This window comes from Oxyura jamaicensis, chromosome 1, assembly GCF_011077185.1.
Source record: "Oxyura jamaicensis isolate SHBP4307 breed ruddy duck chromosome 1, BPBGC_Ojam_1.0, whole genome shotgun sequence".
Classification (NCBI taxonomy): domain Eukaryota; kingdom Metazoa; phylum Chordata; class Aves; order Anseriformes; family Anatidae; genus Oxyura; species Oxyura jamaicensis.
Genome location: NC_048893.1, coordinates 83,091,684 through 83,213,579, shown reverse-complemented (window position 1 = coordinate 83,213,579; position 121,896 = coordinate 83,091,684). Strand labels below are relative to the sequence as shown.

Below are 121,896 nucleotides of genomic sequence, written 5' to 3'. Positions count from 1 at the left end.
CTTCCGTGAATTGCTTTAGGGTGATTTTTTAACTCACTCCTGCCATGGCAAAACATTAGGCCAGTGTGTGCTGCCCCATCCAGGGCAGGGGAAGGACACAGCACTGCATCTTCTGAGGTTGGAAATAATCTCCCAGAAAGATGATCCCACAGCCTGCGTTTGGTTGACGTGGATCCCACCATTGCTAGGCGAACATGCCAAGACCTTAGGAGTGCTCCAGGTGAGGACAGGACTAAGCAAAAGTCGTGAGAAACAGAGGAATCCAAGGGAAAACTTCTAAGGACAGGGTAGAAGAAAAGTGCCAACTACTGACACGAGACCTACATCCTCTTGTAAGCAGAAGCCATGGCACTTAAAGAAGCCCAAGGCAGGAATATCAGCTGCAGCGTGGTTTCCACCATGCCCAGAACTCAAGCTCACTCCCACCTCTGGAAACTGGTTTGCTAGCAACACCCCGCTCACCCTGCCCGTTTCCTATGCAAAGGGATCCAAGATTCACCCGACGGGAGGTCAGAAAGTTACAGGAGGCTTGGGCCCGAGACATCACCGCCTTGCAGCCACGGTTCGGCTATTTCCCCACAAGCAATGAGCTGGTGCTTGCAGCGGAACAGCCGGTGTGCTTTAGCTGCCCCCGTCCCTTCTGCTCCTCCTGTTAAAAGCAGGACGATGAGGGAGTTAAAAACTCTCTGTAGACTTTCTGCACCCTGCCGGTGGCAGGGCTGGCTGGGGATCAGCCCGTCTGCAGATGGGGCAGAGGGGCTGGGTCTGCCGCAAAGGGAGGGCGGCTGGCTGGAGCCCTATCGGATGTGGGACAGAGGCCTGTTGGTTTCCCACACCCTTTCCTAATTATTATTTTTTGGGGAAGGCACCAGGAGGAGCAGGGTTTCTAAGAAAACAGCCGGCCAACGCCACGCAGCTGCGTAGTGGTGTGGTGGAGGAGGCACCAAACACTTGTCTGGCTCTGGCAAGTGAGGATCTCCACACGGATATGGTCCCAGGAACGTGAGGCAAACGACTGCCTCATTTTGACATGAAAGTCAATTTTTTTGAATGTCAATTTTTTGACTAATGTCCTCTGAAGTTTGGTGGTGCTTCAGCAAAAGACCACGCGGGATCTGGGCCCCGCACTGACACTTTGGAGGACAGAGCTCCTGAGGGCTCCGGCCGGGGTTTGCACAAGCCCAGTGCGTGCTGACACAGGACACCGGGAGTTTGGCTAATTTTAGGTAGGCGACCGGTCATGCCAGATGTATCCAATAAACCTGCCTGCTCTTTCCTTTAATGCAGTCTCGGCGCATAATTTTTATTAAAGGTTTAGCACGGCCTGGAACCCAGGGGAAGCGTTCAGCTTCTTTGATGCTAATCTGAACCACCAAAGCTTTCAAGGTTCGCTCCGTGCTGCCAGCAACACCCAACCCCAGCGGCGATTAGTGGTCTCCTGGGAGGTATCTCAGCCTCCTAGGATGTGACGGGGAAACAATGAAGTCTCCAGTGGCGCTGCGCTTCGGCTGTGCCCGCCTGCTAAATAACAGGTGGTAAACGATAGTTTCCTTCAATTGTAGCAGCTGATGACTGCTGGTGGAGTCGCACAATGATCTCACCTCGGTTATTCACCGTGTTCTTTCTTCTACCTGGCACTGTGAAGGTGTTTTTCTTTCTAACAATAGAGAATAAAAACAAAAACAAAAACAAACCCCTTTCTATTAACTCAGATCTAAACAAACAGCCAGTGCACAACAGAAGCATCCCGTGTTTCTGGCTCTGGCTGCCACATCTGAAGCACTTTGCTTATTACGTTGTGCTTATACAGGCCTTTTCAGGTGGTCCTTGGCCACAGCAGGGGGCTGGGACTCGCCCTGTCTGCTAAGAAGGGACAAGAGCACGAGAAAAGGAGCACAGTTGGGTCACAGAAATTATCCCTTTTGTGTAAGGGAGAACAATGAGAGAAGAAAGGGAGCGCTGCGTGCAGGCAGGTGGGAGCAATGGTTGGCTAGTAGGCCTGAATCAGTCTGCTGAATCCATGCAAAGCCCCAGCTTTCACAAGGACACTGCTGTTGGCTTCAGGGACAAAGGCAGAATGGGTATGAGAAACAGGACCAGGAAATTTTGTCCACATTTTGAGTGGATACAAGTGTCAAAATTTAATAAACTTGGCTTCGGGGAAGGATCCGGCACAGGTGGGAAGGTGAAAAAAGTGGACTGGTATCTCTGAAGGGACTGACACCTGGAGCCACGCGCCTGGCGGCCAGTGTTTTTAAGAAATCTGTCAAGTCAGGAGCAGATCAGGATGTCAGAAGAGCAGCAAGTGCAGAGAGGGTGAGCAGCACGGAGAGGGAAAGGCAGCTGAAGGGAGGGCTGCGGTGCAGTTCCTCCACGCCCAGCCTCAGGCCCACGCTTGGCAGTTTATTCCTTTATGGCATCAACATGAGATCTTGGGTGATGACATTATCTGGGGGGGTGGGGAAGACAAACATATCCCGGAGGAAGAAGAGGTTGAACTTCAGGACCTGAGCACCAGCTACTGAATGACATTAAATGCTGCTGGTTGTATGCAGCGTGCTTTAAGGCAGGCCACAGCTCTGCTGCAAGCCGGGAGTTTGTAGCTGAAGGTAGAAGAGAAAGTGGAGCAGGAACTGGAGGAGAGACGACCGTGACACAAAAAGGCAAATGCAACCCTGGCACGCAAGTTGCCAATTATCCCTTGCTCTTTGCAAGAGCCGGCACACACACAAAAAATTACATGCAGTAAAACTATTGTTTAAAATGTGGCTTTGCTGCAGCTTTCTGTGGGTGCACAACACCCAACTGAACAACTGTGTCAGTACACCTTGACAGCGATGGGCGTTGATCTAAATACATCCGCATTTTACACCTAAAATATAAGTCACATGGCAGATTTTCCACGTCCTTTAAAGTTATTTTGAGTCAGGGCTGCGTGCCTCAAAATCAAGGATCGCCAGTGCAGGGTTCATATGAGATAAATACACTGGCCACTTTGTTGCTACTGAGAAACTTGAAGCAGCTACAGCAGATTGCTTTACCCAAACTTTAGAAACCGAGATGGGAAAATGTTTTACAACCCACAGCAGCTTTGGCTGCGAGAGGTTGCTGTTATTTAGGAGCATTATAATCACTGACTTCATAGAGCTGCACGCACCAGCCCTGATGTTGTAAACTCCTCAGTCTCTCTGAAGCTTTTGAAAGCCATTCATCGTGGCTTTAAAACTAAAAGAAACACACCCTTTTTTATTTTTTTTCTTCCTTAAGAAAAGGAGCCTTTGAAAAAGGTTCATGAATAGATGTTTACCAATGAAATTTGCATAGAGAAGAAAATTATGACTGGATAAAAGATCATGAAGACATTTGTCAGCTTTTTTCACCCTGGAGAATTCAAAAAAAAAAAAAAAAGTTAATGGTAAAAGCAACGTGACTTTCAGGCTTGAAGATGCTGTTTCTGTAAAAGGAAGGGGGAGAAGAGAAAGTTCTTGCTGACACGGTCGGGCTGCCACGTAAAATGCAAGTCAGGTGGAAACCTCTGTGATCTTCAGGCATATTACTGCAAGGAGAATACCTGGGCAATAGAGGATATATTTTTTTTTTCTTTATCATCCTGCACAATAGTGCCAGTGTCAACAGTTTCTCATAAAACTCACCAACTCAGCTTCTGCAATGGTTGGTTAGTCCCAAGGGTGCCCCAGGTTTCTGGCAAGTAGGCTTGGGAAAATACACTGTCCTGGCACCTGGAGTGGTAGCAAAAGATGACCAGAACAGCCTTATTTTCAAATGTCATGTGAGCCTTCTTGTTGCCAGGCTATTATTCTGGACTTCAGGAATTAATGTACTGCGTGAACAAAGCCACCACAGACCCACGTCCACCTCCTGTGGTTGCCTTGACCAGGACTACAACTATTACAGTTGTCTGAAGAGCCTCTGGAAGAAGGGAAAGGTTCACCACGGGTGATGAGCCAGCCGTTAGCTTCAAGATTTGCTGGGTCATGATGCCCTTGAATCTCCTCACCTCTATCCATAGGCAACACTGTGGTATTTAAATAGTGTCAGACCAGAGCAGCTATGCCTCATTTTTGGTCACAGCAAAGTGTCATCAGGCTTCACCTTTGTCCTCAGCAGCTGGGCAACCTCTTTCTTCAAGAAATGAGCTTTTGGATGCAAAGGTCAACTGCATAATGGCAAAGCCACCTGGCACTTTGTGAGCCTAGGAGGCACCTCGCATAGGCTACGTGCATCTTGTCTGCGGGCACGCTGCTCACAGCCAGGGCACTGCTTCCACATCCTCGCTAGCAGCAGGCCAGCTCCCAGGAGAGCTTGTTCTTGGGACAGCCACACACACCGCCAGCAGTAGTTACAGCAACTGCCCCTGCCCTCAGACATTGCACATTCCTTTTTCCATACTGAGGGAGGGCAAGCCCAGCTAATCCTCTGCTGTGCAAACGGCATTGCACGGGGCATTTGCATGCAGCTGGTGCAGGTAAACAAGGACGAGCCCGGCTTGTCCTTCCCTCTGCCCTCTTTCCTGGGAGAGCTCACCAGCCGCAGCTGGCTGCGTGGAACGGGGAGCCCAGGAGCGGGAATGCACCTCACCCGGGCTTTGCCAGCCCGCTATTTACGCAGCCCAAGTTTATAGCAATAAATCAGAGCAGCAGCAGACTTTTATGCTCTACACAAACAGGGTGAAATGCCCCTGGCCCTTTATCAGGAGATGAAGGCACTCCTGGATCTGTTCCACAGTAGATTTTCCCCTTGTGGCCGGCCATAGAGCCCTCAGAGCTCAGGGATGAAAACACCCGCTGCTGTAACAAGCCCAGCAGCCGATCGTGGAAGATTTTCACCTCCTAAGGCCATACCTCTCCCCTCCACATGCACACCAAACAAAGCTTGCATTCCTAGAAGCACGACGAAACGTCTGCGGGCAGGATGCTCGAAGTGCTGCCCTTGGGACCGGGCAGCGGCACCAGCTCCAGCCAGGCTTTTTGGGCTGCCCTTTCCCTGCAAACCACCACGGAGGGTTATCTTCGGACAGGTTTCTGAAACTGCAAAGCTGCCAGATGGGGTTGCAAGCTGTGAAAACCAAAAATAGTTTCAAACTTTCCTGGACTGTTTCAAAGCATGTTTCAACCAGCCCAGTCACATGGCTCTCTTGCAAGGCCTTTCATGATTGTATCTCTGGGTAGGAGACTCGCTGCTGCTTTAAAGGAAGAAAAAAAAAAGAAACAAACAAAAAAGAACACAGTTTAACCCCAGATATCTGAAGAGAATAACTAGGGAACGTAACTTTGGAAAGCACGCCGCCGTGTTTGTTTGAAGATAAAAACGCTGCGGCGAGCCGCTCGGCTCTTCCAGGCCGCCCTTCGCTGCCTCTCCCGGCTGTGGTTACGGAGGCTTTTGATTGCATACATGCGATGCACGCTTCAAAATCCTCCAGCCAGTCCCTTTCAGCGGCGTTGCACGTAACAGAAAGCAAAGTGCTTTCATCAGCTCGCCGAAGCCTTTGGGTAGGTTTTACGAGCAGAGGGCTGAGCTCGCAGAGCCCCCCAGGCCCTTCTCTAAGAGCAGGGGAACATGAGGAGAAACAAAGTGCTGCCCTGAGCCGCTCAAAGGATCCACAACAGCAAGACTTGAAGCTGGCAGTGACCTACTTACTTGGCAGGAAGGGTATTTCCAAAGCCAGACCTCTCCCACCTCCAAAAAGTAGCTGGTGTCCTCGAAGCAAAGGGCCTTTGGCAAGGGAAGCACAAGGCCTCTTACTTCTCGTGGCCACCTTTGCTCCCGTTCCTGTGGTCTGCCACAAAACAAAATACAATCCTGCAGCTGGCATACAGGTCCCTCTACCAGCAGCAGCTGCTTGTGCCCCTGCTCGTGCAAAGGGTGATGTGCCAACCTGCTGGGCTCCACCTTGTGGGTTGGAAGCAGGACTCAGGGGCTCTGCCATGGATTCCCTTCCCTTCTTCTTAAAAGGCCCTTGGCTGCTGTTTGACCTCTTCATCAAAACTCTCCACTTCACTGACCAGTGGGAGAGGAAACCACCAGGCAATGTAGAGCTCTACTTCTTGAAGTGCATGTCGCAGCATCAACATAATGTTCCTCTTTAGGTCTGAGCAATTCTATGTGAGACTAAAATGCCAATCTGAATTTCTGAGCACCTGCTTGAGGTATCTACATACCTCCTGTCTTACTTCTCATTGCATTCCTGCTAAAAGCAAAGGAAGTTTGAGAGCCACGATTCATTCCTTGAGATTAGAAGAGGGACAACCAGTCTCAAGAAGACGCTGGACATTTGGAGAGACTCCTGCACTAGAAGGAGATAACAGCATCAAAACCCAGAGAGGTTATGGGCTCTCCATCCTTGGAGGTTTATAAGACAACTATAGACAAACCCACCATGACCTGAACTAGTGCTGGCAACAGGGACCACCAGAGTCTTGGTTGAACCAATACTTCTGTGGTTCTGCTATTACAGAAAAGGTATTAAGGTACTGAGAAGGATACCTTCATATTAGTTACAAAAAGATGCAAGAATAGTCCCAGCTTGGTTGTTGCAGGCAAGGTCACTGGATTTCTCAAGGGTTTAAGCTATTTTATATGGAGCTGCTGCACCATTTGAGAGGTTTTCATTACATATGAAGTTGACCCATGTCTGAGGTAGTTCCTGATGAAGGTAATATTAAATATTTCATGTTTTTATGGTCTGATTTTCCAATATGCCACGTTTCTGCACTAACCTCTGGTAATTGCACTGCAGGATCTGAGACTTAAGGCAATACATCACAAAAAAAAATCTATTAAGGATGTGGAGGGAAACATGGGATTACACAAGCAATGGGAAGACAGTTAACACGATCAGAAAACTAACATTCAAAAAAATCATTTACAGGTTTCTGAGTCCACATATTAAGAAGAGTGAAACAGTTCAAGAACTTCAAAGCTGATGTTTCAAATTGCTGGAAAACTCTACCATGCACTGCCTGCTCATGTTCTTCCATTTATCTTGCCCATGAATTACTGCTACCTTTAAACTCTGGAGCAAATTTTGGCAACGCTATACCAGAAGTGAAACAGGGTCCTGACTGTAACATTCTCTGTTCTGTAAAAAATGGGCCCCACAAGCCAAGTGTTTTGGCAGTCCCTCTGGAAGTCTCACCAACTCTTGGTTTTACACAGCACAGGACAAATCTAACCTGTTCCCAGACCGTGTTTAGCCCCGTTTTTAACATTTACGATTCTGGAAGTGTTCTGCTCACAGCAATACCAGGCGTTGAGATGTTGGCAAATAATGGACACACACAACTGTAGAAATAACGTTTTTGGTTTAGTGTTTACAGTTTGTTTTACAGCTCATAATGAAACACTGTTAGAGATATTCTACATTCAGACATTCCTAGCAAAGTACACTTCTAAAAACATAAGGCACTTTAAGACTTCCTAAAACATGCTCGTGATAGAAATTCAATGAGAGGGCTAGATGAGAACCTTTCTAGCCTTAATATTCAGGTCAGTAAAAGATCAATCCTCTAGTAAGGCAGGCAAATGAAATAATCAATAGAGAGGCTTCCAAGATAGAGTAACTGCTGTATTAGTGTGCATTCTGAAGTAGTCTGCTTGGAGTATCTTCAGTTGGAGGTGGTGGTGGCGGCAGAAATTCATCTGCCTGGTGTGAATAAGATGCATTAAAAATAGTTCTTTGAACTGGTTAACAAAGACACAGCGCAGGGATTAAGTTTCATTACTTTCATTGGATTAAATTCCTTCCATTCATTATCGCCAACAAGAGTAAGGAACAAAAAGGAGCTGGTTCTCCCCTCCCTCCCCCCTACTCCCATTATAATTCAACACAAGATTTCAAAGACTCAAAATGACCAGGACAGAAGCCCATGAAAAACTGCATCTGGCCACTTCAGAGTATGTTTAAATATTCATTACTGACTTCCTTAAGTCTCACCTCTTATTAAAGAATAACAAACATAAAAGAATTGGCAACTGTATAAATTGCTTCCAGTCAAATTGATATTTTGCTTCTTTTTAGTGTGATCCCACTGTTCACATTAAGTACCTGCATTCAGAAACACACCATCAGCTCCTCTTGGCAAGGAGATGGCGGGACAAGGGAACAATGCCAGCAGGGCCCTGGACCCTGCGGGGAAGAGGGAATGAGCAACTTTGCTTCACACACTTGTGTCTCAGTTTAGGAACATTTTCAAAAGCCAGACATGCTGGGCTGCTGTAGCAACAAGGGGACTGATACCAAAACACTGACTGAAGATTTCAGCTGGAGGCGCATCTGAAGGAACTGAAGTCCGCTGTTTAAAGCTGACAAAAGGAGCTACGAGCCAGGCTGCTGGCAAAACCACTGCCTACTTCTCGGGCTCTCCAGGAAGGGGACGATAGGAACCTACCATCCATCAGCATAGTTTCAAGTTTTGTCTTGTCCAGTACATTTTCCAGTCCTTGGGGGCTAAAATTGCTGAAAATCTTGACTCCTGGGGGGGCTGGGTATGTTAGCCCCGATAGCACCAACCTGTATCTCTAGTCCTCTCATATCCACTTCCAAGGGGAAAAGAAACCAACCAACCATTTGTATTTTTTACGGGTCCCTGATTGTTGTAAATTCTGACTTACTTGAATTGCACTTTAAAGCCCAGCAGCACAAGGAAAAAATCATTAGCTATATTCACGAATATACATAATTTTTAAAGAGACATTCTATCAAGTCTAAAATGCATAGATATCCACTGCATAAGCAGTCAAGTTTTGACCTGGCTACAGTAAAGCAGCTACTAAAAACGATTAGCCTATTAGTGTTATTAGAACTGGGGCAGAGATGGGTTGCTTGTTTGTTAGGCAAGAAAACGCAGCTAAGGAAGGAGCTAAATCAGAGCCATACACACGCACACAGGTATTACTGCATGAACAGGAACTGTGGCAGCAAAGCAGTTGTGAATTCGATCTTTGTGAAATGAAAAATACATCACTTCGAGACAGCTCCTGCTCAAGGGAGGCAGGCAGTACGTCATGGCCCTGAGCTCAGAAGATGTTGAGATCTCAACTCGTGTGGTTCACTTTCACTGGCAAAAGAGACAAGCTCCAGATCACGCAGTAGTTGCTCACTACTGTTAAACTAGCAGTGAATTTAAAGGTGTGGCTCTGCAATCAGTTTACTGTCCTTTAGCTTTTGTACGCCAAGTTCACTCAAGTCAGGAAGAAGCATCTGGAAGAAGAGATGAAGAAAAAAATCATACAGCACTCACTGATCCCCATTTAACTAACAGCATGCAGTCAGTTTCTCTCAAAAACTGTAGGTTCTTCTTTCCAAGCAAACCTCACAGAATCTGCTAAAGTGATATCCAGTTGCTTTGTGCTTATACCTTTCTGTGTCTTAAAATACACTGTGAAGAGTGATTTGGAAAGGCACAGAGCATGTGTCATTTAATTTCTTCTGCATGTGTGTGTTGCGGGAATCATTAGAGTAAGCTGCAATAATTACTGACTGAAGAGGTGCTATTTTACAAGCAGATAATTTCCTTCAAATTCTAGTTCTCTGCAAAGGAACCCCGGGAAATGAACAGCACTGCCAAGGAAATGCAGGGCGAGAAGTTAAACCTGCACACCGAGTCAGACCGGAATGTACAAAGTTTCACAGACGTTGCTCTTCAGGTCACACTAAAAGAAAAATTCTAGCTTAATAATAATTAATTAAAAAAAAATATATATCACTAAAGCTAGTTACGAGGATTAGAATTATCAAAGTGCTTTAATAAAGTGTCAAGCATAATTAAACAGGACCATTAACACAGAGCTGCCATAAGATATCTGAAGAGGCACGTGTCTTCCAAATGCAAGAGAGGAGCACAGGTTTTCAGTTTCCCCCTTAGGACCAAAGCGGGTTACGTAAAGTTGTGCTTGTTCATTTAGTTTCTTAACACAAAATATTTGCTCTGCTCATGCATTCAAAGGCATAGTTGGATTTGCTGTACTGAAACTGCAACAAAAGGACTGCCTGCTGTGAAATAGTAATAAAGGGGCAGCTCTCAATGAGCAGAAGACACAACAGCCCCATAGGTAATCTACAAGTACCTGTCAATTGCAGTTATATTTTTAATAGGTGTTTCTTTGTACTTAATTCTGAACAATTTCCTGCAGCTTTCCTATAGACATGGTCTACGATAACGTGTTACGTGAACAATCCAACAGACTGCCAGATTTATTATAACAAGAGCAAATGCAAACAAATAAATAAGGAAGAGGCTTCAAAACCACCTCCAGCAAGATGCTCAGACAACATGCCTTGTATTCTTCCTACTGGCTTTTCCTCTCATGTTATAAGTATGAAAAAAGAAACAAAAAGCATTCTCCACAGCACGTCTGTCGGTACTTCCAGTTCACTAAGCTTCTGTCTGCCTTAAACAGACGACTTTAAGGACAGAAAGTAACCCAGTACCAAGCAGAGCACAGCTACCTTCAGCAGGGGGATGTAGCTGTTTAAGAACAGAAAATGCCAATCAAGACCTTTCCTGCAATTCAGATATAAAAGCAGATTTGCTCAAGCAAGCTGAGACTCAAGAACATGCTACGGAGCATCACATGTGGTCCCACGCAGAGGCACATACGGCCACAGGTCCGAACTAACACCAGGTCTCAAGAGAAGAACTCATCTGTCTTCTGAAGGCACCAAAAAGACAGCAACACTCCAGGTGTAATGGGAAGAGGCAGAGGGAAGGAAACAAGGAATGCAGTTAGAAGGAAACATGAAGGGCAGCTTAGTGTAACAAGGGAGGAAAAAGGGTGGCTCAGTTCTATGTCTGTAACGTCTGCAAAAGCACAGAGACCCTATGCCTCTAGGCAAAGGAACAGTGACCAGAGTTGAGCTAATCTTCTCCTCAACAACAGAGAAGCAAGTCCCATTTTTGGTGGATGGGTGCAAAGTCTGTAACTGAAATCAAAGGAGACAACAAAGAATCAAAATGTGATACAGAACGTTGGGGTCCACGCATACTCACATGGCATGATTAGCCTGTTTCTGATCTACCACAGTGTTAAGAGATCTGGACAGCCTTCTCTGCACTGCAGGATGACTGAAGTCCAGTGAAGTGTCGTGTACTAAACGCTTCTCAATCTGCCAGTCAGAACAAATCCCCCTCCCCAGCCTGCACGAGGGGAGTTCCCCAGACAGCAGACGTTTCTAGCAACCCCAGGCACCCTACAGGCAGCACGCCACCGAGTTAGTTCTAAGTAGCACTGCACCAAGCAAGCGGAGGCTTGCTAAGGTGTTCTGTCCCCTACAAGGACTTGAGGACAGTTTCTCGTGAGCCCCTTCAGGCCAGAGACTCACGCTTCGCCATTCCATTATTGCTTTTCAAACACGTTTTCCTTCCAGTCTTCCCGCTTCGTTCCCTGTTATCCCAGAAGGACTTTCTGCATCCTGCGCGCAGCCACACTGGCTTCATCCTCAGAGTCAGACTCGCTCTGGGAAGTGGAGCTCTGGGAGGCCGAGCTGCAGGGCGAGGAGCACTCGGGGGAGCACAGGTAGTGCATCAGCGGGATGCGGTACTTCCCACAGAAGTCAACAAACTTGATCTGTCTGACGCAGCTGTCAAAGTAGACACCTGTAAGGGCAGAGGGCACAGCAACGACACATCAGACCACGCGAGGAGAAATATGTAAGCGCTGCAAGGTGGCTGTGTCTTGTGCAAACGCCTCAAATGAGGATTTGGCACAGCACTGGATGGGGAAGCAGAAGGGATACTGGAGACAGAAGGGAACAGAGCATTTATGGAATTGCAAAACGTGAAATTTCTTTTCTTGGTAAAATAAGTAACAGTAATCCTGTACAAATGTATTTAGTAGGTGCTTAAGAAAGACAAGTTCTACATGAAAAGACGTAGGACAGCTACTTTCAAAGAATGAGACAGTTTCTTCTAACCATTAAGGAACAATCTCAGGCTGGGAATTTGCAAGCTTCTCCTTAAACGTTGATTTAATTCACTCGGTCTATTTTCAAAATTTGTAAAACCTCCTCTCCGAGCTAGCAACGTTGTGTCCACAAATAGACCCTCTCTCTTTCATGGCTCCACTTCTCTTCTGCTTGAGTGAAGTCACCATGCTGAGTTTGGATGCTGTTTTCCATGGCAACGGTGTTGCTGTAACGCACAATTACGTTCTCCTCCTGTCACAGGGAGTGATTTTAGACACTGACATTTTCAGAAGTTTCCAGCAGTGTTTTAAGTCCGGGCTGGTTTGGAGCAATCTTTTCTCCTGCAGTGTCAGAGCAACACTGCAGTACTGTGCTAGTTTATAAGGATGAGTGAGAAAAGAGCAAAAAACAATCCACTATTATTCCAAGCTGTGCAAAGCTCTAAGAAAAAGGGAGCCTTTATTGCTTTTCCAACACAAATTCCAGCCCTTCCACCTTTGCTTATGAAGCTTGCTTTGATATTGTCCTACAAGGAGATAAGATAACGGACTGCATTATGGCTGCAAAGTAGATATTAATTAATGATTTTCCTTAATCTCCTCAAGGCCAAACACACAGATCATTTACTCTGGATAAAGATTAAGCATTAAGCCAAATTAAGCTCAAGGATTCCAGGCTTATCTACAAAGTCCTCTCCATACAGGTACTACACGCTAGTTATCCCAAGCAAGAGCTAAATAAGTTGCTCCTGGTAACAGCCAAGCCCTACAGCCTCCCTACTCCTCTTCCATCTGGAAACGAAGCTTGCTGTCCAGCAGTCCAATTACAAATGCTTGCAGAAGTTCTCCTCTCCCTTACTCAGTCTGCGTTATGTCAGGGCAGGCGGGTAAGACACTTCCGAACATAAAAGTGGAGGGCTGGGATGTGCTGTCAGAAATCTTTACAGAAACGATGCCAGAATGTCAGATTCCCATGTAAAGGAAGTAAGTCAGCACTACAACTTTAAACGCTGCTCCCAAGTTAAGAAGAGAGTGTAACAGCTTCCTTAAAGACAAGCTTCGGGAGAGCTGGAGCCAATGAATTACAGCCAGAATTTGGGTGCCACGACACGTCTGACCTGGCTGAACCGCTAAAGGCACGGCAAGTCAGAGGGAAAAGAGAACCTACCAGGCAAAAAGCAGAGGAAGCAGAGCAGTGAAGGTGAACCTACCGCCACATTTGGGGTTGGGGCAGTTGCTGGCCAAGCTCAGATACCGGACAAGATTCTCCGGGAGATCGCTGGGAGCGTAGGGAACGTTGCGGGTTTTAATCGTGCGTCCAGCCAGCTCCTGAAGGCTCGGGGGATTGTAGGTCAGGTCACGCACAAACCGAACGACCAGCGGGTTCCCACGCAAGCTCAGCTCCTCCAGGTGCACCAGGTTAAGGATCTCTCGAGGGAGGTAAGTCAGGAGGTTATTGTGCAGGCTAAGAGAACGCAGGGAATGCAGCCTGAGGATGGAGATGGAAACCCAGTCAGGATGTGCAAGCGGAATCATTCCACAATTGCATTACACACAGACCTGATTACTCCTCCTTCCTCCTGCCAAACTCTTTCTTTTGTTTTTTCTTCTTTTTACAGCATAAATCCACGCTAAGAGAGACTGTTACTCGAGCACACACAATGCCATACAAAACTTGGCTTGGCTCCTGAATGCCTGTTGAAGAAACAGTCTTAAACGTGCTGCTGTGCCTCTTGACACACACCCCACAACCCCCACACACCCTCAAAACAGGAGAACAGAACAAAAGCAGACAAACTGGGTGCTTTCAGTGGGAGATAATGCTTCCTTGTACCCCGTGTAAGCAACAAAAATAGTTTAAAGCAATACTTTGAATAAATCACCTGCTCTCACTCATGCATTAAAGACCAGTGCTGGTAGGCAGCCAGCTCTGCAAAGCCCCGTGCTTTCATTGCTCGCCGCTGCGTCCCCTTGTGCTGTGATACCACCAGATCCCAAAAGCTTGGCAAGGTCAGGCCAGGCTAGCATCTGCATGGGTGACAAGCAGTAACTTGGCTTTCAGAGGCGGCGTTCTCCTCTCTGAGAGCACACAGCAATGTTCCAGCACAGTGCTCAAGGATGCTCTGAAGCCAGTACAAGACACCTGGAGTCATTAAACACTGCACCACAAGAACAACCCGGCTACGCAATCAAATTCCAACTCAGAAAACTCCCTGCTGCCATCCAACTGCTTTGGAGTTACAGCTACAGAGAACACAGCAGCACGGCAGCTATTTTTTCCTGAGTTGCCCAGGTACTTCTCAGGGCTTCCTGTACAAAGCTATGAATTCACTTTACAGTGTGCACTTGGTGACATTTTTTTCCATAGTACTTTGATTGAGATTTCCATATTACGCATTTGTGGCCATGCAAGGGTGGAGCTAAGGATCACCACTAAGGATCTCCCCGTTGAAGCCCAGCCGGATTAAAACACTGAAAGAGTAATAGGTCCTCCCACTTGCTTTTCTCCACACAAAGCAGGAGTTCAAAGAGTTAATTACAGCTGTGGCTGATGACAGTAAATACTCACTGTGCCAGCTGAGGTGGAATGCTCTGGATCTTGTTGTCACACAGAACAAGATAACTTAGAGAAGGCAGGTTTGCTAATTCAGGTGGAATTGAAGTAATGAAATTCCCTCCAAGGTACAGAAACTCTAAACTGAAAAAGAGAAGAGAAGACACTGTTATTTCATTAAGGTCATTGCCAGTTTCATTTAACGGTAGATCTTCTCATCTCTGCATTTCTTAAAGCGAACTCTCAGCTGACTATGTATGAGATAATTTGCTGTGGGAAAAGAAAAAGCTGTTACACCTTGTAACTACAATAAAGCTGCTGTTTTGTAACATATAAGGTTGAGATTTACCTCTGGTCTCCTGCAGCCACCATTACACCTGCAGAAAGGCACTGGACACCTCAGTATTACTCCTCCAACCCCACAGGCAAAGCTCCTGCTTGTGCGTCCAAGGAAGAGCAGTCTGCACACGCACGGTCTGCAGCAGTAATGCCGCTCCTGCTGCAGCCCGTGGGAGCTCTCAGTTTCAACGTGAGCAAGGCAAGGCAGCAGTGGCTCTTCCTGAGGATCCCACTGGTGTTGCCCCTACGGAAGGGCTACTCACTTGTTATGGTGCCATTTGACTCCTCAGTGACTAACTGTAACCTTCAGACCGAAGTCAGAGGCATCCCGTCCCGCTTTGATACGACTCACTGGCCCTGCAGCTGCAACAGCACAGGGCACACTACGCCTCACACACACGTGCAGTTTTTCAGGCAGACTGGTGGTGTACCAATATCCAGGAGTCCAAAGCTACCAAAGACATTAGCTGGGCTTAACTGCAGCTTGGATCTAAGAATTAAAAAACAACAACAACGAAACACCTCATGTACATCCTACCAAAACTCAATGATGAGAGACAGACCCGAGGAGAGGCACTAGAGCCCTTCTAGCAGGTGGAGTATCCAGCATTCACCGTGCACCTCTGTCCTTCTTCGAAATAAAAAACAAAAAGTTGACAAGCAATTGGCCTTCGACATCTCTTCTACATCTTTGCTATGAGGTGCCACGTAACAGAGTCACACTCTTTTCCTCTCCTATTCTCAGGTGTGGTCTGGAAGAGGAGCAAAGGAAGATTCAGAACAGGGACCCAGTCCGGCCTGGAGGGGACCCCTATCATGGTCCAGACAAATTTTTTTCCCATACCTTTAAAATACGTATCCCACAGTTCTGCCCGCAGAAGGCTGCAATGCTCAGCTGCCTCAAGCTCTCTGGTACGTACGTACTTGGGTATGAAAAGTGGGTACGAAATCAAGCTTGAAACCTAAGTCTCAGAAATGGCTTAATTTGACCAGAAGAAACTTGCTTCGACTGATACGGGAGAGCACATTTGGAGGTAATTCTAACCATGCAAGAAAGTACATGGGGAGGAACTAAAAAAGAAATAATAAAATAAAACCACCACTCAAAAGTAGCCTTTTTTCTACAGGGAAAAACTGTAGGTGAGGAGTGGGGGTTGGAGTAAGGCTGCTGTGCTGGGAGCACGTCAAGAGGAGATTATTTTTAATTAAATTTTGATCCCATAACAAAGCCCAGAATTTTAACCAAAATTCCTCCTTCAACCTCCATTGTTTTCCGAAGTTGGAATTAGGCTGCTTGGCTCTCATTAGGAATTTACTGCTGACGATACAATTCCTTTGCATATTTTAACTCCGTGCCATTGCTGGCGCTCGGACTGAAAAGTGTTGGGCAAGGGAATTTCAATAACGTGGATTTCAATGTTTAAATAAGCTTTAGATGTGTACAAGTCTCCATTTCCTAGGAAAAGTGAATAATTAACTCTTTGTCCTCCGTGTTTGAAGACAATACAATTAAAAACACATACTAGCAGGGAAGGGGAAAAGGGCAGCAAAATATGCGGTGAATGTTTTCAAAATCCCCTTCAAGCCACCAGATACATAAATTTCCAGATCAGCTTACAGCACAAACTCAGCGTGCAAAACCACGGCCAACTGCTTACAGCTTTCAAATCCATTCTGTTTAAAGTCTGTGCAATGAGAGCGCTCATTACCAGCCAAGATGTAAAGCCCCAGCATCAGGCTACAAACTGTCCCGAACTGAAAATCCACTAAATAAACTCCTTTATGGCAGCTGGGGGTTCTCAAAAACTGTTTTCTTTTTACCTGTCTTCCGTATCACCGTTCAGAGGTGCATAGATCAGTAACTCACTGGGCTCAGCCTGGCACGTAGGATTTAGCATTTCCAACAGCAATCCGAGATATGAATTAGGTGGTTGATGTATATTAAAAAAACAAAAGGCACAGGGAGGGAGTTTGGAGACAATAAACAAACATTTTAAATGCAGCAAAGATATCCTCACAGCTTCCACTGGAACACAGCTGAGCAGGAAGAAGAAACCCATGACCCCTCCGTCCCCGTGCCCTGAAATACATTTGCTAGAAAGAAGGACCCAGCCTCGCCTTGGCTGAACGAAGTGGAGGAATTCCTAGCAGCCTTTTCTGAACCAAACTGAAGCACCAAGACTTGTTTGAGCACAGCTAATCGAGACAAGGACTTCAAGGAGACACAGCCACGTTGTAATCGGTGCTGACCGCACAGCGGGGGTCACAGCACAGGAGCCATCCCTTCTGAACAAGACCGGGTTGAGGAGCTCGCCTGGCCCAGAGCACCCAGGCAGCAAAACCCCCAGGGAGCCACAACCAGCTCTGCTCTCCTCGCAGAAGAGATGAGGCAGTGCCCGGCGTTTGCTGCAGCTTTTCATGGCAGGACCGTAACAGGGAGAGAGCAGCGAGCTCAGTGGCTGCTTTAAGCAACCCTTCACATCCAGCTCGGGCCCCGTTTTCCTGACAATCATTAATCCGCGTGGTCATTGAACCAGCCAGCTCAGGTCTCGTGCATCGCTGTGTACACAGAGGGAGGAGAGCTGGAATTTTTCTGTACCCTCAAAAGTCAGTCCGGGAGCTTAGAAAAGCCAGAGAGCAACCAGCCCCAGAGGAATATAAGTTAATTCCCATTTCTGAAGCTAGAATGAGCGCAGTACTTCCAGCCTACCATGCAGGATCTGGCTGAACAAGTTGCAAGAGGGGCACAAACGCCCACGATCATTGCACCACGGCTGCAGCACGAGATCTTCCTCTATGAGACTTCAGAGAATCAACGCGGGATGGGTACACGATGCCATGGAACAGCAGATGCCAGGGTTGTCCCACCTCCGTTCCCTTCTCCTCTAATTACAAGGACCGCAGTCTCTTCCCTCTACACGGCTGGTACTTGGTTTTAAGTCCATGAGGTTTTCTGATCTTCACTCCTCCTGTGTCTTTGGAGAAAGCTGGCCACTGAGCTCGAGAAGCGATTTCAGGAGCAGGAAGGTATGAAGATAAACAATGCTCGTGTGTGTGGGCACACGTGTCACATCTCATCTCCTTGGGAAGAGATAGGCTAAGGACCAGCAGCCTCGGAGGGGAGCAGCATCTAACCCTGCGTAACGGGCACACAAAATGACTGCAGACTTCTACACACACCTGGCATACAGCCATCTCAGGGAAAAACAACAAAAAGAGTTGACAGAGTAACTAATGGAGGGAGACACTTTCTCTCCCAGCTTTAAGCAACGTTCACCAAGGCACTAACAGAAAGCTACAGGCCCTTTCAGCCTCACCCAGGCGGCCCGACGCGGGCAGTGCTAGTTACGAGCTGCTGCCGAGCAGCAGCTGGCACTCCGAGCCCATCACGTGCTGCTCCTCTCTAGCAGGGGATTTCGCTCCTCCAGGCTACGAGGTGGCAGCGTAAATCCTTTTACATAAGGGAGGGGAGCAGGGAAATGCTCCCACAGCTAGGAAATGATGCAGGTGGTGGCAGCAAAGCGTACTTACGACATGCCAAGAGACTGTATGTTCTTGCTGGAGTATGTCCGTGGTGTTTCCAGGTCACCCTGTACCACAAACAAACCAAAAAGCCCCCAGACACTCAGTAAATAAGAGCCTGCTCTGAGCAGAAGAGCTATTTTTAACGCCTATCAATCACCATAACTCTTCCATAGTCATGCTTCAGGAGGAGAATATCTTCTGGCATAGAAGATACTCAGAATTTCAACCCATCCGGTTTCCCGATAGATGCTCCTTCGGATAAAACTTAACAGCTGACATCAAACAGATGCATCTTAATAGGTAATCTAAAAGAGAAACAATGACCCTGAAATAGCTCCGGGTGTTTTTAGGATAAACTCTTTCGGCGAGAAATTTCCAGGGCAGTTTTGAGGCTCATGCAAGGGAGGACTTTAAAAGCAGCCCACACCGCGCTCCTGCTAACCCTGTTCCGCGATTTGCTAATTCCTGAGAGGACGGCACAGCCTTTGCTGACATGCAAATTCAAGATCAAACAGCTGTCTGAGAAATATTTGCAAAACGTTTGAAGAGGGGAAGAGAAAGGGAGGCAGCGAGCAGATTTCCTAATGCTGTATCTTTATCAAAGCTTCATTTGCTGTTTTTCCCACACTGTAACAGCCGCCCTTAAGTGCGTGCTTGTCTAACATGCTGAATAAAAGCAAATACTCTGGTTTTCATTGCATCTAAGCCTTTACACAAAACTTGGATGAATCCGGTTAGGAGCTTGAGGCCTTTGATCCCAGCCCTTGAATAGCAGGGTATCCAGGCACGAAGGAAAGCAACACGTGGCAGATGCCTGGAAAGAGCCTGCTCCTTTTCTGTGCTCCTTCTGCTTGCTTCTGGTGCTCTCCTGTACATGCGCAGTAACTGGAAGAGTAAAACTGAACTGAAAGCTCACACCAGAATATTCAAGGCATTTCACTGAGCTGTAAAGAATTCTTCCTGTTACGTGGCAGGATGCCTCCCAAAGCACGCAGCGATGGCGGCAAACTGCGCACCCATAAACCCAAAGCCACAGTTCCGACGGCAAAGATCGGAGCTGTGCTTTGCCAGCCTGCCTTGCCCAACATTGTCCAAGCCCATCAGAAGCAGATGACTGCACTTCTAGCTCTGTAATACACGAGGCTCCTTCACACATCCCCAGCTGGGCCTGCAGAGGAAGAAGACACAACCAAGGCACAACACTTCACACTGAAAACACAGCAAGCTCTGCACTGGAGGGAGAACTGCAGAAGAGATTATACTTATGACCACCCATGATAAGCTCACCTTTTATTTGGCAACAGACACAGAGCAATGTAAAGAGAGCTGCTCTCACCCATCTGGTGCATTTTCTAGCCCTCAGCAGGGCCCACATTTACCTTATTTCTCAGAAGCTTATGTGGCCGTTTCATATCACCATAAACTAGTTTATGGTGGAACTGGGAGGAAAGAGGAGCACTGCATTTTCCACAGTGCCTCTGTGATAGAGAACACGGAGGAAATGCTATCCTTCTTTGGTGCCAACTTGCTATGAGCAGCACCACCCTGCTGCCACCACGAGAGCAACCACGGTCATCCACTTACGAAGCCTCAAGAATTAGGACATCTACAGGCGGTCCTTCCAAATCTGCCTAGGGGGTAACTGGCAATCAGGGGAAAAGCCCTCCTCACTTTCAGTGCACAAAGGTTTCTGGGGACAAGGACTGGGCAGATGGCTGGAGCTGGAAGGAGTAAGGGCAGACAGCAGGACTGGCTGGGGTTATTATTAACTTGCCAAGTCACTAGGATCATGCTAAGGAAAAGACCTGGCCCCAGCTTTCTGCAAAGCTCTGCATTTATTACCTTCATGTGCGTAAGAACACTTGACACAACTCTCATTCCAGTGCCTGTGTGTTTGTAGTTGCCAGCAGGTTCCTTCTTCAGCAGATCAGACCCACCAGCTTTCTGTTCTTTCAGCCTCACCAAGCAGACTCCTTACCTGATGTACTCGTGGCCTTTAAAACTGATGCGTTATCCTTTCAAAAACTAAAGCAGAAAACTGTATGGGGAGCAGAGGAAAGACATGAGGTTTAACTATCAACAACATTTAAGAAAACTCTCATCAGAGCCCAGATGTTCTCTTGAAACAGGAAATATTTCTAGATCTCTGCAACTCTGCTCAGCTCCACAGTCAGCAGCTGGAGCAAATGCGAAGCTGCCAGGGTCACAAGAAGAGAACTGCTAGCCTCAGGAACTGCAGTAGCAGCAGGAGGAACGTGTCAAAGTGCTGCCTGCATTCCTCTGTGGTCTCGGAGACCAGGAGAAATGAGAAAAATTTATTTTATGGAAAAAAGCTCAAAGTCTTGGCTTGCCAGCAGCGGCGAGATGAACACCTTGCAGCTCAAGCTGTGAGGTTAACAGAAGACAACAATTACACCAGGTCCCAGCTCACTCCTGCTGGAGTTCAGAATCCAACAGATGCCTCTGTGCTGCCCTGCCTCAACAGCTGGCCCTGCTCTGCTCCTGCTCAGGCTCATTTTACCCACTTCAACACCAGGCACGCTCACTTTGCCGACACCTCTGTTGGCAGGTGGGAATACAGTCTGGCAGCAGTTCCCCTCCACGTTTCTCTATTTCCTATCCTATTGGCAAGGGCGTGAGGTCGCTGGCTATCCGGCTCCAACAAGCAGATTCAAGATTTCCTGTGGAAGAATATTACATTATGAAGTGCTGTTTTCTCCCAGCTCTGGCAACGCAGTGTGCTCCTCCCCTTTGTTTTTTAAGCAGTCCCTGATACAGAAGGGTCACTGATGGCACAGTGGTGAAGAAATTGACAATCCTGGTGGAGCATGAATCCACTATCTTGAGCTAAAGTTCAATTTTATTGTGGTGACATACTAGCAGAAGTTCAATGAGTTAACAGTGATTAAACAGGACGCAGACACAAGCTAGGTCTAGTTTAGTTTTTCTACCTGACACATCATTTTGTAACAATAAACCCACAGTTCAATAGCTTTGTCTGCATCTGCCCTCTCAGAATGGTCATTCTGGGGCTCAAGCATGACCAGGCTGAGAAAAGCCACAGGACAGACAGGATCTGTGCTTTGGGGCAGGCCAGAGGAGCCAAGCAGAGTAACCACACGGTGGCAGTTTGACAATGGTGTGGCATGGAGCACCGCAACAGCCTGCTGGGGCACCGCATGCCAACTGGCACAGCTTGGTGCCTTCCTGGGGTCAGCAGCGTGAAAAAACTGGGCTCGAGGTTTGTTTTCTTGGAAGAAAAATAAAATTAAAGGGAAAAAAAGAGAGACTGAGAGAACTAAAGCCATAGGTGAGAGCATGCAGCAGCAGCAGGGATCCTCTGCCTCATAGGCAGGCACAGCTGGATCCCAACTACAACCTGGGCAGCCACCACACGTGCTGTGGAGGCAACACAGATCACCTCCCTTGCACAACTGACATTGGCCTCCTCTCCTATGAAGCTGGTGCTGCTGTCCTCGTTTTCCTTGTTGTCCTTGAAGTGACTGCTTCTGAAGAGAGAAAAAGCTGAGACTCCCCCTCCACGTGGCAGCTCTGCTGAGAGGGGCACAGGCCTTCCCTAGGACTCACAACACCTCAAAGCACCTCCTGATCTTAGCTTAACCCAGAATTGCTCCAGATCCTCAACAAGAGCGTGCTGTGCAGCTGGGCAGAAGCTGCCACACACCTCCCCTGGAATTGTTGGAGACAGCACCCGGTGTGCTTGCGTTTCCACGGGGTGCAACTCTGCTGAGCCACCGGGGTGAATCCAGCTTTTGGGGGTCACGGTTGCTGGGATTTGTGCAAGAGAGGCTGCCTCCAACGAGTTGCTTGGCAAAGGGCTGGAGTGAAGAGAGGAAGTTCAGATCCGCAGAGCCTCGCAGGGGCTCACCTGGGGCTTGAAGACCAGCAGGACACACGGAGGTGTCCATGCGTGAGGAGTGGGCCAGAGCACAGCCCCTGGGCTGCCCCGCAGGATGGCAGACCTTGCAAGTGCCAACCCCAGGTCAACGTGGGCAGCCAATACCCGATCCTACAAAAGATCCTTTCCCACCCCAAAAACATTAACCACGCTGATTCAGCCCTGGGCCTGCATGCCACCACCCTGAGGTGCTCTGATGCAGACCACGAGCTCGGGGCACCCGGGCACGGCCTCGTGCTCCACACCTCACCCCGACCAGGCCCACGCAAGACGGCTGGGTGGGGAGACACCACCACAGCCCAGCCACCCCGGCGGGCCAGGGGCCGTGTCAGCCGGCCCGTATGGACCACCAGACACCTCTCCTCGGCTGGGAGCCCGCTCTGGGGCCAGCCGGGGAGGTCCCGACCTGAGACCCCCATGCCCAGCCTGGGACCCCCCGCCCGTGTCCTGGGACCCCCGTACTCTCCCCCTGGAACCCCTTCGCGGCTCCTGGGACCCCCTCACCTGCGCAGCTCCTGTATGTCGGGCGGGATGCCGTGCAGGCGGTTGCCGCCCAGGCTGAGGCTCTGCAGCCCGCGCAGCCCCAGCAGGGCGGGCGGCAGCTCGGCGAAGCGGTTGCCGCTGAGGTTGAGGACGCGCAGGGAGCGCCCCAGCGGCGCCTGCCCCAGCCCCTTGGGCAGCGAGCCGGGCCCGCCCAGCCGGTTGTTCTTGGCCAGCAGCGTGTGGAGCCGCGGCAGCGCCAGCAGCCCCGCGCCCAGCTCCGCCAGCCCCGTGCCGCTCACGTCCAGCAGCTCCAGCGCCGGGAACCACTGCGACAGCCCGGCGGGCAGCGGGCCCGACAGCCGCCGCGGGGACAGCACCAGCCGCCGAGCCTCGGCGCTGCGCCGCGATCGCAGCTCGGCAGACAGCTCCAGCTCCTCCTCAGCCGCCGCCGCCGTCGCCTCCTCCTCGCCGCCCGCCGCCGGCTCCTCCGGCTCGGCCGCCGCCGCCATCCCGCTCGGCCCCGCCGCCCCGCCCCGCCCCGGAACCCGCAGGGCGCCGCCGGCCCCCTCCGGCCATGGCCGGTCCCGGGAGCGCCGCCCGCGGAGGGAGGGCAGAGCGGCGCCATGCAGGTTGCGGGGTTCCCGCGGGGAAGCCGAGGAGGATGCGGGTCCCGCCGCGGCCCCGGAACGAGCATGGAGAGAGGCGCGGTGTGGTGAGGGGGCGCCGGCATGGCCGCGACCCCCGGGTTTGTCCCTGTCAGGGGGCTTCGCCGCAGCTCTGCTGGCCGGTCGGGTACCGCTAGGCCCTGCCGTCAGCCCGCCGCTCGCCCCCGGGGCAACGCTACCTCCCGCCCCCGGCCGGGCAGCCAAAAAGCCGCCAGCACCTGCCCGCTGCACAGGCTCCTCCACCGCACCTGGTGGAGTAACGTGGTGTAGAAACATGAATCCTAACCGCAAAACTAAGCGTAGCTTTCCACACCCAGTGCCCCCGCCGCAGCTCGGTGCTGGGGGTGGGTCCCAGAGGCACCACCAGAGAGCCCCCAGCGTCTCACAGGAGCTCTGTGGCTGTTTGGAGCGGGTGCTATTTTCTCAAAAAACTTGTCAAAAAGACAAGTCTCAGAAGTCCCTCGGTGTACATCACATGGCCGAGGTTGGCGGGGACCTCTGGAGGCCATCTGGTCCAACCACCAGCTCCAGCACGGCCACCTAGAGCACCTTGCCCAGGATGTATACATCCAGACGGTGGCTGAGTATCTCCAGGGCCATCCTTGCCTGGACATTAAAACACAGCTTTAGTCCGATTTAATCCACAAATCTTCCCTCCGAAGGTCTGTCAGGCGAAGAGGCCTGATGCCGTTCACAGGCTGATAGCGACCTGACCTTGGTGGTACCATTCATCACGCGCAGAGGCAACTGGGGATCCATGATTTCAATTTGTCGCCCTTTGGACGCAGGTTAAAAGCTGCGCAATCACTAATCGCGTATGGGAAGACGCAGCAGCAGCGTGTGACAACAAGGAGAAGATTCACAGCCCGGGGAACTTTTGCCCTGACGATGCCTGGGCTTGGGAAGCAGCCTGCGTTTGCTTCTGCGTGATGCATAGCAGAGCATAAGAGGGAATGGCAGTCCCCTTTGTGGATTCACCGATGCAATCCCTGACACAAACCCAGAGACAGCTGCTTAAGAGCAGAAACTCTGTCAGTATAGTTATTTCTTTTCAACATTAATTCCGTCCACTGTGTGTCGGTTGTGCTGTTTCAGCTAGATCAGGGCAGTTGGAGGGAGGCTTTATGTAAGGACGAGGGTAAGGTCACCCGGATTTTACTCTGGTCTCCTGCAGTGCCTTGAGCACTAGCTCAACTTCTCAACCAGCTCAGCTTCTACCAAACTTGTGTTCCGTGAACCTGTTCAGTATTTTTCGGGCATCAAGTCTTACAACAGCCCAGCTTGATCCCATCTTCAGAATTAAAGGTAAGCAATAACTCAAAAATGCCATTCAGAGTCTGGACCAGCCACTTAAATAACATATTTCCCAGACTGAAGCTCAACAGTGCTGCAGAACTGCAGCTTAAGTGCACGCAGCCTCGCAGTGCAGCAGCTCCCCAGCGCTCACATGTGCTTTGCTCCCTAAAACAGCAGGTCAGGCTTTATGCCAGGCCTCTGCTGCAGGTGGGCAGCAGACTTCTTGCTCTTCCTCTCGCCCACCCCCAAAATCACTTAGCCTTGGCACGTATGCGTGGTGCACAAGGCACAGTATTTATAGTGCCATCTAGCTAAATTTGTACCCGGCGCTTCCTTTCACTCCATTTTAAAATCCTGGGAAATTGTAGCAGTAGAGATAAAAGGATTAAAACAGACCTATTTTACAGAGGAGCACTGGATGCCCAGGGAATGACAAGCGTTAAGACTGGACAGAGGCTGGTAAGTGCTACAGAGGCCGCGTAGCATTACTTGCTACAGCGCAAAAAGTAACACTGAGGGGCAAGGTTAATTTAGACTGCTTTGAAAAGAGCATGCGAGTAAAACAAGGGAACCCAGCTTTTCTCCCAGACCAACATTCAGGGCTTTCCTTCTTTACTACCCGAGGCTGCTGATCAGTCCCCGTAAGTCAAATTTACAAGACCCCTGGTTATAGGTTTTAGTTGCCTCTGGGTTCTTCCCACTTGGTCCACCCGTTCTGTGGAAGGCACTGCCCAAACCAAAAGGTTCTCCGGCTGAGGCCTCCCTGGTGCCACATGGGACGGAGCGATGGCACCAAGCTGTGCTGCTGGTGTCCTTCTGCGTTCCTCTGGCGCATGGAGACCTCTGTATAAACGTATCCATCACGGGATGTGCAGAAGGACAGCTGCTTTCTTTGTTTTGCTTGCTTGCTTGGTTGTGAAGAGGAAAATGAGGGTTCAGAAATATAGCATGGGTGTTATTTTTTAAATTTTGTTTTATTTGGCAGTAATATCCAAACCCCCCGCTTCAAAAAATTACAAAATCAAGTAAAATAAGTGCACTAAGGAAACCTACAGAATACTGATAAATTTCACACACGTACAGGAGGGAGTATAGAGGGAGGAGGGGGACTTCTTTGTTTGTTGTTTCAATTTGGCTTTTTGAAAAAAAACAAACAAAACAAAACACCTTCCCTGCCCTTTGCAATCTCTTGTCCTAGAAGGCAACACCTGGAATTCAGCACTTCCTTCCTCAGCAGCCGAGTCACCCTGCAAACGTGAGCAACCCACCAGCCTGATGTGGGGCATCGCTCACTGAGTGGTTGCCCTTCCCCTCGGTGTGGGGAGGCAAGAGGTTTTGCTCTCTTTTGGTTACCGTAGCCCTTCAAACTGGCACCGTTTGCCACAGATAACGTTTGCTTTTTGAGGGCACAATGAGGAAGAAGCTCCACTGGTGGCAGCTCTTTCTGTAGGGGCACATTCCCTGTGCCCCTACCCTCCCCTAGGATGTTATATGGCTTGTCAGAGAGCTTATCTTGCCTGAAAGAGCAGCACATCCCTCGGCCTTCAGTCCAAGTGCAAGCTCTGTAACCTCAATTGCCAGCACGCAACTCTCCAGCCGGCCCCAGGAGCCATCCTCGCAGACTGCATGCCCATGGGAGACAGGAAGGAGACGAAAATGCTGTGTGTACTGCAGCCTACAGACCTTCTGCCATCATCAACCTCCCCTTCCTGCACATGCTTTGCTTCTCCCAGCTGGAGATTTTCTTGACTGGACAATGAGATCTTCTTCCCATCCAGGGAGAGCCTTTAAGGCAAGCTGTTGTGTTTTCTCTAAGGCACTTAACGATCCAAACTGGAAGGAAGCGAGCTGGGAGGCACGAACTACCTTTCAGAGCAGGGTCAGAATAAAGCAAAACTTTTACTAACCACGTTCCTGTGGCTCCAGATCCAGCATGTGAAGCTGCTTCGCTCATCCTTGGGGGGAAGAGCTGGGGGGTGTCTAACGGGTGCTCCTGTCCCACCAACCGCTTCCTCCCCGTGCCACCAGAACACAAACAGTGACTCCCAGCGTAGTGCTGCCCCGCATCCCCTGCGGCTCCTGTGGGCTCATTCCCCTCACCATCACAGCTGCTAGCTTCTCACATCTGGACCTTCATGGGAGAAGAACCCCCTAAGAGCAAGCCCTTCTGTATTTATTACGCCAAAGCCTCCCAGCATGGCAGGGTAGGTTATGACTCCCACTGCAGATGTGGCACTGTGTCAGCCAATGGAAGTCCTCTGGATTCACACCAGGGAAACAGCTCAAAGACCAGACAACTTTGAACAAGTATGGCTCTCAGGTGAGACCACAGGAGGGACCGAGCTTTCTTCTTTTCCTGCGCTTGCTAGGCACCAGCTCATTCTTCCTCTCCAAGGAAAACGTTGTGCCAGAAGGGGAAGGCTGGGACACAAGCCCTGCTGATCTTCGCTCAAGCAGAACATGCTTCTGCTGATGCCAGTGGAGTTTCGCTTGAGTAAGCACTAGGGACAGCGAGACACTTGGCAACAATTGCCGGAGTTGTCCACAAACAGGAAGATAGAAATCTCAGGCAGTCATACGGATACGTGCAACTGCTTGGGATGCACAGCAGGGGCACGAAGGGAATGTGGACACAGGATGTTCCCGTGTGTAACTTTATGGAACAGATTTGACAACTGCAGGGGAAAATCAGCTGGGCTTGAGGCTAGAGAGGTGACTGTCAACAAAACAGCATGTCATTTATAACTAGCCAACGCTCTGAGAAACAAGTCAGGTGACAACGACCCATGAAGGGATGTGAGGGCGGCCACAGATGGTCTGATCTGTGAAATGTGCCAGTAATGACGATTCCAGCCCTCACTCCAAACCCACACCTGGAGTCCACAAACAATGCTGCTGCCTTACCCCGGAGGGAGATGGAAAACCCAAGATGATGGCTAACAGCTCAGGACCCCAACTGAACTGTTTTCTCTGTAGTTAAGCCTTTTTAAATACCCTGCTAACGTGACAGCCTGGTCCCTCTCTCTCTAGACTACCTAGCAGTTCCCCCTGGGCAATGTAGGGAAGCCTGAGCATGGACTTTGAGCACAGTCAGTGCTAGTCAAGGGAGCAAGAGACGGAGAGAGCTGCAGTGTCACGTCTGTGTCTGGTGGAACTTGTTACATCCAGCCCTGTCTCTTTGTCCCATCAGGGACACTGCAGTCCCCGACTGAGAAACACCCTGTAGCACAGGGCTCACAAGTCGCTTGTGGTGCTTGCAGTGGCTGAGTGCAGTGTGATACAAACTGTGCACGGGCATTACAGCACTGGCAATAACAAAAACCCACAGGCTGGGTTTTCCTGAAAGATCTAGAGCTACAAGACATACAAACGCTGCATTACTACCATAGGAAATAAAGTAATAAAAACGAAACAAAACAAAAGGGGGAGTCAGCATGTGAACGTGATAAGAAAAAAAAAATATGATAGCACCTTTAAAAGAGAGGGCAGGGAGAGTAAGAGTGAGATGAGGTCACAAGGAACCGTGTGTTGGAGCCCACAATGTACTGGAGGAGCTGCTGGGGACAGTCCGGTGGAAAGCAAGGAGGAACGTGCTGGACTCATACCCGCTGCATGGCACCATGAATTCCAGGTGTCACACGAGGCTGACCAGCTTTGAGGAGCTCGAACCAAAGGGGAGGGTAAGCAGGGCAAGGTCCTTGGCTAATGATGCCCTGCAGCACACATACCCAGCCACAGAACTGTCGGGCCTGTATTTCTGCAGCCAGGGCCGGTGCTGACAACATTATCGATTGAAGATCCCCTTTTCTATCCAGCACTGACCTCCGTCCTTTCCCCAGATCCAGGGGAACGAGAAATCCCTGTTAGCTCCCGGGAGGAACTGCTGCCTGCTCTGGGAAAGGGTCCCAGGGGCTGCTGCAATTGCCTCCCAGCCTTCCAAAGCCCCAGCAAGGAAGCTCCCTGAACAGGTGGGCTCTGCTCCCCTTTCCTGGCCCCATTCTCTGTATTACAAAACAAATAACCCATCGCTATACAATGTAAATATCTGTGACTGGGCAACTGTAGCAGACACTTGTGCATACTGGGATCAGCACTGGAGGACGGGGCAGCAGGTTGGGCCCATCCTCCTGGGCTCCTCCGGTGTGGAGGCCCCTCACATCTCCTTGGTGCTCATTCTCTTGGTCTTCTCAGCCGTCTCCTAGGGAAAGAGAGCACAAAACTGAAGCTCTGCACTGACACAGGAGCTGGCAGTGCCCTGAAGCCTTTGGTCCACCCACGAGCAGTGCCAACACTGGTTTATATCTCAAAGCCCAACACTTGTATTTGTCACTCCAGGCAACAGAGAAGATCTCTTTGCTGCGCTCCCCTGTCTACCAGAAGCCTCCAAGTGACAGAAGCAGAGGGAACTCCTCCAACAAGAGGACTTTACGCAAACGCATCTTCCCAGCCTCATACCAACCTGATGCTTCTGCAGCTCCTGAACGTATCTAGCTAGCTCCTCCTCAGTCAAGTCTTGATCAGGTTGCTGTCTCCCAGCAGGCATCTTCTCATTCTTCCCTGTAAACAGAAAAGGAGTTCAGTGTGGTCACAAGCGGGGAACACAGATTTCAGGGGCAGAACAAAAAGAGGCAGATCAGCCTGAGCCTACCTCAGACCATAGCACACCTTGAGCTTAAGGAGGCTTCGCATTGTCTGGCCACACCTTCTTTGAAAGAAAATAGCCCTTGTGGCTGCCTGGGACTTCAGGACCTAGGTTTCCAGCCAGTCCCTGTCTCTACTTACACCATGATAACTAATAAAAATGTAAGGAAAAGGCTGCATTCTGCTTCCCTCTCCTATTATTTAGGAAAAAAAAGCACCAATAATAAGTTCAAACATCTTGGCCTCTTGTAGGGAACAAGTGGAAGCTCAGTGCTATGCAAGCCCAATAACTGACGTGTAACGAAGAGGTGATTTTGCTTACTGGAGATGCATCTTGCTGATGTATCTGATCTGTCTGATTCTTTGGTTTCATCATCCCCCTAACAATAGCATCTAATCCCTCTGCTGCTCTGACACCGGCAGAAACTGAAAGAAAGTGTTGTCCCACTGCGTGCTTCTGCCACGGATGTAGGGAGCCAAGTAGGCAGCAACACACACCTACACACAGGGTTGCAGGCAGCTGCCTATTTGGTCCGTGCATGTCCTGAACCAGCAGGATGCAAAGCAGTTCTGGTCTGGAAGATTTGGTGCTGCGTTTTCATCACACCAAACGCAACCTACAAACCCCAGCAGCACTGCCCCCAGCTCAGTTATGCACTTTCTGAACTCTAGAACAGAACCAGCTTGGGTCTGGCCCACTTGGAACACAGGAGGGTGAGGGAGAAGCCACCCACAGAGAAACGATGAAGAACTGGAGAGAGAATCTGGGTAATTGGTGGCCTTGAAAAGCTAGAAAGGAAAAATCCCTTTTGTACAGAACCGAATACAACCATCCTCTGGAGGGCACACAGACCTTCACATGTCATTGCAGTGCACACCCAGTTCCCACAGGCACAGACGCAGCGGTTGCACTCCACCTGGGTCTCTGCTCCATCCTCGTAAGTTTCGTCTTCCAGAGCACACTCTAGAGAGGCACAAAACAAGGGCAGTGGTTGTGAGACACACAGTGGGTCAAAGACAAGAGACTCAGGAGAGATGCCTTTGGAGGAGGCCTTCCTCCCTCTAGCCACCAATCCACCAAGAGTAGACCTCAATGACTGAAATATTCACGTTGAATTTGGTGTGTGAAATTAGCCAAAAAATAATTATTTGGGAAAGTCAAGCACTTCATTTTGCTTCCCCAAATGCACACATTTCAATTTCTTAATTCCAAATGAAATCCTGATATGGAACTTGTCCGAATGTCCTGATCTGATATTCTGAAGACATAGATCTGACATGCCTCATACACAGAAGAGAGCCCCCAAAGTGAAAGTTTTGATTACTCTGAAACAACGCCCTGTGTCAGGAGGGAGAAGCTGGGGAAATGGTGAGTGCATTGCCTTAAGAAAGGAATGAAAAAAAACTTTCTCATTTTAGCTCACATTTCTTCTCACGGCTCTAGTATGCGGTTAAGTCAAGGCCCTCAAAGCACTGAAGCATGGTGGTTCAGCACAGCTGATCATCCTAGCTTCCCACTGAAGCAGGCAACAATAGAGGTCAACTTAATATTCCCTGAGAAGCACAGCCTCTGTCTACTTCTCAGTGCCACCGCAGCGGGATGCAAACCCAGCACCTTCGGACCGGCAGGCGAAAGTACCCCCTGAGGAGACAATTAGATGAACGGCTCCGCATGCCTGGTCAGCAGAACACTAAGCTGCTTCCACGTGAGCTGTAGCACTAAGCAGGATTTGGAAGGATAGCGAACTTTGAGACATTCGTCAGGGAGGGTCTCTGTGTGAAAGGCAGAGCGTAGCAGGACTTTGGTCTGCTCTGACTTTTCTAAGTTATCCAGACATGAACTCCTCACATGATTTATCTCCGCACTGTTAAACATATGCGTTGACGTTCCAAGCATGCCTTATCCATTTGACCTACGTCCTTGCTTTGAAAATACAAACCTTTTCCATCACATGAGCTGCGGGAGCTCTGGGATAGAAAAAGCAGTACCGTTGACAATGCAGGGACAGAAGAACAAGGGGTGCTGTAAGACGGGAGGTAGGAGTATGTCAACATACCCCTCATCATACTCAACATACAGCGTTAGCTGGGAGTTACGGCACCCGATGTCTGGCGCCAAGCTGATTCCTTTCCTTTCTGCCCTCATCAGAACCCTCCTAATTCCCCAATACAAGCGAAGAATTCCTACTTTTCTCTGGTGGGTTGAAGGATGGGCTGAGGCACTTGAGAAATTCATTGAAGCTGAGCTTCCAGTCGGCGTTTTCATCTGACAGCTCGATGAGGGCATCTACGCAGAGTCCCCTGAAAGGAAACACAGAGGTGTGTTCTGCACAGGGCTGTACCAAGCTGGTCCCTCCTCTGTTGGCTTCAGAGGACAGAGGCGTTAAACCAGCAACAGACAGGAAGGCTCTGAGATGCCTGGCAGAAAGGGCTTCTGTAAGAAAACCTCACTGATGCAGACAAAAGACAAACAGCCACAAAATGCTCCTTGGCTGGAGAAGGGCTGGGACGTGGAGGGGGGTGTATTCAGAACAAATCAGGCAGCAGGAATAGCACCCTGCTGACACCTACATGCTGTCACACGAGTGCAGATGCAAGCACAACCTAACCACACGCAGTCTGTTCCCCTCATTGTCTCGCACACAGGCGCACACACACAGAAAAGGGGAAACCTCTCAAACTACATTTTTCATGTGCCGGTTGCGCCAGCTCTAAGTGCAGGCTGTCCGTGAGCTCACTTTCTACCTTCCCACCACATCTGTTCCCTGCCTTCCTTCTGGCATCCTGTCCAGTGCCCACCTGAGCAGCTTGTTGGTCTCCTGGTCCATGTAGGTGGTGATGTTGACGGCAGTCTCATTCTGCTCCACAAACTTCAGGAATTCGCTGGAGTCCAGGCGGGAATCGCCGTCGTCAAAGCTCTGCAGGGAAAGACGGCGAGATGTGAGATCTGATTTATCGGTCCAAGGTACCCCTTCCTTACCGTTTCTCCATCGGTACTTTGCATTTTTGAAGTGCTAGTGAAACAGGTTGCGTCACCCCTGTTCTGCACAAAGAACGGAGGCTCAGAGCAAAGCAGCCAAATATCCATGCTAGCATCAAAAACGGGAACCATGGCTGTGGCCTCCTGCTCACTGATAAGCTACACTGCCTCTCATTCACCTCCTGCTGCTTGATTTATGGCTCTAACCCCACTTCTCCTCTTTGTTCCAGCCAGCTCCTAGCCTTCTTATATACCGCCTGCCTTAAAGCAGACCAGTTGTGCTCAAGAAGGTGTCAGCTTTCCAATATGTGAAAATCCAAAGCTGTGCCTGAACTGTGACAGTGACAAAAGGGAAAATCACAGGAAGTAATTTTCTGCTGATCCCAGAGAAGGAACAATTTAATGCAACAGCTAAATGCCTTGCCACCAACTTCATAGGGTCCTGACAGGGCGCCTGGCACTGAAGAGCAGACTTTTTAGCCCCAAAGTCCTGGCTGTACTCCCACAGCACTAATTGCATTCTGCCTCCCTGTTTGGAGATGTCGTATCACAGCGCGGGGCACGCAGCAGGAACTGCCGGGCCCCCTCAGAGACAGCTGCATTGCAGTGAGGGGAAAATGAGCTCTGCAAGCAGTCTGCTGCACGAGACGCTGGTCAATCTTCGTCCTGTGGCTCGGGGCAGGTCACTGTGCCCCCTGGGCAGGGCTGCCAGGAATGTTCAGAGCAGCTGCATGCTGTTACCTCTGTGGTTCAGCAGAAACCTACAGGGCTAGGAAAATTACTCTGTGTGCTGTAGCCTGTGTATAAGCACGCCACCAACATGTTTCAGCTTCGGCAAGATGTTGAAGCCTCTTCCCCCGCTGTTTCTTTTAAAAGGGGCCACAGCTCCCTTAATGACCCAGACTCAGTTAAGCCGGCTTTCTTGCCTTTCAAGACAATTGTCTGCACTTACCTGCTCCCCCAGAGACCCTCCAAAACAGAGCAGCTTCCCAGTACTGGCCTAATGCCTCCTGAAACAACGTCCTTCAAGGTCAAGGCCTGCCTGGCGTATGACCCACATCCCAGTGACTTACGCAAGGCAGGCTTCCAGCTTTTTTTTTTTTAATGCCACATCTGCAAACTCCTCTGGTCAAGGAGAAAAGGGAAAACCTTCACCTCATCCGTGCTTCCAGCGTTTATTGCCTGCAGGGCAGGAGTCAGGCCATTCCAGGGCAGCACATGGAGCCCCGGGCTGGGTGAGGCAAACATTTCAGGCTCGTTGGTGAAACAAATTGTGCACACGTGGACCCATTTAGCTTGCCTTGCTCGGATTTGTCTGAGTTGCTCCATGCCCTGCATTCTGCTTTGAAAGTATTTCAAAGCTCTTTGGGCTGTTGACACGGTGGATTACCACCTGACAGAGAAGGAAACTTGGTCCAAGAAAGGGTATGGCTTTGTCATGGAAACTTTTGCCTACTCGTGCTGGGGATCAGTGCTCCACAAAAAGGGCGGGAAATAAAGGAACACGAGGCTGTCTGCCCCTGAGCTGCAGCCATGGGATTTCACTGGTGGGGGCTGGCAGGGGGTGACCAGGCTGTGCATGGCAGCAGAGCGAGCCCACGGCTGGCTCAAGCATTTTGGCAAACCCCATGGCCCTGGCAGGTCTCCTGAGAAAGTGGCTGGGGTCGGGACATGTGCAAGAGGACACTGAAGCTTTTGGGTGCTGGCAGGGGTGCCTGAGGCAGCGGGCCACAAGTGGGTTTCCACAGAAGAGGCAGAATTAATGGCTACAAAAGGGAAGATGCTCTCTGGAGCACGGGGACCGGCTCCTCTGTCTCACCAGGGGGTGCCATTGCCATGGCAAATTTGCTTGCAGCACTAACTCCTGTCAGGCACCATTAATCTCTCGCTGTCAACAGCTTATGATTTAAGCGCTCCCCCCACTTCCCCACCTGCTCCTCCAGCTCCGTCCCGAATGCTTTGAAGTCTTTATCAGGAGCCGGGCGTGAGGGGGAGGGAGGCAGCAGCGCATGTGGCAGGAGCATGGGAGAAGCGTGTGATCCGCGGGTTATAAAAGGGGGTAGGGATGGGGTGGGAGACAGGCTGGCGGGGAGGAGGGATGAGGCACGGCGTTAATGCTGGGGGCTCATGGAGGTTCCCCTCTCTCCACAGAGCACCAGGGAACTGCCAGCTCTCTGCCACAGCTGGGCCACGCTCCCAGCAGACACATATTCCCCTCTAAGCCCCCGCATGTCCCCTGTCTCCGTCTCAGCGTGGCCTTGGGACTGCAAGTAACAAAGGATCAGCAGCCTCCGCTCCAGCTTGCTGCTCCCTGTAGCTGCGTTCCCAGCACTTTCACCCACCTTTTGTCCTCTGGCTAGCTTTTGACCTCTCAGACCAGATTTTTTTCCCCCATATTACATGCATGGTTGTCCTGCCTATCTTCTTTTCCCCACGGCAGGCCAGATACCAGGAGGCAGGAATGCCCCAGGTCACTTATCCGCGCAGCTGCTGCAGGCAGCCCACAACACACCACGCTGCAAGGCACACCAGACCCTTCTGGCCCCCATCGCAGCATCTCCACACTGTGCAGCCTCTTCGATGGGGGCATTGCTGGTCAAGAAATGCTCTCCGGCCCCTGAGGCAGGCCCTACTTGCCTTGAAGTACTTGTCCAGGACTTCGCTGTAGTTGCTGCCCTTGGAAAACCATCCGTCCGGGATAATCTCAGCTTCCAGCCACTGGATGACGCGGCGACGAAGCTCATCCCTGTCCGACTGGTAGCAGACAACTGTCACAGGAGACGGGGTAGGGGGAGAGAAACAATGTTGGCAGGGAGACCACAGAGAGGGGACTGGGAATAAAAGCCAGGCAGACAGTGCTGATGGCAGTCTGCAGGCCCCTTGGAGGTGATCCACCGACAGATCAAAGCAGAGGTGCCATGTGCTGAGCGGCGGACGGGCTGTGGGTGACACCATGTGGCAAGGCCAGAAAACGACAGCCCTGCCAACACTCAGCTGCCTTGCAGTCCCCTAAAGCTTGTGGAATAGCAGCCCCCGAGCTCCGCTGACCCATCTCAGCATGAACAGTCCCCAGGCTGAGGGAGGAAGGCGACTGAGTGACCCTGGACTTTGTGTGTCCCCAGGCTTTCCAACCCCATGCAGAACAGGCATGTGGCCACGAGCGCTCGAGTACAAAAACTCCCATCTGCTGCAAGGGCAAAGACAAGACCGAGCAAGCCTTCCACAACACTCTCCTCAAAACTTGAATTTTAGGGCCTAATAGCTCAGGAGATTTTGTTTCTTCAAAATCCCAGTTTGCCCGCTCAGACTGGAAATTAGCAGGGTCAAGTTGCGCTTGTTGTCAGCGCTCTCCAGATGCACAGGTTTCTCTAGGAAGGCATCATTCTGTCTACTAGTATTAAACTCTGCATTTAGGCTTTGTATTTCTCAGAGTTGTCACACCTGTCCAGAAGGGGAATCTGCGTGCGTTTGTGTCAGTTACACACACTCAGGATCTCCTTCCGAACCCAACGACTACAATCATAACTGCACAGACCGATGTAAATAAAACACCCATAGGGATTCTGCATGTTTAAATTTGAGCTTCAATGAAAGTGCTTTGAGGTGGTGGCCAGGCTCTGACATGGTCCTTTGCTTGTATGAGGGTTTGCTCTCATCTCTCCCAGGAAGCTGAAGCTGATGTTTACACAGCTCCAGCACCTAGAGGCCATGGGTGGGAGCATGGTCCCCTGATGAAGCACAAGCCATGGCCCCAAAATCCATAGCCTAAGTATACAAGGCAACAGATAAGGAGAGAAATAAGGCACAGGGAACCAGAGAGACTTGTTGGCTGATGGGAGAGACGGTTCCGCTACACGGCCTGACTCCCCCCAAAATGTCCCACTCATTACACAGTGTTGTCCCTCTGCCCCTGGGCTCCCATCACTGAATCACTCCTGAAGAAAAGTCTCCGTTTAAAAGAGGGCTCCGGGAGGTGGGGGGGACAGCTCCAGAGTTACTGTGTTGTTGATCCCCAAGGAACTCTGAGACTCTTCCCTCAGTCTGGGTGATGAACATGGCCTGCGTCCCTAGGGGCAAACTGTGCTTCACTTCACCTTGTACATGCCCAGAATCCCCAAGATTTCCCAGCACAGTTAAGAGCCCAGGAGATGTATGAGATCTGAAAGGTTACCCAGGAGTAAGGAGCCGAGCAATTCAGCTGATTTATCAACCTAGGCTCTGCTACAGCCAGTGCAGACGTATCACTTGCACGCAGGGCTGTGCAACTCCCCCAGCAGACCTTCCTCCCCGCCTCTCTTCCCAAACACACACAGAGGCCCCTGGCAGGTAAGGAGATGGCTTCTCACCTGGACTTGCAGCTGGATTCTCAGACTTTTTCTCTGTTAAAGGAAAGACAGAAGATGACATTTCTGATGCAACATGAAGCAATATGAACCTCTTCCCACCCTGGGTGTTATTGGGCAAGAGATGGGAGCTTTTGGAATCATGAGGGCCATCGAAATGACAAAGGGACCGGAGCATCTGTCGTATGAGGGGACACTGAGATGGCTGCAACTGTGCAGTCTGGAGAAGGCTCAGGGAGGATCTCATCGATGTTCTTGAGGTCTCTCATGAACAAGGATGGCAGTGTGGGCTTCGGAGGTTTATCCTGAGAGTCTGACCTTTCCTCAGCTGAGAGAGCTGCCTTGCTGAAGCCACAAGCTCACCACAAGGCAGTCAGGAGCCTGCGGTAGGAGCAAGACGTTGCCCTGCTCCTGAGTGCCCCACTCCCAGGAACACAGGGAGAAGATATGTCCAAGAGCCCACCACACCCACAGTGTCACTGAGCGCACTAGTGAGGGACAGCCCAGCTGGACCTAAGGCCTCCAGCCACATTCTACCCATTTGCCTAGGGGCTCCATTTCAGCTCATGCCTCAGTCCCTAGTCCTTGCCTGAAATTATGCCTGTCTCCAGCTCTGTTGAAAGCATTCCTGTCCCTGGACATAGACCTTATTGATCCTGGCCTTGACCTGGGCCTTCTCACCTGGATTTCAGTCTTGCTGCATCACTATGGACCTGCCTGGTTATTCCTGGCCTGTGCCTGATTCAGGTTACCATCACCAGACCTGATCCTGACCTGATTTCACGGCTCAGCTTCAGACCTGGTTCATCACCACAAACGTGCCTGGTGATCTGGACTCTTGGTTGGGCCTGGCTACCGTTCCCAGGCTTGCTCCATTTACCTCGCTTGGTAGCTGTGGGATAGGGCCCTGGCTCTTGGGGCCTCTGCCTCGCCTTGGTACCAGGCTGGGCTCCCAGCTCCCACTCCCTCACAGAGCAGCCATCCCTCACAGCCCCCTCAAGTGTTACCTTTACAGTGTCCATCATAATCCACCTGGATCTTGGAGCCAGTGAGGCAGGCGTCACGGTGCAGCTCACAGTGGTTCAGGTATGTCTTGCCATTGCTACCACACACGGGCCTCTTGTGAGGTTTACATTGCTGCAAGAGAGACAGAGAAGAGGGTGTTTTACCTGCCTCTTTGGGACAGCTAGAGGGAGCAGGCACATCCCAGGTTCAGCCCAGCCCAAAAGGCCTGTGAACCCTCCCATCGCTGCCCCAGAAAAACCCACATGGAGAAGTGTGTGATTCAAAGGCTTCCCTCCACCCCCGCCCCAGTCACCAGCACCACAGCAGGAGCCTCCCTGAAAGCAGAGCACAGCAGAGAAATCGGCACCCAGCAAAAATACTGAGTACGGTCCTGCAGCTGCAGACGTGGCTCCCCTGCTTGCTCAGCTCTGCTCCCTGTAGACTCTGCTCCACCTTTCAGCTTCTGAATTCAGCACAAACCGCCAGCCAACAGCAGACAGCACAACCTTGAGCAGAGAGAGACTTCACCCGTGCCACCGTGCAGGGCGTAGACTTCTGTCTCGTGCCTCTTCCAGGCTGGCCAAGCCTGTCCAGGCGCCTGCTAATGGAGCATTTCCCTCCGCAGCGCCCAGGCTGGCCCCGTCTGAGCTGCAGGCTCTGAGGGAGGCCGGAGCAGCGAGCCCATGCCCAGGAGCCAGGCAGGAATGGTTTGAAAGCACGGAGCAGAGCGGAGCAGGGAGACACTCTGTCTCTACAGCTGGGAAAGGCTCTTCTAATCATCTCCGGCTCCCTGCTGGAGGAAGCTATTCACGCTCACAGCACTCCACCGCAATTATTTCCATTTCACAAAGGCTGATTTTTTAGTAGGGTGCTCGCAACCTCCTCAAACAAGACCCGAGGGAGGGAGGGCCGTCTTGCAGCTCGCAGACCACTCCTTCAGTGCCCTCTGCAGCCAGCTGCATATCAATACCCAACTGGGCTTTCCCAACAAAAGACCCCCAGCCAAGCCTCCCATGTGTGTAAAGGCTCGAGGCGGCTGTGTGAGCAGCACAGCTGCGAGCCCCAGACAATGTGCACACTGCAGGGACAGGCCCTGCTGTTTGAAGAGCCGCTGTGCATTCGCAGCTGCTTCAGAACAGCCCTCGGGATCCCACCAGCGACCAAAGCCCAGCCCCAGGGGGCAGGTGGTGGTGCAGGAGCTGCTCTGCCCCCCTACCTCAATGCAGAGGCAGGTCGGGTCTCCCTTCTCCGTCACCGCACATTCCCGCCCGGCTCCGCAGAAGACATTGGCACAGATTTTAGATTTGCTTCTCGGCTCCTCCTGAAAGACACAAAGAAAGAGACACAAAATACATCAAGTCACCCGGACCAGCAGCAGCAGCCCTCAACACAACTTTCAAAAATAATACATTTAGCTTCTAGGCTGGAGCACAGAGCACCCAGCCGGCAAGGCGCAGATGACAGAGCAAGACAGACATGACAGCAGTAGATGGACAGCTCAGACAATAACCAGAAGCAGACAAAGGAGCCAGGGTTACAGCCCCAGCAATAGAAGGTTTCCTCAAGGTCATTCCCTGAAAATCACCTAGGAGAACCAGAGCAAACACAAGCAAAAGAAAATCTAGTGTGAGTGGCGAGAGTAACTCCCCCAAGTCAAGGACTGCTGCCTTCATATTATTTCATGGAGGGTAGGCAGCAGAAATGTCTTTGCTTGAGACATTTAAGAAGAAGGTGAATATAACCCTGGAAAAAGGTATGGCACCAAACAGAAGGAAGAAATCACCATCAGGCATCAGATAATGCCCCTGTCATGCACAAAAAAAAAAAAAGCTTCACAAAACTACACGACCCATTATCTTGCCTCCACTGGTCAAGACTAAATGCTTCAGAGGAAGAAGCACTGTCAGGGATAATTACACCGTAACCTTCTCACCGAGAAAATTTCTTCCTGGTCCCTGACAGCTAGCTGTTGACCTATGCCCTGCAGCACAATTTCTACGCTTTACAATTTTCTCTTAGCCAAAGTCATCATAAATATTCCTGTTGCACATGTCATTGTGAAATCCTTTTTCTTTTTCATTTTATTTTAATTTTTTTTTGTTGAATCCCACTGCATTGGACAGTTGACAGCTATCAGGGCCGATTTCCACAGGTTAATCATGTTTTCAAAAAAATCACCATTTACTTTCATCAGTTGAAGGTCTCTTTTTTTTCTTAGACTCTCGGGAGAGAAGACCAGGGCTTCTGACTTTGAGACCCTGGTTTAATTCCTTGGTTTGCCGTTAATTTTTTTGTGACCCTCGTTTCATCTGACAATTCCCACCTAGAAGTCAAAGACTTCTTACCTCCCCATCCGAGTATTATTCATTGTCTCTGCTCACTTGTGCTGTCTCTGTAGCTCCACCATATACTTTTGCACGTAGGTGATCAAAAAGGAGCAGAATCTGCCTGAGGAGCATTATTGATACATATAATGACAAATGCTGAGCACGTTTTTTTTTGTTTTGTTTTTTTTTCTCCTTTTGCTTCTTTGCCACAATTTCACAGCCAGTTGCTGTCTTTATTGAACAGCCCCCAATGAGAGCAGAGCATTTTCTCAATGACCTTGCCCTAGTCTTCAGCATGCTTTGCCTGCTGGCGTGCTCTGGATTGTTTCTGTTGTATGAAATCTCTTCTCTGAGGTCTCAGGAGTCTTCTCAGCAGCCCAGGCCGCACTGGAGAAACACTACCTGCTGTCCTTCTGATGGGAACAAAAAGCTTTCCTGCTATCAACAATGTCTGCAGCGCTTTTTCCTCTTTTGGTATCACCGCGTGGAAATCTGTAAAATGACTCCAACTCTTGTAAAATGCTCCGTGTGGTTTGCTGTAAAACCAAGGCTTCGCATTTTCGTAACGCCTGATGTGCCAGGAAATCAAAGCGCTCTCGAGCAGTAACAACAAAAGCTCCTTGGGGAGGCAATCTGATGCATTATACAGGCCTGAGCACCGCACAGATAAGGCAAAACCAAAGGCAACACGGTGATGCCTCGGGTTGCAAGCCTTGCCATGTCTCCCAACGCCTAAACCTCTCTCCTTCCTGTGGTGGGACGGGGAAGGAGAAACGCTATGTTGTGTTGCAACATCCAAAGAGAGGACTGGGCACTGAGAAAGCATTCGGCTCGTGCATTTCATCCCGCTACCCAAGCGTGCCTCTGTGCTAAATGGCTTTTGCAGAGGCGCCAGGGGAGCCGGTCCCGTGCACGCCGGAGGGAGCACAGGGCCAGGCAGTCTGTCACCTCCAGCCGTCTGTGCCGCCGGCTCTGGCAGCACGTTTCTCCCACTGCTCTCGTTTGGGACTAATGAGCAAACCTGACCTAATTCCTGCAGCAGCTCCCTGGACTCTCCAACACACTGGTGTGACAGGGCGGAAATTCGGCAGCAGTGTAAAGGGAACAGATCAGCACGAAACAAGCAAGCAGCCCCAACGTAAACAGACAGTAAGGTGAACTCCAAAACTTCTCTTTCTTAGGGCTATTGCTCCAGGGAATCTGCAGGCTCTGCAAGAAACCTGGGACAAATTACTCTTAAGACCCATTTTATTTTCAGTTGTCAGAGAGGAGCTCAGTGCACAGGGCTTGAACCACGCCAGATCCTAAGTTCAGCTCTGGGATCAAGCCTACCTCCCAGAACACCGTTACTGTTAGGATGACACAGGGGGATGCGGAGTGCTCCATATCATCTGCTCTGGAAGGAAACCCCCATCAGGGGTTCCATCACCTCAGGACCCAGCTGCACCCTTCCTCGGGTCTGGTGCTATCCGAAGAGGCACCCTCTGGAGCCACCACCACGTCCAAGAGCTTCCCTACCCTTGCTCTGGGAGGCACATGGTATGTATCCTGTGGCTCAGACCAGCAGAGATGTCCACGGGCAGCTCAGAAGGCCTGGAAAGGGGCTGTCCCCAAGCTAGCTAGTTAAAAAAAGAAATGAAAAGAGGCTGGGTTTGTGAGGCAAAGCCTCGACCAGTGCTGGATTCCTCAGGGGACTGAGACCAGACACAGGTGACAACATCCTACATGAAAGGTGTCAGCATGAGGCCTGCACTGGCTGTAAAGGGGCCCGGAGCCATTAAAACTTCAGGATTAAAACTCTTCCTCCTCCCCCCGATCCTGAAGCCCTTCTGTGAACAGGAGAACTAATGAGGCCCAGCTCCAGGCAGCTCTCTGCAGGGCTTGTCTGCTGGCTACAGGGCAGCTCGTGACCTCCCTCCTCCGGGGGGCTATCCGCAGGCCCCTCTCATTAAGCCAATCACCCGGGGTCACGAAGCCAGCTGGATCCCATCATCTTGGAGGCCTCGACCAGCTGAGGCAGAAACCGGCTGATGGATTCGCGAGTCACTGTGCCCATCACGTCAGGGCACGGAGAGGGCGAGCGGCCGAGGCTCCAGCAGAGCCCTGAGGTAAGAGGGGCCGGGGCAGCGTGGGGCCGGGGAAAAAGCAGCACTGCTGGTGGCAATGTTGCCTGCGGCTCTGTCAGGGAGACAAAGGCATCTGATACAAACCAGGCTGCCTTGCAGAGGCCGGGGAGGTGGCGCAGAGCTGGGTACGACCCCGGCCCTGTGCCTGCACAGGAGGACTGCTCCTCCTCCTCGGCTCCCCTGGGTGACCGGCCACATGTCACAGGAGGTCCTCAAGCACACCCAAGTGCTGCGCAAGCTGCGTGGCAGGGACCCCAGCCCTAACACAGCACCCAGGGCTCTCCTGTGTCCCACAGCGAGCAGGCAGGCACTGGTGCCCACGAGGAAAGGGATGCAGCGACTGGAGGAAGGAGGCTTTTCTCCTCGTAACCTGACAAAGAGGGGAAAGCCATCTGCCAGACAGCCGATTTCTCTTACAGCGAGATGCTGCCAGCAGCGAGGGAGCCAGGCACACCTCTCGCAGGGGCTCCTCCGTGCTAGGGCTCTGTTTTCCTTTTAAGCTTGAAGGAATGCCTCTGCTCTGGCCGCTGCAATCTCACATTTTCCATCACAAGGCAATGACCGGTGAGGCCCCGTAAGGGGAACAACGACACGAGAGTCTGTGGGAGAGGAAATCTCGATCGCAAACAAGTCTGGAAAATGGCTGCTACGAGGCAGGGAGGCTGTGCCTGGCAGCTCCCTCGCTGCTGCAGCCTCACTCTGCCGCTCACCCTAAAAAACCTTCCACAGGCACGGCCTCGAAAACGTCACGGCCAAATAAATCCGCGCGGCCTCCTAGCTCTCCTGCCTCCGCCTGCATGAGACCAGGGGATGCTCCGCGCATGCCAGGCCAGCTGGAGGGATGTCAGCTCTCAGGGGGAGAAATCCTGTTAATTGTTTCCTTTTAGGACAGGAAAAAAGAACAATAAAAGACGCCTGCGCACCGGGAAGGATCTTGGTGCACAACAAAGGTCTCCGGTGAAGTTAAACTCACAGGGGCTGAGGGGTGAGATTGGCACCATCGTCCCACTGGCCCACGGGTGGGGATTTGCTCAAGAACTAGCACAAGGCTCCCCCTCTCCCTGGTCCAGGGCCAGGACCCCTCTGCAAACTGAACTACAAGCCACGGTCCCTGGTGGAGCATGAGTCTCCTTCCCAGACCCCGGTGCCTTGGGCCAGGCTCTGTTTCGCGAGGGCTGGACTTGTGGGAACTGCAGTCCTGCCTCCCGTTTTGTTGTGGCCAGCATTAACTGCTGAATTTCAGCAGGAGGACAGGGGGACACTTTGTGCCTGGGCAGTGCTTCCAAGCCCACAGAGCCCAGCACCACAGCCCTGACACCATCTGCCCCATTTTGGGGTGCCGATTTCCCACTCTCAGAGGCTCTGCAGATTTGCCTGGTCCTGCCATTAAGCTTTGTCACCCATTCCTCTGGCCAGATGGGATGATCTCTCCAGAGCGATTTATTTCTGAACAGGGCCCAAACCTGCCACATTTCTTGGCCACCACCTGGCTCCAAACGGAGGGCGGGGAAGGAGCTGAGCAGTTGGAGGCAAGCTAGGATTTACAGCCCTATGGCATCTCCTCACCTCTTCCAGTAACTGGAAGCACAAGAGGAGCACGGAGAGCAGGAAGCACTGAGATTTACTAGCAGCCTCCGGCTTCTTGCACAAGAAACCTCATTTTTTTTTGTTCCCATCACTAATGCAATGGGCCTGATGATCCCCCCCTTCCCAGCTCTGCGCCTGGGTCCTTCTTCCCCCCCCCCCCCCCCCCTTCCACCGCAGCATGTTGCAAAAAGGCAGTGGAAACTGCTATGCAACTGGAAGGAAGCACTGAGTAAGCCTCGGTGTGGGAAGGAGTGGGAACAGGACTGGGCACGGGCCAGTTGTGCACTTCCTAGCCTAGCTCCAGGACTTGCTCAGCTCCTCGCTGAGGCAGAGCAGCCTCGGGGCTGCTCCACCCAGCGGCTCTGCTGGAGGCTGCCCAGAGGACAGGGCTCCCTGCCACAGCCATTCCTCTGCTTTGAAGCTTCTTTACCATGAAAAAGGAGCTGAGATCCTCTTTACACAGCGGGAATAGCGAGGAAAGGTCAGAAGAAGCCCTTATATTAGGCATTGCACAGTCTAAACAACTTGCCTTGGCCTGCGGTCTTGAGAGAGCATCCCCTTCGTGAAACCATACGCTCACAATCTGACAACAGAAGTGGGGTAAAACAAACCCACAAAGCAGAGAAGTTCGGGAAGGCTTGGGAGCTAGCCTGGATAAGCCTAGCTTATCTGCAGTACATCTGCCAAAAAGGCACAGCTCCATCAAAGGTTAAACTGTGCCCCTGTAGCCAGAGGGAGCTGAAGGCAAGTCTGCCAAAGCTTTGCTGCCTTACAACCTCCAAAATGCAAACTGCGGTTTCAGGGGGCGGGCAGATGCAAGGAAAAGCTCTCTAGGTTCTTGTAACCTCAGCTTTTACTACTGAAGACCTGACAACTGGCAGAGGACGGCGTGTGACTGCTCGTTGGTCTTGGAAGGAGGAGAGGAAAAACACTGCGGTGAAAGCTAAGTGAAAATCCTTGCTACAAGAGGAACACGGGGAGGGCTGTGCAAGCACGCAAGCCACAGGGCGAGATGTGCACGCGCTTTTTTGGGCTCCCGGAAACATCACATCGGTAACAAGCAAATCCCATCAAACCGGAGGGCGGTCACCCTGCAGCCCCACAGTGGGACCACAGCACAGGGACATTTCCAGCTGCTGCTGCCCCTGCAATCCCCCAGAAAGCACCCAGACCTGGCTACACACCCTAAAACCTCCCCGTGCAGAGCCAACGCTGCTTCTCGCTGCCCTAAGAGCTCTCCCTCTGCCACTGGCAAAATGTTGTGGGTCTGGGAGACTTCCAACATCTTCCCGCTCGCTCTAACCATGGCAGCTGCTGTGGCTGAAAGGAGAGAAGGAAACTTCCACAGCATGAGGTCTGCCCCGAGGATGGGTGAGCCACAGCACCCTTCTTTTCCCAAAGCAGAGCTTCCCTCATCGCCCCAAGGCCACCGTGCCTCACCAGCAGATCCTCACCAGCATTTACAGCCCAAAGGCATCTCTGATTAAGAAGCAAGAGAAGCAATTATTGATTTCCTTTAATTCCTAATTAACGCAATTTGAGGCTGACCAAAACTATTTGCAAATTTGTACCTAGTTCGGGCAACATTTTTGATCCCCAAATTATTTCCAAAGTGAACTATTTTCCCTTTTTTATCTTGAAATGTATTTCATGAAGTATTTTATGCAAGCTTAAAGGTTAAAGAAAGCAAAATAGAAATATATTTTGGCGAGGTTAACAACTTTCTGTTTGGTCAGTTCTGGTTTTTGTTGAGAATAAAAGAGGAATTTCAGCTGATCTGAAATGAAATTTTTGTTTTGACTCTTCGATTCAGCTAAGGAATTAAAAAGAAGAAACAATTATTCCTATGGCTTTTTTCCTAAAACATCACTGCTTGGTGTCTAAATCAACCTATTCTTCTCGCTCTCTCATCTCCTTCCATCTGGCCCTTCGTGACAGTGTCTGGAAATAAGGAAGAACTGTTGCAGACATCCCTCTCCCCGCTCCCTGCCATCATGGAATTTGTTCCTGTCTAGCTGGGAAGATTGTTGGTGCTGACTCCCATGGCTCGGCTCTGAAAAAAAACAAACAAACAGAAAGACAAAGCCCCAGCTCCCTTTGGTGGTTACGATAACCCAAATAGATGTTGCTTCGGGGAAAGCATCCTTTCCTCTGAGTCACTCCAGCAAAGCAAGCAGCGCTGATTTTATGAGGCAGCTCTCAGCCAGAATTTTACTGGGGAAACACCCTTCTTCACCCCGCTCTGCTCAGCTCCTCTCCAATGCTCAGCGCCATCCCATCGCTCCCCATCCCCCGGACCCCAGAGGAGCCTTTTCCCACCTCAGTCTTGGTAATGACCCAAGCGCTCGCTCTCCACACCTCCCGAAGCCCCTGCTCCTGGAAGAGACATCGCCGCTTGAACCGCCTCCAAAAGCACAAGTTCTCTAGTGCTTCTTGAACTCGTTGCAGGATGTTTTGCTTTCTGCCCCGTGGCCTGGCCAGGCTGCGTTTTGGAGATGAAAAGCCGTGAGCATGCAGAGGCTCCAGCATCCTCATGCATTCCTGGCTCGCTGGCTTTCCTCAAAACTGCTGCGGGCGCGCATCTGGGTGCGGAGCTGCCTCTGTGCACAGCCAACACACCAGCCCACCTTCACACCACTGCTGCAGCGAGATGTTCCCAGCAAAGGTGCTCCCAGCAATAAACTCAGCTCTCTGATGTGTCTCTGCTACACCACCTGTCCTGCTGCCTGCTGGCTGTTTAATTTCTCTTCGTGAGTGTCAGACCTTGGTCATTAGCGCTGAACTTCCTCCAGCTGCTGGCAGCTCTTGTTGCTCCGAGGTGTCAAGCTGAAAACTGTTTTTCCCCCTTGGTTAGTTTTTGGTTTTCTTAATGGTGTTTGGCAGTCGTGGTCTTAGAATCCTTTTAGTTTTAGGTAAGAATTTGGGTTTTGGCTCCTTGGGTCAAAAGGAAACTTAATGGGATTTCCACTGCTTTTTAGTGATGATCACTTGGACAACATGCACGTGTTCTCTCAAAGGGGTCGGGAATAAAAGTGTTCTCCTTACCCTCTTTCCCAAGAGGCTGGTCTTACTGCCCTCCAGCAAAGCTTTCCTCCACAAACACTTGCCTTTGGATAACGTAGTCATTGCAGGGATCACACACGTGTAGGAAGCACACAAGGCAGGGAGGCACCTCTTGAGTCATCCTCCACCTCCATGCTGTCAGTGGCCCCTCTAAACACAACTTCATTTACACGACGTCAGACAAAGGATGTTAATTTTGCCTTTCTTGCACTCACTGAAAGCCTGCTCTCAAAACCCTCTAACAGCTATGAGCTTTCCCCAGACGTCAAGACTTGTTGCAATCACAGCCAGCTTTTACTTATTTATCCGTACACTAATTCTATGCTTAACCATAAACAACGCATTTACCTCCGGAAACAGGTTGTGGAATGGATTTGCTTTTTGGTTACACCTGTCTGGGAACGAACAGAAGGACGGCTCCTTGCACAGCCAGCTCCCATTAGGCTCACTCACTTCATTCCCCTCTCTGAAAGGGAAAAGCTAAAGCTCCCAGAAACGAAGCACTGAACACGCGTGGGGACCTGGCCCTGAGCAGCCAGCAGCCTTCAGCAAGCCCTTTGCCTCCCTCGACATCCTCATCTGAAGGCAGAAGACCACACGCAGCTGTCCTCGCCCCACTGGAAATGATCCCTTCAGGACAAAGTTGAATCCCATCCAGGAATGCAGGAGGGATGCAGAGGAGGGACTGGAGATGGAGGGAGGGAGCCTGCATAGCTCCTCTCCACTGCTATCTGCTCGCCGGATAAATAATGGACTTATGTCTCCAGGGTTGCTAATCATCTCTAAACACCCTCAAAGAAAGCAAACAGCACAATAAGAAAGCCCAGAAATAAATCCATTTCATAATAAATTCATTTTGTTTTCACTCCGTTTTTCTTGCTAGTAAAAAATTGAGGTTAAGCTAAGCACTTTCTTTTCCCAGCAATCTCTGCTTGCTGTTGGCTAATGCAACAGAAAGTTCTGCTTTCGACAGTATAATGGCTCTGTTATGAAGAAAATACAATTATATTATTTCCCAAGACGAATTCCACAGTATTAAATGTCTGAGCAATGCAGCATTGCCTTTGAAGCTGTTGGTGCAGGAATTTTACGTGGGGAGATAGGAAGACGAGAGGAGCTTTCACAGGAGATAGATTTTACTGCACGGATCTCCACTGCCCAGAAAGAGATTTTGAACCAGGGACACAACCTGTGCCCTGGAAAACGGGGTTATGCAGGCTTTTGTTTCTGCACTACTTGCAGTTGTGCCCCAGTGTGACTGATAACTAGAAGTTGTACCCATCCGAAAGCTCCTCGATGGCACGCATGAAATGACCTCGGTGCCAGTTCCTTTCAGTGCTGGTGTTTGTAAGAAATTCATCTGCAATAACTTGGACTACTAATCAGGGAGTGAGGAGCAAGAGTTGAGTTCAGAGTACTAAAGGGAATGAATTTAAAGCAGATCGCCAAGATTCGACAGGTATTTCAATAATCCCCCGTGTCTAGGCTAATCCCAGCAAAGCTGACTGGAGTTCAGCCGGTGACAGCAACACCCCCAGGCGGATGGTACAGCCACAGAACGTCTGACTGAAAGCATCCTGAACATCACGCAGAAAGGGAAAACTGGGGGAACTTGGCCATTCTGGGAATCGACTGCCTGTGCTGTCAAGGCGTCCCCCTGCCCCGTTACGGGTGGAAGGGGTAGCACCCAACGCTGAAAAGCAGCCTGACACTTCCCCTTCTGAAACCGCCTTTTCCACTGCTGATAATTCTGCCGGCACTGAACTGCTCAGGTTGAAGTTTTCCATCCCAGGTGTTTGCCTCAGGCTGACTTTTCCTTTTTTTTCAAGTGTCAACAGAAAAAGGTCAGTGGTTTCCGAGAACATGATTAAGTTATTCTGTCCGCGCTCGAGGAATTGTTCAAGTTGTTTTGCTAAAAATGCAGAGCCACTGCGAGAGTCTGCATCTGGCAGGGGAGTCACCCCGGTACCTCTTGCTTGCAAAACAAGGTAAGCCTGCAGCATGTGAGTATGGAAATTACCAGTCTGTATGTGCTCAGTCGCCGTTGTAGAGTATGACGACTCCACTTCGGAATCTTCAGTTGCTGTTAAGAATAATCCTTCCCCTTACAGCTTGCAGGTCCTGATCACACCGCCTGAACCACCCTAGTTCTCTTGTGTGACTGCAGGGACTGAAGCAGGATTTTACAGGCTTGGGGTAGGGCGAGGAGCAATGAAGTGAAAAGCAGGGGGACCACTTCACCTTCTACATGCCCTCTTGCAGGCCATCGCCCATGACATCCAGCTCAGGGCCTGGATGCACACCAGTGTGGACGAGGTGTGCAGGCATCACAGACCCTTTGCCTGTGAAGGCGGCGGTATCTCTTCCCTTATTACTGCTGCTCCACTGAAGAAACTGGTGCAAGTGCCTGGATCTATGGGCCAAGCGTGTGGGGGGCTCCTGCCTCGCTGCTGACCTTCCTCTGTTGTCTTTTGTTTTGCTTTGGAAGAGAAGCACAGGCCTGTGTGCTTGTTAGGGGTATGGACCCAGCGGTTGCAGCCACATCTCTACAAGGAGCATGAAGACAACTGGGGGCGATGGCTTCATTTGCTTGTTTTTGTCCACAGTAAGAGAGATGTAATAACTCTTAATGTAAGGCTTGATGGCAGCTTAAGTAATTAACCAGCAAGTGGTCTAATGGGCTGAGACAGATGATGCAGCAGAAGGCAAAATGTAATTACAAATACCCTGCACCACAAAGGCCAGCAGGGCTGAGAAACGTCGAACCAGCTTCAGCCAGAGCTCAGCACCGGTGGCCCCAGGTCTCTTCTCCCCCCGTGGCTGCCTTGACAGCACAGCACCCCCTGCAGCACTCACTCCTGGAGGGTCTGAGGCCATCCTGGGCAGCTGGCTCCTGCGCAAAGCACTGCCTCCAAGTGCCATTTGCCCTGGTCACCCAAGCAGCGGCCGCCCAAGCAGCGTGTATCTCCCAGCAGAAATAAATTTTTCACGGCAGCTGGAGCTGCAGCTCAGGGGATTTACGCCCTGGAGCTCTGCAACGTGGGATGGGGGGCAGCCAAGGTGAAAGAAAGGCAATGGAGCAAGACAGAATGACAGGGCAGTGGCTCACACAGAAGTAAATGGTACCTGCATAGCAGCCATGAGCAGCAAAGGTGATTGTGCTAGACCTTGGGAAACGTCCCAGAAACTTGAAAGTTTATAGCAGCAGCAGAAGCCAAAATCTCTGCACAGACAACAGATCTCCAGTTGCCAAAGCCAACTCAGTTGGCTTGGGGACAGGTTATTTCCATGGGATTTTTTGCTTGTTCATTTAATTTTTTTGGTATGTTTTCCCAAAATATCAAGAAGCCAGATGTCAGGGAGCTTTGTTAGGCCCCTCTCATCAGAGGGAGTATCTGAGATGTGGCTTGCAAGCACTTGTAGCCCTACTGATGCTTTCAGCCATTGGGGTTCCCCACGTGCTGCCTTAAATCTGAAGTGACCTTGAGCACCTCAGGTTGGCTTCCTGGCCTCCCTGTCACCACGTTGTAGAAGACTTACATTCTCCTATCTGCCTCTCGAATCCATGCCCGCACGCCTCCCTCCAACCTCCTTCCTCGAAGAGAAAATTGTCAGAGCTGCTCTGGTTCTTCTGCCAGGGCTGAATTTCCCCCCAGACAGCCTGGCATTTAGAGGTGCTGAAAAGGCTTAGAAACATGGAAGGGAAACAAAAGCCTTCAGCCTCGCTGGAAACCCACAGCCTCAGCCTAACGCCGCCTGACAAATCCTCCCCGCGCTGGGGCACTCGGCTCCACGAGAAGATGGCGGCGGCGCGGTCCTCCTCCACACCAGCACCGCAGAAATGGCTGAGCTGATGTTTCCCCACAAATCCCCTCGCTTGGGGAACGGCACAGACACCACCAGGCAGGCTGGAAACCCGGCGTTGTAAACGCTTAACGCCAGAACTAAATCAAAGGCAGGGGGAGCGCACTGACTGTGGACGTATTTTAAGTTAAACAAGCATAAAATATTTGGCGCGCTTCCCTTGCTTAAATGCAGTATAAACAACGGCGGCATTCGGCGGAGAAGGTTTCCCGGTTAATGAACGTGACGAGGGAGCGGGCAAGAAGGCCAGGCAACTTTTGCCTTTCCCGTTAAGAGCAGGACAGCCCCGGCTGGTGCAGGCGGGCAGCCCGGTCTGTGCACCTCAGCAGGCGGCTCCGCGGCCGGGGCTGGGAGGAGAAGCCCCCGTGAGACCATACGTCGTCCCTGGGCGCCACAGGAGAGCAAGTGGATTCTTGCCATTACTTCCAGAGGGAAAAAATGAACTCCCGTAGCCATAAAAGTGAAGCAGACGAAGGGCTTCAGAAGGCAGCCTCTGGCACATCCAAGTGCAGCAGCTGAAGACATTAGCTTTCACAGCTGTCTGCCAGCCCTGGCTGTCCACCTGGCCGGCCGGCCAGAATTTATTGCTCCCCTAATAAAGTCAGCAGAAAGAAATACACGCTTGTGCCTCAGCCACTACAGTTCACAGCCCAAGGTATCAGACTGAGCTGCTGACGACCGCCGGTTTTCAGCAAGATTGCAGACTCGCAGCCACACATCCAAGGAGGGGAAGAACAGAACAAAATGTCTCCCTAGCAGCTTAGGAGAGACTTGGACGAAAATATGGACGAAAATAGGTACACAAAAGGGCTAAAGAACTTAGGAAAGATGCTTCTTCTCCAGAAGGTGCCTCTGTTCTGACTCCTCTGCTGTTTGAGAGGCTGCTTTGGCTGCCTACTGCTCGCTCCAGGGGGAGGCAGCCATGGGTGCAGAAGACAAAGCAGATCTGCAGGAGTTACCAGGACCGGTCACGTCCCCGCTAGCCCAAAGCCCCCTGTAAGAACTGGAGCATCTTCCATCGGCTCCAGCCAGAGCCAGGTATAACAAAGCCAAGAGTTTTCCTGACCCTAAGGCAGCCCTCTGCAGGGCTGGGCTCCAGGAGTGATACGCCTGAATGCAGGAACGGGCTATTTTTATAATTCCTAATGTAACCAGACCCTCTTCTCCTATGCAGAGGAGAGATTTCAGTGGTAAAATGGCGTGAGTCGGAAAAAAAAATTATGATAGCAAACTCAGAAGGGACAATGGCTTTTCTTTTTCAACAAAGATTTAAGAAAACCCAGGAAATTCACACACCCAAAGCATTTATTAAGATGTGTTCCTAGAGCTGGCTTTGACTCAAGCACACCAGGAAATCAATGGTAGCCTTTGAATACTGAGAACAAATTGCTTAAGTATGTGCAGACATTATTCTTATGCACTTGATGTTATGCTTGCCATGCTGAACAGCTACGCTAGATGCTACTTGCACAAACGTATAGGCTGCAGGAAATAAATATAATGCAATCTGTTTCCCCCCACAATGATTTTAGAAGTAGCATGTGATATTATAATCATGTACCAAGCCATGATAAACAGACGTAGGGTTCTGCAAGCCACCTTGAGGCTTTGCATTATTCGTAGTCTCATGTTGTGCAACGAAAGGTTTGGTAACACAACGCTGCGTTTCAGTTTTTTATCATCTTGGTTTGTTTTTCCAAGAAAATAAAGCTTTCTTTTCAGATCTCCAATAATTTGAGCTAGCTTACTTTGAAATAAAAATGAAAATACAAACAAACAAACAAAAACCTACCCAAAGAAGCACAAAAACCTTCTTGTTGCAGGTCTTACAGCTCTCCCAGGATAAAAGTTGCCAAGCTTGCCACAGTCTTTCCCTGCCCAGTGCCCAGACCCTGTGAAGCTGTAGAGGTCTCAAGGTACACCTAGCATGCTAACCGACAGGCAAGATGTACCTGTAAGATACCAGCTCCAAAAAGTTATTCCAATGAACTAAAAGAATGGCACGCATGCGCTCCTTTATCCTATGGGAAAAGCAAGGAACTGTAAATAATTTTAGCCTGCAACTAACAACTCACTGGAATTCACAACATGTTAACATTTTTATGACAGCCCACACCAATCTAGCTGTTGGCTGCACGTCCTTCCTTTCCCTCTAAAGTGCTTTAGCACTTAGAAGACTTGAGTCATTTCAGTGTGGTAACCCAGAAGAAAACAGCCCTGACCAGAGAGGGACCAAGTGTGATACAGTGAACATGAGTGGGAACCACGTGTGTGCTGATCTGCAACAGCTTTTCCTTATGGGGACTTGACACTGATTCTCACTTTCTGTATGAACCATCAAGTGCGAGAGCAAGTAACACTTGGCACCCTTGACTCCATGGAACATGTGCATAAAGACAGATTATTTCCAGCCTCTGAGAAGGGACTTGCTCGTGAGAAGCCTTTAGCGTCACAGCCAGCAGCATCAAGTCCAGGGTGCAGAAACAGATTTAAATCAAGTATCCATAAGAGACACTGCTTTTGCCTTTTCTCTAAAAGCAAACGCTCGCTGAACAGCAAAGAGAGCCGAAAGGTGGTAAAGCAGCTACTGGCATGTCACTGCTTACTGATTCCTCCACCACAGTAAACCTAACCCAAATTCACGCCATCATTCCACATATTCAGGATACGCTTGGTGGCCTGTCCAGTCACCCCTGCTGCGTGGTGGCGATTTCAGCCGAAGGGTGGAGCAGGCATCCACCGTCACTCAGTACCTCAGCTGCCTGACTTCAATCCTCTAAAAAAAAAACCAACTCTTTTGTTACAGCACACACAAGGCTTTCAGGAGCCTCGTATCCTCTGAAACACCAAGATGTCAGCAACGTTCTGCCATATCGACCCTGCTCCTTCGGTCACATCAACGTCCCGTTAAACCTTGTTGTTTCTTCCCCTCCTCACATGCCATCAAACACACAAAGCAACGCTCCGTGAGACACGTGCTTTACTTCTACACACTCCGTGCATGGAATTTACTGCATTTCTTCATCTTGCCTGGGTCCTGTACCTTCATCTCAGCCAAGACACTGTAATTTGTAATTTTCCCCCCTCCCCCTTCCCTGTTAGAAACCGTGCAACTGCAGCAGGCTCAGGCTACACTAACGCTGGGACAGCAGCCAGCAGTACGCGGTGTGCCTGACTTCTAACAGCTAAATCCCATCAAAAATAATGATGCAAATACAGGCACTTCTCCCCGAGACGACCTAATGCTTTCAACAAACTCTGAGAAACACATAATGCTGCTGGATGGGACTGAGGCAGAAAGGAACAAACTTGGGACTTCTGGTACTTACTGCATGAACACCTGCTGGCTAAACTTAGAGTCCGAGGTGCTAAAGCCAAGATAGCTGTAAATACGTTCTTCAGACAGTGAAAGATGAACACTTCCTGAGGACAGGCATGAGCTGCACCAAATTATCAACTAAACAGTCACAAGGTGGAAAACTCTTCTTTAGGAATCTCATGTGCTGATGTGGGAGCAGGGAAAGCACCGTGCTCTGGACATCCACCTTGAAGTACTTGGGCCCAGACCTGTACCACCATTTAACAGACTTCAGAACAACTCCCTCCTTCTTCACGAACCTCAGACAGACAGATCCATCTTCATGGCCCTGGGTCTCAGCTGCCTATCCAGCACCACACAGGAAGCCTGCACTAAGCAAAACAGAGAGCAAACAAAATCCTGCAGTGAGACCCCCTCCCAGCAGAGCTCTGACCCTAACAGGATAACCAGCACCACCACTTCGAGGCATCTCCCTGAGACACAGCTTTTGTGGGAGAGGACTTAAATCAGGACAGACAACAGCTCGCTGAGAAAGAGTTAATGCTCTTGTGTTTCAGTGGGAAGGAGCAGCCAGCAAAGGGGCCTCTCTCCTGGGGGCTGTGGTCAGTAGCAGGGGACGGGCCAGGGTAGAGGAGGCACCTCCTCTTCCTCCTCTCACGCCGCTGCCACCACATCCCAGCAGAGATGTTTCTGCTGGTGGCCTCCAAGCCCCTTGTCGTGACCCTTGTGAGCTCAGCCCCACTATGGGACAGTAGTGGCTGGGTACAGGGGGTTGGCAGAAAGCTCAGAGCAGGGCTATGAGCCTGGGAAGGAGCAGCCAGCAAAGGGGCAAAGGACCCTGCCTTACTGCTGGGCTTCGTGACCTGAGACGGTCTCCAGCCATGGCTGCGGATGCGGTCCTGCCCTTTCCTCTCCTTGCGCTGGGTTTTCCCACATCAGCTCTCATGCCTGTGCAGGGACAAAGAATGAAAAGCTAAAAGATCTGCATAAACTGAAGATCTGTTGTTTTTTTTTGGGGGGGGGGGGGTAGGGTTCAGTTTTCAGCTGCCTAGCAGCACAGGAGCCAGAGCCAGCAGAGGAGGAGGAGGGAGACAGAGCCGCATGGGAGGCACTCACCTTTTCGCATAGCGCCCATTGCAAAACTGCTCCTTCAGACAGACACAGGTCACAAGAACATTTGGCTCCGAGTTTCAAAATCTCAGCCCTGAGGCACACAGGAGTTGGTTGCCTTTTGCCAGACTGATTAAAGAACGGGCTTTGAGCTGGAGGCCGAACATAGGATGAAAGGACTGCTTCGGACAAGCGAACCATCTCCTCTCACCTCTCATGAATGACCATACAAAAAAAAATACTTCCAACGAGCTTGCTCACAGGAAAAGTGCCCAAGCCTTTTTTTTTTTTATCTGAATGCCTGCGCTACCCAGTTAAGGCTGCCTTGCAGAAAGATGCCTTCAAGCTATGAAAGCACAAACCTTCACCCTAACCCACTCAGCCTTCCTGAAGCGAGAACTGGGAGGACCCGAGAACAATGAACGCACTGAGCTTCCTACTTGCTTTCAGAGCAGACAAAAGCCCCAAACATCCATATTTAAAGACAAAGCTGGAAACGAAGCAACAGAAAAGGGTATTTTAATAGCATCTGAATCTTTATTGCGCACTTTAAGTGCAGAAGTCTCCCAAGGTCCAAGTCAAGATGCGGCCAGATCGTGCCAAGCCCTGCACAAGCACATCTCAGAGCTGAGCCCATGCCCTTGGGACAGCATGCAAGCAAGATTTGCTCTTGGAACAAATTCCTGTATTGTTATTTGGTTAGAAATTCATCTTTTGAGAAGGGTGGAGCAAACAGCAAGAAAGCTGGCCGTCTCCACCTCTAACTGCATCCAGTTTGGGTCAGGCTTGCTGGTAATGATTTGAGTTTGCTGGAGCGGAGGCAGCCGGCTTGCTCTTTGTGCCCCCTCACTTTACGTGCAGGCCTCAGTGCCTGACGCCTGCACGTAAACCAAACCAAGTCTCACCTATAAACAGACCCAGCCTCCAACACTGTGTATGATCTCCCCGGCACTAAATCAGGCTGCACTGCTGGCTTTGCCTTTCTTCTTCACACAGTTTGCACTGCTCGAGGCCATGCGGATTCCCACCAGCAGCGAGCGGAGATGCCATGTCACCACAAGGCAAGGAGCAAGGCAGAGCCACCAGGCTGGGACAGGGGACCACAATGCGTGGAGGCCAAGCTAGGAAATATCCCATACACGGGGACGGCCTGAGGGGCTCATGCTGTTCAGCCTGTCAAGTACAAGACTGGCCGCGATCCTTGTCACAGACCACAACTGTACTGGTGGGGAGTAGATGCAAGGTACCCAAGGCCTCTTCTGTTCCGCCATCAGGCACAAGATTCAACATCCGCAGATCAAAAGCGGACAAACGCAAGCCAGAAATGAGGTGTAACAGCGCGAGGATAATTAACCGCCGCAGCAACATACCAAACGCAGTGGTATTTTCCATTTGTGGTAATTACTTAATCAAGACTAGATGTTTTTCAGGACACGCTTTAGTGTCCGGAGCAAATGGAATTCATCACAAAGCTGGATATATGGTCTGTAGCAGGCAAGGGGGCATAAGACATAAAGCACAATCACTCCTTATGGCCTCATCATCTACTAATCTATAGGGAAAATTGCTCCTTTTAGCGTCAGTAGAGTTGGTAGACAGCCATATTTTTAGAGACAAGATATGCTGTTGTTTACATGAAATAGTGATAATAAGACGTTGTGTTTCACCCACACCTTTAATCTGAAATCCTCAAAGCTCTTTACCGTCCCTGTGTCAGTAAGCCTGACAACTCACTGGCTGATAAATTGGCATTATTATTTCCCGTTCATCCAGCCTCGTTTTTTTTTCTGAGTAGCTAATCAGCTGCTTACATGGGAAACAGTACTCGGCCGACCTGTGCTTTCGGGCACCTACTTTTCGGTCTCTTGGTGAGAAAATGTTCACAGGAGAGCCTTGCAGGAGGTTTTGGGGTGCGAAGAGGCGCAGCAGCAGCCTGCTCCGAGGGCTCATCCCCAGCGCACACCTCACAGCACTCAAAACCTGTGTACAACCTCCTTAGAAATACACTGATAACAATGTACTTTTTAAGTCCAGAAGGCAGCAGGTAAAATGTTAAGAAAAGGAGAGAGAAATGTTTCCTAGTTGTTTTAACAAACATCTTCATATATGTCAGACAAAAAAAAAAGGTAGCTTCCATTAGTTACCATGACAACCAATGGAAATCGCTAACCCATCTTCCCTCCCTCGTCAGCCCTCAATAGACCTGTCAGGGGAAGCAAGCGAGTATGCCCCGTGCCCCAATCTCTGCTTACCCTCGGCCTGCAGCTCACGGGGAGCTCTGTGTCACCCTCGTGTCAAGTGCCCCCTCCCAGCACACCTCCGGGCTGCTCCCTCCGAGCGACAAATGGCAGGAGATGCATGCTGAGAGCAAACGTGCTCTAGAGACACGATCACCGATGCCATGCACCCCAGCTCTCCCCCCTTATGCCCTTCCTCTGCCTCCATCGAGACATCCAAGCACCTCCTCCTTCTCACCGGAGGGCTCCACCTCAGACGTGGCCTACACAAGCACATCTTTACTGCCTGGCAATCAATTACTCCATCACACCGCAACTCCGGTCCAAACGTTACCCCCACCCTCCTCACTCTTTCTGTCGCTGTTAAGGACAATAACTCTTTGCAATGCCTGCTGCACCTTCCAAGCCAGAGCTTTTACTTTTAAACTTCTCTTAACAAGAATGCACTCAGCTTCATAAACCTTCCTGTGAGGAAGGCACAGCGCAGTTGTTGTTCCTGGTTCACAGACGTGAACACCACAGCTCAGAGGAATTAAGTGCCTTGCCCAAAGCCTACACACAAATCATGGTGGGATGCTAAGCGCAGGAACAAACGGATCTGGAGAGAAGACTCCGCTTGCATTCTCTTCGTGCCCACAGGCAGGCTCTGAAGATGTTTGAACCTCATCTGCTCAAGAGACCCCTTTAATCTGCCCCCCCCACAGCTAATAAACATAAAACTGAACACAAGAAGAACCACCATTGTCTCTGTTTAATGCTGGTTTACTGCTGACCTTGAACCTGCAGCCAGGACAGCCTAACTCACCCCATCAATGCACGCTGCTGCACTGCAGAGCAGCTTGGCAGTGATTTGTGGGGACATATTCACACCCAGCTGTTCTCCTGCCTCCTTAGCCTTTCACGTGCATAAAGTTAGGAGTGGTTTGGGCACTGCACTGACACTATGTGGACGAGGGTTATCCACATACCACTGCAAGACTCGACGTTTACCCAGGAAGATCAGAAACCCCAAATAATCTGCAACAATTGCAAATTTTGCTCTGCTCCCCACTGCCAGATCTGGTTTGCTGGAGTTACCGGCAAGGTGCTCTGTGAAAGGGCTGGCTCTGTGCAAGGGGTAACAAACCAAGCCTTGTACCCCTTGATTAATAGTGCTTTGGCCCTTCTTCCTCCACGGCACACTCCTGGGGGGCTGCACGCAGCTCTGAGCACCAAGGTATCAGAGAGGGAAGGATAAACCATAAAGTGCAAAGAGGAGCAACAACAAGCTGTTCTACAAGCTGTCTCCTACAGATTCCTGTCTTGAGGCTGATTGCATTTGGTGACTAAGAAAGTACAAACTGTGATCAAAGGGGAATGCTCACAAAATGCCTCTCCGGTCTGTAGTAAAAGCTGATCTCACACTGGAGCTTTTCCCTCAGGAAGGGCTGTAAAAGAGCCTTTCTACTGCACCACAGTCTTTATTTTTACAGACCTTAGAGGCGCGCAGTATCTTGTAGGAACCTAATACCCTTTGCTAAACATGGCTGAAAACTGGCTGATGGGTTTAAAAGTTATTTGAGGAAGTTCAAAGGTACCAACAAGCAGAGATGATCACATAAAGCTCTGTTTCTTCAGGCAGCCAGGGAAAAAATGTTCTGATTTGACAGAAGGAAGGGAGCTAGAAGGAGATGAAAAGAGGTGGGCTATGCGTGGAGCTGAGGGGCCCCATAAACCTGTGATGTGTGTGCAACTGCACGGGGGAGACACCAATTATCACCGAGCACAGGCGCATAATTAGGACTGTTGGGACAGAATAACAAGATTGATGGTCCCCTTGTTCATAGGAGAGGGCCATCAAGATAAACTTACTGACTTTGAGATACTCCAGAGCGTGGTATCATTTTTCACAGAACAGGAAGGGGACATCGCTTAGCGGGGATGTGTAAAACTGGATTTGACAAGACACTAATGGCTACAGTTTGTACGAGCAGCTTCTAATCCCTGGGCATGCAGCGAAACCTCGTAGAAGAGCTGGTCTTTCTTTAATGAGGGATGCTTTGAAGGATCCCGAAAAGAGCACCCCTGAAAGCACTATTGTGTTTGTCACTAGCCCCTCTAGCTTGGGCTGCAGGGAACAATATCTGCATGTGTGTGTGCCAGACTCGCTCTGTAACTCTGGACTGGGCATAAATCAAGCAATTTTAAAGAAACGGGGGGAAAAAAAGGAAAGAAAAATGTCCTCCTTCCTCACCCTGCTCACTGCCACATCACTCTCTACCAATGGGTCCGGTCCCCGTTCCCGGGGACAGCTGACTGGATCTCCATCAGAAGCGGTGCCTCTGCCACACGTGGCTCTGCCACCGCAGGGACACTGCAGAAGGCGGCACCGACCGAAGAAGATGAGGCCGATATCACTCACGAGGAATTCCTCGCCCAGGGGCTGGAACACCCCAGAGCTTGCATCACGCGGAACAAACATGCTGTCCTCAGACGGGAACGCCAGGGCTTTTCTGCCAAGTTCAAGCCAGTGCCTTCGACGTGAGTGCTTGGTCTCCTGCCACCTTAATCTTCCAGCCTCCTGGGCTTGAATGAGTGTGCTGCAGGCCGGAGCTGGGTCACAACCTTTCTGGTTATCCCTGAGGAATTTTACTCACCCAGACAACTAAACGATCCAGACATAGTAAAAATCCCCTGAGGAAATCTCTTCCTCCTACATATAGGAAACGAGACAGTAATTCCAATCCCTCATAACTTCAGCTTCCTCAAACATAAACATGAAAAAGTGGCCAAAACACAGGAGGAGAAGAAAGTCCCAGAGCAGCAAAGAGTACATATGCAAGGAGTTACGTCATGCAGAAGGAAAGCTCTTGGCTCCGGGCTACAATTACCAGCACTGCAATGGCAGGGGCTGCTATAGCACGCAGGGGCCCCACAGGCACCGCGCTCCAGATCGATTTGTTGTCGGGAAAACAGCAACAGGCTCCACAACCAAAGCCATCCCTGGAGAGTGCACGTTGCTGCTGGGGGCTAACCCTACAACTTGCCAGCGCCTGCTGAACTCTTCCGTCTGTCCCAGCAGATGGGCAGAAACCCCTTGTTCTGCCCCCAGCCCACACCCCAAAATCCCTCGCCCTGGCAGAGGGGTGATGAGGGAGGAGCAGCCCAGGGTGGTGTTTCTGATGGCCGCAGGCTCCTGTGCTAGGACATGACTCCATCAGGGGCTGGTTTCTTTGCTGGCCCATCCCGGCACCCCACTCTTGCTTCCTTCTCTTCCAAGGTTTTAACTCCTTCTCCCCTTCCCGAACTTGGAAGCCTTGAGAAAAACAGTGTCAGGCTCCAATCTTGGACCTGTCAAGGGTACCGCTGCAGTAGGTCCTTCTACTACCTCCCCAGGTCTTCTCCCAGATAAAGAAGCAAAGAAGTGGTCTCTGGCTGCAGGTAACCTTTGCAGCTTCTATCATTTCCTGGCAACTTTCATTGTGGGGAAAAGCTGGTAAGAAATAAGCATGGGAAGCTCCACACTCCCGAGGTCTCTTGATCCTGTCTCAGACCCTGAAGTAGGAATAGGGACGGGATCAGGAGGAACATGTACTATGACAACCAGCAGCGGGTGACAAACAGCTCTCCAACCTGGTCCTTCTGCTCTTCCAAGCCCATCACTATCCTGGTCTGGAGCATAAGACGTGCAGGAACTACGCACCTACCACTGACACCCAGCTGCTCTGCCCATGCTGTTTTATTCTGTTTGTCTCCATTGTTCCCTCAGTCTGGTTTGCTGCTCCTGGCAGTGCAAGGCCCTCTACAGACATATAATCAAGAGGAAAAAAAAAACCAAACAAGTTTACATGCTTATGGCTACACTGCTCCATAAAAGGGTAGCAGAATGAAACTAGGGGAGGAGAAAGGAGAAGAAACAACAAAATAAGCTGTTTACTGTGGGTTCCACTACGTGGTACGACAGTATTTAGATAAAGTGCTTAGAGGTCCATCTCTGGGACACCAGTTGATGCAGCACAGCCAAAAGAAACTACACAGGGAACCACCCTGCGATGGCCATGCAGAGAAGGGCTCCATCAAGTCTTTCCTCTCAATCTGCCGGTTTTCCTGGCGCATTCAGTATTTTCCTCAGCAGCACAGGAAAATGAGTACCCTCACCCCAGTGAGACAAAACACATTCCAATCTCCAAGCAGTGTTTAGTTTCTTCTGCCAAAATATTTGCGTAGCTGTCAAACAGTGGAAACGTGGGATCCACCTGCAGCTGAGCTAATAAGATACCAAATCCCTCCCCAATCATCCATCCCAAATCTCTTTTGCTCTTTCCCAGCCTGTTTATCCAAAAGGAGCCTCCAATTTTTTCCCAGGCTATGGACCCCTTGACATGCTCCACATCAGGTGCAGTGTCTCAAGAAATTCCACAGGCAGTATTTATCTGTGCTTTCTGAAGCCTCCAGGGCTGTTTATCTGCCGTTTGTTTATTCAGTACTAGGATGCCTAGGAATTGCAATCAGAGCCCCATCATGCAAGAGCAAATAAGCCCCTGCTCCAACCAGTTGACATCTAACAAGCTTTAAGGTCCGTTCCAACCCAAACCATGCAGTGATAACCCACTAGCTGTGGCAAAGTTGGCAGCCTCAGGGAAAGCTGACGTGTACATCCCAGTGCCTGCCACCCAGAGCCAGCTCTGGAAGGAGCTTCACAGCATTACAGCAGCCTCGTCTTCTCTTCTGCTACGCTTGGAGACAATGCCATGAAGGATAAATCTCTCCAAATTGATGCTGGTTATTCACAGTGTAGCTCAGACACCCCAGCGCAGCAGAAGCTGATGCCTCTGTGAAGGTGGATGCAAGGCAGCTAAAAATGGCATTTCTGGGAACCAACCTCGGGATATGTGGTAAAACCAGCACGGTAATAGGAGTCTCGTGAGCCTGGAAAGACACACCTGGCTGAGATTTGTGACAAACTCTCTTCTGTCCAAAGAAAAACATTCCCCAGCTCGTGTAACTCCACACAAGAAAGATCAAAGGAGCCCCAGTGCCTCCTGATGGGTAAGCAGCTGTACCAGTAACAGCAGCTGGAAAACAAAACAGGCACCAGAAGTCTTTCAGCCAGTCCCTTCCTCCTCAGCAGCCCCCAGCAGCAGCCCCCTGTTAATTACCCGCAAGGAATTTGCACCCTGGCAGATTCACTTATTGCCTCGAGGTGCAGCACCAGCAGGGCTCGGCCTGGAGTTAGAGGGCGGGATTCCAAGGAAGAAGATGTCTATCGCTCCAAAATCAGCTCACGGAAAAAAAAAATATGCAATTCTTTCCTCCCACTGAAGATGAGTCTGCGAAACAAGACATGGGAAGCTGTATTTTTATTACATTAGCAGGTTACGTGTAACTGCTGGGTTTTAATGCACAGTGCAGATTAGAAACAGCCTGCGTTACCCATCTGACAGGCACCACAGCGTCTTTCCCTTCCACTGCCATGGACCAAATATCAATGCCAGGAGGACACAAACAAGCACCAAGACCACCAATAAATCTCAAAGGCAAATAGATACTTGTTAAAACAATGGCTTGAGGTCCAAATTATGGCCTTGTCCTAGAGCTTCAGGAGCTCAACTGTAATTTATTAAGTTTAATTTATCAAGACGGCAGGTTTTAGTCTTCATCATTGCAAAAACGTGGGAAAAGTTTAACCAAAGGAGGCTTACTCTTGCGAACAGCCCAACAGAAGTACATGAGGCTTTACAAAGACCAGCTGAACCCTCAGATTCCTCTCCCCTGGGGGCACAAGAGCACTCCGCTGGCAAAGGAACACAGGGCTCTGAAGGGGTAGAGTGTTGTCACCTTTATGTGCAGAAGCAGTTGAGTTGGATGGAGAGAGAAAGCACTCAGATGAGCTAAGCAAACAGAACTTGGCCGAAACCTTTGTTTTTTTCTCCCACCGACACCCCCTCGCGGCTTTTCACGTGGAAAAATTATACAGAGGGAAAAGGAGGTGGGTGAAAAAACGAATCCCAGGGCTACAGCAGATGTACGCACTGCAAACTCTGTGCTATTAGAAAAGGTTATAAATCTGCTCCCAGATGCTTGTCATCACTGCGCTGCTTGGGGGTTATAACCCCCTCAGATCTGTCAGTAGATCTCCTCACAGGAGGAGATCCTCTAGACCGCCTCCTCTATTTCTTTCTAGCCAAAATGAGTTAAGTCAGCTCAAACTGTTTACACAACACTTTCCAAGGGCAGGCTTGTTTGGCCAGAAATGGGTTAAGGATAGTTCAAGGAAACAGCTACAGGTCTCAGGGATCAATCCGAATGGACAGCAAAGTGGAAAGGACATCCGTCCACAGCCCGCACCAATATGCTCATGCTGGCGTAGATCTTTGCTAACATTCGAAATCCACAATGAAAAGTAACTTCCCTGCAGATTCGGAATCCGGCTTAAGGTACAGTGAAAAAAGTAAAACTCTCATTGTTATTTTGAGGCAAGTATCCACACGGGACATGTCGAAACACTGGTGTAAGCACAGCGGTACCGCCGGTAGAGGTGCTCCTGGACCTCGTGGACGCAGTCAAACAGCGACTGGACTCCTTTCCAGTGCTAACTAGGTAACTGCTCCAGCAGGAAATGAACGACTGATCGAGTTACGGGCCTGCCGTTTAACTTCTAATACGTTCATCAGACTTTTTGAGCCTCGCCCTTTTCCTCTATCGTGATGGATGCTTCCCAAAATCCCCCCGCATCTGCTCAGGAAAGCCCGAGCTGAGAACACAAGCAGATTCACCTCCTCAGCATCCCTGCTAATACCAGCAACCGGCCTCCTCCTTGCAAGTCTGACCCAGGAAAAGAGAGACCAAAAGCGCTGTCTGAAGCTGGTGGCTGGCCTCCATCCGAGGAGTACAGTTCATCGTCTATTGCTCTTGTGACTATTACTGAACCGGGCCAAGAAAAGCTCCCAAGTTTTGGCACGGCTCAGATTTTCCAGTCTGCACAAAATCACGCCAGGAACATTTACTGAAGCAATTTCTTTCTTTCAAGACTCTAATTATGCACCTAACAATATTGTAGAAATGAGTGTTCTGCAAAAACCCAGTACCGCTCAGATACAGTTTTGCCTACAAATGGATTAGAAGCTTAAGGCTCAGCCTTAATATTCCGAACATACTGAAAGGCACTAACTGCAGACTGCAGCGGAAACAGAAGAAACTGAGAGTCATCACTTCCCAAATCTAGAGAGGGAAAACCACGTGGGAAAATGCCACACTAATCTTACTAAATGCCAGAGATGCCAGGGAGTGGTAGTGAAGAACGTCTAGAAGGGAGCGACCATCTGAATTGCAAGCAGCTCCCCTTCACGTGCAGCCTGCTCCCCGGTAAATGAGGAGCTCCTGATATCCCTGATGGTGATTCCTGCGAGTGGACTGATGCTCACCACTCAGCAACCACCAGCAGCAAGGAATCAAACTCATCCCCAACAGAAAAGTTGTCTGAGGTGTTGGTTTTCCCTGAAACTGGAACCAACCCCAGCCGTCACTCCCAAGTTTTGCTGAACTTGGGCTGGAATTGAACAATTTGCTGGTTTGACACCCGGACCATTACCTCTGAAAGCAGTCACATCATTCGTTTATCCACTCAAGCACGAACTGGCCTTTAAGAGCAAGTTTTGAGGATAATGGCTGCACATTTTTCTTACTTCCGGTTTGTAGATGAGGACACTGAGGCACAGAAATGTTAGAGTGCTTGTACTTGGGCAGCCATCCAGGTTCTCCTAATTAGGGTACACTAGGTGAAAAGCAGAAGTCAACACAATGTTAGCAGCGCCAGTGAAATCAGAAATCAAAGGCCAAACACATCTTTGATGTGTTTCTGCTGGTTCCTGGCTCCACGACGCTTTACTCAGACCACTGCCCCTATTACTTAGCTGCTATTACCATTCATCTTACGGATGCGCTGCCGGACACTTCCTTCTGTCAGAGGTTTTGCCGCACGTTGACCAGAAATGGTTAAAGTATATTTATGATTCCTAAGAAAAACGGATAAAACCGTTCTGGCTTTTTCAGGACAGCGTCGGAGGGGGCTGCACGGAAATGCTGACTACATAAGTATGTCACGCCTCGAGAAGAAAGTCTATTACAATATTATCATGCATATGCAGCTGCGAAACGCCGGCCCACGCCGCTGCTCGGTCCCGCTCCCCTCGGTTTTCTCGATAGCTGCCACCAGAGCTACTTGGACAGGGTCCGCTCGCGGCCGCCCTGCCTCACCTCGTGTGCTACAGCTTTGGCGAGATGAACAATGCCAGAGAGAGGCCGGCGTTTGTGGGGACTTCGCCGAAGAGATGGGGACGGAGGAAGAGCGGCTTTCCCCTACGAACCCCGTCTTTGCCACAACCCAGAGAGCCGCGGCGGGAAGGCGGAGGAAGGGGAAAAGTCTCTGTAGGGAATCAGAAGTGTTTATACATTTTTGCGCAGAGCCAAACTGTGATGCTCTAGGGTGGGGCTGGCCATCTGGGAGAAATATGTAGGGAGAAAAAATGTGCGCGGGAAGACGACCCACCCCGTCCCCCAGCCGGGACCGCTTCCCTGCGGAAAGCGCGCTCGGCCGCCCTCCCCAGCCCAGCTTGAGTTCATTTGCCTCAAATCACTTCCACATTTCCCTGCCACAATTATCAAATATTTTGTCCCTGACCTCACTTTTACCGAGGCTGCAGCGCCGGGGGGTTCGGGCACCGCTCACACCAGCCCCCAGGGGTCTGCGAGTTTGTGGGGGAAATGGTGCGGGAAAGGAGGTCAGGGCAGGAAACGGGGGGGGGCAAAAAAAAATAATAATTAAAAAAAAAATAATGAAAGAAGAGATGAAGGAGGGAGGAGAAGGGGCAGGGGGTGCCTCGCAAAGCCCAGCCCGGCCGCAGGGAGCCCGGGCCACCCCCCCGTGCTGTAAGCGCCCCCCGCAGCCCCCCGCCTACCTCCGCTCGCAGCCGGGCGGCGGCCAGCAGGGCACAGAGCAGCGGCAGAGTTTTCCAGACCTGCAAGAGAAGGCAGCGGGGAAAGGGGGGAGCCGGTGAGAGCCGGTCGGGGGCCGCGGGGCCGGGGAGGGGGCGGCCGCCGCCAAACTTCCACCGGCCGCGCTCACCATGCTGCGGGCGGCACAGGACGGGTCGCGGCGGCGCCTTCCCCGGCTCGGCTCGGCTCGGAAGGGAAGGGGAAGGGAAGGGGAGGGCTCCCCTCACCCCGACCCGCCAGCCCGCGGCTCCACCCCCGGCCCGACCCCCGCCGCCTTCCCCCCGCCCCGGGCCCGGCTCCTCCCCGGCCCGCCCGGCCTCGCAGCCGGGCCCCCGCCGCCCCCTTCCCCGCCCCGGGCCCCTGAGGGGGTTTTGGGGCGCCCCGGGGGGGTCCTGCTGCTCGACGACCCCCTCCTCGGGCAGGGCACGGGGCACGGGCATGGCCTCTCTTCGGGGACCCGAGAGGGTCGGTGTGTGGGGACCCCTCCTCCGGCACCACGGGGAACCGGGGCGCAGCGGGGTTTTTCCACAAAAAACTCTGGAAATGGGGCTTCGTCCTGAGGCAGGGCGCGTGCTGCTGCCTGGTGGATGGACCAAGTGCTGACCACAGCCAGAGGGGCGATACGTGGGGTGAAGGGAGGTGGAAATGCCTGAGCACGAAGCCCTGGCCTTGTGGTGTTAGCTGGGCAAAGTTAGCTGGGTTAACTGGGTAAGCTGGGTTAACCAGTTAGCTGGGTGTTTGCCGGGCCCATGGGGTGGGTGATCATTTTTGTGTAACTAACCGTGATCCTCTTGTTTCATCTCACCAGGTCTGAATTTCCGAGGCCTCTGGTAGTGCCGGGGCTGGAAGGCTGGACCTCACAAGGCAGAGACTGTCTGTCCCGGGTGTGCTCTGTGACCATGCCTGAAATACAGAAATCTCCTCTCTTACAGCAAGTGACACCAGCTGTCAAGGGCTTTTCCTTGAGTTTTGAGGTTGTTTGTAACCAAAAGTGACGCTGCTGGCCTTAGAAATCCCATCTTGCTCTGTAACCAAGCGCTTGCCCACAAGCTGTCCACTTGCCCTGCCTTCTGCCGTGCCCTGAACACAGGCGGGCGCCGTGGGAGGTGCTGGTGTGTGTTCCTTCGTCCTTCACTGGGACCAGGCATCCTGCTGGAAGGGGTAAACTGAAAAAGAGTTATCCTGGATCAGGTCAGAGCTGTGCACTTTTGCTGTGCTCACTCTGGCTCTGCTGCCTTGCTCTGTTTTCTTTTTAGGACTACTGCTACTAATTCTGCTTTTATAAAGCACCCTCCACAGCAAGTCAGAGCTCGGTTCTGGCCTATAAATCTACCCTGAAGAGATGTCTAATTATTTCACCGCTGATGCTGAGCAGTGTGGTTCTCATTGTCCTGTATTTTTCCTTTTTTAAACTCACCTTCACAACATGCATCTTTGTTTTGGAGTGAATTGATTGCCTTGACCCAGCTCTGGCAGAGTTATGGCTAACTCAGCCAGCCTCTAGTTTGCAGAAGCATCTTAAGATCAGGCTCATCCTGAGTCACCCTGATACAAGCACTGCAATAAGCAAAAGCGAGTGGCAAATGATAAATACATTTTAAAAGATTAATCGATTTCTGGCCTCTTGATGCCCGATCTGCTCAAGCAGTGCTATGCAAGGAGGCTCTCTATTTCCAGAGGTACAAGTGACTCCACCACGCTTGGGAACACACTGCCAGAAGGCATCTCCTAGCTCCTGTGCTCTCTCCCTGCTAACTTGGGCAGTCACCTCATGTAAACGCGATTAGCCATTGTGCTGGATTATATAGGTTACCATGAGCATTTTTTTTCCCTGTGTAATCTAAGAACTGAATATGAAGCACAAGTTAAAGGATTAATCCTCCTTTACATGTTGGCATTTGATCTATAAAAGCTTATTCTTCAAGTTAGTCCTTATATGTGGAGATGGGTCAGGGTGAAAACCAAAAAGCATCTCCTAGACTAGAATGAGAGAATGTTACCACAGAAGCATGAGGGAAGAGAGACATTTTTACAGCTATCTGCTTAAAACAGATAAAAGTTGTGTGTGAAGACGAGGTCAGAGTAATCCTGGCAGACTGTGAGCGACCAGTCCTTAGCTCTTCATGGAAAGGTGATGACAGTGGAAGAGTCACAGGGATTTGTGGGAGCATGGATGTGAAAACTGCGACCAGCTGTGGCTTTCCAGCTACAAAAGTACCCATCCGCAGGTAGAGCAGCAGGTCTGTCGCATCAGGAAGCTTATCAAGTTAGCAGAACGGTGTTTTCTCTTCCATCACAGGCAGCACAAAATGATTTCAGCACGGACACTGGAGCCTCAGCGCTCCATACAAAGGCACACCTTTTACAACCGAATACACAGTATCTGATGAAATGTTAACTTTTATTCCAAACTTGCTTTCACTCTTTGAAAATGTAAACTGCAAAGGAGCAGTGTGCATCAGCTAAGCAAATAAGAAATAAATCTATCAGGAATCTTTGCTCTTTCCTGATGGACCCGCAACAAGGAGTTTGAATCAGAAGCACTAGAATAAAGGGACGGCAAAAGCACCTGCAGTTCTGTTTTCAAGCTGTTTTCACATATTGGAGATGGTGTTTCATCATTGCTGGCTACACAATCAAAGTTGTATCATGAAACACTTTCAGTTAAAAGCTTCATTATAAGGGTGAAGGATGCTTGCCTGAAATTTTGAAGGTTGCAATGCTCTGATAGGCCAAAAAATTGGGAATCGTTACTCTGTGGGAAAGATATTATTCTATTACATACATTAATATTTCATTGCTGATGACACTTAACTTTCCAGGCACCACCACTTCTATACCAAGCATTTTGTTATACATACAGGATTGAAAACTCTGAGATACACAGGCGTATGCCCAAGTGGCCGTGCAACTAAAATTCTGTAACAAGCTGTTGCCTGAGAAGCAGAGCAAATGAATCCTGGACTCATACAAGTGTATGTCTCATGGGTGGATGTATTCTCCTGTTTTTAATAAAGTGCACGCTCCAACTGAATCTTTCTCTGTTCTTGGGCACTGTAAATATCACTCCTCTGGACTCTCTGGTGTCTCATAAGGGTTACTCAAAAGCCGCAGCCTCTCCCTTATTTCAGCATGTGCACATACATCCACCCAACGTGACTGTATAAGCCTCATTTCCTAGGGAAACCAGGCTAAACGCGTGCCAGTAAATTACTTCGTAAGCCCTCACCCAGCCCTTGTGTCTGTACCATGATATCACCCTCTCCACATTACCTCACTGCTGTCCACCACCCACATCATTCCCGTCTCCTCCTTTCTGCCCTGCCACACGAAGCACACGGCCATTAACAGTGACACCGAGGGACTGGTGCCACTGTGCTCGGGTCAGTGACTGCCCTGCCTGGGTTGTGTTGCAGATGGCAACTGGAGAAACCAGCGTTGTTTGCTAACTGGGCTTAGTGACACAGCAATAGTCTGTCCTGCTGAGGAGCAAGAAATTTGCAGCAGCATTATTTGATGGAATCAGGGAGCAGGATGCTATTTTTGAAGAGCTGATGCTTAAGGTTGTAGTAGAGAAGGCTCAGCTGGTGTGGGACTGGAGGCACCTGGGTTATCTTGACCTGTGTGAGAGACTCAGACGTGTAGCTCTGCAACAGAGCCCGAGGAAGGGCCAAAAGACACTGGGGTTTTCCCAGGCAAAAAAAAATAGAAATAGGCCAGGACCATGAGAGGTGAGGAGGGAAAAGCCTAGAGGGGAGCCGTGCCTGTCCTGACTCCCCCGAGGAGGCTTACCAGACTGCAGCATTTCTACTTGTCGTGATTGCTGAAAGCTCTATTTCAGTGCAGACCTGACGTAGCTAAGTGCTGGAGTTTTCTCCTCTCCCCCTCAGCAGATGGTCTTCATTTTGCAGGTTTTACTGGGGACATTGCTAACCAAAGGGTGCACAAGTCTGGCACTAGCAGTCCAGTGCTAGCTCTCTAATGGTTAATGCATTTCTTGGGATATTGCCTTAGCTAGAGCAGTAAAACGCCTAAATACCTTTGACAACCTGGCCCTTTAGCTTTACCCTTTGTATCCCTTATTCAAGGGAAGATTTTTAGGTTTTCTTACCTAAAAGAGGCTCACAAGGAGTCATTTTCTCACATCCTTCATCCAGGCCTCAGCACCTGGACAAGTCATGGTGCAAGACAGGAGAATCTGTCCCAAAACCTCTGCATGGAAATTGTCCCTCTATCCTGAATAGCCTAACAGACCTCTGTCTCGGTGCGCTCCTCATTCCAGGTCTGTCCAGCTGCTGCCAGGACATGAGGCAGCACAAGTAAGTGAAATGCTCCCTCTTTTGACTCTGGTATTGCTGAAGTAAATCGCAGAAACCTCTGGACCTACTGGAACTGGGGGAATGGACTTACTGGCAGGCATTTCAGCCGTGATCTGTGGCCCTCAAAGGACAACACGGGTTCCTCAGGGGGTATCAGGTAGGTCACCCTGTTTGGTTAGGAAACCTAACAAGGACCAATGCCTTGCACCTTGCCTCCTGCCGTCCCTTTCAGCCTGAATCATCCAAGGAACTTGTACAGTCCTGTAAGCTTGCAACAGCCTTCAAACTGAAACTACTCTCATAAGAGCAGTTCAACCTTTCCAGAAGCAGACTGCTACCATCCCCTGAAAGTGCCTCCTAGGGTACTTGCTAGGTCATGGCCAAACAGCTCAGAGCAGACATATCCATTAGCTGTGCTCTGGGGTTATGGGGTTATCAGAAATTATTGTGATCCCTTACCCACAATGAGCATAGCTCATACACTTGAAGTAATAGCTGGCTTCAAACAGGGCTCTCAAGCAATGCCATGGCCCCTGGCATGGAATAAGGGCTAACCCAGCTGCCAGCTTTGTGCCTGCACCATCGTGTGGATGCTAGCTGCTCACAGAGATTGATTCATAGACACTGGCCCTGTACATCTGTGCTGGTGCAGAGGAAATGCGGCTTATCTGCTTAGACAAGCAAAGGCCTTATTCCGTCCAAACAGGGCAGAATTTGCCAGGCACCTAGCTATATTGTGGGCTAGCCTATGTGCTACTGCAACAGCTCACTGGATTGCAGTCTGACCCCAGCAAGCCTCTCAGAAGGAGGCTTTCTAATGCAATGGGCAGTGGCTGGCAAAACAGGACTTGGGACTGGCCTCAGAGTTGAGTTGTCCATTGTACAGGCAGCTGGATGGGCCACACAATTCATAAGATGGATTTTCTAGTGTGTAATGCTGCATCACAAACCAGCATGCAGGTACATAGTGCCATGGAAGTACACTTGAAGGTGGAGCCCCGACTCGCCTCCACACCTGCTAACGTTGCATGCACTCCACAGCACATGCTGTTAAATCTGGCATTATTCTCCTCTGCAACCGAGGAAACAGTCTTCACATCATTCAACTTCTTCCCCATTATCTACCTCATTTTGCAGACATGTTCACCGAGAAGTTGCTAAGGTCACTTCTGGCAGAGCATTCAGTCGAACCCAGGACATCTCTGTGGCAGCATGAAATTTCAGCTCCTTTGTTTTTCTGCTTCATTTAACCACGATGATGTACTTGGCTCTGCCATTTTCTATGCAATAAGCCCAGGCACCCCATCTCAACCAAGCTATTGCCGAGGAGCAAGCAGTTGTCTACCACCGGCAAATCCTGATTCGCACAATTAAGAGCACTTACACCATTAGCCGAAACAGTAGGGTGTTTGAGCTCATGAATGTAGCAGGAAATCAACCCAGAATATCTTGAGCTCAGGCGCAGACCATTACAATCTGTCAATGCAACGTGCAACAAAACCCAAGTGTTCTACATGCCACTCACTTGTCTCACCTCTCAATCGCTGCTGCCACACAGGGGCAAGCTTAATATTTGCCTGAAATGTCCTGTAAAATTCCTCAGAGGGGTGCTAACATCTGCCATAAAGAAGCAGGCTATCTTCCTTCACCAACCAAAGGTCATCACTTGGGGCTTGGCTGTGGACTCACAGCTCTTGCCTACTGAGTCAGAGCCAAGTGCCAGAGGGCGTTGCAGGGGGACGTGTCGATTAGCCCCCTTCCCACGCTCTCCCAGTCGTGCTTTTCTCCCTTCCCTGCAGCATTTAAATCCCACCCCAGCACTGCTTGCAGCCAAAGCTAAAGAGTTGTTTCAGCACTGGGCAGAGGAGGTGCTGTAGAAGAACCACTGGAGGATGCTGCTTCATGCATCTGCTGGTGAGGACAGATTGCTCAGGGGAAATCAACACCTCCAAAACAAAGATGCTGGTGATGAAGGTCTGCCAGCTGTCCCACAGCTGAGGCAACAGGGCTGGGTTGCATCTGGATTAATACGAGCAGCACAGTACATGCTTGGGTATGTGGAGTCAGGCCTTTTTTGGGAAAGGGGCATATGGAAATGAAGTTAATGAGCCCAGCGAGATCTGGGATGATTTTGCGTGGAGGCAATTGTGTGCCTCAGCACCATGCCATTCAGCTATGATGGATGGGAGCTCAGAGACCTCTGGGGTGACCCTGTGCAGAACAGCTCTGGCTGGGAATGTCTCCTGACGTGCAAACAGCTATGTGATGATGAAAACTGAGTGTACCTTCAGATACCCCCCAACCCATTCAAATGATTGCCTTAGCAGATCCTGGCTTTCAACACTATTACAGGACTGCCACAGTGCATCTCAAACTCGCTTCCTGTACCTGGCTACTCCTTACCTTGACATTCTGACTATACAAAAGCCTCTCACAGACTGCTTGTGGGTCAGACCTGTGGCTCAGAGGACAGATGTTCCTGGGTTCTCCCACCCACACTCTTCTATTTCTCATCCTCCAAGGATGGGCAACCTGCTAGCAAAGAACCTGCTCAAATACACTTAGCTCTTTGTCCCAGTCCTCAGCAGACCTGGGATGCTCTCTAGAAGGCACTTAGGAGTTTTTCTGCCTGAAATGTATTGGAGTTGTGTGAGTCGTGCCTGGGTTAGTTGGGCCTGGGTGTGGAACAGCAGCTCCGTGAGTCACCAGGCATCTCTGAGGCCAGGAGGAGAGGTCCACACAACCTTACTTAACTACAGCCTGCTGCAGTATTCAGTACACAGATTTGGGGTGGCTCTTCTGTGGTTCATGAGAAAGCTTGAGAGCTGGCAAGGTAAGCCTGGCAACTGATCTAGGACACAAACTTTAGCTCAGGGACACTATAAAATGAGAAACTGCTCTGTTAAGCAAGAAAATGTACAATGTGTTAGTAAACACAGCTCACCCTAGAGACTACCTCCTTGTCATTGCTTAGCAATGCTATGAAATCATATATTCCCCTCCCAGCACTGGGCTCAGCAGTGGAAACCAAGGGGTTTTGGTTTTCCCCCAGACAGAGAGAGGTATGATGCCTGTCTCCAGCACAAGCTCTCAGTCCCTAGGAGATGTTAAGCACCAAGTGCTGAGCACCTGCAAATCAGGCTGTTGAATTATGTTCTAAGTATGGAGAAAGTGTCTGACTTCAGGCATCCACGTTTGAACACCTTGGCCTTTAATTGCTGCAGCCAAGCTGCCCCCATGGGTCAGGATTTATGCCAGGCCCTTTACATGCAAGAACAGGATAAATAGCTGTACACAAAGCTGTAAACAAAGCCCATCCAAAAGAAAAGGTCATTGCTCTCAAGCGGTGTGAGAAAAAGCTCTGGGACTGGAAACATGACTGACAGGAGACAAAATGGATAAGACGTTGTTATTCCAAGCTGGACAAGTTGTCTGAGGGGAGTAGAAACTGAAAGAGTGGGGTGTGTGGGGGGGAGCTCTCTGTTCTCTGGGCCACTGCAGGGCTGCAGAGAGACCAGTGAGCAAAATGATGGAGCAAAGGAGATGACAGATCCCTTTCTGGCTGCACAGCAGACTGGAAGAGATGAGCAAGCAAGCCATGAGCAAAAGGAGAGGATGGAAGCACCATCAGAGGGCTTGGGAAGGAGGACAAGCAGGTTCTAGCTGAATGGCACACATTGGGAGGGTTCTGCCTGGCACTGGAAGGGAGAACAGATTCACAGTGGAAGTATGGCATCTCCTTCTCAAATCCCAGCTGGACAACCAATGTTCACAAGTTCTTGACTTTGTTCATTGACCTAGAGCACTTCTGTGTTTAATAGGGGAGTCTGTTCACTGGATCTGAACCTTTGACTCTGTTTAAATATCTATGTCCATGAGTTCCCATAGCGAGACGTGCAGCTTTTTAGCAATAGCTCTAGTAGGGCCCAGAAATGCTGAATAAAACAGCTCCACTGGACCCAGACATGCAGTACTTTTCATGAACTAGCACATATCTCCATCCAGCATCTGCTCAGGACAAAACACCTTATCTGACAGGTGTTGGTACCTGTCGGTACCTCTCCTGGTCCCCAGTTACCTCAACGGGTAAGTGCCAGGGGCAGAGCTGGACGGAGCCATGCTTTGTAACTGTCCCCAAGCAAAGATGTACATGGTGTACACAAGATCTGTCCATAAGCTCTGGGGCCGGGGTGTTAGAGGCCTCTTACACTAACCCACTCCTCAGGAAATCCAAACCTGGCAACAGCATGGCTGAGTTAGTGTTGAGCCTGGAAATGACAAATTAACATAAGCTGTGAATTTACATACTTTTCAGCCATTTATGGCCTTGTCTGAGCCTAAATAAAAGCCCTGGTCCCTGGAAAATTTGGGCCTGTTTGTCAGCGAGACATTCCAGAGAAAACATCACGTGCTCATTCCATGAAGTGAAATAAGATCTTTGTTCTGCATGCTTTTTTTTCCCCCTTTTTCTGAATGAGGCAGTTCTGTCCAGGGATTACAAGCCAATGTTCCAATCCTTCACAGACGTTTCCCATTATCAGAGCTGCCTCTTGTCCTCCAAATCATTTTCCACAGGACTCCTGTAACTGGCTGGGAAACGAAGCCAAGAGCTCTGAAGAAAGGACCCTATTCCAGACTGCTGAAAACACTGGAAAGTGCTGCAGGGTGTTGCTGGGACCACCCAGACTGAAGCATCCTCAGCAGGGTAGCAGCTGAAAAAGATGCTAGTGGTGGGAGGAGGCTCACTGTACATTGTACAGCCTGTTAAACAGCTGGGTAAATTAACTCTGATGAGGTATAATCATGCTGTGTGGAACTAGTTAGAGACTGGTTGTAGACAACTGTGGCTGATGATTAACTCTGCACAAAGGGGTCTTGTGTTGCACCCCTGAGGCCTACTCATACTTTGTGAGACCCCGGTATCTGGGGTCCACATTGCCCCTACTGTGGAAAGCTACTGAGGGGGGTTGGAGGAAAGGAAGGAAGATTCGTGTGAGGAAGATTCACATGGGGCTTTCTGTTTGGCTTCTTCTTTCCCCCCTCAAAGCATAGTCCTCTGCTGAGGGGAGCTACACGTACGGACCTTGGAGCTGGGTCACCCACTTACTGTACAGACCCAGGCAGATCCCTTCCAGCAAACAGAAACCAGCTACTGCAATAGCATCAGGCTCTGTGCTACGGATCCCCCCCCTGTCAAAATCAGCTGCAGAGGGGGCCGCTAAGCTGGCTGGGCCCCAACAGCCTCCTTGGTGCTGCTGTGCTTGTACGATCCCTCTCTCTGTGTACCCCAGGCCCATCTGCTTCCTGAAAAGTTACAGCGGTAATTAATCAGAGGTTAATTAATAAATCAGACGTGTGGCACCTTAAACTGATTTTCCAACCTCAGTGCAGACCCTGGTGCATATCCTCTTCTTTCAAACTAGGTGTTGTTTCTACCTAGTCTATAATGACGGGGACTTGCTCGTACCCCATTGGGATTCTCAGGGACATTTGTTCTCAGTTATCTGAACAGGGTAACTGACTTATTTCATGTCTGCAAGGAAGTTAAGGAGACACTGGATGAGAAGAAATAATAATAATTAAAAAAAAAAAAAAAAAGGCTAAAACCACCCAGAAATGAAGCTTAGGTTCCTGACTGCATATTCTTGGGGCTTCTTTCAGCCAGCTCAGCTCTAGGAATCAAAATAAAGCTACAGCAGAGAGATAAAAAAATACTGACAAGTGTATCTTATATTGCTGCAAGAAGATTTGTCAGAGCTCCCCTGTCAGCACTAACAAGGATGGATTAGGGCTCTGTTGCTCCATGAGCAATGGCTGCCCTGGGACAAGGGAGGTCTAGGTAGAGATGTGCTATTCCCAGTGCTATATTGCATTTTATCAGGGTGTTCTGGGAAGCAAAAGGTGTAGAAATGCCTGGTTTACAGGATCAGAGCTCATGACCCTTGTCTTCTGGAGCTGACCTCATTTCAACTGGTTTGCTCAGTCTGGCTTATTCTCACTCACAAGCCCCATGATTTCAGCAAAAGTGTTTGGAAATTCCTGGTGTTGCCCTTTTCAACCATAAAGCCTGAGGAATATCCAGCAACATGTCTCACCAACTCCAAAATAATTCTCTAAATAACTGGTGAGATGGTGAAAGATAGACAGCAAGTACTTCTTTGACAGCTGTTTACAGAACTGAACTATCAAAGTAAAGGGGGTGAGATCTGAGCACATCTGATCTATGTCCGCAGACATGAGGGTCCCTCAACATCTCTAGGGATCTCTCTATGCAGTTGACCGCTGATGTGAAATAGAGCTGTTGATCAATATGAGAAATTTCCTGGGATTGGACGGATCTTGGATGTAGATAGCCTGAATCACTGTCTGAGACTCTGGCACTGCAGTCTATTCAACGTTGTGAATTAGCTAGAATTTAGGCTAGGGCTCCAAATAAGGAGTTACGGTCATCATTCAATTTTGTGTTCTGGCCTTAGTAGTGTAAACTCTCTGCAGCTCTAAAAACAACCTAAAATGCTGACTGAAAGTATATAAATAACTACATTAATTCTTTCCTACAAGTTCCTCCGCTTGCATTTCTCCCATCATCGGGAATAAACATGCTTTCAACTGCACAGAGCCACCTCCTGCTCTTGCTCTCCTGCTCTGATCAGGCATAAGGTTATTTAAAGACCTCTTTTCTTTATTTCTGAGTGCAGATATAGCAACAGAGGAAAAGCTGGCAAATTTAGCTAAGAATGATGGTGTCCTGCTTTACCTAGTTGATTCACTCTCCCCTTTGGGGGTTATATTGTGTTCTGCCTTTTCTTGCAAACATCATACTGCAATGGTAAACAAAATTAAAAACAACTTAGTTACGTTGTTCAGTCAGAGCAAAGATCAGGCATTTTCCCCAAAGCAATGGTGATTTTTCTGTGGCTTCCAAGATATGCTGCCAGAGTGAAATCTGTTCTGAACAGATGAGACATTCTGGTAAGAAGGCAATAGATCAGCTGTCAGCTCGCACATGTATAAGGAGAGATATGGGATGCTCAAGGAGAGATATCAGCTTTTACAACCAAGAAGCAAGAACAGGGGACAGGAAAAAAAAAAAAAGAAAAAGAAAAAGAAAGAAATAAAAGAAACATTGATGTTTGAAGAAACATGACAGAACTGAGGCAGATAAACTTAGAACTCAGATCTGGAGGGAGGCTTCAAAGAGTGCAAAGACAGGACAGGTGATAAAAGCCACAGAAAGGAAAGAATTTTAAAAATGTTATCTGTCCTTCAGTGGGAGGGCGATACCTAGTGTAAGAGGATAGTTAATAGAAGGAGGTTTCTGTTGTGTAGGTTACACATGATCCCCTGCATGGGATGTTTTTCTTTTCAAATATCCGCATTTATTTACATTTCAATGCCTTTTAACCACGGCTCCAGGTACAAAAGTTTAGGGTTGGGGTCTCACTATCATTTCAGGTTGCACAGTGCACATCCAAGAGAGCTAGGCAGGTACCCGCTGAGCTCTGCAAGCCTGCAGGTATGGTCCTTGCAAAGCCATTTGCAGAGGACCTTCCACAGCAGCTCCAAGCAAGGAACTGCCACCCTCATTTTGGGAGGACACCTCTGACAACCCATTGTTGAGCCGGTACAAGGACAGGGGGGGGTCAGAATTGTTTTTGCTTCTGGACAGAGGCTCAGCTCCTGTAGATCTCAGAAATGCTGGATTGCGCAGATAGCAAGACAGCAGAGGGCACACTGCAGTCGCTGCAGGTACAGGTTGTCTCAGCTGCAGCCTGTGATCAGACCACACGGAAAGTACACACACAAATCGCCTGAGGGACTATTCAGTGAAGGAGGTAAATGTGTCACCCAGAAGGAGACAGACATCAGCCCACAAGAAAAGGGAGGGAGGAGTAAGGAAAGCAGAGAGCAGGTTTGTCCTAGCTGAGATGACAGCACGCTGGCTGTCAGGGCAATGCAAAGAGCTCCTGAAGAACAACAGATTAGGGGGAGTCACCAGGGGTTTTGTTGCAGAGCATGGGACAATCTGAAATACCCTTTCATGTCCTGATGGTTTGAAGCATTTCAACTTGGCAAGGCTCTCATCTGTCCTTTCCGAGTCTTTCAAAACAAGAAAGTTAAAAAATAAAAAATAAAACAACAGCAGCAATAACAAAACCCCATGCTGTGGTATCCGATGGACACCCACCAAGAACAACAATGGAGCTGGAGCCTTTACCATGACAGCCTCCGTGAAAGGGACTGACATGAGGAAAGCATGCTGCCTATGTGCTGCCTGTGTCCCACAGATGCCTGTGGGCAGAGGAGGAGCAGTGCCGTGTGGGCACAGAGCACAGTGGGTCCAAGTGACGGTGTGACCCAGTCCTATTTTCTCACTCAGAATCCCAAAAGTCCCAAAGTCACTGCCTTCTCCCTGTTTCAGTCCCAGGATGCTTGTCCCAGTATAACCCCTTTAATTCCCATCTTGTCCTTGCCATTCCGTTCTTCCCTGCAGGTAAATGCCATCCCTTCTCCGAGCTGCCTGGGCAACTGGCAAAAGCAGCACAGGAGCATGGAAAGGAGATAGGCTTCCTGTCTCCATCTGTGAATCAAGTGGGCAGACTTGTCCACCCTCTGAAGAAACTCATGCCGTTGCTTTCAACCAGCCTTTGAAGAATAGAGGTGATGTCCATGTGCCCACCCAGGATGCAGAAAGTGCACAGGACATCTCAGTGGCCTCCAACTGATGTGACAGCTTGGAGATATGCCATCAGCTCCCTTTTAGGTTCATGTTGTTGATTACCTTTCAAATAAAAACACTGCTCTGTAGTAGAAAGGCCTCATTTCAGCATTTGTGTACATAATATAAGCTTCATAGCATAATAAAGCAAAGCCCTTTTAAGAAAATCAGCTACACATCCTTGGGAAAGGAATGGATTATCTGCAGAGAAGTTGACACCCTCGGGTCATATCCTGATGGGAGATGGAAAAGGCTGTGAAACATGGTGACTGCGGTCTTGTGTTTCTAATGACAGTGCTCAGCCTCAGCAGACCGTCCTCGTGAACAGGTAACTAAAGTTTCCCATCATTTCCAAGCCCCCTAGAGCACAGAGAACCCAAGCTAGGGATATTTGTTTCCCTTTCCACACGGCTGGCAAGAGTGATCTTGGTAAAATAAAGGCAGAAGGAAGTGGGCTGGAGCTGGGAAGGCTGAGTGCAGCAAGAGGAAGAAAAAGTTGTGGTGAGAGAGTTCAGCCAGGGCTGGAACAAGGGAAACAAAGAGGAGGTAGGGACAGATATTTAGGGGAACATACTGCACTCTGCCTGAAAAATAACTGCTGCTTCTCCACTATAACAGTCTTTTGGAGTATTTTCTGCAAAAGAAAAAGCCATTACAACAGGCACAGTTTTATTCCTTAGAAACGTGACTGTTGGTAGAGCCAACGAGACAACCCCTCTCTTACAGCGTATTACAAAACCCCGCCGGCTCCCAACTGCCAAACATTCACCGTTTGCACTGAAATTTTCCATTCTTGCACTCTGTCTCAGACATGTATTTCCTTTTAAGTTCTTACAGAAATAGCATCCTAGCTTTCTGAAAGAAGGCTTGGGAAAAGAATAGTTTTAACAGCACAGACTTGTTTTTCCAGCCATTCCAGAACGGGGTAGAAATTCAGATAGCTGAGGCAAGAACTTTAGATTAGAGAAAGGAGGCATCTCCATTTTATTTTATTTTTCCTTTGGATCCATTTTTTTCCTTTTGATTCCTGCTCCCTCTTTGGATTTATCGGCACACACGCCAGAACTTCTTTGAGCTACAGCTACCTGGTTGCTTTGGCTAACTCTTAGAAATAGCCAGTGGAGCCTGGATGAAATTTCTGGATTCTAATTCCTTTGATTTTACAGAGCAGTTCACACTCCTAAGTCTTGGCAGCCTGACACATTCCTTAGGATGAAGTAAAAAAGCTCCTCCCCCATCGTTTTGTGACTTTCCTTTTTTCTTTCCGTGCTTGCAGTGTTGCAGCAAGACTATGAAATTTGGCAGGATACTTAAGCCAGGGTGAGAGAGACAACCTTTTTTATTTTTTTTTTTCTTTAATGTGGTCTCTTGAAAATCTGTTCAGATTTTGGGCTGAAGTACAAAATGTCACAAATTTCCACTTCCCATCTGTGACTGGCATAGCACAGCTTGTGGTTCTGGCCACTCGCCATAACTCCCTGACAGTTTTACTGCCATGTGCAACTCCTGGCCCCGTGTCTCCACTCTACCACTTTCCAGAGAGCTTTAATCCAGCTCATCTCCTGCCAGCAGAGAAGATGTGGCCAAACATGTGCCCTGGCTTAGGACAGGATAGAGTTAATTTTCCTCCTAGGAGCTGGTCTGGTGCTGTGTTTGGGATTGAGGATGAGAATAATGTTGATAACACACTGATGGTTTAATTGTTGCAGAGCAGTGCTTACACTTAGCCAAGGAATTTTCAGCTTCTCGCACTGCCCTGCTGGTGCAGCAGGAGCTGGGAGGGGACAGAACCAGGACAGCTGACCCCAAAAGGCCAAAGGGATATCCTATACCATATGGCTTCATGGTGAGCAATTCATATGGGGTGGCTGGCCAGGATGGGGGAACTCCTGCTCAACGCTGGGCTGGGCACTGGTCAGTGGGTGCTGATGGAGCTGTCCATCACTTCTTCTGTACACATTATTATTAAAACTATTATCATTATTATTATCATTATTATTATATTTTCTATTCTGCCTTGATCTCAACCCACAAGCTTTTACTTTTTTTTCCGCCCCATCACAAAGGGTGGGAGAGATGAGCAAACGTCTGTGTGTTCCTCAGCTGCCGGCTGGGTTAAACCACACAACGTGATACAGGAAAACTCTTTGGTGGCTGATGTCTAGGTGCATATGTATTTCTCACCTAGAAAAATACTTAAAGGATTCGTGCTTTAACTCCATAAGGGACTGTTATCAACGTGTACTTGGAGGGTTTCTGCGCTCAGTGGTGCAGGGACTTTGATAGCACCTCATGCCTTCTTCCAGGAGCAATATCACCTGAGGAAATACAGGCAGGACATATATTTGGTATCCTTTACTAGTAAATACTTTGAGCATCTCCTTTTCTTCTCTCTGCTTTCACTTTGTCTTCCTCCTTTATCGATGTAGTGAGAGCTTTGAGGCAGAGGTTGGGTGATCATGATGTATTAGGACCACCGGGTATAATGAAGGTAAACAAGGGTCACCTCCTTTGACCTGCTGACAACGCTTTGCCTAATGCACCCCAGGCTACTGTTAGCCTTCTTCCTTGGAAAGTGTTGTGGTTTAACCCTGGTAGGCAGCTAAGCACCACACAGACGCTCGTTTCCTCCCTGCCAGCAGGGTCAGGGAGAGAACTGGAAGGGCAAAGGTGAGAAAAAGAGTGAGCTGAGATTAAGACAATTTAATAAACATAGGAGGGGGGTTGTCAAAGTCAACCTAAGAAAAGCAAGCGATACAAAAAGCACAAGCCAGTCTCCAAACAAGAGCAGCCCTGGTAAATTCCACCCGCACCCCTCCCTTCCAGCTGTTACTGCTCAGCAGCGTGTTCCCTGGCATGGAAGGGCCCTTTGGTCAGTGTGGGCCAGCTGTTCTAGCCCTGTTCCCTCCCAGGCTTTTGTCCATCCTCAACAGACCCTGAGATCTGCAGTGCTGTGGGTGCACGGCTGCAGCAGGCTTGGTGGTGGGAGGAGGTGCCCCCGAGGTGGCCCAGGGGCTCCTGGGGCCCTTGGCTGTGCCCCCCATCAGGTTGTCCCACTGAGCCTGGGGCACGGCGGGGCAGGGGACTGGCAAGGCACTTCAGGGCATGAGGAAATGACCTCTAGTTGTGCCAGGGAAGGTTTAGATCTGATCTTAGGAAGAATGTTTTCATAGAGATGTTGGTCAGGCATTGGAAGGGGCTGCTCAGGGTAGTGGTGGAGTCACCTCTTCTGGAGGTATTTAAGAGATGTGTGGATGTGACGCGTAGGGACATGGCTTATTGGTAGACTTGGTGTTGTTAGGTGGATGGTGGGACCTGATGATCTTGAAGGTCTTTTCCACCCTAAATGATTCTACAGTTCAATGGTTCTAAGTAGGCTGGCAGAAACCTCATGAGGTTCATTAGTGACAAAATGAAGGTCTTGCAAAACCCCCATTCTCATTGCTGGCTTGATCCTGTCTAGAAGGCAGCTTTGCAGAAAAGGTCTTCTGGTTCCTGGTGGACAACGAGTTGAACAAGACTCAGAAGCATGCCCTCGCAGCAGTATAGCCTACATACACATTGGACTACAGAGGCAAGGGAGCAAACCTAGGGCAGTGACCTTTTCTCTATTCAGTTCTCATGAGGCTGCATCTGGAACACTGTTTCCAGTTCTGGTCTTCCCTGGGCATGAAAGATACTCATATACTGAGTTGGGTTCTCCAAGAAGATCAGGTATCTGAAGTACCAAATGTAGAAGGAGAAGTTAAGGGACCTAGGTTTATTCAGCCTGGAGAAGAGAAGGTCGTGGGGGACCTAATGGCTGCCTTTGACTTCACTTTGACTCTGTAATGGTCCAAGTGGAAAGGATAAGAGACAATGAACGTAGGTTGCAGCAAAGGAAATTCCTACATTTAACAACAACACCAAAAAATCCCAGTGGCGGGTGCAGAGGGAATGGTTCAGCACTGAGATTTTAGGACTCATTTAGCCCTGAACAACCTTATTTAACTTTGGAATTAGCCCTGCTGGAAATGGGGGGTTTGGATTTGAGATCTCCAGAGGTATCTTTCCACCTGAATTGACCTCTTATTCTATGAATATGTGCAGCAGTAGGACCTCACAAACCGCAGGACTGGTATTTGGTTGAACTGACAGAATTTTATAGCTGAGATATGTTCAGGGTGAGAGACTGGCACATGGTTGAGGTTGGATAACCTGTAGCTCCAAGCCACAAAACTTCACTTGGCTCCCAATGTCCTGAGCATTCAACTTGTACTTGATTAAAGCACTTCAACTTGCAGGTAGTAAATATGGAGTATTCCCAGCAAACATAATCCTGCATTATCTGCAGTGCCTCTGACTTTAAGTCTCCCCCTCTTAGTCTCTGCTTCCTTCTCCACATCTTGAGAATTATATCAGGGAAGAAGGTGGCTCCTGGCTCCTCTGGAGCTGCCTGGTGGCTGCCTGGGACCCTCCTGAGCACTGGGAACACACGCAGGACTTCACTGGTCACTAGCTGGCACCCTTGTCACCTCTCCCTCGAATCCTGTGGCTAATGCTTTCTTAATTTGCTCATCTGTAAAGTACTTAACATCCATCCACTGAATTATGGTTTAATTGTGCAAGCCGCCCCGATAATGCTGTTCACTGACATGAGGCTTAGTATAAAATGTTGATTTCTTGCTTGCTGGTAATCGTGGTAATGATGCTCCGTAGCTGTAGGACAGCAGCTGTGCGTTCCTGCTGTCATTGGAAGTGGGGAGACTGGGGCAGGGGATAGCTAAAGCTAATGCTGTGTACTGTGGATACTGATTGTTTGGGAAGAGGTCTTGAGTCCCTAGACCTCTAGAGCCTCTGAGCAACCCCAAGTTCAGACGAAAGACAGCTGGAGATGGGCTCTAGCAGGGGGTGTAGTGATGGAGCAAGGAATAATGGCTGTGAACAAATGGAGGGGAAATTAGGTTGGATGTGATGTGAGGAAGAAATCCTTCACCCAGAGCACAAAGCGCACATGGGAATTAGGGCTGAAGATGCACCTTGCTTCTGTTCTTTTCTGTAAATAATAGAATGAAATTACATAAAAACCAGTGTTAAAAATAAACCCAGGGCACAGGGTGGGAGGTAGAGGGCAGCCCTTGGGGCCTAGGGCCAGCCTTTCTCTCTGGCAAGCCAAATGGCCTGGGTGAGCCAGCCCCAGAAAAGGGGCCCTCAGCCCCTCAACCCTCCTCCTTGTCCACATGAGGGCATCTTCCAGGCTGCTCCCAACACAGCTGCCTTTGGCCACACATGGGCCACTCCATCACAGAGGCTTGCTGAGGTCACAGTGGCCACCACTGCCCCGCCTTTGCTGCGGGCCCTATAAAACAGGACCCCTGCAGCTGGCCCACCGCTCGCTCAGCGACTAGCTCCTCTGACAGCCAGCGTATGGGGCAGGAAGACGACTAGAAGCTGCAAGGCGAGAAGCGGCCCTCCTTGGTGTGCGAGGACAGCGATGCCGTCCAAAGACGCACCAAGAAGGAATGCACCTGACAAGAAGGAGAGGTGTTGTGGGCGGAGAGATTGCGCCGGCAGCACAAGAGACACTAGTGCTCGAGGGATCCCAGATACAGCCCACAGACATGTATAAGTGGTACCACTGGTACCGCAATGTCACGGGGAACAGGCTGCCCCCTCAGACACCCAGTGATAGGGACCCTGGGCCTTCCCATAGGCGTTACGGTGGTGTGGGGCAATGGCAGGAGCATCGGGCAGACAGCCACAGGGAGCAGAGATGTGCCAATAGTCCAGAACGGAGCGTGGGACCCAGGCATGGTTGTAAAACATTTAGCAGCCTCGAACCCATGCGTGAAAATCAAGCTGAGGGTGTCATGGGACCTGGAGGTGGAACTGGACGACCCCCTGGTTTGGCACCCTGGCCTGAGAACATTCCGGATGGAAGGCATCCCATTTGGGCAGTCCCAGACAAAGACTGGCTTATCCTTCTGCCAAACACTGTGGAGCCCATGGAGATATATCCACCAGAAGATGTGGAGGAACAAATGGAAGTGGATCCACCCCCACCAGAACAGACCTGGGACTACCACAGCATGTCATTGCTCTCTTCCATCCAAGAGCACCAACAGAGTTGCAGGAGTGCCCGCCCAGCTCCCTACTCATTGCTCAGGCTCCATCCCAAGCATTAGCTTGGAGCCACCAAACACCACGGACATCCCACAGGCTTACCTGCAAGATGTCCTGGCAATAAAGAACTCTTGCCAATTCTCAGGGGTTGCATGAGTGCTTCTTTCCCATCCCCCAGCCCTTGTGCGAGAGGTGTCATCCCTTCTGCACAGAGCCTCGAGGAAGAGCACAGGAGAGGACCCATCTCCCTTTGGGCTGCTGTGCTGGGGTGACAGGAGGAGTCCCCGAGGGCCACCATGCGCCTTTAACATTTGTTAAAATAGACTGAGGGGTGAAAATAGCAGTGTGTAAGCGATTACAGGTGGCTGATTTCTTGTATTAGGAGTGAGTTTCTATATGTGAGTAATTGCTAACAACAGACATGGAGAAGGCTGAGGTACTCAGCAACTTCTTTGCTGAGTCTGCACTGGTAGACGGGCTTCCCAAGCCTTCCATTTCCCTGAACCCATAGATGGAGGCTGGGGGATCAGAGTCCCACCCACTGTAAGTGAAGAGCAGGTTTGACACCACCTGATGAATCTAAACAGGTATAGGTCTATGGGACCTGATGACGTGAATCCTGGCGTCCTGAGGGAACTGGCAAGCCTCTCTCCATCAGAGTCAAAAAGTCCTGGCATTTGGGCAATGTCCCTGGTGAGTGGAAAAATGGAAACGTCATGCCCCTACTCTTCAACAATTAAAACAAAGAATTGAACAAAGAGCACTACTCAACAATTAAAACAATTAGGAGACCTTTCTTCTCAGAAAGAGTGGTCAGGTGTTGGGACAGGTTGCCCAGGGAAGTGGTTGAGTCACCGTCCCTAGGGGTGTTCAAGGAAAGGTTGGACCTGGCTCTTAGGGACATGGTTTAGTGGGTGATATTTGTAGGAGGGGGATGGTTGGACAAGATGATCCTGAAGGTCTTTTCCAACCTTAATTTGTCTATGATTCTATGATTCTTCCCTCTTGTGTGACACTTCTTCTGGGTATATGGACCCTCTTGCCCACAAACTCTGTCTCCTCAAACCACTAGCTGAGCTCTCCTGGTTAAGTAATGCATTCTCTGGGAGCTCAGCCTTGTAGATAACCTTTGGCCAAACCCTTCAAGGACAATGCAGTAGGCCTGAAAGTAATGGAAGTCCAGACAAAAAAAAAAATCATCAATCTCAATAAGCAGCTTGCATTCTTCAATGTCTTAAATGCTCGAATTATAGACCTTTGAAAACAACAGAAACATTTATTAATGGATGTTAAAGTCCTATCAAAATTACCAGAATTGGAGACTGGCAGTTTTGGTAGCATGTCAAAGACCCAAAGTCTTGCATTGTCTTAGCTGGAATTGCCCACAGCAGTGATCAGCATTTAATCGAGACAATATTTTAAGCCTCCCTCACACTGCTCAGTTCATCCCCACATACACAGATGTGCACATACAAGAGGAAACTGGATCCCAGTATCGCTTCCAGTCTCTCTTAAAACCTACCTGCCCATCTTTACATCCCCTCTGCAAATAAAGAAGCTCAGATGATAACGTATGCTCTTATTTGATTCAAATAAGGGGCAGCTGGAGGAGGTAGTGGACAGAAGAGGAAGAGCTTGCTATTGCATTTAAACTCTATCGTGTCATTTGATGAGCATGTCCCTTCTGGCTTAAATGGCCTTCCTGCTGCTGACAATGTTTCTAAGGCCAGCTCAGAAATTGTAAATCATAACAAGTATTAACTGTACAACAGTTCAATGCATGTCTTCATCAATAGCTGGTTCCCGGCTCTTCATGACCCCAGCACTTGACACATTGATCACACAGGCAGCACTTGATGTTCCAGGGACTTCTCCTAAGCCATCTCACCCCGCTATCTTTGAAGAAGTGCAGACATTGTTCTATAAGAAGTGAGTATGGTCTTTGTGGGATTTGCCACACTGATGGAAAACTTGTTAGCTAATGGCATAGCTAAACAAAACCTACCTTCTGACAATAATTCACAATAAGCAGGCTGTGGTAACTCTTGTATTGAATACATCAATTGTCAGTTGCTGCCAATAACACAACACATGATTCATTCCTTGCAGTACTGTTTCCATTTGAGCCACAATGCCTGACAGTTCCTTCTACTTATGCTTTCAAGCCATGTCAAAAAATTATGTTTACCATTTGCTTTCTTTTTGCAAAGTACTATAGCAAAATGCCTCTTACCATTCTTTTTTTTTTTCAGGTTCATTGTATCCATTTTCCTAGGAATCACTGTCTGTCCTTACCCTTCAGCCTTAGTCTTTTCTCTGCAGATATTTTTTTTTCTTTCCAATAGTCTGCAAGAGCCAAGGGAGCTTGTTATTCTTGAGCAGGTCAGCCTGCTTTCCTTGTTTCTTTCAAAAATCCAGCACATCCCACACTCTGCTTCTCTCTCTATTTCTAATAACTTATTTGTAGACACTGTTTAGTGCTGGACTATCACATGTATTCCCTCCTCAAATTCTTCCTCCTCTTTTCTTCCTATTCTGTAAGAAATTTCTTTCTTGGAATTTCTTCTTTCCTGAAGTCATACTAGAAGAATTTGTCTTCCCTTGATTATTTTTTTCACTTTCAAGTTGATTTTTTTTTTTTTTTTTTTCTGATTTCAGAATGATGTGCTAGTGACTTGGTGGTACAGAAGCATGAGGCTTATGAAGAACATTTTACCTAGGGGACTGTGATTCACTTACCATCTTAGCCTGTGGTCCAGTGACAGATAAAATTCTGACATCCAGGCAATGGTAAGCTAGTGCTTTTCTAGGAAAATAGTTCTGCAGCATTGCCTTCAGTTCATCCATATGCTACCAGAGCTCCTCCCTATTACTTTACCTATCTGAAGTGGTATTTTCCTTGCTTTCACCATAATTTAGCCTGCTTTCAAAGCAACTGTTTCTTTGTACTACCCCTTCCTCATTTACACCTTTCCCCCAATTCTAAGCAGTGCTTTACGCTATTTGTGGTATAAATCTTGATGGTTATGTCAATATTCCTTGTGCAGTTGCTGACTTTCAGAGGGAGACTGCTGTTTGTTTGCTGCTTTTTTTCATTTTGAATCAAATCTGATGCCTTCTCCTTCTGCAGCGTGGCCAAAACATTTCAGTTCCTCTGGGTGGATTTGCATTTTGCTGTGGCTTAATTTTAGACTACATTCTCTGCTGCTTGTAGGTAATGCTATTAGGGTTTTTTTTTGTCATGTTTCTCTCTGGGTCTGTCGTGCATAAGAATATCATCAAGAGTGGCTCCAGCTCTTCACAGTCTTTGTGTTATTTTGTGAATAATTTGGGGCATATCTCGAAGACAGAAGATATTTTAAGAAGCGGACACTTGAAGTTCTGTCTTCTTAAAGTCATCAGCATCCTGCTTCCTTGGTCCAGCCCAAACTGCCAGTGCCCAGATTGAATGTTTAGCACACCGAGTGTATTTGCTGTAGAGAACAGATAGGTGATCTCATCTTGGGCTGTAAATAGCTCCGTTTTTTTTCCTTATTGCTTTCTTTGTGTCTCAGGAGTCTATGCAGCTACAGATAACAATGAAGTTTCTCCCTTTTCCTGTGATTATTGTGCAAAATCATCCCAGTGCTTCCTCCTCTCGCTCATTCATCTTTAGCTACAGCACAGGCTCTCTTCGGCAGTCCTTTCTCAGCCTAGCCAGTGGTGGGTGCCACCGTGTGTGCCAGCGGGTTCGTAATTCTAGGTAGCTGCTGCTCTATTGCAGGGAGCGGCTGTGCTGGCAAGGGGGTCCCAAGGGACCCCAGGGATGTCATCCTCAACAGTTCCTGCTGATTCAATTCCCCTGCAGCAGAGGAGAAATTATTCGTCATCCCCTGCCAGGGCACAGCTCCCCTGTTAAGCAAGCGCAGCCGCCCCAGCCTGGCAGCCACGGTAAAACCACAGAGGCGAGCAGCAAAGTCCAAAGTGATGAAGCAAGTCCGAGGTTCAGCCAGAGACCAGGACTGTGAGGCAAGGGCAGGGTTTGCACCGGCAGGGCACCTGGCCTGGCCCGAACACGGCCGCAGCGCAGCTCGGGTCAGGGCCAAGCATGAGAGCCTTGAAGTAAAAGCGGTTTCCAGGCTCAGGAGGAGGGAGCCCCCATGAAAGCTTCTTAGCAGAGCTGAGCCACGGATCGTCCACGGCAGCTTCTTCCAGCTCCTTCTCCCTCCAGCTCTCATCAGCAAATGGGTATCAAGTTGCCAGATAAAATCCTAGGAGGGGGAATGTACTCCAGGCCCTGATGTACTGCTCATGAGATGTGTGTTTTCCACCCTAACCCATGACTTGAAAATCCAGGAGAGTATTTCATTTTCTCAGGCAGACTGGGACTGTTTATCAGATTTCAGGAACTGAAGGCTTTTGGTCCCAGGACTGGTTTTGCTGGCATTTCTACAGCACAGAACCTGAGATATTTGACACGTTGATACATATCTGCATGAAACGCTGTATTTCCCTGCTGTGCCAAACAGACGATCTCTGCGTCGCTCCACTCTCATGGTGGAGTTCACCGGGTGATTCAGGCTGTTTTTTTCTTTTTCCTTTAGTCTGTCTCAAGCAGACACTTGGTCTGTGCCCTGATGAGAACACCCAATGTCACCAGCGTGCCTCATAGGCCCTGTTACGAGAATTACATACGGCTCATTGCCTTTCTCCCACTCGGTGCTGTGTCAGGAGGAATGCAGTGCCACTGCTGCTGAATTGCTGCTGAATTACTGCCCTCGGAGGTGCTCTTCAGCCACACACGTGGGGAGGGACAGGTAACTTTCTGTCTGCTTGCACAACAAGCTCACGGAGTACTGAGAGCTAAGCCCGCTTGCTGCTCCCTGCATGCTGGTGTGCCTTTGCTATGTGCTTGTCTTTAAGAGCTGGATGTAGCTCAGACTTTCTGCTCTCTCCCTCTTCTCTCAGCAATGTGCATGCCTGTCTGCTGTCCGTGGCTCTCTATTTTATGAGGTACCGCCCCATGTTCAGCACTAGCAAGGGCTTCTAGATGCCTGTGCTGTCTGAGCAATCTCTGTTCAAATGCTGAATTGCTCTTCATTCCTGATTTTCTTTGTGTCTCTTTCTGGCACGGCCCTGTTAAGATCTTTTCCTTCAGCACATCTTCAAGGCATTTTTTGTTATTGCCTCAGCTATGCACTCACTATCTGTCTCGGCCTGCCCAGGGCTTTTTTCCTAGAAAATTTGGGCTTGTGCACAAACTTTTTCCTTTGGAGAGCTTCCATGCATGCTCTGTTCCTCTCCACAGGATTATGTCACCCTGTTTGCCCTTGCATCCTCTCCAGTCCCCACGGCTCACAAGAGGCTTTGCTCCACCTGGTTCTTTTGCTGTCTTTCCAGAAACTCCCCATGCCCCTGCTCTGCTCCCCTCTACTCCTCCCCATCACCTCGGGCTCCCCTCCACTCTCCTCTGCTGGCACTGCTTTCCCCCTACTTCCCACTACTGGGATTTGCCCCTCTGTACTGGAAATTGGACCCTCCTCACCCCAAAGCAGAAGCAGGGGAGGCCGTGAAGGTCAGGGTCTGACTCCTTGCACAGAGCCCCGTCTTCTCAGGAAGACGAGTGTGTGTGCACACACCAGCAAGGCAGTAGCCATTATAAATCACTCCTCCCTTTGCTCCCATCCAGCTACAACACCACAGCCACACAAAACAGCCCAGTATGTCCTCTAACTGGACTTCTGGAAACGTGGGACTTACTGAAAGGGTCTCCGCTTTCCATCTAAGAGGTAAGAGGTGGCCAGAAGCCTCTGAGGGAGCAGCAGAGGAGGAGGAGAAGTGGTGCAGCCCCTTCTGTCAGCACTGTAGCAGCAAATCAGCTAAACAGGACCATGCACCACCGCACCCTGAGAAAAGTCAGTGAGAAAGAGGCTGCTGTTTGGCTCCTTTTAGCAGCTCGATGGCTGTTGCAGACCTTCTGCCTTGCAGGGAGAGGCTCAGACATCTTTCTTCCTGAGTAACGCTATCAGGGGACTAGCAAATGATGAAGTTTAGAGGTAATTACGCTCAAAAGTCCAATCAGATGAAAAATGTGCCCACTGGCTCTGCAGGCATAAAGCCCAGTGCCAGCAACAGTAAATATGGGCCCTGAGCTGTAATACAAGTAATAAATAACAGCACCAATGAGGGCTGGATTTCTCTTGTTAATCTGGGGAAACTCTACTCAGACGCCGCCTTTGTGCTGGTGTAAAATGTATGTAAACTGAGAGTAGAACCGAGCCCTGGGAGTCTAGATCTTACTTCATGCAAGAGAGGCTGTTCAAGAAGTACTCCTCCCTGAAATCAGAGGAAAGTTATTGTGTTGTTTGGCACCTGCCCAAAGTGATTTCATTTTCTGTTGGGGATTAAGATGCATTAATAGCCTGGAGGCAGCACTTTCCTTGCCAAAAATGTCTTTCTTCCCCCCCAGCTTGTTTTAAATATGAGGGCTTGCGGGTCAGGAGTGAACACCCAGCAAGTATAACTCCAACTATCAAATTAAAGTGCAGAGGTATCATTTTCTTTTGAGCAAACACTGAGTTAATTAAAATGCGCACTCTGAACTTGGCAGATTTCACATTACTCATGAGAAAGGTACAGGTCTGTATATTGCAAAGGCAGACTAAAAATAGCCAGCAATATAGCACCTGAATGACAGCCTTTAAGGCTAAGCCACACTAAAAGTTTTTCTGGCAAAGCCCTATCTCTAAGACTGTCATTTACCTTCAGCCCTCTCTCTGCCCCTGACCAATATAGCAAAGCTGGCAAAAGCCTTCATGTAAATGGGATTGTGCTGGCCAGAAAATCCTTTCAGCAGCAGAGCTGTTCTCTTTTTGGGGAAATGGCATAACCTGCACGGGCCAAAGCCCTCCTGCCAACTGAATAGCATCCTGCAAGGGAGCAAGGCTGGTACATCCAGATTCAGGTGGCATTCAAGGGCTGCAGGGAAAAAAGTTTCCAGCATTTGGAGGCCCAGAGCAGCAGGCAGGCACTACCGTGCTTCTGCCACCAGCTCGTGGCTGCCTGTCTTTCCACTGAGTAGCTTTTTCCAAAGCAGGGCCATGATAAAACGAGGCTCATCTACTACCAGCTGCATCTCCGTATCACCATGGAAGAACCTGTGAAAGTCTCCCTTTGAGCCCGGAGAGGGAGCTGAATCCCCAGAGAGCCAAGTGGGACTGGACAGATGTGGGGCAAGAAACCTGGAGAGCCCAATGTCACCAGAGACGGTGCTAAACAAAAGCAGCAATCTCTGCATTGACAGAGCCAAAGCAATTTTGCTTTAGGGTTTTGTGCAACAGATACTGCAAAGGGAGAGGGAGAGTAGCATTTCTCTTGAATACCATATTAATAAATGTCTGTGCACAGACCAAAGAACGACTTACCCTCTTTCCCCCTTCCCAAACTGTTTTCAATTACTTTCCTCTTATAATCTGGGTTCAGTTTATTTCTGTAGTGACATCCAAGTATGAAATTTTCTTTCTCTCCACTGCACCTGTCACTCTCCGGCAGATTGATCTGAAAACACAAAGTCACTTTAGTCATCTGAAAATCCCAGGCAAAATGTTTTCGTTCCTACCTGTGTAAATCTGGGACAATCTCATCTGCTTCAGTACACTCATTTGATAGCTGAAGGAAGCCAAATAGCTAGCTGAAAAGCATGGGCTGTGAAGGTTGGCTGGCTTGCTGTACATCCAAAACAGTTCAAGAACAGAATGTTTTTTTGTTGCACAGTGTGGAGACGTGCCTGCTTAAATTCAGCCCTCAGCTGGGAACTAGAGGGGTCCATATAAGATGCTCAGAGGGGTAATAGTAATAGAATAGTAAGCAGTAGGTTGTGGCATAGCAAATCTCTGATGAACAACTTTGTTTGGGTTTCTGTTAAAGAATAACACATCTGGCCAGCAGTAATTCTGGGTTCAGTAGTTCCTCGCTAGAAGAGGCTGGCTTACGGACTCCTTTCCTAATCCTCCCTGTACGTAGAGCAGAAGGGTAGATCTCTCAGCAGCACACCACCTCCATCCCAAGGGCACTGCCAAAAGACACTGGGGCTACAGCAGCCACGGAGGGCAGGGGGAACTGCTGCCACACAGCCCCTGCACTGCAGAGACCGGCTGCTGGGACTGCAGAAGTTATCTCTGATGGAGGTCTGAGCACAACGGAGTGGAGAGGGGTTGGCAGCTGGCCTGCACCATGGGTCAGGCAGGGATCCCATCCTCGTCTTCCTCAGCATCAGCTCCATGAGATGGCTTCTGTGACATGGGGTGGGCACCAAAGTAATCACCACACAGCCTCGCCACTGGGCAGGTAGGTGCCAGACACTGTCGTGATCTGCTGGGAAGCATCTGTTCACCCCCAACAAGATGTCTCCTTCTGTCTGCCCTTGCCTCCACAAAGTAAACAGGAGCGTGTGTGGAATTTGCTGCATCTATTATGCATTGAGTGAACAACAAGAAAGTGTTTGATTCTCCTCTAAAGGCATCATCTGCAACAGATCTCACTCTCACAGGAACCGTAAGGCTTTGGGAGGTGTGTTAGCAGAGTGGGCATTAAGCAGAACAAAGCATTTTCATTGTAAGAAGGATTTCAGGCAAAAGGAAAGTGAGCCAACATCCAGCCACAAAATAAAAAACAAGTGTCACAGGCAAAATATGGCTAAGAAGGGAGACATTTTGTATCTCTAAAGGCATTCACCAGGAGAGGAATCCAAGTTATGCACTGAAGTCCCAAAAGGCTCGTATCAGGAGCAGGTCGCTCTGCTAGGTACCCTTGTAAAATGAAAACAAAACGTCTCTTCAAGAACTTGCTGAAATAACAGGCAGGTAATGACTGCCTTGGGGCAGCCAGGTTTCAGCAGGATGCTTAGCTTGATTGAGGAGACATCTGGAGGTACGGGCGGGCGCAGTGCCACGCTCTTGTGGAGGACACCACAGCTGGAGGCCGGGGAGATAACCGCGTGGTTTTAACTCTCAAACTCATGGCAAGGCTGTGCACATCTCAGATGGGTGTTTCCACTGTGCAGGTGGAGGTCAGACCACTGGATCACGCCCGGGGCAGGATATGAGAGCAGAAGGCAGCAATGACTATTGTAGGTGGCAAGGAGCCCTTGAAACACCTCATTTCATGGAAGATAAAGGAAGCTCTGCTTAGAGGCCAGCAATATCTCAGAAACCCAATCTAGAACCGGGATCCTATGGGCTGGATGCTACCCAGAACACAACCCCTGCTGTGGGTTCCTGCAGGGAGCAGAGAGCTGTGTCCAAACTGTGTTAAGGAAGTCCATGGCCAATGAGCCTCTGTGTCGTGGAGGTGTAACAGCCCCATCCCATGGCAGCTTTCTGCCACTCTTTGAGGTGAGACTGGCCCTTCAGCAGCTGTAGAGACAGAAATAGAGACAGACGATTAAATAAACGCAGCTAAGTGGGATGAAACCCTGAGGGAAGCTCCAGGAGTGGCTCAAGATGCACCAGCTTTTAGCTGATCTCTAGGTCTGATGTAGCTGCCAGTGGTGAAACGGGAGCTGATGTTAACACAAAACTGATTCGAGAAGGTCCCGAAACGCCGGGCAAGAAACCTGGCTTGAACTGCACGAACAGCGTTAATGCCTGCTGCACTCAACAGCTCTTCCCCAGCTCTCCTCCTGCCTGCCTTCCTACCACTGCCAGAGGGATCTGACTTGTGTGCTGGGGCTGGCAGGTCATTAACTACGGCACCGTCCTCTGCTCCTCGTCACCAGCCTCTTCTCCAGGCTGCACAATGTGTAAAGGCCGTAAGTGAGCTGAGGACACTCAACAGCGAGAACATTTATTATACTCAAAACCTCTGCCATCCTCACAGGCTTGCCCAGCCCATTTTTTTTCCTACTTGGGCAAAGCAAACTTTGGTCTCCGGATCAGTCTGCTGTAGCAGAACAACCATGGTCTGCGTCGCAAGGTCTGGAGCAGGCTGGTGCCAGAGCTGCTTTCCCCTACTTAGGCAGCAGCGACCTTGGAAATGCCATCGCATGCCAGGAGCAGTGTGGCACTCTATAGGGTGCATTTTGCTGAACCTGGAGTGAATCCTGGGCTTTAGCCCACATCCTCTGACACAATTTACACATTAACAGAAGCTAGGATCAGTCACAGAGTGTGGTTTGCTTCAAATCTGTGTTATAGCCAGGGACCAAATACATTCTGGAGCACTTTCAACAGTGGCATTTCAATAGCAGAGCTGGTTTCCTTAACCTGATCTCCTGTTTTCCCAGCCGCAAGTATAAAATGCACAGGTATGGTCTCACCAAGAGGTTCAGCAGCCCCTGTTGCCTTCAGGTTGAATGTTAATCCTATAATCTCCCTCAGATTTGCTGTTGTTGAAATGTCACCTGTGTAAATTTATCGCAGTTCAGACCATGCAGAATCTGATCCATGGAGCCTTGCTTGAGCGCTGCGAGGCCAAATGGGAACTGCAGAAGGTGTATCTTCCAAAAATAATCACAAAAGTTGTCACTCGGGTGAGGGGAAACTTGCTGAGGAGAAAATTGCTGTGCAGCGAGCAGGCGAGACCCCTGTGTCGGTGCCAGCGTCACCCCTGTGTTGGTGACCAAGAGCCCATCCCACCATGAATCACCGTGGTTGTGACTTTGGCAGCAAAAGGACTGCCTGGAAATTATTTTCCTAGCCAATCAACAATCCTAGCTAACAATTAAACAGTACAGACGATGACAGACGGACTGGTGCTTGAGCTCATGTTTAGATTTGCTAGTGCAGAAAAAGCCTCTGCTAGTACGGTGGGCCAAATCCAGTGAACTTTTACAGGGGCTTTGTCTGAATGGTAGCCCAGTGCACTCAGCCAAGGGCAAAACACATGTCTGGGAGCAGGCTATAACAATAAACAGATTTTTTTTTTTTTTTTTTTTTTTTACTTGCAACATAATGAAAATAAGTCATCTTAGAAAGTTAAAAGTAGGGCTTGTGTGCGTGCCAACCAGGACTGCTTGCATAGGGAAGAAGTAATAAATACCACTGGCTGGGAGGCCATGGGCTCTCCTGGAAGCCCAAAGCTTGTTTCACTTATTCTTCTGCATGCAACAGCAAAACTAGGCACCAAGTGCTAGCTGCACATTGAAGTGTCTCAGCTCCCTGGACAAGAGAAATGTCCCAGCCTCCTGAGCAAAGGGGTTGTCTAAGGCCAAAAGCAGGTTGGTGTGTTTGAAATAAGAAACAGCTCTAAAAACATTACTTTTTCATTCAAATTTTATCTTTTCCCTTCCAGGCAGTGCAGGCTGTTCAAACAAAAGAAGTGCTTCTGTCATTCTGGGGAGCAGCGCCCGTCTCAGGGAGGTGCAGATTTGCTCATGCAGAGGACTAGGGCAGGCAGGCAATTTGCAGTCTGCCTTCAGCGGTCTCTTCCACACCACAGCCCTTCCCTTCCCCTCCCTTCCCTTCCCATGCAGCTGCCCACCCTGCATACACCTCTGCCAACAGATGAGCAAAGTGAGGCAAGGGGAGGTGCCAACAGGAGCAGCAGAGGCGTTGCGGGGCTCTGCAGCCCACCAAGCGCTGTTCTGGATGTCCAGGGTATGAAAATACGTTCCTGAGGTCACGATCTCATTGCTGCAGTAGCTGAGCCCAGGAGACTGGTTAGCAACGTGCTATTCCTCTACTACAGATCAGCAACCAAGACGTGGCAAGAGGAAATGAGCCGCCAAAGACCTCGAAGGGAATTTGCAGTAGGGCGAGAGGACTGAGCCTGATGTTTCCAGTCTAATCGTTGCAGGAGATGTTCCTCACAGCAAAAGGAGGTGAAAATGGCCAGAAAGAAGTGTGAAGCTTCTTTCCAAACGTGAGGATGTTCTTCCAGACTGAGAAAATGACAGGTTGCAGCACAGGCTAAATAGCATGGATAAACCTGCCCGAGGTGAGGAGTTTTTAATTTTGCTCTTGCCATCTGTGTGTAGGTAATGTGGACACAATAATATATAGTCTATAGGGGTCTGTAGGAGGCTGTAGGGCTCTGTGGGAGCCTATAGTCTATAGGACACTCTGGGAAATATAGGAATCTTCCCTGGAGCACCGGCACTGCTTATTAAGGCACTTTCTGATGCATCATATGAAACAGGTGGCACACGAGTGACAAGTCTGGCGCTATGAGGGGCGTCTGTGTGTGACTGAAGGAGACATGGAAAGTAAATGAACTAGAAGACATCAGACTCACCAGACATAAAAAGGCTTCCAGCAGCAGGCTGCTGCCTGTGGTCCTCCACTGCATAAAAGAGGAACATCTACCAAACCATGTTTCCCCATCAGCTGCAAGGACTGTCCATGTTTTGGTACTGTATCATTGCTATGATTCTGCAGGCACCAGTGCACTGAGACGGTATTTTAATACCTAGTTATAAAAAAGCTCTTTGTGAGCTGAAAGTACGTTGGCCAGATGTGGATTTGGGTCTAAAAGGTTGGCTCCAAATCTATCATGAAATCTATAAATAATTCAAGGGACTGATATCCCGCATGCATACAACAAAAAATAAAGTCCTCAAACAAGAAAAATCTATGCAAAACTGAAGGGCAGAAAGGAAGCTGAAAGTAGGCCTTTCTACTTCTTCAGGTAATTTAGAATCCTTAAAAATTGCTTTCAAATTGCAAGAATAGCTTTTGCTATTGCAAAAATATATAGCCATTGCTATTTACTTGTGCAAAACTAGAAGTTGGATGCTCTCTTCTAAACAATACTTTTTTTGTCCTTTTTTTTTTTTTTTTTTTTTTTGCTTATGAATTCTGAATTTCAGCCGTTTGTTTTCTTGAACTTTCTATGGGAAAAAGAAAACATTGCAGTAGTATCATAAAGGTAATGTACTAGTGAGTTAAAATTTTAAATTAGAACTAATTTCTATTCTTACTAATCTGTTAAAATGACTTCTGCCTGCTTTATGTTAAAAAAAAAAAAAAAAAAAGTTTAGCTCAAACAGCAGAGAAGCAATAAGGGGAATAGATATGTTTTCTTGCTCTTCAGATCTGAAACAAATTCGTATTTTACCACTGACTCTTCAGCAAAACCTCTACAAAACCAATGATTTTCAGGCTTGGCATTCCCACTTGAAAAGAAACCTTAAGCAGAAAAAATATCAAAACAACAAGCCAACATTTTTATATTTTCTGTATATTTTGCGAAGAAATAAAAAGTGAACAACTGTGCAGTCTTTCCCTGTTTGTGGGACACCTTTAAAAATAAATCTCAATCTGTTATCACCTGAAACCAATCTTCACAGGTCCATTGGGTTTAGCAGACCGAGCAGCCCACTATGCAAGGAGCTAGAAAAAAAATCATTTATAAGCTAACAGGCTATTGCACCAGCCTTCCCTGGCAATTAATTTTAGGTGTGACTGACCAGATAGCTTTCTCACACGAGCTGTTTTAATTATTTCAAAGAGAGCTATAAACATACCTACGCTCTCCTGGGCATGACTCCACAACAGAACATCCCAATAACCGCTGAATTATATGTCCAAGCACAGGCAGCTCCCCATGACTGGAGATCTTTGCCACCACAGGGGTGTGCAAACCTTTTCAGTTATCTACAGGCATGTTCCGTGCACCTCCAGCATCAGGCTGATACAACGGGTAAGCTGTTGGTGCTCTTTATCGCTGCTGAAATGTTGAGGGTGAGGCAGGCGGTGGGTGTCTGGGCGGAGTTTTCTCTTGGAAGCTTCTTCCCTGTTTCATGCTTCTGATTTCCTTTTCAGAGTCAGGAGGCCTTGTGTATTCAGCCACATCTAGCGGTAACGTACCACTGCACCAACAAGGGAACAGACCTGGTCAGAAGTGCACAAAGCTTTGTTTGCTGCTACGGGCCCACAAAGGAGAGACACCAAATGGTGCTGGCCTGGTGTCACCCGTTGAGGGGCCATTCTGACCACAGCAATGGGGACGTGACACTTCTGAGTGCCTTGGAGCAGCAATGTCATTTCATTCAGGATTCAGGGTTGCAAAGCCACATCGCCGGGCGTGGACGCAGCAGCAGCAGCTTCTGTCTGAGCTGTGCCATGCTGCCTCTGTGAACAGACGTCACGTGCAGAGTCACGTACCCCACGTGTGGCACTCACCAATTTCACTGCAGAGTGGCATAATCAGGTGTAAGACACCTGCCTCCAACAGCTTTCCACCACAAACATCAGCGAGAAGCGCAGGCTGCAGTCATGTTAAACTTTTTGCCACTTCCCTTTACGTGAAAAGCAACCGTACGAAACTTGTCCTTGGGCGACCTGCAGCGCGCACCAAAAGCAGCAAGGGAGGACTAAAGGGAAGCATCCAGGAAGGCGTGAGGCCATGGTCCCAGGTGGAAAGGGTGCCACCAATGCCAGGAACAATGTGTACAGAAGGTTATTTTGGAAGCGAAAAGACCTCATGCACAGGAAAGAAAAAGCTCCACAGACAGCTCAGCCTCACTAATAACAGGCCTGGTGTTGTTACCACAGTCCCTCCGCTCTGGGCTCTCCTCTCTTCTGTTTGCTTTTTGCCCATGTTTGAGACTGAGTCAACTTCATCATTCGGCAGGAACTGTTAAAAGCTTCCTAACCATGAGAACAGCTTGTTACAAAGCTCTGAGAAACAGAGCTGGTATTGAGGCATTCGAATGCTGCTGGCCGTGGCCACGTATTTGGGAGCTGCAATATCTGAGCAGCTTGGAAATGGGGCATGTTCTGAACGAGTTGCTCAAGGAATCCTCTGAAATCTGTTTTTCTGGCTGAAAGACCGTGTCTAGGAAGAGCAAGGATGCCTCTTGCTGCCTCTGCACTGACATGAGAATCCCTTGGATTTCTAGGGCAGGACGAGTCTAGCTGGGGCCCAATACATCGACCAGGCTCAGCGTGTACAGATCCTGATGCTGCAGTGAGGAGTGCAGATTTCATACAGGTTTTAAACTTATTTCTTCCCTGATCTGCCACCAGAGGGCACGGCTCACTTCCCTGCAAGGCGAAGCACCGGTCTACTGCAGGGGTTTTGTCTGCTAGAAAAGGCTGGTGCCCTTTACCTCCCTCTGCTCTCCGTGTCTCCTTTGGCTGGACCTGAAAACCTGTCTGAAAAAAAACACAAACAAACAAGAAAGCACCTGTGGCACAGCCAGCACCACGTCTTGTCGGCCTGGCAGGCGTTATCCTCAGCAGACCAATTTCCCAGATGTATTTCTCACTGATGAGCATTCATCCAAAAATTTATGCAAATGCATTTCAGGTGGTGAGCTGTCGGCAAATTGCGCTGTTCTGATAAGACACATGCCACTGCTCTCCAACAATGGCATCATCATATTTTTTTTTGGCTTGTTGATTAGAATAATGAAGAATTGCTTTAAAACATTACCAATCAAATGAAACAGAAATTGCATCGGTGAACCTGTTTGTTTTAGTTTGATGAACTAAGGGTCCATTTATCCTGGCTACTAATAATTTTGATCATGATGAGTAGAATTGTTCAGATACATTGACATAAGGAGTTGCAAATAGCTGTAATTTTCCATCCAAATAAACAAAAATCTATGTAAAATAGGCAAATATGATCTTAGCAAAGCAGTCATTTAATAGTAAGGAAGAACATTTTTTTTTTTTTTTTTCCAGAGGCGATGGATATGAATGGGAATTCGGCAGATCAGTTGTAAAACGAAAATATAAGATATTCTTAAATATTTCTGTGTCAAAGTGCTTGGTATCAGAGCCTGCGGTGATGGAAAAGACTAGGAGTCTTCAGATCAGTGACTTAGGACATAGAGATTTCCCAGGCAATGAAGTTGTATTTCCATGGAAATGATCAGGCTGCTAAAAATAAATACCAGGAAATTGAAAGGATCCACTCCACACAGGCAGAAATGTATATAAATCAGCGTTTCGTGTAAGCTCACCGTAAGGCATCAGCAGGTCTTTAATGGGAGTCTCACCCATCTGTTTCTGTCCTCTGTCTCTGACAAGCTGTGTCTCTGCACACACCAGCTGCCTCGGGCTGCAGAACTGCCAGGCTACCTGGAAATTTGGAGAGGGACAGACACAGTGAAGGAGAGCACGACAGGAGTGAGCAGTGTGCTTCCAGGAGCTGAGGGAGCTCTTCTCAAAGGGCTCATGAAATGTGGGTACTAAGATTGTGGGCTGCAAATGCACTGCAAGGCCCTGAGGACACTGTGGGCAGATGCCCACGGCCCGATCCAGCCACTGCTTCTGCTCCACGCTTGATCTCCAGCCTCAGAGCTGGAGTCCCTCCAGCAGCAGCAACAGTAAAAGAGCACGTCATCATGAAGGTAAATACCCTGTGATGTGACCCGTGATTTCTTTGGGTATCTCCCGCCCATCACGAGGTGACTAAAAATACTCTCTCGGTCCCCTTTTAAACCTATATCCTTCAGTTGCCAAATGGCTCTTTGCCTTCTCTGCCAGAAGCACAATATAGATGGTGCTGAGGGACTTTGCTCTGGCAGCACTGAGATCCCACTGCATTAATCTTGGATGAAAATGTCCGGTGCTAAAAACGGCTCTACATGTATTTCCAAATATCAGACCGTGTGGGCAATTTGAAACACCCCTGGGCAAAACTTCTGACTTAGGAATTCAGAAAAAAGCTGGACTGAGTCCTGACCTCGTACAAATGGGATGTGGTCCACTTATAATTCCCAAAAGTGCCAACAAAAAGATGACTAAAAGTATTAGGCGGGGAAACTGAAAGAGACGGTGGGGGGGGATTTCCCAAGATCAGCAAGAGACTCCAGGACAACATCAGGCCTCCCACTGCTTGCTGTTAGACACAACCCACTGGGCCACATCTTGCAGGGGAGAAGGATGAACGAGCATGTCCACAAAGCCCTTTGGGTGAGCTGATGGTCACTCCCTGGTGGGAGATCACCACGCACAAACCTCTTGGTGCTCCCCGGCATGCAGCAGGGCTGCACAGTCCTGCCCCGGCCAGAGCATTTCTGCCTCAAAAAAAAAGAAATGGTACACAGCTCTAGCTCACCCTTCTGTAGCTGGGTGAGCTAAGAATGAGTTTTGACCACATCACCAGCTGGCAAGGTGTCCTGACATTTAATAATCCACCGAGACTGGGGCCTGGCAGCACATTTTCTTCTCTTTCCAGCACTCCCACACATTGCATTTTGCCTTGGCTACTGGGCCAGAGGGAGATTGCTTTCGTCCTTCTCCCTTTGTGCCTTTTGGCAGGGCCAACACACGAGCTTGTCCTTTCTGCTGAACAGTCCTTGGTTTCACTGTACTCCTGATGAGAACCCAGCCTCCCTTTGTCACTGATATCCACCGAAGCCTTCTGTCAGGGATGCCTCTAAATGGATCCTAAGAGCTCAGCTCAGCAGTTTTGCTTACAGTGAATAAAGGGCTCTGTTTAAGAAAGGATCGTGTGTTTTCCTCCCCCAACCCCCCTAAAACTGTTTTCTTTGGGAAAGTGAAACAGCAGCTGAAAAAGCTCAATTGCAACCCCAGTTTATTTTCTGAACCAGATCCTTATTTCAGTGCTCTATGTAGAAACAATAGGAAGTTCCTCTGGAAGCAAGAGCACCGCAGCTTCTTTAAAGCCATCAGTGTCTTGGCAGCAGCTATTTTTACCAGCAGAAAGCAGCCCAGGGTTAAGAATGAAGCTGCAGAAGAAGCATTACCGATCACAGCTCCAGTCTGCTCAGTACTTCCATTATAAACCTTTATTTTTTTCCCTCTAGGAATTTTTACTTGGGCTGAAACCCAGCATACATAAAACAGGCCAGAATTACTGTCGATCCTTATTTCTTTTACTGTTGCTGCAGAGATGCGTCTTGAAGAGATATATTAAGTTTTGAATGAGACCAGGCTTCCCTTCCTTTTTGAACCCTTCCACTATTTTACCAGTTTGAGACCATATTGCTCAAAACCCTCTTCAGCTATGCATGCTGTTGACTACCTAATGGAAACGTATTCCAGACTTCAGTAAAGAATGGTCTTTTTGCTGCGAGATGTGATTACAGAGCTTGTTTCGATTCTCTTTTGGTCCCTGCAGGGTAGTGTGAACGCTTGCAGAAAAGCTCTCCTTTTCCAGGAAGCAGTTTTACTGCATCGCTGCTATTTACCTCCTGCTTTCTGCAGAGATTCACTGATTCCATTTCAGGAGAGGCAGCGGAAGTTTCAGGTCAATAGCATCCCTCTGTGAGCATGACCCAAGCAAACCGGGCCAGTCTGCAGCACACCCACCAGGCCAGCCTATGCAGACTTTCATCACTCGTGCAGAAAGGAGCAACTTAAGGACCCTTCATAAAGTGAAGCACCAGTTACAGATAATTGTTAAGAAAAAATCAGTCGTAAGAAAATAAAAAAAAATAAGGAAAATTTGCTGGTTTACCCTTGCTTTTCTGCACTTCTGAAACCAAACCAGGGATGTTGCCAGACGCCAGCATTTTTCTGGATGTCTCATGCTAGTCTGCCTTTGCTACATTCAGAGAGACACAATGCAGCAGGAATTGATTTGAGGAAGTGTAGAGAAATGGCAGTGTTTGCTGAAGGGAGCATTCTTACATTTTTATCACGATGATATTTCTGGCTTTGGTTGAAAAAAAAAAGCAAACAACAAACAGCTTCAAAATAACTAAAACCTGTATTGTTTTCTTCTCTGTTATCCCTCTCGCTCTTCCCTCTTGTTTATTTCTCTGTTTTCCTTAGCAGCTCTTATAAGGAGGAGAAAAGGAGGTGAAAAATAAACAAGCAAAAATATTCTTTAATAGGAGGAAGAAAGGGTGTTTCTGTTTTCTGCCAAATAAAACAGAAATGTTGCATCAAAACAGAAAACCTGTGAAAGTGGTGGTGATGTTGGAATTTCATCAGCCTAATTTTGACACTATTTTTATCACCACCATCATTAACCCATTGTGCTTTCAGCACTACCCCTCACTTCTAGGAAACACTGATGATCTCTTCAGAAGTCCTGGAGTGGATGCAAAGACCCCCGTTCCTGAGACAGGAGCAGGTCATAAAAGCAGGAGGGTGCCAAGACATGTCGCAAGGGCAGTCCCGGTTGTGGAGCTTGTGATGCACTGCTCCCCTCCCCGAATTAATGCTACCTTTTCCTGGCCACATCTTGCTTTTTCACTGCCACGGAGTGCAAACAAGAAGTCTCTCTCAAACAAGGAAGCAATCCTTTGCCAGAAGAAGCCACCCTGAAATATCCATGCTCCGATTAACCACAGTTCTGCCCAAGGGATGTCTCACCAAATCCCTGACCGAATGGGTAAGGAGTTGACGTGGTCCTCTTGCACAAGGGGAAGGGATGGCAAACAGAGTGCTCCGTGCTGAGGAGGAGTTATACAACTGGAAAGAAAAAACACTTTGACTCTGATGACTGTTGTGCAGAGGGAGTGCTTTGTTTTGTTTCGTATTTCAAATTTTATTTGGATTTGAAAAAACAAACAAACAAACAAAAACAACAGGTTTGGGCATACCATTTTCCCCTGTGGGTATATCAGCCCTCTGTGGGGAGGACTATCCTGGCAAGAATTAGGCAGGTTGAGAGGTGAGTGACTGCTCCTGTTCCTTCAGCTGATGGCATGTGTTCAGCCCCCCAGGAAGTTTGGAGAAATGCAGCCTCCCTGCTAAACTGGAGGTGATCAGCCCTCGTGGTCTGAGGAGAACCAGCAAGCAGCACGAAGGCTGGTTGTAATTCCCCTGGCTTCGGGCCACGGGAAGCATCTGAAGTAAAGGAAAGCAAGTTAGGAAGAACACGAATGCCTCTGCTGCCAGCGTGTCATGTACAGGTTGCTTGACACAGAGAGGAGGAGAGGAAACAGAGAGCAGAGCAGCACAAAAGTTTAGCAACTGCCATCTGCTAGGCTTCTGCAAGTGGCTGCCACCAAGACTGGAGCTCCTTGGGAAGATGTTTGGAAGAAAGTGAGTGAGGTACAGCCAGGTGAGAGCAGGGAGACCGAGCAGAAAGTGAGGAGGCAGAGGAAGTCAGATGATGTTCAAAGAGCAGTCATGGGAGTGTGGGAGGAGAGGTTTGGGGATGGAAAAGCATCCTGAGGAAGAAGCAGATGCATGTAAGGGGGTGGGGTGAGGGGCAATAGGAGACTGGGGAAAGCACTGTGTCTAAAGGGACCCTGCAAGGGTCACACTAGAGAGAGCAATCTTTCCTTGGGGGTTGCAAATCCCAATTACACTGGCCAGGCTAGCAGCACATGCCAGTATAAACAGAAGCAGTTTATCCAGAGAGCATGCCTCTCTGCTAAGAGGTTATCGAGAGAAGCATGGAGACACCAATTTAGGAGGTAATTTTTTAACCTTGGCAGCTGCCTCACCCACTGCCCCCAGCAAGACACGTGAAACCTGATGGATACAGGGTTCTGCAATGCTAAGGGACGCTTCTGTCTTCACTTACGTTCCTGATTTTTACAACGATAACAAGAGCCCAGAGGAAGCACCGCTCTGCCATTCTGTCTCTATAGGTCAGAAGTTTAAGGTTTTAGCGTTGCCATCATTTCTTAAACAATGAAATAGCCAGGCTGCATAGCGTATATCTTTCCCACTAGCTGGCATTCTGCAGCAACAGCCTCATTTGTATTCTGTCTTTTACTTGAGAAAAATCAAAATAAAAAAATAAAAATAAAAAGCCACTCTGCATTGCCACAACGAAGTAATTCCCCACTGCGATACAGAGATTGCCAAGCAGTTGCACTAAATTCAACATGTCCCTGCTAACACATTTTATTCATGCTGATGGCCTGCTTCACAGTGTGTTCTCAAAGCCTTGCTTTAAAATTTAACCTCCAGACTTTTAACAAAATATATAAAGCAAAATAAAGTGAGTATCTTATTCTGTATTGCTGTGCAGTGGAAATGCCTCTCCTTCAAGGCTGATGTATCGCAGATTTCAGGCTGGTTTTGGTGTTGTTCCCCACAGTTTTCACCCGTGTGTTTGGGCAGAACATACAGGAGGATCCTTCAGGCAAAATAAAGGCTGTGTAACATTTGGCCCTGGGATACAAGAGCCAGGTCACTCCGACACACTAGATTCTCCGGGGGTTGGGGAAGAGTTCACCTCACCTAGTTTTAGCCATTTAAAAGTAGATGTGTCTAGGCTGAATTAGATTCATCCCAGAGCCCGTGAGGAAAGACAGGTCCTCTAGGGGATGGCTCACAGCCTCCTAGACATGTCTCAGGATAGAAGGATTCACTGTCTTGAGCTTCCTCCATCGTGTCAGAGAGAAGCAGGCAAAGTTCACAGAGGGCACCCCTGCATTTCAGGTACTCAAACTCAATGAGATCTGTCCTTTCTTTTGTGGACAGAGCAAAACAGCTGGGCAGAAATGGGGAAAAAAGAAAAAAAAAGAAAAAAAAAAAAAAGTTGGCTGCTGGCAGTGATGTGTGTCAGGAGCAGCAGGCTAGAAAAGATTCCTCTCCGTACACTGTGTGAGATATTTCCTGCAACACTTGACTTTCCTCTCCTTGACAGGTATGGAGAACAGTTAGGGGAAGCCTAAGGGTAATATTCTTCCTTGGCTGGTTAGGCACTTCTGACACAGACGTAGACTTAGCCACTAACAGGACTCATCCTCAGACATTCAGCTTTTTAATTGCCAGGATACTTTAATCTAAGATCTCTTCCTTGCCCACTCTAGTTTTTCTTCAGTGTTGTGTGACTATTAACAGGCTCCCCTAGGAGGAGCGGGAAGCAGAGAGAGAACTATGAAAATGAATTATAGTACGAGATGCTTCAATCGATGTCCTGCAAACAAGTGGAGACGAGATGTTCACTGACGGGTTCTCTTTCTTCCACCAGAGCTGCCCAGGCAGCTCCAGCTCCCCAGCTTGGGCAGCTCAGCCACAGCCATAATTCAGTGTGAGTCAAAAATTTTATTTCAGCAGGAACAGCTGAAACAGCAGAGGGCTTCTTGTCACCATCTCTGGACATGCCCAGGAGAGGCAGAAATGGTTTGTTTAATGCTGTATCTCATTATTCCTGGCAGTTTATGACTCATTAAGTGTCCTAGTTTTGTAACTAACTCCTGCTGAGCTCAACACTTGATGTACATTTATGGGTGGCCTGTTGGCTGTAATAACGATTGAACTATCTATAATTCCCCTAACCATGTTAACTCCTTCCTTTGTGTGCCAGGTTTCCTTTAAACAACTGTAAGATAAAGATACTGGGGACCTAGGTTCTTATCACCGAATGAATTACATTTATCTGGACAATTTATTAACATAGCTGTATGCTGCAATTAGACACACTCATTCTAAGCCTAGATAAACTATGCTGTATCCCAACACCTTTTACACTGCTCCCCTTCTGATTCAAGCCTTGGATTTAACCACGGGTTTATCCATGCAGGTGGATGACTGATACTAATTCCACACAGACAAAGGTTGGTAGCATACACATCAGTATTCAATCCCTCGTATGGAACGGGAACAGGAACCAAATGACCCTTCCTGTCCATTACAGGCAGGAATTAGAAGTAAGGGACCTCTGTCTGGGAACTCTCTTGTGGTATGAGTGACCTGGTCAGCTTCTGCCCTTCTTTTCAGCTTGCTTTCTTTCAAAAGTCAACGAGAACTCAAAACAGAGCCCAGCAACATGTTGACCCAACCTGACAACTAATGCAAGCAGGGCAACCACAAGCACTCCACAGAGGTTTGACAGACACAAGTGGTTTTTGAGATGACAGCATATTTAACCTGTCTCGTCTGAAAGTCTCATGCTTTACTGGGTTTACATGGCAAGGTCTTGGCAACGGGGAGCTGCAGGGGTGGCCTCTGTGAGAAGAATCCAGAAGCTGCCCCATGTTTGATAAGGGACAGTTTCAGCTGGCTCCAAAGGGACCCACCGCTGCCCAGAGCCAACTTAATATGAGATGTTGTTTGTGCCTCCATGACAGCAGATTGAAGAAAGGGGGGAAAAAAAAACACCTGCTGCTCCACAGCAGCTGGGAGAGAGGAGTGAGAAGCAGCCCTGCAGCCCCCCAGGTCAGTGCAGCAGGAGGGCAGGAGGTGCTCCAGGCAGGCAGCAGCAGTTCCCCTGCGGGCTGTGGAGAGGCCCCTGGTGGAGCAGGCTGTCCCCCTGCAGCCCATGGGTCCCCCACAGAGCAGATCTCCACGCTGCAGCTTGTGGAAGAGCCCCCAGGGGAGCAGGTGGATGTGACCTGGAGGAGGCTGCGGCCCATGGAGAGCCCCCGCAGGAGCAGGCCCCGGGCTGGAGCTGCAGCCCGTGGAGAGGAGCCCACGCAGGAGCAGGGGGTCTGGGGGGAGCTGCCGCCCATGGGGGACCCGTGCTGGAGCAGTTTGCTCCTGGGGGATGGACCCTGTGGTACGGAGCCGTGTGGGAGCAGTTCTTGAGGAGCTGCTGCCTGTGGGCAGCCTCCCCAGGCTCAGTTCAGAAGGACGGCATCCTGTGGGAGGGACCCCACGGGGAGCAAGGGCAGGGAGTGACCATGAAGGAGCAGTGGAGGTGAAGCGTCAGGGACTGACCGCAGCCCCCATTCCCCATTCCCCTGCACTGCTCGGGGAGAGTAGGTGGAAGAGGGTGGATGGGGGGAAGGTGTTTTTTCTTGGCTTTTAGATTCTCACTGTTCTGGTCTGCTAGCGATATGCAATAAAGTACATTAATTTCCCTGTGCTGAGTCTGTTTTGCCCCTGGAGATACGTGGTGGGTGATCTCCCTGTCCTTATCTCAGTCCTTGAGCCCTTCCCGACGTATTTTCTCTCCCTTTCCCTTGGAGGAGGGGGAGTGAGAAAGCGGTTGTCGTGGAGTTCAGATGCACAGCAGGTAGAACCACAACACATGCAAAATCACCTCGGAGACAGGTAGACAGGTCTGTAATTTGGCTTAATTTTCCTTTCATTCACTTGCAACACAGAATGAGTTAGCTTAGCCACTCTGCAAAGATGCCACTTTTGTGTTATCTGTTGAACAAAATGAGTCTGTGTATATTTTGGAACATAGCTGAAAACTCACCAACAAAATCACACAGGTCTGAAATGAAGATCGTTATCCTGGGTTACTTTGAAGTCAAGCTGAAAGTTATTTGCAGCTTCACCCAAAGAAGTTTGCCATAGAAGTGCGGCTGATTTCAGATTTCTGACGTGGATGAGAGCACGCTCAGAATCCAGCTGTGTGCAGAACCAAATATTCAGCAGAGGTTTGTGCTGGGTCTGTCTGGGGTGGTGTTAACATTGTTCAGAGCTGCCCCTATGGTGCTGTGCTTTGCAGCTGTGTCTAGAACAGCGTTGGTGACACACCAGCGTTCTGTCTGCTGCTGAGCAGCGCTTTACAGCTTGAAGGCTTTCTCTCCAGCATCCTCCCACCTCTGCCAAAGGCCAGCAGGCTGGAGCTGGGCAAGAAGCTAGAAGAGGACGCAGCTGGGACAGCTGACCCCAACGAACCAAAGGGATGTCCTGTACCATACAGCATCGTGCTCAGCAATAAAAGCTGAGGGGAAGGGGGATGACTGGGGGACATTGGTGGTTATGGTGTTTGTCTTCCCAAGCAATTGCTACGCACACTGGGGCCCTGCTTCCCAGGATATGGCTGGACATCTGTCTGCTGATGGGAAGTGGTGAATGAATTCCTCCTTTTGCTTTGCTTCTGTGCACAGCTTTTTCTGTTTTTTATTAAATTGTGTCTATCTCAACCCATGAGCTTTTCCATCTTGTTTTTTCGCCTTGTTCTGTGGAGGAGTGGGAGAGAGAGAGGGCAGCTGGGTGGGCGTCTGGCAGCCAGTCAAGGTCAACCCTCCAGAAGGTTCCAGACAAAGATTAATTTTCCTGGCTGCTTCTCTCCATTTCAGTTACTGCTGATCATAAAGAAAACAGATGATGTAAACTTCAAAGGCACTTTCATACGAGAATTCTCAATTTGATTCAATACTGCCAACCTCAAACATCCAATAACCAGTGGTCCTGACTAAAAAGAAGGAAAACACTTTGGGTCTAACCTTTTAAGTCTTGATGTTTGAGCCCACGAGGATGTGATTTTAAGAACAGCATATTCTGGTTCAAGCCTGTGGCCCCACTCTCACTAGTGCCTGTTTTACATTCCTGCTTCTTGACAGGTCAACACTAGCCACTGTGCAGTCAGGAGGAGAGCTGAATGAGCTTCTTGATCTGACAGGCAAAAACAGGGACAATTTGTTCATTCTTGCAGAATATTTTGTTTCAAAGGTGTTTTGCAGCGTGTTTTGAATCTGTCATACGGCGGCTAAGAATGAGTGGATGATGCAGGAGGTCCAGTTTGTCACTGCAGCATTTCGCACTGTGTGCAGCCGTTCCTGTCAGCAGGAAAAAATACAGTCACTGATTTCTGTCAAGGACTTTGACCCTAGCATTTGTTTTTTGCTTTATATTGTTTTATGCAAGTTTTAGACCCTTATTGTTGGTATCTCAGGCTTTTGCTGAAGGATGATGGCATTTTGAAGTTAGAGACATGGCTTTTGTTAAACAAAGAAAATGCACAAAATCACCTCTGGAGGAGTGAAGGCAACAAACTGCAATGCACAGGCTCGAGTGTCAGAGAATATGCATCTCTGGAAGCGATTTAGTTATCTTCTTACCCCATAAAATAAGTGACATCACTCAGAAGAGACTCCCTGTAGGGAACTTGATCCTCTGGGAGAGAGGATGAGTTAGTGATTAAAGATGAAATGCAAAGGTGTTTTCAGCATAGTGGCTGGTTGTTCAATTTTCTAATACAGTACATTACACTGTTAATGGAAATGTTGCTTTGCACCTTCTGTTTTTCTCCCAGAAGAATTAATTTCAGCACTGTTTGCATGCCAAGCATGCACACTCACAGCTGTGAGCTCTGGAGAGAGGGAGAAGGCACAGCTTGGAGATGTGGAGATAAGATCACAGAGAGTCTGTAACAAGGCTGGGAACGGAACCCGCTGCCTTTGCCAAGTGACTTCACCACAAGACCATCTTTGCTCCTGCCCACAGCAACTGTCCCACACCATTGCAGATAGACCTCAGAAGCCAACAGACTGGGGGAAAAGCATATGGTTGTTCCGGTGTCCTTTGGGATATGTGCGGGGACAGGAGTTTTCTGTTCCACTTTGTGATCCAGCAAAGAGGGAAAAAAAACCACTCAGCATTTCCTACAGAGCAGCTATCACTTCCAGTACGCTAATCTTCGTTCCTAGCTGCAACCTGCACCCCCATACCTGGCAGGGTTCCCTCCGTTTCAAGGCTGCGTGTGTCAATTATTCAGAAATAACACAGAGCAGGGAGGAACAGCTTTTAAATTTCAGAGAAAGAAGCAGGCCATGCATGGACATGGAAGCACAGGCTGCTAAGTGTTTGGAAGCCTGTGGAGACAGAAGTACCACACGAGTGCCACATGGCAGGGCTGCTGGAATACATACTGTGCTGCTGAAGTAGCTCACCATACGTGCCAGTTAGAGAGGAAGTTGTGGAGCTAGAGACAATCACAGAGCTCATTAAATCTGATGGCCCTGGTATGTAATGAAAGGGGAAAGTAAAGGGAGTAAATTTTTCCACATAATAGAAACCATGATCCCAAGCACTGGCCATGCTGAAAGCCCTGGGAAAAAATGCAATGGGGCATGTAAGAAGGACATCCTTTGGAGATGACTGCAAATGAAGCAGCTGAAGTTTTCACTTGGATTAGCAGCTGTGTCTTTGTGAAGAAAGTAAGGATGGAAAAGCGAGAGGAACACTGAGAGAGAGTTTCTGAGGACTGTAGGCTTGTACTTGAGAGAGGGAAAAGTGCCTGCTGCCGTGCTGGTATGTGCAAGGTACACAAACTGAAGGAATATCCAGCGCATATTTCTTCCTGTTGGAAGCAAACCACAGAGCTCCAGCTCCTAATGAAGTGCTCAGACCAAAAGGAGATCATCTATTTTCCGAGCGCTTGGGTGAAAGTAGAGGGAAATCGTATGATGTGAGTAAAGCTTCCGCTCTTAACCCTACTTGGTTCCAGTCAGCATAGCCACTATCATTGCTTTGTATGCTGAAGAAAGAGAAAATGTAAGAAAACTTGTTTACTGGCAAGTTTGTTTCCAGAAAGGCAATATGCATATAGTTTTTACTTCTCTGTAGGACAAAGCTCTTAACACGGACAAATCAGAAACTTCCTGAAGTCAAAGCCTACAGGTCAGAGCTTGCTCTCTTCACCTTGTATTAATCAGCAGATGTTGACTTGTGAACCCGTCGATAAAGGCGATCAAAGAAGTGAGTCATCACCAGATGATTCTGAAGGTTATCTGGCAGCTTATCTAAGCAGCCTGGCCTTGGTGTGAGAATCAAAGAGATGATTTGAAGCTGAAATCAATGACAGAGGGATTGTGCAACTTCCAGCATGCCTGCGATACATCACTGATGTAACAAGAAATTGAATATTTTGCTTAAACCCGCAGAGTCTGCTGCTCTGAAAGATACAATGGTAACAGTGTGGTCTGATCTGGTGCCCAGGTTCAGGAGCTCATCACCACAAATCTCCCCACACCTCAGCTCTGCCCTGCAGGTCCTTTCTTTCAGAACCACAGCCCATTTAACCTGCTGAGGCTGTTACCAACAAGGAATCGACTTCCTTTTGTTGGGAGCCCCTAAAAAAGTAAAAATATAGAATAAAAATTCACGTGAGCCCTCCAGGAGAAAAGGATCAGGAGGGCAGCAGCCCATGAGAGGAACACACCACGATCCGGTTCGACCCCCGCCCTCTGCCGCCCCTCTCCCTGCTCCTGCACGCCTCCAACCCCTGCGTGGCGATGTTTCGGCAGCCTTTGTGCTTCCCCCCACGACACAGCCCGTTTTCGAGCAACCCCGAGCACGAAACCCCCGAGACACCACAGCGCGGCCCCGCCGGGCCGGCGGGCGGCAGCAGGGAGCGCCGTCCCCTCATGGCGGCCCCGCCCGCCGCGGCTGCGCGCTGCTGCCGAGCCAGGGCTGCACAAAATGGCGGCCGGGCCGCCGCCGAGCGCGGCCAAGGGGTATGGCCCCAACCAGTTCGTCTCGCTGCCCGCCGAGCTCGACCCCGCTGACTACGAAGCATCGCCGGAGAAGCGACGTGCCGAGGCCGAGCGCTTGGCCATCCGCGCCCGGCTCAAGCGGCACTACCAGCTGCAGCTCAACAGCCCGAGCCCGCCGGCCGTCATCGTGAGTGCGGGGCGGGGGGCGCCGGGCATGGCCGCCCGGGCACGGGTCTCGCGGCGGGGTCGGCCCCCGGGGTGCGGGCTGGCGCGGGCGGTGCGGTGCCTTCCCCTCTTCGTAGTGACCTTGGTGTCCCTCCTGGCGGTGGGGCGGGGGTTTGTAGGCCGCGGTGCTTTGGCGGGGGCAAATGGGGTCGTGCGGCGTGGGGTGCCAGCAGCTGGGCCCCTGGCGTGTGAGGGCAGGGGCTCAGCGCTGTCCTCCCGACACAGGAAGATCCTGCCTTGCTCCGCTGGGCCCATGCGAAGACGCAGAATGTCTACCCCACTTTCCGCCCGATGCCCAGGATATCCTTCAGGGGAACTTTGTTTGCAGTAGGTCCGATCCTCTTCTGGATAGCTGTCTTTAAAACTGACAGGGTGAGTCTGTCGATGACACCGAGCGTAAGTGAACACCAGGTTGTAAAACGAGATTTTTCTGGGGACTCAGTTACTGAGGTCCCCTTGTGTTTAAGAATGCTTTATATCAGTAAAGTAATGAGGAAAGGCAGGCTAGTGCTGAACCTATGATCCCAGAGGTGCCCAACTGGTTGCAAAGTCCTTCAGTGCTGAGTCCTGTATTGTACCCAAGATACAGGCAGTTTGTTTCTCTGATCAAGATGTTATAATAAAGCTTCTCATACCACTCACTGTGTAAATTAATCTTAAGAGACTACTATTTTCCACTGTTGGCACATTTTAGATGTGTTCGCTAAAGTAAAAAATGATAGGGAGCTTATGGGTGACAGGCCTAGCAAGGTCTCTGAATTGCTTGGCCATTTCTCCAGCCCCAGGAAGCAAATGGGGAGGAATACGTCTGCTGAATACAATGCCAGATCTCACCCTGGTTTTTGAGCTTTTGGAAGGCATATCTTGCTTCTGTTCTAAATCCTGAAAGGTGGGTGTCAGAATCTGAGCAATTGTAGATCATTCTGAAGATATTTAGCTATATATGTAAGAAAATAGGAGGCAACTGGCAGACAGGGGTTGTTATTTTAGATCAAATCATAAACCAAGAAGCACTGATATCAATTGCAACTAATAGAATACTTGTAATTAATATTATTTTATAGGGTAAACACAAAATACAGGCCTTAACAGACCTCAGCGATCCTGCAGTATTTTGTTGCACTAGTTTTGTTTCATACGGTAAACCACGCTTGCGCTTAGCTAAAAAGTGTGGATTAGTATGTGAGTACTTGAAAATAAACCTGAATGTGTGTGAGGGACATCTAGATATATTTGCCAGGGAATACTTAAGCCAGAGTCTTTGATACAGTCTTCAGGATAACGCGTCTTGCTCTATTCAGTTCATTTACTGATGTTTAGGGATTTTTCTTTGTGTTGCAGTGGCGTGTCACGCTCCTCTCTGAGGAGTGATTGTTGTGTGTCTGGGAAAGCAAAAGAGAGAGAGAAACTGCTAAGTATTGAGCACTTCTTCTGGATTATTCCAGCAGAAGTAGTTTGGGCAATACCTTCTGTGTGCCATAACGGTACTCTTCTGTGGAATGGTACTTGACTGCAAAGTGAAATACAAAAGGGCTAAAAGTGAACACAGGAACGTTTAGGCAAGTTGCTAAGAAATTTCTCCATAATCAGGTTTTTAAACTAGATTACTCAGCCAGAAGGAGGAGGTAGAGACTAAGTGTATAAGTTAACTGAAACACAACTAGTTTGGTGAAAAATAAGTCAGAGCAATTGGTCTGTGCTGGCCAATGAGAGGAGACTGATGTGCAGAGATCAGTCTGAGCACCTTTCCTAGCAGGTAGGTGAAGGTAAATGCCTTATTTGTTTTTATTTTTGAATTTTGACTGTTAGGAGAATTTCTGCGTATGTGATGATATCTTGCTGTATTCCAGGCTGAAACGTCAGAGTAGCTTTTCTGTTAGCCTAGGCTGATTGAAGCTTCTTCTAGCAGAATAATGATGAGTGTTCTCTCTTCCACAGGATCGTAAAGAGAAGCTTATCCAAGAAGGTAAATACGAGCGACCGTTCAGTGTTTTTTAAGTTGCTGGAGTCGCAGTGCTGCTCTTGGGACATGAATAAGATGTACTGCATGCTGACGCTTCTCCTTCATAAGAATAAATCTTAATTGCTCATTGGTTGGCTTGCTTCTTTTAATAATTACGGAAAGCACAACAGTGCGGGATCTTTATATTTAATACAAATAGATATGGAGGGGATGTCCTGGGCTCACTGGTTAACTCCTTTGGTCTGCATACAAGGGTTCCTTTTAAACTGGTAGTTGTTGCTGTCAGAGCAGCTTGGGCTGAAGTTTAAAATTAGTGGCAGGCTAAATAATTAAGCAATCTCGCTGCAGTTTCCTAAAGAACTATTGCTCATGTACCAAGTATTTCTTCTGGTGTTGGTTTAACTATGTAGATTGCCAAAATCAGATTATAGGTGACTCCAGTGGTATATTTTAATAATCTTTTTAGGAGCCTGCCTGCATGGTCTCTAAGTTGAGTTGATTTTTCCTTTCCCTAATAAAATACAAGCCTAAACCCTGTATATTTGTTTTTTTGCAATAAAATTCTCGATAAAATTGCTGCAGCAATTCTGGAAATAGTGCCTGGGCATCATTGTGTTATGTGTGACTAAGAGCATTTTCACTAGTTTTGTGATTCTTTGAGTGGAGGAGCAAAAAGTAAAAATGTAAGGCATTTTTGATTCCTGTACAGTATAGGAGCACTCCATTTATTTATTCCATGGCCCCTGAAAATAGGCTGTGAGTTGAAAAACAAAAATACCACATCATGCGTGACTGAACCTTGCATCTGCAAAGATATCTTCTCTGCTTATTCTTACAAAAGCACAAATCTCTTCTGCTTGGGTCAACTGGTATAGAGCGGCTCTAAAATTGTCATCGTCCAGGGTAGTGAGATGTGAGTGAGGAAGAGATATCTTAATTCAGTCTTGAATTTTCACATGGCCTCTAGGTGCCGTCACAATCCAAACCACCCCTGTTCTTCAGAGATTGTAAAGGGTTTTTTTTCTGGAATGTAGAGGTCAATGCCAAAAATGCAGTCTTACACAAGTTAAAACTCTTGCGTATGCTGTGAAAGCAGCCTGCGTTACTGACTGAAGCAAGAAAAGCTCTGGTAAGTGTGCTGCCCTGCGTGATTAGAATGTAAGTACAGGTCATTGGGAGTCCCCTTCCATCAGAGTGAATTGGTGAGCTTCTTCACGTAGTCACAGATCAGCTGGGGTTAGAAGGGACATCTGTGGGTCATGTCCCAGCCTGGCGCAAGCAGGGTAACCTAGAATAAGTTGGCTGGGACTGTCTGGAAGGTTTCTGAATATCTCTGGAGTACGAAGGGAGACTCAAAGACCTCTCTGGGGAACCTGTTCCTGTGTTGTCACCGCCACAGCAACAGTGTGTTTACTGATGTTTTAGAAAAGGGATTTTGAAAGTGCTGTTTTTGCTCTTCACTTTCCTGTCTGGGTCATGAAATACTCAGGCTGTGGGGGGCTTGGCACTAATTGTGTGCAGCAGCTGCTCAGGACTATGGCCTGCTTTTGCAATCCCATATGTGCTCCCAGCAACCCTTCTGCACCTGCCTATGACTTCTTCTTCTACCTTAGCTAAAGCACACCCAGCTTAATCTCTCTGCAGAGCTGCTTCTAAAAGGTTGTCACAAATGATATCACAAGATACGGCTGTGGGTCAATGCGGGAGAGAGGCGTCAAGACATGGAGAAAGTAGTATTTAGGGAAAGAAATAATTGCTTGTCTGAGCATGCTAAATTAACTACCTTCCTGCTGCCACAAACTAATTTGATCTCCCAGGACCCATTTCCTCGGCTAATTGGAACTTGAGTTGCCACACATGTAAATTCTTCCTTGCAGCTGTATTTGTTTCAGGACGGTTGAACAAATTGTTCAGGATGGGTTGTAGATGAGAGCAGCGCCCCTGGACTTCCAGGCCTGCGTTTGGTTGGTGTGCTGCACCTGCCTCAGCCCTTGCCTTTGCAGACAGGAGTGTCTGATGCTATGTCCCTGCAGATTTGAGCACGGTGCTTGGAGGAAAGCTGCCCTACTTTTCCCTCTTGCTATTTGCAGAACCCCCTGGGCTGTTTTCTTAGGAGGAAAAAACATGCTGTGCTACTTGAGGTGGTGCTGGGCGCATAGGGGAAGGAAAGAGGTGTTTTCCTTCAGAAATGGAGAGTGAAGACAGAAGAGTAAGTGTGCCTGGTGGAATTTTACCCTTTACTGATGTGTGACCACCCGTGTCTGCTTCAGAGATGAGTTGGTAGCAAGAGAAACGCAAGCCTGCGTGTTAGTGGATCATAATTTATGTCCCAAACAGAAACCAAGTTTTTCCTTCTGACTCTGAAACATTTAGACCTCAGTTATCCCTGGGTTAGTCTGATTAAATCAACTTCTGGCACATTGAACCTCCTGATCATCCTCTTTGGAGCTCATTATTTTAGAGTTTTCCTTGTAGATTTTATAACGTAATACTTTGCTCCAAGCTGATGCTTTTTTTTTTTTTTTTTTCCCCAGGATCTGGTGCAGATCCAAATCTGGTGGTGGGTATATCTGGCTGAAGTTAGGTGTTACAGGGCTTCCTTCTCTTTTGGTAAATTGGAGATTGAATCTCTGGGGAAATAGGAAGTATAGAACCTCATGGTACCAAACGTAGGAACTGTTTCACATCCTAGACTGAAAAACACTTACCCAAACCACTTCTTAGTTTTGTCAGGCTCAACAGAAGAAATCAATTTCACCAGAAGATGAATGAGGAGTGTGAGTTGTCGGCAAACTAGTTCAGCATATGCGCGCATGAGAGACAAATGGCTTGGTAGCAACATCTATCATGTACCTGTCTGGCTAAATTCTCTGAATCCTGTTTTGATATGATGAAAAAGTGGGTATGTGCTAAAGCAGAGGCCTGAGGGTTGGGGAGCCTGGTTGTGCACCTGGTTCCTAGCCTATTTGCTTGGGGCTTCCCTTTCTGTCTCCACTCCGTGGAACAGGAGAGTGGCTCGAACTCGCCACCTAGGGTGGAGGGGTGAATGTTTCAATGTTTTTTGAGGTCCGTGAAGGTGTGTCTGCACTTGGTCTTTCTTCCAGGTAGCTTCCCAGGAGCAAACGTCTGGGCTGGCCAGACAAGCCCATTGACATCCACTGAGCTGCTAATCAGCACTAGGGAGAGACATCGTCAATTGTAGACAATCAAGTCGATATTGAAGGATGGCTAGAATGAGACTGAAGAGGAAACTTTCCCTCACTTAACAGTGAAGCACTTTGGATTCTCTGACCTTTTCTAATTTGCAGAATGCTTTTCTGACAATAAGGGCTCTCCTTGGCAACCCTCCACAACCAGCAGGTTGAAATGCCCTGCCCCAGTAGGAGGCTTAGATCTGGTAGAGCCTTCATCTCTGGGAAGATCTTCCCTTGCAGACAGCATACAATGCTTCGTTGTTCTCCCACCATGTATTCAGGAGGCTCTGGCGTGGTGGCTGTCACCTCGTATCCACCCAGGGTACAGCATTCACACCAGCTACACATGGTGAAAGCCATGCAAGTAGTTCAGCTTCAGTGTGTCACCAGGAGGGCTTTAATTGGGTACTTGGAAGTTAAGAATAGTGTTTTTTATTGCGTTTCCCAAGTTACATGAGCATGATAGCTTTGGTGATTTGGTGGCTGCTGGAAATGCATTCTTGGAGCACTCGTTGCCTGAGTTGACTGTGCCACCACATGCAGGTATGCTGGATTTCCCTGTCGTCGGTTTGTGTTGCAAGCAACAGATATGTCTCTTTACTTGCAGTTGGGGTTGAAATGGCTTTTCAGAGGTTCCCAGCACTTGTAGTAGTTTTTATCTAGGCGGTTGGAGGTCTTGAGGCCCCACTTGGTAACAGCCATGCTGAGGGAAGATTCAAACATGAAGGCCTGGTGGGAACAGGAAAGGTAGATTAGGGCAAGAGAGTGAGAGCTTGAATCCAGGCAAGGGGGCTCTGCTCTAGCACAAATGATATTAACAAGGACCCTGCATACCCTGAACGCCAGGTTGTTCCAAAGCTCTATTTCAGAGCCTGTTGGTGATCATCATTATATTTTAGGGGGGTGAGAAAGTAGAACAATCATGGTCTTGACTTCTTTGCTCATAGGCTAAGACAAAAATTAAATCACTCAGCATGAAAATTCCCAGCCTCCTGCTCAGGCAACAATTTATGTGGGCAGATGATCAAAGCTGCCTGGCATCTAATGTCTCCAGAGGAGCTCCTGGGAGCTGAACAGCATTGATCGGTATGGGGTGTGAATGCTGCAGCAGTTTGGTCCGAGCACTTTCCAACTTTCCTGCAAGAAGGTAGGCTGTACTTTGGGAGTGGCAGTATGCTGTGCTGGGTACAAAACCTTACTGGCTCTCTTGGCACCTTACCATAGTCCCTTCTGCAACCCTCTCAGGCTCCAGCTTGGCTTTGCTCGCCTTCTCAAAACAGTCAGCATCCGGCCCGTGAGGAGTCATCATGCTGTGCAAGCTGGCCCCTCCAGGCTGGAAGCCCTCCTCCTTTGCTTCATAGTGGCCTTTGATGAGCCCCATGAACTCACTCATGCAGTTCCCTGTGGAAGGCATAGAGAAGAGGTTGCAACACAGGAGGCTCACGGCTGGTAGGGAGCTCCTTGAAACCCTGGCAGGATGTGGAGTGGAGGTTCCTATGCTTTTGATTCATGCAGGAACTGCTTAGTTCTTGAGAGCCACTGTATGCTCAAAGACAAGGACCCAGATTCTGCCCTTCCCTGAGAAAGAATACTTTAAGCAGACCCTCTGAAACCAACAGTGATGTACCACTAACTTAGCTAACGATGGCTAAATCTAATCACACAGTGCTTATTAAGTTATGCTCCCTGCTAAGGAAGTACTTTAACAACTGCCACCCCGGTCTTCAGTAGACCTGATGTGACTAAACGTTATGGCAGCTTCCTGCTGAGTGGTCAGTTCTTTGCAAAACCAGAGCATGCTTCTGTAGCTCCACTATATATAACCCTTTTTTTTTGCCACTCGTTCAATATATGACTCTAGGACGCAGCCTCCAGGCACGTGGAAAGGTGACCAAGAGAAATCTGTATTTATGAGCTGCATGGCCACCTTTGTATCGAAATTGTTTTGGTGTCTAGAGGTGTCTGTTAGGATGGGAAATTTTTGGAGCACCGTGGCTATAGTTCACACGTGGGGTGAAGTTAAGGCACCAGGAAGACTGAGACTCGGAGTGCACCAAAGCTCTCTGAACACAGGCTTTTTACTGCACATGAGATGTGCTTGGGGGTTTCTGGCAAAAGAACTAGACCTCTTGAAAAATGGTTGGAAGAGGAGAGTTACTGAGGAGTGCTACTCCTACCCCAGAGCTGCTCTGTCCTGCCTCTGCAGCAGTACAAGGGTCTTGTCTTGAGAACTGTCTGCACAGGTACGCTTGGCTCGCAACATGGAGAAGATGAGAGTTATCTCAGCTGCCTCTTGCCCCAGACTACGCAAGGCAGATGGGCTTCATGTTTGTTACAGCTTGTAACATGCACAAATTTAGCACAGCTCTGCTGATGTGTAGCAACTTCATCACTGCAAACAGGTGATGTGCCTCACCTCTTAGGGCCTAATAGAAGAGGTATCTGTGACCTGGCACTAGCCTGGCTGGTCAGGACATGGCTCCACACTCATTATTGGGAATGGAAGCAAAGGGGCAGGAAGGAATTTGCCCATGGGATTTACGCAGTTGGTAGCACAGCTGCTTATGGTGCTTGCAAGCACCACTAATTCTGCCAGCCCCTAAGATGCTTAGAAACGTGTCTAAGAAGCAGGAGGGAATGGCTCTTAAACTATGGATTGTGAGCATGCAGAAAGCCTCCCAGCACTTCAGAGTGACTGTAGGGAGACCTCGAGGGGGCCTTTTTGTCTGCTGACAGAAGGGCCGCAGGGTGGGCAGGCTTTCTCCAGTCTCCTACTGCCTCATCCACACCCCGCAAGGGTAATTCCATGTGGTGAACAGGATTTCTAGCATCCATTCAATGTGACAGGTGGCTATGCTCTGGGACTACCAAAAAGAAACCACCTCTGGTGGTGGTGACCAAATCGCCCCAAATGCAGCCAGTTCCTCTGCCTGAGAGGGAGCCCAGTTCCTGACCTCTGGCTTTCCTAAATGCTGGGGGTACCTCCACCACCGTGCGGGTGGTGAAAAAGGGCTCGGAGCTGATTCAGTCCTTCACTGCAAGCCCAGTCTCACCCTGCGAGATCTTGGGTAGCTCTGCATCTCTCAGTGCTGTCGTATTTTCATTTCTTCTGCTCTTTATGAGATGTTCTTTATGTTCTAATGAGATGTTAAGCAATTCATGGCTGGATGA

The 121,896-nt window shown here is 49.1% G+C and overlaps 4 protein-coding genes and 2 long non-coding RNA genes across 6 annotated transcripts in view; 2 read left to right on the top strand and 4 right to left on the bottom strand.

The window, feature by feature from the left end:
* Positions 1 to 1,174: 1,174 nt before the first annotated feature.
* Positions 1,175 to 19,688, top strand: LOC118160220. Its single transcript, XR_004747360.1, has 3 exons — positions 1,175 to 1,188; positions 13,114 to 13,117; positions 19,535 to 19,688. It is a non-coding gene; the product is annotated as an uncharacterized LOC118160220 (long non-coding RNA).
* LRRC58 (leucine rich repeat containing 58) lies at positions 7,304 to 23,276 on the bottom strand. The gene is made up of 4 exons (XM_035314765.1): positions 22,764 to 23,276; positions 14,492 to 14,620; positions 13,134 to 13,411; positions 7,304 to 11,615 (listed from the first exon to the last, which is right to left on the bottom strand). Exons 1-4 carry the CDS (start codon positions 23,249 to 23,251, stop codon positions 11,407 to 11,409), a joined length of 1,104 nt encoding a protein of 367 aa, XP_035170656.1. The 5' UTR covers positions 23,252 to 23,276; the 3' UTR covers positions 7,304 to 11,406.
* A 4,767-nt stretch (positions 23,277 to 28,043) lies between these two features.
* Positions 28,044 to 66,495, bottom strand: FSTL1 (follistatin like 1). The gene is made up of 11 exons (XM_035314763.1): positions 66,409 to 66,495; positions 66,242 to 66,301; positions 38,889 to 38,993; positions 37,675 to 37,804; positions 36,671 to 36,703; positions 34,962 to 35,092; positions 32,144 to 32,262; positions 31,533 to 31,645; positions 30,198 to 30,308; positions 29,163 to 29,260; positions 28,044 to 28,901 (listed from the first exon to the last, which is right to left on the bottom strand). The coding sequence occupies exons 1-11, from the start codon at positions 66,409 to 66,411 to the stop codon at positions 28,857 to 28,859; spliced, it is 948 nt and encodes a 315-aa protein (XP_035170654.1). The 5' UTR covers positions 66,412 to 66,495; the 3' UTR covers positions 28,044 to 28,856.
* A 25,160-nt stretch (positions 66,496 to 91,655) lies between these two features.
* On the bottom strand, positions 91,656 to 94,207 carry LOC118160218. Its single transcript, XR_004747358.1, has 3 exons — positions 94,131 to 94,207; positions 92,822 to 92,954; positions 91,656 to 91,733 (listed from the first exon to the last, which is right to left on the bottom strand). It is a non-coding gene; the product is annotated as an uncharacterized LOC118160218 (long non-coding RNA).
* Positions 94,208 to 113,285: 19,078 nt separating this feature from the next.
* Positions 113,286 to 115,662, top strand: NDUFB4 (NADH:ubiquinone oxidoreductase subunit B4). Its single transcript, XM_035314764.1, has 3 exons — positions 113,286 to 113,530; positions 113,794 to 113,940; positions 115,507 to 115,662. The coding sequence occupies exons 1-3, from the start codon at positions 113,330 to 113,332 to the stop codon at positions 115,564 to 115,566; spliced, it is 408 nt and encodes a 135-aa protein (XP_035170655.1). The 5' UTR covers positions 113,286 to 113,329; the 3' UTR covers positions 115,567 to 115,662.
* Positions 115,663 to 119,104: 3,442 nt separating this feature from the next.
* HGD (homogentisate 1,2-dioxygenase) overlaps positions 119,105 to 121,896 on the bottom strand; it is a 19,141-nt gene continuing 16,349 nt past the window's right edge. The window contains exons 13-14 of the mRNA XM_035314762.1: positions 119,945 to 120,126; positions 119,105 to 119,454 (exon numbers count right to left, since the gene is read on the bottom strand). Coding sequence (XP_035170653.1) covers positions 119,323 to 119,454; positions 119,945 to 120,126 — 314 coding nt within the window. The 3' untranslated portion in view covers positions 119,105 to 119,322. The remainder of the gene's footprint in view (positions 119,455 to 119,944; positions 120,127 to 121,896) is intronic.

Coding starts and splice junctions, on each gene's coding strand:
- LRRC58 (XM_035314765.1), bottom strand. CDS start 23,251: ATGGCGGCGGCGGCCGAGCCGGAGGAGCCGGCGGCGGGCGGCGAGGAG. Junction 14,621..22,763: donor GACATACAGGAGCTGCGCAG/GTGAGGGGGTCC, acceptor TCTCTTTTTCAG/TTTAGAGTTTCTGTACCTTG. Junction 11,616..13,133: donor CCCCAACCCCAAATGTGGCG/GTAGGTTCACCT, acceptor CTGCCCTTACAG/GTGTCTACTTTGACAGCTGC.
- FSTL1 (XM_035314763.1), bottom strand. Junction 32,263..34,961: donor TCCTGGACAAGTACTTCAAG/GCAAGTAGGGCC, acceptor CTTTCCCTGCAG/AGCTTTGACGACGGCGATTC. Junction 29,261..30,197: donor CACTGCAATGACATGTGAAG/GTCTGTGTGCCC, acceptor TTCTGTTTACAG/GGAAGAATGAGAAGATGCCT.
- NDUFB4 (XM_035314764.1), top strand. CDS start 113,330: ATGGCGGCCGGGCCGCCGCCGAGCGCGGCCAAGGGGTATGGCCCCAAC. Junction 113,531..113,793: donor CGAGCCCGCCGGCCGTCATC/GTGAGTGCGGGG, acceptor CTCCCGACACAG/GAAGATCCTGCCTTGCTCCG. Junction 113,941..115,506: donor CTGTCTTTAAAACTGACAGG/GTGAGTCTGTCG, acceptor TCTCTTCCACAG/GATCGTAAAGAGAAGCTTAT.